At 45.7% G+C, this 143,623-nt stretch overlaps 3 protein-coding genes and 1 long non-coding RNA gene across 10 annotated transcripts; 3 read left to right on the top strand and 1 right to left on the bottom strand.

Moving 5' to 3' along the window:
• Nucleotides 1–34,956: 34,956 nt before the first annotated feature.
• Nucleotides 34,957–41,071, bottom strand: TSN (translin). Of its 2 annotated transcripts, XM_036884112.2 has the most exons (6): nucleotides 40,876–41,066; nucleotides 39,782–39,875; nucleotides 38,755–38,851; nucleotides 37,024–37,139; nucleotides 36,305–36,384; nucleotides 34,957–35,725 (listed from the first exon to the last, which is right to left on the bottom strand). In XM_036884112.2, exons 1-6 carry the CDS (start codon nucleotides 40,939–40,941, stop codon nucleotides 35,492–35,494), a joined length of 687 nt encoding a protein of 228 aa, XP_036740007.1. In that variant the 5' UTR covers nucleotides 40,942–41,066; the 3' UTR covers nucleotides 34,957–35,491. The 2 variants fall into 2 exon arrangements, with proteins under 2 accessions (XP_036740007.1, XP_036740008.1); XM_036884113.2 differs by lacking the exon at nucleotides 36,305–36,384 and having other exon boundaries at nucleotides 40,876–41,071.
• Nucleotides 41,072–48,409: 7,338 nt separating this feature from the next.
• Nucleotides 48,410–64,519, top strand: NIFK (nucleolar protein interacting with the FHA domain of MKI67). 6 transcript variants are annotated; one of them, XM_057505421.1, is made up of 10 exons: nucleotides 48,410–48,600; nucleotides 49,448–49,591; nucleotides 60,088–60,196; nucleotides 61,117–61,328; nucleotides 62,601–62,665; nucleotides 62,950–63,022; nucleotides 63,138–63,209; nucleotides 63,326–63,400; nucleotides 63,518–63,595; nucleotides 64,094–64,519. In XM_057505421.1, the coding sequence occupies exons 1-10, from the start codon at nucleotides 48,496–48,498 to the stop codon at nucleotides 64,283–64,285; spliced, it is 1,125 nt and encodes a 374-aa protein (XP_057361404.1). In that variant the 5' UTR covers nucleotides 48,410–48,495; the 3' UTR covers nucleotides 64,286–64,519. The 6 variants fall into 6 exon arrangements, with proteins under 6 accessions (XP_057361404.1, XP_057361406.1, XP_057361407.1 ...); XM_057505423.1 differs by having other exon boundaries at nucleotides 63,326–63,406; nucleotides 63,533–63,595; XM_057505422.1 differs by having other exon boundaries at nucleotides 48,411–48,600; nucleotides 63,326–63,406; nucleotides 63,530–63,595.
• Nucleotides 64,520–75,115: 10,596 nt separating this feature from the next.
• On the top strand, nucleotides 75,116–90,006 carry LOC130684526 (uncharacterized). The gene is made up of 4 exons (XR_008998795.1): nucleotides 75,116–75,222; nucleotides 83,466–83,547; nucleotides 85,828–86,059; nucleotides 88,502–90,006. It is a non-coding gene; the product is annotated as an uncharacterized LOC130684526 (long non-coding RNA).
• An 8,065-nt stretch (nucleotides 90,007–98,071) lies between these two features.
• Nucleotides 98,072–135,025, top strand: LOC118911830 (voltage-dependent N-type calcium channel subunit alpha-1B-like). Its single transcript, XM_057505415.1, is given in 12 exon segments — nucleotides 98,072–98,225; nucleotides 98,648–98,715; nucleotides 99,540–99,644; nucleotides 102,402–102,510; nucleotides 108,068–108,175; nucleotides 108,744–108,856; nucleotides 109,800–109,927; nucleotides 112,496–112,631; nucleotides 112,743–112,874; nucleotides 131,291–131,612; nucleotides 131,889–132,127; nucleotides 132,486–135,025. Coding segments are annotated over 12 exon segments (2,145 nt in total). The 3' UTR covers nucleotides 133,017–135,025.
• The last annotated feature ends 8,598 nt before the right edge of the window (nucleotides 135,026–143,623 follow it).

Genomic DNA, 143,623 nt, shown 5'->3' with positions numbered 1-143,623 from the left:
AGGAGAGGCCCGGAGTGCATGCTGGCCAGTGTCCGCAGCATGCACGCTCCTGTTGACACCAAGGTGCAGATGTGGCGTCTGGACACAGAAACCGAGGAGGCGCACAGAGCACATTACATACTGTCTGCAGCCTGCATGGCTATAGTTACAACAGCTGGAAGTAACCTCAAGAGCAGAGGTAATAGCAAGATGTCATAAAATAATTAAAAGTGGTGAGTTTTGAGTATTTATTACTTTAAAATATAGTTGAGACACCTGAAGTTTATATAATTTAATACTGGCTGGATTTAATGGCTGGTTCGCAAAATTCCTGGAAATGTAACAGTCAGCTCTCACGAACTGGTACAATCCACCCAGCACCACTGCTCCACATGGACACCAGTGAAGTGTCCTGGAATGAACCAACCTGAGCTGAGTTCACCTGAACTAAGTTTTCCAAATTCAGTGCCTTGACTTTGCCCTCCAGGCCCTTCCTGGCCTCCTGGGCACCCCCCAGCCCTGCCCAGCTCCTCCCTGCCCAGGACCCCTCCTGGCCCCTCCTGGCCCTGCCAGTCCCTCACCCACCGCGTGCAGTGCACCAGACTTTAGGGATGTGTGGAGCTGACAGATTCCAGCACTTACCTGATCGTGTGCACCTGCTGTATCTTGGATTCTGGAAGATTCCACATTAAAAGTTTTTTAGAATTTATGAGAAAACAGGATCCAGGGCGGACCACTCCCAACTGAGGAGTCATAACCAGAGCACTAATAAAAGCAGTTAACAGCCTGATAAAAATGCCCACAGACTTAAATCCCCAGCCGGCATGCGCCCAGAAGCACAGGCAATCCCCCCCTCACACCCTTGAGCCCTGGGCCTGACCTTCCTCCTCCAGGAGGCGGGTTCCTGTGAGTATCTGCCTCCAGTCAAGACGGGTTGCACCAGGCTTAAAACTCTGATTTGGGCTGCGGCCACACAGCCCATCATTTTCTGACAGAGCCCTCCCAGCCTCATCACAGGTGCCCTCATGGCTTCACGGGCAGCTTAACAGGGAGAGCGTGGGGTCCTGAAGCCACACACCAGCCATTACTTGTGCTGAGGAAGCCCTTCTGCAGAATTTTCAGCCTTTTTTCTTGAGGTCTTTTGTAGCTGAGGCCCCCTCTTCACTGCGAGAGCACTCACCCCTCACCCTGCATGGGCTCCAACCCTTGAAACCCCAAGAAAGCAGCAGGATGAGCCCAGCCTCGCTGACTTTACCATGGGAACAGCCAGAGATGAGCTTGTTCAGCTGCAGCCCAGAAATAGTTAATGAAACAGAAATCACTTCCTTCTCTTCAAGAGCCTCACAACTGCAGAGCCCTCACTGCGAAGGCTGGGGCTTCAGGAGTTGTGGGGTCTCAAACACAACCTTCTTTACTTAGCAAGATTCATCCCTCATTAAGCAAACCTATATTTAGGATTGCACTTTTCTTCAGGGCACACACTTTCTCTGCACCTGCTTGGCATAAAGAAAGAGAAGTGAGTGATTCACTTCTGAGAAGGAGCCACTCAGTCCCGTGTACCATTTCAGAGCCGTAGGTACACAACCCTTCCAAAGCTATGGTCCTTTGTCCGACCAAGAAAAGTCAAAAAACCAAAACAGAAAGACCCAAACTTCAAGTCCTTAAGAAGCAAAAAGACTTCCCCGCCCCATGCTCCATGGGGATCTTTCCATTTATTGACCATTTCCATCTTAGAAAAACCCTTGTCCCCAGAATCAGTTCAACCTAACAAATGTCTGTTGAATGATGACTGCATCAGGCCGTGGGCTAGAAGCTGAAAACCCAAGAAACAGATTCTGCTTAGAAAGACTAGAATCTGTATAATGTAATTTAGGAAGACTTTCATTAACTTTTTTTTATCTTGACTACTGAGTGTGGTGAGTTCCTTGGGCTGTTATCCCCAAAGCTTTAGGCCTGAGGTTCCTTCTTCTCAAAGAGAATGGGAGACACAGCCATAGAAATGAATTACTGTGTAGCTTAAAAGCAACAACATTCAAAATACATGCACATAGAGAAGTAGGACAGAGAAGGGAAGAACTAACTCTCATGGTCAGAGTTCTAAGAAGCCAGAGATGCCTTCCTAGAGAAAGAGATACTTGAGATGGGTTTTGAAGAATGCATAGGAGTTTACCAGTTGACCTACTATTGACAGGCCATTACAAAGAAAGGGAATAGCAAGCACCAGAGAGATGACTCAGAAGGTAACTGAAGGAAGAACTTTGTGCAAGCCTCCACAGGAGGTGTCCCCAGGCGCTCTGGAGCAGGGCTTCCCAACATCAGCACCATTGACACTTTATAAACTGGGTAATTCTGGTCATGGAGGCTGTGCTGTGCATGGCAGGGTATTTGACAGCTTCTACTCACTAACTGAAAGAGTTGGCCACTGGATTGTAACAACCACAGATGTCTCAAGACACTGGGGCCAAAATCACAGAAAGGCAGGTGGTGCCCACGAGGCATGCAGGCAGTCTACTGCCAGAGCATCTCTGTGCCTCCGGCGCTACGTTCTCCGGGAATGAGGGCAGGCCTGCAGGGCCACACGGGGGCATCCAGCCGCTACACACACAAGGCATCATCCTGGTCACCACCTGCCCCTCAGGCCTTGATTTTCACATCTCTGCACTGGCTGGCCTCCCCAGAGCCGCTGTCCCCCCTTACTCCATCACCACCTGACCCACACGGCCCTCGCTGCCGTCACAGCCTTTCCCAGAGAATTTATGGACCCAGGGTGATGGCTGTCATCCTGTCTCACGGCAGGGAGATGGGGCAGCACAGTCAGGTGCTGGCACCCTCTCCCTGTGTGGCTCCAGCACCTGACTGTGCTGCCCCCATCTCCCTGCCATGAGACAGGATGACATTCCTGGTGGCACGCCCTCCACACAGTGACCCTAACGCCCCCACCATGCCCACCTTCCCACTCAGGCCCCCTGCAGCCCTGTGCTCAGCAGCACTTGCTCCCCAGAGCAAAGATGCCTCTCTCTGCACTGGGGAGGTAGGATGGAGCTCAGGAGGAAGAGGTGGCACTGCCCCACTCTGCCAGCTTGCATCTGGCCCAGCTCAAGATGGCTGAAAGCCAGCCTTCAGCCAGCAGAGACGGCCACCTTGGTGCTTCCACCCTTGTTCCCATCACCCCCCAGGCTGCTCCCGAGCCATGCCGGGACCACCCCAAGGGACGAAGGCCAATGACAGCAGAAAAGTGGAGACAGCACTTAGCATCCCAGCACAGACACACCTTCTCTCAGCGGGCTCAGGGCAGAACCCCCACAGCCGGTGGGCTCACAGCACAGGACTCCCCCCAACTCGGGGTGACCACTATCGCAGGGCACGTCAGCAGCTGAGCCCTGGTCTCCACAGGCCCGTGGACCAGCCAAAGACTGCAGCAAGACACCTGACACTGGGTGTCCTCATCTGTGAAGCAGGGACAACAGGTCCCAGGGGATGCAGGCTCCCAGCAAAGGGCTGTCATGGGGGATGACAAACGACTGCTCGACTGCTCAGCAGGGCAGCTCTGCCCTCTTCAGCCCCTTCTGCTGCCTGAAGGAAACTCCTGGTCTCTGGAAGCCATGCTTGTGCCATTCTCAGGCTTGTGTCCTTGGGGCCTCACCCATTTCTGGGGAGCAGGCTTGCCGAACATCTAACCATTTCTGTTTTCTTTATGTGTCACCTCTTCTGCATTTCATACTCCTCTGTTCATTTTGTCTGAAGTGAAGACCTGAGTCTTGCTAACGTGGCTGACCCTCCACTTTCTCCACCGAGCACCTGGCACCACTCAGACCTCCCGCTGCATGGGGCCTCCCTTGCAAGGCGCCGTGGGGTCAGAAGGCACACATGCCACAGCCTTCCTGAGTGTGGGGCACCAGTTCTATGCCCTAACCTTTGTCCAGACCCAGGTCTCTGTGAGCACCCCTTCCTTGAGGGAAGTGCGCCCTCTGTTCAGGGCAAACACACCACTTACTGGGGGAGGACAGCCTCCGCCATGGGCCAGTGCCTGTGCCCTGGCCACTTCCGTCTAGCCAGGAGGTGTCTCCCAGCACCCTCCACCACTTAGGTTTCTATAAAAGCAGCCCCCTGGCTCACAGGCCACAAGAAGAGCAGTCCAGATGCAGCCCTGCCTGACCCCTACTCTGAAAGGGACGCTCTACCCCATGCCCAGCAGTGAGGGTCTTGCCAGCCCCTCCTTGCCAAGATGGGGAGAGAGGTAAAGGAGGGAATTAAAGAGAAAATGGAAGAGAAGCCCCTGGCAGGCAGCTCGGGAAGCTACAGGAGGTGCACATACCTGCAGTTCCACACGAGCCCTGGGGTCAGGAGGTCTGGCTGGCCCTGGCTTCTAGCCACAGATACAGCCTCCAGATACCTATTTCCCATCCAGAGCCCCATGGAGTGCTGTGCCCACACTGGTGGTGGAAGTCAGTGCACAGGGCGGTTTTCCAGCTCCGGCTCGCCAGCCATCACCCTAGAATGAGCAGGTGGGTCTACAGCAGATTGGCCAGGTGGCTGGAGGCCCCTCAAACGGGTGGGAGAGGAGCCCCGGGCCTGAGTGCGAGGGCGGCAAACAGCTGGGCGAACGGGGACCCAGGAACAGAAGGTGAGGGCAGGTTCCGGGCAGCCCCACCAAGGTGGTGGGGAAGGCCCCAAGGAAGATGCCCCCATGCCCAGGGACTTCGCAGTCTCGGTTCACAGCTGCAGCATTAAAATGTGTACCGTCCCCAGCTACCCAACACACACACACACACACACGCACGCAGGTTGACCCGGGGGCAAGGCGACAGCACAGCCCCGCAAAGGCACCTGCCCTCCGGCTGCTAGCGGATCGTTTTCCCCTTTGCGCTGCGCTGTTTGTCGGCTCGCTCTGTGTTCCCTCTTCCGCTTTCGCTTCTAGGAGGCCGTGCTTCAGCCCAGGGAAGCCGGCGGCGGCAGGCCCAGCACTCGCCGTCCGGGGCATCTGGAGGCTGCGCGGCCTTGCGCTCGGCTGACGGCTGGTGTCTGGTGACATCTTCCGGCCACTTCTGAGACCTGCACCCACTGGCCAGGGCCACTGGCAGAAGTCAGCGCCGGAGGCCACTTCCAGGGACAAGGTGTTTTCAAGTTTTCGACAGCTGACAGCAGGTGACTGGGCCAAATGGCCTAGACCCCTAGGAAGCTGGAAATTTCTGATGGGAAGATTCAGCAAGTCACCCAACCCTCGTTTGAGCCAATACCTGGATGAAACCAGTTTTGCGAAGAACGTACCTCGGCTCCACCCTCGGGAGGAGCTCAATGCCGCCCTCCAGGCCAGCACGCCCACACTCCCGCCGGCCTTGACCAGTCAGCTTCTGGGAATGCTTCCTTCTGGCTGTCCCAGCAAGGGCCTGCATGCCCCGGAAGTTTGTCCGCGAGGGCTGCAAGCCCGTCTGGGGCCAGTGCTTTCTCCTGCAGGAACCACAAACTCAGGTGGCCAGAGCCCATGATGCCATTTCTAGGAATAAATCCCCTAGAGGAACACACAGTGCAAAATGCTACCTGAAAAAGTTGTTGCTATCAGTGCTTTTAGTAGCAAAATACTGAAAACAATCTAAGTGCCTGTCAACAAGAGTGCAAAATAAACTGTGGTGCACTGCTGCGGGATACCAGGTGGCCATGAACTCGGAATGAGGTGGAAAGCTCTGCAAGGTATGTTGTTGCAAAAAGTGCACATGATGTGCTGGAAAACACACACACACATAAAGTGTATGCAAGCGAGTATTTCCAGAAGAGACCTTATTTCTAGTTTTATTTCTAACATTATTTCCAATGTTTCCACATAAAGCCAGTAATTTGGAGCCTTTGGGGAGGAGAACTGAGTGACTGTGGACACGAATGATAGGGAAAGTTTTGTACCTTTTCATTTTAAACCGATTTAATTTAAATAAGTGTATTTACTTTCTCAAAAGTATGTAAGAAAAAAAATGGCCTCATCACCTGGAGGCTGGCCAGGAGCTGGAAGGGCAGCACCCATGGGGGTCACGTGCAGAAAATGAACAATAGGTTTTGTAGAGAGATTAGCAAATGTCCTGCATCTCTGTATTTACTTCTTTGGTTAAGTTACTGGCTGAACACACCAGGCTTACGTCAGCTGGAGGGGTTGTGTGGGAAGCAGAGATGACACGTGGTGGCCTGAACAGACATCCCACTGCTAAGGCAACTGAAGCACCCTCGGGAAACTTTCCAGGTCTGTCCTGCCCACTGACCCTCTCCAAGCTCCTAAATGCTGACCTCGTGCCCCTCACAACTGTCCCCTCGGCACCCCCGACCTGGAACAGGGTGCATTCTCTCATTTAATCCCCTAACAACCTGCTGTATCAGGATCACTGGTTCCATCTTACGAGAAAACAGGCTCGCCAATGTGCTCGCCTTAGGCAAGTGGCACAGCAGCCAAATGTGATCTCTGGAGCCAGAGAGCTGGGTATTGGATTCCCATCTCTGCCCTGCTGTGTGACCCTGGGCAAGGAAGGTATCTCTCTGCCTCGGCATATGTGAAGCAGAGCTGGTAGTCGTACCTCTTCTGTTAGTTTGTGCTGCTGCTAAGACAATTACCACAGATTTGCTGGCTTTAAAGCAGCACAGGACTGCTAACAGAGCCCTTTGGGGCTAAACTCTAGGCGTCTGCAGGCCTCATTCTTCCTGGAGGCTGCAGGAAGAAACCACGCCTTGCCTCTGACCCACGGGGGCCTGCTCCTGGCCCCTCTTCCATCTCCAGGGCCAGCACCTGCCTGGAACTGTTAGGAAGTGCCTAGGATTTACAGGTCAGCTAGCTTTGACCTCAACCAAGACTACACAAAATGCCCAAGGCCATCTTTGAATCATGGAAGGAACTGGGCTCCTCAGCTTTTATGGGGGTCTAGCTGTTTCCTCGAGGCAAAGTTGAGCTGTAAACATGAACAGAATCTCTAGTCCTGTCCTCAAGCTTTTATACTAGGTTAAAGGTTCTCCTGCATTTCGGGAGGGCAAAAGGGTTCTAATTAACTTCATTCCATCACTTAGCCCTTCTGATGGCTTTTGACATGAAAGGAATTGATGCTTAAAAGACATCCTATTCTGAAGACAGCCTAGTAAAACAGGAGGACTGGTGGGAAGCCGCTGTCCGTGGTCCTGCCCATGCTCTTGACCAAGAAGCACTCCCCACCTGGGCCCTAGCATCCTCAGCAGTTAGACGAGGGGCTGAGCCCTCCCAAGTGCTGACATTAGACTATTCATTGGTTCATTTCTCCCGAAGTGCTCCTCCCCCTGCCCAGGGCATAGACAATGTCACACTGCCTTTTTTCCTTCTTTGAAAACACTGTATTTCTAGCCTACACAGTGAATTTATCTGGTCCAAGTAGAAAGTGGAAGAACCATGGATTCAAGCTCTGGCTCTGTCATTTACTAGCTCTGAGACCTTGGGCAAATTACTTAACCTAAACACAGTGATTCCAGCCCATAGGCATGTTGTGAGGATTAAGAAAGACACATTCAAAGAACTTAGAATAGTGCCTCCTACATAGCAAGTGCTTAATAAACCATTATCATTATCATTATTATTATTTATTTAATGTTATATTCCTTTTCTTTCATGGATGGATCTCCTAGACCCTACCTTTTTGTGATTTAAAAAAAGGCATTTTGAAAAGGCCACTTCAGAAGGAACCATATCCCACCCTAATGCTCCTCTTCCAGATAAAGCAGAAAAAGCAAGATTGGGGGTGGGCGGGCAGACCACGATCAAAGGGCTTTAATCACAAGGAAAGAAAACAGCATTAAAGGCATACCTTTTGGCTCTCAAGAAATTGTATCTATTTGGAAAGGAACATTTAACTTGTGCCTTCTTAGGAGAAAAATAATCAGCTTTCTGGAGAGTTAGGAGATAATTTCACATGAAGATTAAGATTGTTAAATGTCAGAAAAAATTCAATCTTTGACTTCATCCTACAAATACGTCAGCAGCTGGGGAGTGTCTCACTCAGCCTGACACTGTTGGCCACAGCTGAAATGGGGGAAGCAGGCCTGGCCCGATGGCACCTCGCCAGTAGCTGCCTGACAGCACGACAACACCTCCTGTCTCAGGTGACACACCAGGACTCCCACGCGGCACCTCCTTCCTCACAGAGGAAATCCACACTGACAGTGTTCCCTCTCCAGCATTTGAGATTTATGTGTTTTTATTTAATTTTAGATACATGTTTACTGCCAACAATTTGATGTGAGGCTAAAATGGATCATTTTAATCTCTTGCCTCCCACAACCCAATCCCATGAGTAAAGAAAACTGAGTATTTCAGGACGGTTAAGATACTTCTGTAGCCATGACAAAGAGTATCTATTTCAACCCAACTGCTTACAGCACCCATTACAGTGAAATTCTGAGGAGCACGTCCAGTACCTCTCAACCACCGGTGCATGAGAGGCTCTAGCTACAGAGGGAAGGGGAAGGAGGGGGCCCTTGACTGCTACACCCACTTCCTAGAGACGCACAGTGAGTATCCTCACACCTGAAACTCGGAGGCTGTGTTGTAAAAATAAAAAAGCCACAGTCTTACTTTATTTAGCCAAGCATGACTCAAAACATCCTGGAAACCCAGAACCCCATGGAACACATTTTGGAAAATACTACATTCTAGATAAAATAACAAGCAAAACAAGACTGCTATGACAATTACTGTATACACTTTTTATAGATTTTTTTTTTAGCCAGTTCTAGCACACATGAAGTGGAAATACAAAGAACTAGAGCTTTTAGAATGGCAGAGAGAAGATTCACGTTCTTGGCTGATGTTTACGAACCAAAGGAGAATAAGCTCTAAAACTTTGCAATTAATAAGAATTAAGCAAAGTCATTAGGATAAAAACTAAATATTCAAAATAATGGACTTTCCATAGTTCAGCAATAACTCATTAGGAAAGTTCAGATAATCAATCACAATAATATATCTTATAAATTATCTAGAAATACTTCTGGTGAAAGAAAGTTAACATTTCCGTTAGGACGATGCAGCTGTGTTTCATGAGTAATGCTAAAAACAGGAGTGCTTAAATACAGGGATTAGTAGTGGCATGAATCTCAAGCAGGAGCAAAATATTGGGACTGAGTCAGCCTCTCACTTGTTCTCTGTGGCTTCTTAGAAATTCTCTGTCACCTGAATCGTGTTTCCTTTAGAGATACTGCCTCCTCTCTCTAGACCCTCTCAATATTTTTTTGTCTTTCATTATTATGACATGTCTTGGCATAGATTTCTTTGGATTATCCAATTGGAATACATTCAACTTTTAGAATTTGTAGGCTTGTCTTTCGCTAAATTTGGAGCTTTCAACTATCATTTTCCCCAATCTCTCTTCAGCTCCCAGGCTGTCTTCTCTCTAGGACTGTGTTGACACGCACACTGCATGTCCTGGGCTCTTCTCATTTCTTCTGTTGTTCACATCGGCCATCTCTGTGGCTCTCCTCTCACGACCCTTTCCTTTGTTCTGTCTGTGTTGAGAGCACCCAAGGAGGGTTTTTATATCCGTTAAATGTATTTTCCTATTCTAAAACTTCCATTTGGATCTCCCTTACATCTTCACATTTCTCTGCTGAGACTATTAGTCCATGTTTGTAGCTGCTGTGGAAGTTTTTAATGGTGTTTTTAGAACCTGAATTCTGTTAATCATCTCTGTGCTGATGTCTGTTGTCTTCTGGTTCAGACTGGAATTTTCCTGGTTGTTGGTGTGAGCATTCTAACTGTATCCTGGACATCTAATGTATTATCCTGAAACTCTGGATCCCACTTAGCCATCTGTTTCTGTAGTCACCCTGTTTAGGTGTAGTATCTATGTTCAAATGTGTGTGCCCTACCGACACCATCCCAGAAGTAGAGTGGACTCACACCACCACACTGCCCAGGTCAGGGTGGAAGCTTGCTGCCTCCAGGTGGGGCCACAAGTCCAGCTGCCCTCAGCCCCACCAGTACCACAGGCTGAAAATGAGGGAATTTAGGGTGGGTGCTCCCTTGCTGGAATGGGGTGCTTGGTGGGAATGGAGTGAGTACCAATTGCTGGGCTGTACATTCCTTTCTCAGTCCTTTGGCTAAAAGTGAGCCTTTCTGTGGGGCTTTTTCTGCACATGCTCGTTGACAGTGTGAGGTTGCTGGCTTCTCCAGCTCCCCATCTGGGCTACGAAAGCCCAGGGAACACCTGCTGTGTCTCCTTAAATCCCAAGGTCCCTACTCAGCCCGCCTAGCCCGCCTAGGGAGGAAGGCACTCGTGCAAACCTGAACACCATGAGACAGACAGGGAGGCCAGCCCCTGCGGAAGACAGTGGGGACCCCCACCCACGGCCACAGAAACAAACGCAGACAATAACATGTCCCAGGCACCCTCAGAGGCCTCCCTGAGGGCTGTGAAGTCTCAAAGTAGAGGCCAGTATTTCCTGGGCAAGTATAGATGCTTGGCTAACATTATTTTTTTTAATCTTTATTGAGATATAGTTCACATGCCCCACAGTTTACCCAATTAAAGTGTAAAATTCACTGGGAGTTAGCATATTCACAGAGTTGTATACCCATCATCACAGTTGACTTCAGAATCTTTTCATCATGCCAAAAAGAAAAGTCACATTCCTTGGTTGTTAAGCCCCCAACCTCCTCTCCTATGTCCCCACAGCCCCAGAAACTACTGATTTACTTCCTGTCTCTATAGATTTGTCCATTCTACACATTTTGTGTAAATGGAATCATACAATATGTAGCCTTTTATGGCTGACTGCTTCCACTTGGCATAATGTTTTCAATAATCATCCATGTTGCAGAGTCAATCAGCACTTCATTCCTTTTTTATGGCTGGAAAGTATTTCACTGTATGAATATATAGTATCATTTATCCATTCATCAGTCAGTGGGTAGATATTAGTCTGGGTCTAACCACTGAGAACTGCTGAACTGTTTATGAGGGCTCCAGTTTCCCCATGTCCTTGCCAATACTTGTTATTCCATCTTCTTTATTATAGCCATACTGGTGGGTATGAGTGGTATGTCACCATGGTTCTGACAGGCATTTCCCTGATAGCTAATGATGTTGGACATCCTTTCATGTGCTTCTTGGCCATTTGTGTGTCTCCTCTGGAAGAATGTCTATTCAGGTCCTTTGCCCATTTTAAATTGGATTGTTTTTTTATTATTACAACTCTGTAAGATTTCTTTATATATTCTGGATACTAGACCCTTATCAGTTATATGATTTGCAAATATTTTCCCCCATTCTGTTGGTTATCTTTTCACTTTCTTGCTGCTATCCCTTGAAACAACCTTTTCAGAATCTTTGAAACAACGCTTTTTTCTCTTGGATACTGTCCTGTTTATCTATTTTTTTCTTTTGTTGCTTATGCTTGTGTATCGTATCTAGAAAACCACCACCTAGCCCAAAGCATATATTCCTATGTTTTCTTCTAAGAGTTTGATAGTTTTAGCTCTTATATTTGATCTTTGATCCATTTTGAGTTAAGTTTTGTATATGGTGTGAGGAAGGGATCTATCTTCTTTTGCTTGTGACTTTTTCTATATGTCCCGGCAACATTAACTAAAAACACTGTCCTTTCCCCATTAAATTATCTTTGCACCCTCGTCAAAAACCCATTGACCATTCGCCCACATTTTCAAAGCATTGTTTTTCCTGGTTTGAGTGAAAAGCCCAAATCAGGAATAGAGATTCTTCCTAGAGAAGATGCTTGAGTTGTGACTTAAAAGGTAAACAGCAGATAAGTAAAGAGTCAGCCGTGAGAATGAATGTAGACCAAAATCTGGGAGGATTGAAAGGGGTGAAGCCTTGAGCTGCGATCAAGAGATGTGCTATAGCGTGCAAAGTGCCCCTGCTCCCCAGAGGCCTGAAGCACAGAGCCCACCAACGAGTGGGAAGACAGCAAAGTAATCCTCACAGGGCATGGAAAACAAAGAGGGGACCAGCAGAGAGAGAGCCACTTTAGATCTAAGGCCAGAAGACAGCAAGCCTGCATTGTTATCATGACCCTCCCTCACCTTGCCGTCAACTACGACCCAGCAGCAGGTCCCCTGACCATGCTGAACACAGTCACCAATGAGAAGGAGCTTGCTCCACATCCCAGGCTGGGAGCTTGAGTCACCTCACCTATAAATGGGTTTGACCAAGCCCAGCTGCAGCAAAAAATGAGTGTGCAGACTCCCACAGGGCCTTTCATATTTGGAGAAACTCCCTGGGGGTTCCAATTCAGATCCAGTGACTTGGCCACTTGTCACTCATGGGAATACCTTCCAGGAGATGAAGAGCACGGGCACAGGTTTAACCTTTATACAACCAAGCAACCTCAGCATGACTTTTCTAGCCACAGAAAAGCAAGTTAGAAGAGCTGAAACTATCCCTGAAGTCTCCCTTCCAAACATGAAGATGTTCCCACCAAGAACTTTATCCCTCAATAAGCATGTATTAAGGGGCCCAAAAGGCCCTTGACCCCCAATTTCTCCAGCACTGGGCTAAAATGCATGCCCCTGGAGTCCCTAATGGTTCAATATAAAGGCAGGAGCTTTGATAAATCAAAGTTCATTAAAAGGCATGGGCAGTAGGAAATGACTGTATAACATAATAGGGGAAGAAAAGTTTCTAACAGTGCCTGGTAGGCAGCAAATGCTCATACGATTTAGTCTGTGAAGTTCCTAGACTTCAGCTATCAGAGAACTACCTGCACAAAAAACAAAACCATGGATCTGGAGAAGGGCGGTGATGACAGCTAAACTAGACAGAGAGATTTGTACCATTATTCCTTTTCCACTTTTCTCTTTTCCACAGGAACTACGTACATATGCTCTTCCTATATACATATATACACATATGGTATACAAATGTATAGGTATATATGTGTATGTAAATTATATATATGTCCTCCAATAAGCACACATTACTTTTACGGGCAACAGCATAGTATATTCAATATACTGTTTGGGGATGGGCATGGCCTTCAGAACCACAGACCTGCATTTGAGCGCTTGTTTCATCACTTAGTATCTTTGTTTCTAAATGTCATTTTCCTCATCTATAAACTGGCACCATGTCTTGAAGACTGGTGAAGACAAACAGTAACAGAAGCAAAGCACCTAACACAATGTCCAGCACACAGCTGAAGATCAGCTGTTATTTTTTATAATGGGAGAAAATAAACTTTATTTTGTATTGATGAAATAAAGTGCACGGTGAACATGCACGTCACCTGCCGATGGCTCCCACAGTCATCCCCTCTTCATTAATTCAGTTCATTTCTCCTCATTGAGGGTTAACTATATGCAGGCACGATGTTACTACACTAGCCCAGGCTCAGGGGATGAATGTCTGGACACTCCTGAAGTGCTGAGAGAGGACATCCAAGGCCAGGAAGAATCAGATGCATTGCAAGCACAAGTTCTGAGGAAGGGGGAGATGTGAAAAGCCCCGACCAGGGAGATGGGATGCCTGAGTCAGGCACCCAAGATCCTGGAGCCATCCTCAGGTGGGCTCTTTAATTAGACCTGATCAGCCCGTCCTCCAGTCCTCTCCTTACATGCTTGTCCCATTGAACCACAGAAAGCGAGACCTAAAGTCCTGGTGTATTAGGGGGGCATTTAGCTGGAAGCCACTGTATTCTTTTGCTGGGCTGGACTGCCATAAAAAATGCCAGAGATTGGGCAGTTTACACTATGGCAACTTGTTTTCTCAGTTCCGGAGGCTGAAGTCCAAGATGAAGGTGTCAGCAGGTTGGGTCTCTTCAGGGGTCCCTCCCTGGCTTGTGGGCGGTCACCTTCTGCACACTCATGAGGCCCTATGTGCATACACCCATGGTGTCTCTTTGTATCCAAATTTCCTCTTCTTATATGGACACCACTCAGCTGGATTTGGGCCCACTCATGACTTCATTTCACCTAATTACATCTTTAAAGGGCTTACCACCAAATAGTCACAACCTAGGGGGTGAAATTTCAACATGGGAATTTGGAGAGGTCACAACTCAGCATATGAAGGCCACTAAAACCTACCTTCCTGTAACAAGAAGTCTAGAGGGAGTTGTTCAGGGATGGTGCTCGAGATGCGATCGAGGGCCCTGTCCTTCCATTTTCCTGCCTTTGGACACTGGTTTGGTTCTCAGCCTTGAAGGTCACAAAATAGCTGCTGCACTTTCACTCTGCGCTGTTAGAGTTGATGGCAAAGGGCAAAGGTCATGCTAGTTGGACCATGTTCCTGTTCAGAGTGTTTCCAGAGCATCCCCTGGTGACTTCCACTCCCACCTACTGGCCAGAATGGCACCCTAGCTGTGAGGGGCCTTGGAGGGGGAGAACTTCTCACTAGGGCCGCGGCTCCATGAGATCAGGTTTCTGCTACACGGATGGTGCCATGACCCTAAATCCGCCCTCCTCAGGTTTCAGGAGAATCTTCCAAGGGTCTGCGCTCTGCCAATTGCCGTGGCGGGCCATGACCACTATCCCCCACCATCTATGCCACCTCCAGCAGTGCTTGACAGTCTGGCAGCGCCACCCCCCTGCATGTTCTACTCGTCACGTGCTTGTTTATCCCCCTCAGCTCTGAGACTACCCTACTCCCAGCTCCTGGCACATAACATGAACCGGCGACATTAATTCCCAGCACAGTACTAGTTGAAAACTGACAGTCTGAGCACTCTATCCCTAAAGGTTTGCCTTTTCAGAAAGGAATCCAGAGTTTGGAGTAACTTGAAGACTCAAAAGCAGTCTTTAAATGATGGGATCTCAAATGGACACTCGTGTGAGAGACATGTGAAAGCAGACAGAACTTCTGACCCACCTCATCACCCCACAGAATCAGCAGTTTGCTCCCTAGAGGTGCATCCTGCAGGAGACACAGGTGCGGAGCTGAGCCAGCAGGTGGGCAAAGGGGATCCAGCCTGGTCCAGACTCCCCACAGGGCCACCCCCGCTGCTCCTCCAGGGCTCACTGACGCGGGCTGCAGCCCTGGGCCCACAACCAGCAGTCTCTGCACTGTAAGTGCTCAGACGTTTTCCAGGGGAGTTTATGGCGTTATTAATATGGAAATATGCAGCGGTGCTGCAGTACGCCTCTCGCCCCTTTATTAATAACAGTTATTCACAGCCTGGGAGTCAAAGGCCTTTCTACTTGAGTGCTCATTAAAACTGGCCCCATAAAGAACAGGAGAAAGGCAATAAATCAGCCCTGGACCCAACCATCTTATATCCCTGCGGTTTGGGGTCTGTACCACCAGAAAGTGGGCCGACAGCCAGAGAGCACAACCTCAGCACCGCCTACTGGCAGTTATGGTGTCATCAGCCCTGCCACCCCAGCCCCACCCACTCCTGAGGCCAAGGTCCCGTCACCTCGGACACCGTCCTACACCCAGAGCTGAGGCGAGGCAGAGGGAGAACCTGAGCCAATCCTCGAGCCCCGGGGACCCTGGAACAAGTGTTACCAGAGGGAGGTGAGATGCTGACTCAGCCCACACCTCCTGAGGACAACTTGGGGAGCATTTATTTCCATGCTTTGTCTCAGAAGAAATAAATCACATCTGTGTGGGATTCATGGTGACAAAAATGTGTTGTGACTCACTTCTAGGGCTTTCATCACACTTTGTGTCACGACACTACGTTTACTATTACTATCACTATTATTATTATTAGAGGGGATTCCTCCAGTTGTCAGATTTCAGGCAAGATCACTTAGAAAATTAACCCAAAAACATATAAACGTTTCCAAAGGATAGGTGGCCATGACTTTCAGTTATCTATGGCTGTATAACAAACTACCCTAAAACCTGGTGGCGTAAAACAGTGATCTGCTTTTTCTCATGATCCTGTGGGTTGCCTGGACTTGGTTTCTTGACATAGCACCCTAAGACGACACACACGGCAGCAGCAAGGCCTCCAAGGTCCAGACCCTAAGTCACACCATCACTCCCACCACCCTGGCTAAGCCACAGGGCCACCCCAGACCCAAGAGCAGAGGACACAACTCCCCACCTTGGGGTGCACAAACACCCAGGCACCACTGGCACCAACGCGGCTGTCTGGGGCCACGGCAGACCCCACAGTCCCTGAAATTCCGTGCGCTTGCCCTTCAGCCCACGTGGGCCTGTTCTCTCTCAACAGTAACACAGCAAAGCTGGTGTCTCGTCTGCCAGGAGGCTGCTGGACAGGACAGCCTTTCAGAGTTCCCTCCCAAAGGCGTGAGTCTGTGGCTTCTACTATTTTACAAGTGCTCTCAATTAAACGTGCTTTTAACTTACTCTTTGAACTTTAGGACATAAAAAAGGTGGAAACGTCTTCCCTCAGAACCAAGCCTTGAATTGTAAACTATGCTTAGTCATCTTTTTACTTCCACAGTGAGGTTGGCTGAATCTGTCCAACTTTCTCTTGGCCTGTATGTTTCTATCATGAAAGGAACAAGGAAAATTTGAATCAAGAGTCAAATATGAAGGTCCTTTCTCAGTATTTCTGCGGGAAAGCACAAAACCTGACATGTGAAAGGGAAAATCCCATGGGGCCTGAGGGAGAGATCAGCACAGGACTGTCCTGCCAACAGACCGAGTCACAGGAGGGGGGTGACCGACCCGCCCCGACAGCAAGAAGGCCATGCCGGAAAAGTGCCCCAGACCGGCCACGTGCACAAAATTCACTCCTCAAAAAAGAAAAAATTCTGTGTACTATAAACACAAGTTCTTTCATACAAAATTCCAAAGAGTGATGAACAAATTTATTCTCGCAGCTAACCAAGAACTCCCTGAAAATTCCAAAATCTGCTCACGTAAATCATTCGTCTCATGCTCCCCTGTACCATCACTCGAGTTTTATCTTCACATAAAATTCATCAAAGCATCAAATAAATATGACTTATAAATACAGCACGTCTCACACCCACAACCCTGCACCTGCAAAGGGGCGTCTCTACCTGCTGCTCTTCACGTGTCTCCAGGACAACACCTGGGATGCTCGTCTGCACAGGATCCCAGGAAACGAGGAGCGACTATGCACAGCTGGGCTCTCGCCCAAAACGGGCCAGGTGAGTCTGAGCTCCAGTCAGCCACAATCTAAATACACAACAGGGTCCTGATCCTGATTTTCAGTCCCTCCCCCTCAGGAACCAGTAAAAACCCTACATGGACTATCCCATCCTGATCTTTCCCCACTTCTTCTGCACAAGGATGTGGCCCCTTTACATCAGAAGCCGCACTGTTACTGGTCGGAAAGTCACCAGAAATCTCTGTTGAAGTAGGAGCACAAGGGCGCCGGAGCCTCACTCCTTCACACGTGTAGGGAAAGCAGCGCCCCTGGAAGGCACGAGGGCGGTCTCTGGGAGCTTCTGCTGCTCAGCTAGAAGCTGACACAGATGGGGAATGAAGGCGGGCACTGACCACTCGCTGTGGCTCTCAGTGGGGTAGGGGGAGAGCCCACTCCCTCTGGCTAGGGACGGGGCCCAGGAGAATCCAGACAGACAACCCAGGGCCGGCAGGTGACACAGACCCCAAGGGCCGGCAGGTGATTTCTTCAGACCCCAGCCCTTCTAGATCAATCAAATGATGGCCATTCCTAAGGCAGGTACCCGCCATGCAGGGCAGGGGTTCATGTGGGGCTGCTGGTGGGCGCAGGGCGGGAAGGAGGGCAGAAGGGGCTGCAGGCATCCACCATCCCAACCCACTCCAAATACTAATAGCATATGGGAAACGCCTGTAAATGAAGAGGTTTTCAGTGTCTGTATCTGTACACTCTGTTTTTCCATGAAACGCTGCATCCGAAGCAATTTTCCATCTTACCAGTAAAAATCTCATAAAGTTCGTAATTTTCCTTTACGTGGATTTACCAAAACCTATTTGGCACTGCAATGAACATCTTTGTAATGAAAGGTTTTTCAATGTTTAGGATTATTTCCTTTAGGTTAAAATCCTAGGAAAAGAATAATCTGATGAAAGGTATCCTATTTTTAAGGCATTCAATAAAATGCTTTCCCGCTTACACCAATTTACAGTGCACAGCACGGATGAGCGCCCTGTACAAGGGGACACTGACACAGAGGGTGTTTGCTCTCTCTGTTCTCTCAGTCAGTTCTGCATTACTCGAGGGCCAAGAAACCCTTTTCTGTGTAGGGTGGCCAGAGTCTGTTCCCGGTGCTCCCAAGCAAGAGCTCTTGACTGATAAGCCACCAGGGCAAATCTGTGCATCCTCTTCCTGCCTCCCCTCCAGACAAAACAGTCCTGCTCAGGGAGCAAAACAGGCATGGGGTCGTGAGAAGATGAACAGACACCAAGACACGTCCACCCCTGCCCTCCACGCCCAGGAGGGCACACAGGACAGCCCCTGCTTGGCTAGCGGCGGCCCTGCTGGGTGGTCACTGAAGCAAACCAGCCATCGGGGAGGAGAAAGAGCCAGGAGACCCGGCTGTGGAAAGCTCAGCAGAGACTGGGAAGGAGAGATGCAGGCTTTGGCAGCGGGGTGTCCCTGGATGGCCATTTCCCCTTTTAAGTCTGAGATTCCTCTATGAAGTCTCTGCGTGCATCCTCTGTGGTTAGCACCCTAAACAAAGTCTGTATTTACGCAGCGGAGCACCACTGCCATGGTCTCTGCTCCACCCCTGCCCCTCAGACGCCGCCTTGAGGCCTCCACGTTTCATAAAGCAGAGTCCGTATCTGCCCTCTTCTCAAACAGGAAGCCGGCCTGTGCCTGCTGGCCACATCCTGCCTTCACAGGGTACACAGTGGCTTCAGAATTGCTCCTCGGCACAGAGCACACAGGGAAGCGGGGGCCAGAGCACGGTCTCTGCAACAAAGGGGCAGGAGGAAGGAGCTGGTCCTGCTGACCTGAGGTTTCTGGTGGCCACACACAGTGGATGTCTGTCAGCTCTGCAGTATTAGCTAAGCACAGTACTGCAGTTTGCATTAGTTCACATTTAAAACTTGACAGCTGCTCTCAAAAGTCAGCAGACCTGGCCACTCAGGACACAGAGCATGTGCGTTGCAGTGGCCTCCAGGCCCTTCCTCTCCCGCCTCCCGGGACACCCCAACCCGCCCCTCAGCCCTGCTGACGTGGGGAGGGCGGAGGCTCGGTGGGCGAGGCCCAGGGCAGACGCTAAGTGAGGTCAGAGCGCACGCTTTGCTGCACGCCCCCTTCTCACTTACCCACCGTCACAGAAGCGATTAGTGATGAGGAAGAGTGGCCAGAAGCACTTGGCATGGCCCCGGCAGGCTGGAACCCCGTCGCGCTGGACCCGCGTGGGCACATCCTACCCAACAGGGGCACAGGGCTCAGGGCTCCGTCTGCTGGCGTTGGAGCTGGCCGCACCAAGTCCAGGAGCCAATGAGCAAATGCTGATGCGGACGTGAGAGCCTTGGCTTCCTCATGAGGTTCCTTCTGTGGTTGGCTTCACGTCTGGCAGAGTGGAGAGCTGCCTCTGAACTGTGACCTCTGGATTTGGGGCAGGAAAGGCTGGCTAACCCCTCTTCTCCTCTGCTGTGTGTGGGAACAGGCTCCCTGCCCTGTCATGCAGCCCCAACACCTGCATACCCATTCACTCGGTCGGCATGTGCTGAGCACCTACTGTGTGAACGAAGCACAATCAGCATCACACATACCGTGACAGCTGCTCTGTGTGAGGTGAAGGTGCCATGGAAAGTGTAAGGTAGGCGCAGTTCCCAGGAGAAAGCCCAAGTTCCCTGCGAGGAAGGGCCACTCACCATGAGCCCAGAGGCAGAATGAGGAAGGTGGGCAGTGAGCATTCCAATGGAGGAGCGAGTACAAAGGCCGCGCGGGGCAGAAAACGGGCAAGTCCCATGAACCGAACAGCCACTGTGAAGACAGGAGACAAGGGGCCAAGCTGGACAGAGAGGCAGGGCCAGTGTGCACGTGGCCGTAGAGCCCAGGCAATGACCTTGCCCCAACAGCATGGAGATGCCCTAGAGCATCTCAAAGTTGTTGTATGTAGAAGAGATTAGAAGAGAGATGACAGGTTGAATTAAGTGGTGGTGGCAAGGGGGAGAGAAACAAATGACTTGAGATAATTTTTGTGGGAAAGTGACAAGCCTGTGTGACAGGCATAAGGGACCAATGAGAAGAGCGGACTCTGAGTAATCCGTTTTTAAAGAAGTATGAAAGGCTCTTAAATATATGAAAAGATAACTAGGCTCACAATAAAGCAAGTATAAATTAAAACCACAGGGACATACCATTTGTCACTGCTATGGAGTGAGCTTAAGGATACAATTAAGAAAAAGAAGATCAAAGCACAAAAGAGGTGAATAGTACGCTATATTTTTGTGAAAGAGTAGGAGAGAAATTAACTTATTTATATTTGTTTCTATTTTCAAAAAGAAAACATGGAGGCATAAGTTTCCAAAGAAAAAATAAACTGGACATCATTAAAATGAAAATCTTTTGTGCTTGAAAGAAATACTGAGAAAGTGAAAGGACGAGCCACAGAATGGGAGAAAATAGTTGGAGATCACATACATCTCTCATAAGGGACTTGTATCTACATTATATGAAGAACTCTTACAACTCAACAGTAAGAAGACAACCAAATTTAAAATTGAGCAAAGTATTTGAATAGATATTTTTCTAAGAGATACAAATGCTAATAAGCACATGAAAAGTGCTCAGAATCATCAGTCTTCAATGAAAAAGCAAAGCAAACCTAAAAGAAATGCCTTTATACCCCTGGGATGGCCATCATAAGTCAGATAGCAAGTATCGACAAGGATGTGGAGAAAGAGGAAGCATCATACCTTGCTGGAAGAAACGTAAAACGGTGCGGCCACTTTAGAAAACCCTCTGAGGGGATATTATGCTCAGTGAAATAAGCCAGGCAGGGAAAGACAAGCACCAAATGATTTCACTCATCTGTGGAGTATAAGAACAAAGCAAAAACTGAAGGAACAAAACAGCAGCAGACACACAGAACCCAAGAATGGACTGACAGCTGCCAAAGGGAAAGGGACTGGGGAGAATGGGTGAGAAGAGAGGGATAAAGGGAATAAGGGGCATTATGATCAGCACACTTAACATGGGGTGGGGGAGGCACAGGGAAGGCAGCATAGCACAAAGACAAGTAGTGACTCCATGGCATCTTACTACACTGATGGACAGTGCCTGTAATGGGGTGTGTGGGGGGGGGGGACTTGATAATGGGGGGAATCTAGTAACCACAATGTTGCTCATGTAACTGTATATTAATGATACCAAAATAAAAAATAAAAATAAAGAAAAACCTCTGAGGGTTCTTCAAAAGCTAAACCGCACCTCCACTCCTAGGTATACACCCAAGAGAAATGAAAACATGTCCACAAAATCTATACCTAAAGGTTCACAGCAGCACTGTTCATAACAGCCAAAAGGGAGAAACAGCCCAAACGTCCATCAACAGATGAACAGGAAAACAAAGTGTGTTCACCCACAAGAGGCAGTATTATCAGCCACAGAAGAGAACGAAGCTCTGTGCACGTCACACCAGGGGTGGAGCAGAACATTACACTTGGCCAGAGCAGCCAGTCACAAAGAGTCACTGCATGACCCCATTTACATGAAATGCCCAGAGTAGGAAATAGACCAAAAACAGCTCAGGGGTTGCTTAGGGCTATCAGGGGAGAGGGGATCAGAGGATGATCGCTGAGCGTTTCTTTCTGAGGTGATGAATACATTCTGAACTTGATTGTGACAACTCCAAAACTCTGTGAATATACTAAAAATCACTGAGTTGTACATTTTAAATGGATGAACTGTATGGTTTGGTAATTATATCTCAGTAAAGCTGTTACAGAAAAATAAAATGAAACATGGAAAGTTAAACCAAGACCCAACTAAAAACGATTACCTGTAGGACAGAGGTGTCCAAACTTTCTGTTCACAATGATTTTGGCATCTCAATTTTTTCCATTGCCCCTGGGCCAAGAGAACCTCAGTTTTATTTAGTAAAAAGGTTCAAACAACTCAACAGCTGTAGTTCTCAGTAACTGACAGGTGCCACTGTGTTTTCCTCAAAATTTAAAAATACCCGAAGGCACCTAGTGACTTCACTCATGTCCTAGGGCACCTTTGCACATGTGGAAACCATGACTCTAAGGGAATGGAGAAAACAGGAGAAAGGACAGGAAACAATGTAGACCTTTCTGCACTTACTTTGTGTAAAATTAAAGCCGTGCCTAATGCCACCCCTAAAAATTTATAACTGAGCTGGAACTCATGACCCTTACAGTACCCAAGTGTATGATGTTAACAACAGTAGGAAAATGATTTAATGACTGTAAAAACCAACAGTTTAATTGCACACCCCTAGCCAAAAACATTCTAAGGACAAAAGAGGACCATAACATCCAGCAGACTTAATGTTAGTAATATCACTGGAATCAATACTGCGAAAATATTAGATGGATATGGATGCATAAACAATAGGAAGAGGCACATAAAAATTACAGTAGTATCAGGCACAAAACTGTTTAGGGTAAGAGAAAAGCAGCATAAAATTCAAGAAGTTAAAATCCTATAATCTATAAATTGAACTTCCTGGAAATATCAAAATAAATTAGTAAATTATTTTTCCATTTTAAAAAGTATGGATGTCTAAGTACTGTCCACTGAAAAGGCTTAGCAGCAGCGATAACCCCGGTGCCCACACTGTGGTCTCTAAATACCACTTCTTGTCACAGCGGATGGAGACACCACGGAGATGTGGCCAAGGCTACAGCACGAAACAAATGAGTTTGAAACATCTGTGCCTGAAAGTGAGAAAGCTATCAAACAATCCTGGGTCAGTCAAACATTTCAGAAATTACTCCATTTGTGTTAGGATCACCAACAGGCGACACTGATGGCTGTGCGAGGAGTCAGGACGGCTGCCTCCGGGGAGGGAGCGTGCTGACTGGGAATGGAGGAGAAGCTGAGGTCTGGACTGGAAGTGCTCAACAGGCAGGTCACAGTTAGAAAAAGGTATCTGTGACACATTTATCTCTCAAAGAACCCATATTGAACATTTACAAAAGCCCTTACAAATTACCAGAAAAAAATCTAATTTTAAAAAGGACAAAAAAGCTGGCACAATTCCACAAGAGAATATCCAAATAGCCAATAAATGTGTGAAAAGGTGCTAAACATAACTATACACCAGGAAAACAGAAAAAAATGGGGAGAAATCCCAATGAGATACCATGACATAGCACCACGATGGTGGTGCAACAGGCTGGCAGCACTGAGACGGCGGGGACGTGGAGCTCCCAACACTCTACAGTGCACCAGAGGCAAGTGCAACTGTACGGCTGCTTCAAAAGCAACATGGAGGCACCACTAAAGCCAAACTGGCCTTTACCCTGTGGCCTTCCAAAAAGCATACAAGAACATACCCAGTACAACCTAAGACAGGCACAGTCGCAGGGGGGCCATCAGGTGAGAAATTGGGGATCAACAAAGGTGAGGCTTAGAACCTCACCCCCTCTGTTTTGAGAGAAATCCTCTGCATCCGTGGATGTTTTGTTGCCCTTGTCTAGCTTGGATTAATACTTAGCCTATAGGCACACACCTGATCATCTACATTTGCTTTCTTAAAGCACTGAACTGTTTTCTACCTTTATCTTGCATCTAACTACCACTTCAGCATTTTATTAAAAATAATAATAATAATAATAAGGGAGAAATGTGGGATTCACATATAAATCAAGTATAAAAATCAAACAAATATTCATATTTAACCTGATTGTTTATAGTTCATAATGCGTGATCAAAACCGAAAGTTTCTGTGATGACTGCCCTTGTACTGTTCACCATGTAAGAGCTTATTCACTATGTAAGAATTTGTTCACCATGTAAGAACTTGTTCGTTGTGCTTCAGAAGATCGGAGACTGATGAGAATTAGGCTTGGAGTGGATTAATGGTTGTGCATTGAGTCACCTGTACAGAATTTTATTGTTGTTAACTGTTAACAACCATTTGATCAATAAATATGAGAGACGCCCTCTCAAAAAATAAAATAAAATAAAATAAAAATAAAAAAAATTAAAAAGTCACAGGCATATGTAATGGATTTTGTAAAAATCAGGATTTGGATTAGAAAAAAAAAAAGAACATACCCAGTAGCTTTCCTCACAGTAACCGAAACCTGGAAACTCAAATGCCCACCAAAAGGAGAACAGATTTCAAGATCACAGCATATTCACACAGCAAAAGGAACACAGCCTTGGCCTCCCACCGTGCCATGGCCAAGCCCCAGACAAGGAGCAGAAGAGCGAGCACAAGGCAGGCCCAGGCTGCAGGACGAGGAGAGCATGGCAGGAGACCAACCCAGGAGCACAGAGCAGGGCCTGCGGGGTCTCAAAGCCGCGGGAGACGGAAGAGGCTCCCGCCGCAGCCCGAGTCAAGCAGCATCGCCAAGTGCCCAGCCCCGAGTCTCGGAGGTCAGGCCTCCTTTCAGTGGCATCTCGCCTCTGACAGGGATCCCACCATTACTAACGGAGCTGGGATGACATTTATTGCTCTCCAGCCAGTAAGCTGCACCTAAATATCCACAGCTGAGGAGCGTCTGGGCAAGCAGATGACAGGAATGCAGCTTCTTTGGGGAGTTTTGTAATATAAAGCAAAAGCCTTAAAAATGAATACACTCTAGGAATCCTGAGACAGTATTTGGATATTTCCAGAGATTTGTTAGAAAAGCAAAAAAGGAAGAGGAAGATAACTAAAATATTCAACAGCATTAAACTATGGAATATTCATCTATTAATTCATCTTTGAAATATGTTGTAGGATATCATTAGAACTTATTTTTATTAGGAAAAAACTCAAGACACCTTAATGTCTCAAAAAGGGGCAATGATTTAACACATCTCCACACTGTAAACTATTATGCAATTTTTTTAAAAAAGGAAAAATGTGAGGTAAATCCATCTGTCCTGACATGTTGACTTATGATAAAATGCTGATTGAAAAAAGCAAGGTGTAAATAAAATGTATACTATGAATGATTTTGCTAAAATTTACAAATATAATGCTTATATATTTAAAGTGTTATTAAAGTATATTTTTAATACTCATGAGTTATTTAGATTTTTGTAATGAACATTAATACTGGTGTAATTTTTTAACTAATGAAAAATTTAAATACTAATAAAGTTGATACATAGAGAACATACTGAAACCGAGATTCACAAAGTATTTCTAAATTTAAAAGAAGGAATTCACAAAAGAGAATTAGAATATGATCCTATGTTTTGTAAAACTGAGAGCCACACAAATATTAACAGTGGGAATTTTTAGATGTTGATCTTAAAGAAAAAATAAACGATAAAATGGTAAAAAGATACACTGGTAAAAGTAGGCAAATTTTTTAAACAAAGAATAAACTATGCTAGTGACAAGGTTGTAAGACAGCAGCAGCCATTTTCACATACAGCTAGTGGAAGCATAAATTGGGACTTCTCCAAAAAACAATTTGAATTATGTATTCATAGTCTTAAAAACATTTACAATCTTATCCCAAAAATATGAATTCCATAAGTCTATCCTCAGGAAATAACCTCGGAGATGCAATCAAAGATCATATACCAAGATGTTCATGACATTCCTTTTTCTAACAGAGAAAAGCTGGCAACTTTGTACAGTTTCAAGACAATTCTTCATAGAGACATAGAAAAAAAATTGTTATAATATAAACCAAAATTTTAATAGTTTCCCCTGGATAGTAAAAATATAATGTTTTACTTTTTACTGATTGTTATATTTTTTAAATTTACTAATGACCTCTGCTTTTAAAGTTGTGAGGGGAAAGGATTTTTCTACAGGCAGCAGGGACAAGCCAATGGATCGTGTGATCCCACTCACACACTGTACCCAGAGTAGGCATGCTCAAGGAGAGCGGCATGGTGGTGGAGGGGAGGGGCTAGGGTCCACAGGTACAGTTTCCGTCATGAAGCTGGAAAAGTCCTGGAGATGGCGGTGATGGCTGTACAACAGTGTAAATGCCACAGAACTGTACCCTAAAAATAGTTAAGATGGTGTATCTTGTTATATACATTTAACCACAATAAAACAAAAGCTTTTCAATAGTTTCTGTGAGCTGTTCCTTATCTTTCCAATAAATATTCACAGCTTATAACACTTGCAACGTAAAGGCATCTAATTACTCCTAAAGAATGATCGGATGCCCAGTCTGCAGGACACACCCAGGAAGAAAGGCAGCTCAAGGCATCAAAGACAGTGATGACCTCTGGCTAAAGAATTTGCGTGGACCTTCCCCAATAGTTTCCCCATTAATGTGAGCAAAGACAGCTCCAAGCTGTCCCATTTGTATAAGCAGTCGATACACACAAGCAGGAAGCTAACATCAAGCCCTGACTGTCTCCCTCCAATACACACAGGTGACTCCCTCCCCAGGCCCCAGTCCAGGGCCCCAGTATAGACACTGAAATGTGCTCACTCTTGATCTGAACCTGCCACCCCTCTTTTCTGAGGGCCGGGGATGCCTCAGCAACTAACTCGGGTCTCCTGTGCAGCCCTTCCACCCATCCTCCTACAGAGGCAAGAGCCCACTGTTAGGCAGTATGAGAGGCTGAGAGAACAGGACACACAAAGAAATCAGGGTCCCAATAAGCCAGACTAGTGGCATTGTTCTCTGTGCTTACAGAAAGGCTTTTGACATTTGCGGGGTTAGCATCCTTTACATCTATTCTTCAAAGGCTAAAAAAATCCAAAAAGGGTAACATTTTCCCTTTCTTGAGATGAAATGACTTACATACTTCATCTACTCATTCAATCTAAAAATACCTACTGAGCCTCTTTACATGCAAGGCACTCAAGTAAGAAGACAGCATTCACTGATGAGCCAGACACAAGCCTGCCAGCAAAGGATGGGACCTCATGGGGCCTGCAGACAGAAGTAAACAAGCAGGTTTAACAACTGTGCCTCAAGGCATAGAGCTGACGCCAAGAAGGGCAGGGTGCCTGGTGCTGGAGGGGCCGGGCAGTGAGCGTGAGGCTCAGCTGGTGACCCAACTCACTCAGCCCACCCCCAGGCAGCCCCTGTACTGCTTCAGGAAGCGCAGCCTTTTCATTTCACATCTGAAATCACTTGGCATTTTCGCTGCCTCCTCACCCATTTTGAGTAATAATATTTGCTACAGCATGTCGTTTCTCACCTTGGCACTACTGACCGCAGAGTTTAGGACCAGACAGTTGTGTGTAGAGGCTGTCCTGTGCATCACAAGACATTCAGCAGCATTCTCAGCCTCTACCCCAGGTGCTGCAGCACCCCTTCCCTCAGCTGCAATGCCTAAAAATATCCCCAGGGGGCAAAACTGCTCTGTCACTCAGATCTGAGGGGCCCTGTGGCCGCTGGATGTTCTGAGCTTGCTTCTGTCCCGAGCAACCAGCGGGGCTTTCAGTGAAATCACAGCCTGCCATGGCTGTGCCCAGGAAGCAGCGCTCAGACGTGCAGGCCAAATTGCAGAGCCGGACAGCAGGAGTGCCATGAAAAGCCTCGGATGCCAGCCTCAGTGGTGCACGTCAGCCCATCCGGACAGAGGCAGCTCAGTAGTCAGAGCAGGCGAGTGGCCCACGAGGACCCGGACTTCTGGACACCTTGGCGGCAGAGCTTCGGGCAGGCTACAGGAATGACAGTGTGCAGACAGGAGGCTAAAGGATCCGAGGACATGCCTGGCAACGAGCAAGGACATTCTAATGTAGGAAAGAGGAGTCGACGGGAAGCAGGGAAAGGGTTAGGGTGAGAACCACGTAGGAGACAAACTCTGGTGAGGCACAGGTGGAGAGACCGGGAAGCAGAGTCAGAGCTGGCTCGCAGGTGCTGTCCCACTGGCTATGGGGCAGTGGGGGGTACGGGGAAGGCATGGGGCTAGTCAGGCTGAGCTGTGTCTCAACCACAAACCGGCTGAAGGGCAGCAAGCAGCCGCCCTTTGCTCCATATTCACTACCTTCCTCTGTAAATGGAGATAAATGGCCAACACGAAGTCCTTTGGGCAGATTAAATTAAATCAAGTATGACATGTGGCGCCGAGCACAGTGCTGGCACTTAGCAGCTCTCCCGTGTCACTGGCAAGACACAGAGGAACCAAGGCCAGCATGTGCGAAGGTGGATGGCAAGCTCAGTTTTATTTTTCTGTTAAGATATAATTCGCATACTACAAAATCCTTTTCACAGCATTCAGCTCACTACGTTTTAGTATACTCACAAGGTTCTACAACCAGCACCATCTACTTCCAGAACAGTTTCATCACACCGAAAAAGGAACCCCATACCAGCATTCATTCCCCTTCTCATGCAGCAACCGAGCTACATCCTGTCACTTCAGACATCTCTTGTGACCAGCATCCCTCACGCAGCACGTTCTCCAAGTCTGCCCCGCCTGGGCACCGATCTGTGCCTCACTCCTTCTCATCGCCAAGTAACAGTCCTCTGGATGGTATGACACATTTTATCACTCATCAGTCAGTGGACATTTAGACTGTTTGCACTCTTTGGCTATTATGAATTATGTACTATGACCGCTCACGCACAAGACTCTCTGTAGACTCGCTTCAAGCTCCCAAGCATGTATCTGGGAGTGGAACTGCTGGACCGTATGGTAGCTCTGTCTTCTTTCTGAGGGACTATCAGACTGTTTCCAAAGCAACACACAGTGGGTTCTGAGACCCTGATGCTGAAGTGCCAACTTATGACCAGAACAAGGACAGAGAACAAGCCCATCAGCCTGCAAGGGCGCAACAGGGAGGCCTGCTAATGGGGAGATGCACGAGGGGCAACCAAGGAGACAGCTGATGTGCGAAGGGGGACCAGCTGAGGGAAAGACGCAGCCCCCTGGGAGAGCCCCCTTCACCTACCTGAGCCTCAGGCTTCTGCACTGTCGCAGGATAGCTTCGAAAGATGATGTGGTCATGTAAAGACACTCTTGACAATGCAAAGGATATTGTTTTTCTACTTTCATAGGAATATCCAATTACAGTACATGTGTTTCAATGCCACCTTTGTAGAAAAGCGGGGGTGTAAGATAAGCTGCTGAAGATAGAAGACAGAACCTGGGCATCTCCATGGAGACCAACAGACCCACCTGTATCTTTACACAGGGAACTAAAAAAGACATTCACACAGAGGTTAGCTAATAATACTCCCAATTCGAAGTGACAGAAGCATCTACAATCATCTCAGAATGAAGTCTGCAAAAACTGTAGCTCAGATAAATCACAACACAAAAAACATACACACAACTTTTAGTTACTTTTGTCATTTCCCAATTTTCTATAATGATTATATATTTCTTTTATAATCACAAAAGTGACACAAGTCAGAAAGAGGAAAATGCATAAAATGTATCATGAAGCATGTTGTGCATTCACATACTCCTCCAAGAGCCTCCAAGCCCATCACACCTCTGACTGAACGGGCGGTACCATCTACTTCCTCTCTCCACGTGGACAAAAGTAGGGGCTGAAGTCAACGCTGTCCTGGAGCCAGCCCAGGAAGTGTTTGTGCCAGCCCTATTCCCTGGGTTTTCCCTAAGGGAGGGTGTTGTGAAAATAGTCCTAAGTCTAGACTGCATGTTTAAGGAAAGCTAGAAGTGCACGATGCCATGAGGCAGGCCACAGCCCAAGAGCCCAGGTGCCCATGTGGATACCATGTCAAACCAGAAGTCACAGCGTGGTCCTCTGAGTGGTGGGAGTGCAGGTAAGGCAGGAGAGGCTCTCTCAGCCCCCTGCCCTCCAGGGCAGGACCCCTTGTTTCCCTACTCATGCCCACCCCCAGGGCTGATTCTAGGAAGACAGACAGCACGCTCTGCCTGACACAGCTGAAGGGACCCTAGACCCTCTGAGCCCTTGTTTCTTCCTCTTGGTGATTTGTGAGTTAGCTTCTGGCTACAATGAAATGAAACCTCAGTTTTCTGATTTTGGTCTTTTTTAACGCTGATTATAAGTCTTTGTCTCAGTTGTGACAGTTCTGGTCTAATTAAATTCCTTCTTATTAAAGTAGACAGGTCCAATCCCGACTCTGCTCCCAAAACCACCCCTTAATAAGTAAACCAATCTTGCAGTTTCCCTCCAAAAGTGAAACACATACCCTGCTGTATTTCCCAGCTGTGAAACACACCTGGGTTCACTTCAATTGCCAGGGTGAGCAAAAAGTTCATCAACGGAAGCTTGATCACAGGGGTGGAAGAGGAAACTGGAGGGAACCCCTTCTGACTTCTCACCTGGTCTCCCGGCAGGTCCAGCCTCCTGTCCCTGATTCACAGTTGAAATGGATGAACACAGAGCTCCAGCCAGAGCAGATGGCTGTGGTAAGTGTCAGTATTAAATAACACCAGACGATCACAAGTAATTGATTTACAACAGGGTAAATAAAAAAGTGACAGAGGAAGTACCGAAAAGCACAACTTTCTTGTCTGGGAATTCTACCTATTTTCATAGGTCTATTTTCCTTCAGTCAAAAACTATAGCTTTACAGTAGGTAAAGGATTTCCATGGTGCGTACATGACATTTCCATCAGTCCCCTCCAGTTTGGACAGATGGCCACCCAGTGATGCCCACCACCGCTCCCCATGCTGAGCCTAAAACCAAAGACAGCAAGACCTTCTTCACAGGGCCCCTCACAGGGGACCTACCTCCGGTCCCCACTGACACGACAGAGCCAGTTCCCAAAACGAGGGCCATCGGATGCTAAAGCTGCTCCCTCCCCTCCTCAAAACAGTCTTCCAACTCCCTAGGACCCTCACCTCTCAACAAAGGCTTTCCTGCATCTAAAATCTAGTCCTGCCCAACTGTCTCTTTCAGATGGGTGATGCTCTTTCCCCATTAAATGCCTGATATATTTCTGCTTTGGTTTCAACTCTGCCCACCCAAAATGACCATCTCCTCGTGCCCCACTTCTCTACATCCCCTTTCACGAACCACTTCAAATTTCAAACTCTACCTCCAAAGTTCCGACAGCATCATTCGCAAACTACATAATTAAGACCTCTGTTATCATCCCGAATTTTAACTCACTGCAGGGAGAACTCGTCAACTGCTCAAGGGAGAACAAGCTGACAGTTTCTCAAGAAGCTGCACATAAAGCACCACTTTTACGACCAACCCCTGGGTATCCACCCAAAAGAAATGGATTATTCGCTCACACAGACTTTTCCAGGGATGTTCAAAGCAGTATTATTCCTAACCACCAAGTAGAAACTTATCCCCCTCATCTGATGCACAGAGAAAATGTGGAATATTCATGCAATGGAATTACTACTCAGGAATAAAAGGGAAAACTACAAACACACACCACGACAAGATGAACCTTAAAAAGATCATGCTAAGACAGAAGAGTCCATACGCTGTATGATTCCATTTGTGTGACATGTCCAGGAAAGGCAAATTTATGGAGACAGTCTGGAGCTGGGAGTGGGAACAGGGATTATTTGTGACATAAAAATGTTCTAAAATTGATTTATGACAATTGCTGTGCCACTTCGTATATTAAATCACTGAATCATTCACTTGATGAGTCAATTTCCTATGTAAAATGTACTTCAATAAAGCTGCTAAAAGTTTTAAAAAATTGTAATAGGCACTCGAATATTAGTTGAATATTTAACCTGACCTGTTGTCTTTTCTCACCACCCTCTCCCTTGCACTTAGACCCTAAATATCTTAAGGACCCTATGTCTCCCACTTTTTTATGCCAATTTTTAACACGGACTGCAGCTGACCCAAAGTTACACTGTAATGTGAGCATGATGTTTGGTCAGGCTATGGAGTGAAGCCATCAGCGGCATCAAGACAGAAATGGTGTCTTGGCGCTGAGGCAGAGTAACTAACTGCCTTTGAACCGCTCCCCCTCCACTTCACGGCTGTGAACCCAGGACAAACTCACTGCCTCACTAAGCTTGTCCCCCAGGCCTAGTGTGGGAGCAGTGGTAGCTACCGCATGGGCTATGAGGGTGAGAAGAGACATCTGGGCAAAATGGTCAACCCACTGCTTGGAACATGTAAGAGCTCACTGACTGTGGCTTACAAAACACCTACACAAACAGGAGACACACTCCCCCACAGGGGGACTACAGATGGATCCACCGCCTCTTACCATCCACAGACAACAGTAGCCCTGGGACATCTTTTTTCCCTCCCAAGCCCACTGAGACCAGAAATACTGCTACTGATCACTTAACAGAAGAAACTCAACACTGCCCACAACCTGCAGCGTTCAGCTTGTCTGACTCCATCTTCTGAGTCACCATACAAGGTGCAATTTCACCTCCTGGCCCCCGTGGGGCTTAGCAGGACCGTGTGTTCCACCTGACCAACACACTATGAGAGAAAGTGACACGTCACTTCCAAACCAGAGCCTGCATTTATGCAACACCCTCCACAGCACCCCCCTCCTCCCACAGCAGCTAGCAGCGGTCCACGGATGGCTCCTGTCAGCTAGATGAGGACAGCATCCCTCAGCTAACCTTCAGAGGACAGGGAGTGAGAGAGAGAAATAAGCCTCTATGCTTAGGAATTTGGGGGTTGTTACCACAGCATAACCCAGCCTAGCCTGACAAAGTCACAATGCTCTAAGGCTGTAAAATTAATGTATTTTAAATCCCTCACCCAAAAAATCCTTCTGAAGACTCTTTACTCGCCTGGCTTCTGTAACAAGCCACTCTCCCCGTCCTGTCCACCTCTATAACCATTTCTCCACTTCCTCAAGGGCTCTACGTCCTCTGCCCAGCTCACTAAACCCCACTGTTAACCAGTTTTGCCCCTGCGTCATTACTCTCAGCATACATGCTCTCCAAGGAGTCTCACACACTCTAATTCACCGACCATATACATGCTAAAGCAACACAAAGCCACTCCAGGCTGGCTCCCAAGTCCCACTGGACTGCCCTGTTGAGCTGCTGGACAATATCCAACACCCCCATTAGCAAAGGCACCATATGGCCAGCCCAGGCCAGACGTGCACCTCTGCCCACAGCTCCCCACCCCCGCCCTGGGTTAACAGTGCCTTGAAGCACCTAGTCACATGGAGCCTTAAGTTAGATGAGGCTCCTCCATCCTCACCAACCAGCTAGGCTAGCCCATTCCACCTCTCTCACGTTTGCGTTTTTGTTTGGGGGGAGGGAAATTGTCTATTTTCATTTGTTTAATGCTTATTTCAGTGAATACTAATACTAAAAAAAAAAAAAAAACAGTATCTCAGGCTCAGGGAGTCTCATTTTGGTGTCAGGCATGACAGTGCCCTGCCTGAAGAATACGGTTCAGTCCAGACCAAGAAACAAGAAAGCCGTGATTTCTGAGTACACAATTATGAAACTATGCCAGCAGCAACCTGCATATTCATCTCATCTCTTCACCTACTTGTTTAAGGTCTCAAGACACTGCCAAAGAAGCTTTCATTCTTTATTATAATTCTCTTAAGCATTACTCGTATTATTCAACTTTAAGACAGCAAATCTTATCAGGTATTTTTGGGGTTCTCCTCTTCTTATAAATTTATAAAGGAAGCATCCACTAATTCATCAGTTTTCTCTAACCTGCTTGATTTTCTGAAACACAATTCTATGATAATATGGGTGAATGTAGTTAACCACAATGTTTTCCATGTGAAACCTTCATAAGAGTGTATATCAATGATACCTTAATAAAAAAAATTAAAAGTAAAAAAGTAAAAAAACACAATTCTACTACACTAAAACCAGAGCCAAGGCTTCTCAACATCTTCAGTTAAAATACTTTTGATTTCCCAGTCAAGGCAGATCACAGATGTTACCTGCACTTTCCAGTAAAGAACTATTCATGGCTGATTCCTTTAACTGTTACACAGTGGTATGTGCTTATTCAGCCTCAAAACACATTCAGAATTTATTCTCCAAGTAGAAGAGGTCTCCCATGGCAGTACAGTAAGGTTCAAATACAAACACAACTAAACAGCTATGAACATGACACTTCTAACACGGAGCCCAAAGACCAGAATGTGCTCCTCCACTCACACTGCACTTGTGAAGACTGAAATCCACAACTTCTGCCAAGAACTTTAAGATTCCCAAGGTAAACCAACATTTAAAGACGCAAGGGAAATTATTAACAAACTCACCGCATATGTTGAATGGTGGCATCAGCCTCCTATGCTTGATCCAGCAGGGCTGTCCCTATGCACCTCAGATGGTGATCCAAGCAGTTCAAAGACCCTGATACCTATTTTCTTTGTACAAACTCTTCTGCACAAGAACCACCAAGAGAGTTGTTCTAAAATCCAACAATGCATGGCAATTTATGCCTCATTCCTACTTTCTCATTATGGGAAATTGGTCAGACCTCACTCAGCCTGATTACAGCTCTGACAGCAATGCCAGTTCCACTGCACAAACAGGAAGCCCAGACTGGTACTGTGCATGAGGGGGACTACTTCTGAATTCTTCCTATTATTCTGGACACACCCACAACTTTCTTTCAATGAGACTCCCAGAAGTGTGGATTTAAATCATTTCAACTCAACAGAATTTACATGGCAAACACTCTTAGCACAACCTGGAAGTTTGGGGCAGAGAAGGTGCCAACAAGTTTATGTGACTCACCCAAAACAGTGAATCTAAAATCTGACTGTTGGAACAGCCATCAAGAACCTGAAACGGCCTGCTCTGAAAACATTACCAATCAGCTTGTCATGTTTCTTTTTTATTTAATCCAAGGCTTTCTCTTCAGAACAAAGCACAGCATAGCATTTCTCTCTTAGAAGACACCAGTCACGGTGCTAATTAACCTGACTGGGTGGCTTTATACTCCCAGACCACAAGGTCTAACTGGCTGCTGGGAAAAGGTTTCATAGCCTACAAACATAGCATATGAAGTGCTGGTTCTCAATGTGTCTGAGACAACAGCGGAATGTTAAGGCAACATCAGAAAACAGAGGTGTTTGAAACACTAAGCGCCACTCCCAACCTGTCAGAGACAAATGGTAAAATGTTACTCAACCCCTTAATACAAAAACTTCCCAGAATGGTTTGTTGAATTTGACTGTGCAATTTAATCTTTTATACTTTGATGGCAGTGACAGAGAACCTGGAGCTGTTAACTCCCTTGCAAAAAATTTCAACATCTCATTTATTCACAAGGCTTAAAATAAGATACGGAAAATAAACTGTCCTCTGCTTGGCTCCCATCCTTTTGAATTATCCGTTTTCAGAGGACATCCAGGCTACCCTGGGCATGGATGGATCAGTCACTTCAGGGAGAATCACACAGGACAGCTTCTCAGTCAGGATATCAACAGCATCAGGGTAGCAAGGGAATGACATTTACGATTTCTGACAAAACTGAAATACACTCATTCCAGAGCAAATTCACTAAAACAAAGAAACGGCTGTCCTTGTAAAGGCTATTCTTTCACCCCCAGGAAGTGCTTCCATTCTGACACTCACACCACACAAGAAACAGCACAGTGTGCAGCAACAGAGCAATCCTGGTTAGTGTGAGGGCACGCTCGCCCTCACTGGGAGTCCTGGGGGTTGGCGGCTGGGAGCACCAAGGGCCACCTACTTCTCTCCACAGGCCGCCACTGTGTCCTTATTGAAGCCACGGATGGAGAGGTCATAGACCACCTCCTCAACCTTCTTCACGTCGTACTTCAGGCCATCGTAGCGCTTCCTGAGGGAGTCGTTTTTGAGATTAAGGAGGCGAAAACCGGAATCGAGCTCGTTGATGAAGGTGGAGATGTGAAGGGGCCGCGAGTAGTCTCCAGCAGTCACACTGTTGACGGACAGCCTCGACTACGAGTGAGAGACAGCAATGCTCACAACCTGCCCAAACTGCACCCAGACCCCAGGCCACACGCCCCTTCCATTCTGTCCTTACAATTAACCTACTTAGTGACTTAAGAAATCATTCCCCTTTTGTTGGAGTTTCTGGGGTCTATAATTAAATACACAATGAGGCTAGAGTAAACACCTTTGTAACAGCACCTTTTTTTCTTCTGAATTACTTTTGTAGGACAATTTCTCAGAAAGAGATTAAAAGGATAAAGACAAGAATAACTTATACAGTTACGTTATTAAATTGTTCTCCAAAACCATCAAACACGTTAACCAGGAATGTATGTCTTGTAAGTACTTTAAAAGGAAAAGGTACTGTCATCCTAAGAACTCAACAGTAAATAAGCGTAGCTGCCTCACCATTGAGCTGGCATCGCCATGATGACTAGCAAAACCTAGCACAGCACAATTAATGACTACCTGGTGACCCACCGTCGGCTTGGAAAAGAACAAGATTTCCTGAACTTTGTATCCATTTAAAAACATAGCGAAGAGGGAAGATCAAAAAAGCAAGGGGAAAATTAATAAGCTTCTTACCAGTTCACTAGCAAGAATTAGAACTCCTGAAAGATAATCTTCTACATCCAGATGAAATCCTTTCTCCCGATCTGGCTCAACTAAAAAATATAACAAAGAAAAGTCATAATGTGAAAGACATTTAATCCTAAGAAGGTAAAATACACACACATATACTCACACATGTAATTTCCATCAAAGTGAAAAGGGATGAATCTTTTAAATTGTCTTTTTTTAGTGTGTTCATACTCCTGGCAACTAGACCTCATGTGGATTTTTCAAACTCTTGAGGAAACCTCAGTTATCCCTTCCATTCTTCCCTCAAAGAGTAGTATCACCAAGAATGGTATCCAGTTATGTCAGAGAGCATCTCTGCTTTTAGAAGACATATGCTGAAGCATTCAAGGGAGAAACTATATCTACAGCCTTCCACGTGCACACACAGTGGAGACCAGCAGATGTGTCAAAATGTAACAAGCAGAGAATCTAAGCTGGGTGTAAACAGGTGTTCACTGAGCTATTCTTTCAACTTCCCTTAAAATTTTTAAAAACCAAAAGAAACACCCAACTACAAAGAGCAAGACACTACATATATTTAGTTTTTGTGTTTCCAAGTAACTGGATTTCCATTTAGTTTTCATTTGTATTAATAAACAGAAAAATGCAAGTGGTAGCACCTCCCACCAAAAATTACGCTACCATGCCTGATTCTGCAGATGAACACCGATTAAGACACTTACTGCCAAGAATTTCTGTAACTGCTTCTCGAGTCACTAGTGTTTCTGATTCCAAGTAGACAACAAACGCTGCCAAGAAAACCAGACGCTGCAGCACAAACCGCCAGTGCTCGTGAAACCTGCGTGAGTGGAAGCACGTTTAGGTGGAGGGCGGGGGGGCCTTAAACACAGGCTTAAAGCAGTCAAATTCAGACATTTTAAGAATGGAAAACCTTCCCAAATAAATTCTTATTGTGAATCCTCAACATATAAAACACATAAGATCAACATGTCACTTAACTATATTAGGTGAATTTAGTCTAACTTTTGCAGGTTCAAACTTACAACTATTACTTATATTTAATAAATGAGGCATGATCCAATTTTGATGAACACAAAAATCTAGAGAATTAGAATGAGTATAAAAATTTAAAAATATAGATGATGAGCAAACTGAAGTTTAATCAGGAAGAACAATGACCCTGCTGTCAAAAATGAAAGCAGCAACTGAAGACTGGAGGCTGCAATCGTCCATCAGCCTCACACCTAACTTAACGCCTACACTGCAATTTGGGTATAAATTATCAAGAAAATACCAATTCACAAATGTAATCAGTAACTACCGTTTGCAACAGATGGACTTAAAAATCTCAGGATACTGCTGTTAAAGGAAGCTGGAAGCCTGAAAAAGGAGGAAATTTTACAACCACTAGATATTTATGCTACGCCTCCTGATTTTCAAATATAGCAACAAACTTAAAACAAATTTTCAATAGAGTGCAGATCAAAAAAAAACGATGAGGACCAAACCAGCCAGGGACAGCCTGTGTGTGATCTCCAACTATATGGTTTCTGAAGACCCTGCCAACCTTCTGTCCTATTTCTCTCTGCTTCTATTGTTCCCTCACAGCAGGGTAAGGTGCTGATACCCTTTCCCCTGTGAAGGGCCAGATTACTTCAGATTTTGAAGATCACTTTCAGTCTGTCACAGATTCTCATTCAGTTGTTCCTCTTTTTTTTTTCCACAACCCTTTAAAATACACCAGCAGGTCACAGCTTCTGGAGGCAGCAGTCCACAGTAGTTTGACCATCCCTGCCTTGAACAATCCTGAGGTTTTACTACCCATGCCCCACAGACATGTCCTACCTACTAGCCATCTCCATTTCTTAAGAGTATCTTTTTCAGTAAGAAAACAAATGTAAAGGAGAGACTTCAGGTTCTTATTTACTTTGTAGTTTTTCCAATTTTGTATCTGTGAAATCAGGATGAATTTTACAACCCATGTTTCACAATTATGACTGACAGTTTTTTTTCCCTAATGGTACATAAATACAGATGTTTCTTAAAATTAATGGAGTTGTAGATTCAACAAGACATGGCACAAAATATTAGCCAAATATGTTACCTGGCAATGAAATTCAAGCTTTAAAATGCAAAACTCAACTCTTTATGTATACTGCCACCTGATCCCATAATCTTAATAACATAGACATAATTCACCCAATTTCACAAGTAACTTAAATATACTATTATTCTCTATTTGACCTTCATACAATGGATATCGTCTTACTTTTTCATTGCACAATTATGTTTCTTACAAAAATTTTGCAAAAGAAAAAAAAAATCACACATTTTGCCACCATCACTGTTTTCTTTGTGTTGTTTCTTCTGTCCAGGAGTATTTTTACCAATACCCATCATTTTTGTCCTTCCTTTTGTTAAAGTTATAAAACAATTCTGCTTTTCTTACAAACCTGTAATACTGTTCAGCAGGGAATTTGGTCTTCAAAGATGTTAGGTGTGTTTTTACTGTACCAAAATGTTCTCGAGCTTTCAAACACCTTTTTGGAACTGATCACAAAAAGACAAATGTGATAATGAAAGACTCACCAAATTTCAAATACAGTTCTTACTTAATAAACTATGCGACTACCCAGAAATAAAAAATTTCAAATTTCACAACCAAAAGTAGGGCATGCATCTCTGCTTTTCAACATGGCTCTCAAAATTTCATCTCTTGTTCCCCTACTGTTTAACCAATACTGAAAAATACAAAAGGGAAAGTTAGGACACATGCCAGATAGCGGTCATAAATGACCTCATCCTTTAAGGGTCTATACACCAGCTGCTATCCCCAATCCTCAAAGATGCCTAAGATTGGACCTCACTACTTCCCATATTTGGTCACAAAGTTTGATCAGTTATTCTCAATCAAACGGACCAATTCTGTATCAGTAGGAAAAATGATTTCTGACACCTGTAAATTACATATTATTTTCTCCATAAAAATATGTTTCAGCTCTTTCAGTTGTGCTGGCAACATCTACAATGGAGATTCCATATCTAAGCTTATCATATATGATCCCCACTCGAGGGGCTGACTGTAATGTGAACTCACTGAGAACATTTTGCACTGACCATTTTGTACCTACAAATGCATATTAAGTTATATTCAAAGACTGAAAAGTTGGGTTTAAAAAAATCAAAAATTGCTAATATAGGAGAGCTGTGAAACTACCACAATTATTATCAGCAGACGTTCATAAAGATTAAAAAATTCCTACTTAAACCATACCATGTTAAAGCAGAAAATCAAGCACACAGAATTCTATAAACATATGAAATGATCAACTCACCTACTTCTCAAATTTTTACTCACCATAAACCACGAGGGCCTTTAAAAAATATAGACTTCAAATGTCTTCTAGGTGGAAATTAACGCTTTAAATGAGAGATTGATAAAGCGAACAAAAACCTTCCAAATCAAAATAAAGAACTTACTGTCCTGAAACCCAGCACCCTGATGGACCCCTTGCAGTAGCGTTAAAATCTCTCGAGCTGTTTGTTCTAAGCTCTGTACAACTTTTCGGATTTCCTAAAGACAATTAAAATATCAGATAAACATAATTATTAGTCACAAACCATACAGCATATGTTATCTTGGACACCACCACGTACATTCAAAACACTAACAATCTTTAGAATGCCTGAACTGGTGCAAAAATGATCAAGGTTTGAATCCTGTTTTTCCACTCTAGCCTTGAATGATAATAGCCACCCATCAACCCAAAATATCCCACTAAAACAGTATAAATATTAAGAATGAGAAATGTAATATAAAAATAAAAGTGAAACATAATATGAGTATTGGGTATTTTTCATTCATTCATTTTACAAATATTCACTGGGCACATTTAGGCGCTAGGCACTGTGCCCATACTGGGAAGACAATTAGCACAATGGGGGAGATAAGTTATAAAACAAGAATCGCATAGCTTTTTAAAATGCTAATGCACTACTAGGAAACAGGGCAGAGGAAGAACATTTCGGCTGTGAGGTCAAGGAGATGAATATGAGATAACCAGAAGAGCGGAAAGATGCGAATTCCAAGAAAAGCAAACCTCACGTGCAAAATGCCGAAATAGAAAACTACCTGAGGAACTAGAGGAACGAAGGGCAGTTAAACTGAATACAGAACCGAAAATGGCGTAAAATGTGTCTGGAGAGAGAGTGCTGTGGGCCGCAACAGAGTCTAGGTTTTTATGTGGAATAGAAGCCACATGAGTTTTAGAGGCCACACACGCTTCTAAGACACCCGCAACACACGCACGGAACGTGCATTCTCTGTCCACAGGGCCAACGGAGCCTGCGACGGGAGCAGGTGTTTAAAGGAGGAAGAGGGACACTCAGGAGGCCAAGCTGCCGAGAAGCCGAGACCCGAACTTGGGGTCGCGAGCCGGCAGCTGGGCGGGGCGGGGCAGGGTCGGCCCTCGGCGGACCCGGAGGGGAAGCAACCCACCCCGCAGGCTTCCCGCCGCCCGCGGGCGAGGGACAGCGGAGGGCCGGGGAAGGAAAGGGTGGGGGACGGCGCTCGCCTCTCGGATGTCCTGCTCGGCGGCCAAGAAGCCCTGCAGCTCCACGAAGATCTCGCTCACAGACATGGCGACGGCCGCACAACGACCAGCCCCTACGGCCACCGAGCAAGCGAGACGCACCCTGCCGGGAACCAGCAGGCCGTTGTGACGCCGCCGCCGCGTCCTCCGGGCCCCACGCTACGGCCGTCGCTGGGGTCCTCCAAGCCTGCGGCGCGTAAGCAGGAGGGCTGTTCGCTGCACTGCCTGAGGCGCCACAAGCCACGTCTGGAGCCGAGGAGCGCCAGGGCCCAGGGCAAGGGAGGCTGGGCGGAGCGTGCGTCTCGTGCTCTTCGGACAGGCATCGCCGGAAACAGCCCGCGATTGCGGTGGGCGGGGTCCTCGGAGCATGTGGCCCGCGGGTGGCAGGGCGCGCGGCTGGGCGCAGCTGGGGCGCTTGTCCCCGGTGTTCTTGTTCCCGGCCCGGACTGGCGAGAAAGTGTCCGAGCTGACGGGCACGCTCCCAAGCGGCGACGGAAAGCGCGGTGCTGCGGTCTCAGTGCAAAACGGAAAAAACGATGTGTGCGTCTTTGCAGCACGTTCGCGGGGCAGTAAGAGTGTGAGTGGGGCTGTACTAATAGGGGGATGAGTTGGGGCGCAGATGTGCTCCGCCCTTCCAGGCCCCACAGCGCTCCGTTCGCTCGCGCCGCCTCCGGCCGCCCCTCCCGAGCCTGGGGAGTCGGTGCCGGGCCGCCTGGTGCCCGCCGTTCGCGCGCCCGCTTGCGGAGGCTGGAAACACGCGCTACACTAGCTGCGCTACACTAGCTGCGGACTGTTGGGTTTCTGCGGGGCGCACAGGAATATACGTGAGAAACCCTAATTTACCTAACTGTGTGTGCACTTGGTGCTGCGCTTATCCTAGAAATGAAGTGGCCATAGCAGATTGACTCGCCTATGGTCACGTACAGTAAGTATGGCCGCTGAGAGCCAAATGTCACTCATCCTTTTATCTACCAACGACAGTATCTGCAAGAGGCTTCAGAGGCCTTACCTAATTTGACCACTGTAACCCCTGTGGTGTGGCAAGCTAGAAGTGCTCAGTTTTAGCAACTTGATCAAACACTAATTTGTTTCTACATCAGGTACCATTTTGTCCAAAATTTTAGGCAGAATCTCAGATTAACTAAAAGGGATGAAAATAGCAATTGGAGCTCATTTTTATTGAGATTTGGTACCTGCCAAATCGTAGCACCACTTTTTGTGTTAACTGACTTGACACAAATGCAGATTCACTTTTGAAATCCTACAACATTTCTCCATGCCAACTATAAACAAAAACGGTGACTTCTCAATCTAACAGCAACAGGAGACTGACAAACCACTTTTTCAGAAAATCTAAGGTGACTTTTAAGCATCTTCTAAGAAGTTTTTTTCATTTGTCAAGTTAGACTTGGTAATTCCCAAGTAAAAATTAGAAGAAATATCAAAAAATGCGTGCAAAAGACTACTTTATGTCCCTATGAATTTGACTATTCTAGTTATCTCCTATAAGCAGATTGACTGTTTGTCTTTTGTCAACTGGCTTATGTCACTCAGCATAATGACCTCAAGGTTCATCCGTGTACATAGTCTTGCCAATGGGTTTCAGCCTCCGGCAAGTTCACTATAGATTCAATGAGACAGGAATGACAATGGAACGTTCTTGGGGTGAAAGGGTTTATTAACCGGCTTGTTTTCCCAGTGATAGGCCAAGCACTAGACCATCTGATAAAAGTGTTGCTACCCCAGCTTTCTTTTCATTTTTACTTGCATGGAATGTCCTGTTCTGTCCCTTCCCTTTCAGTCTGTGTCTAGGTCCAAAATGAGTCTCTTGTAGGCAGCATATAGACAGGTCTTGCTTTTTGTCTATTTAGACACCCTTTGTCTTTGGATTAGAGCATTTAGTCCATTTACATTTAAAGCAATTATTGAGAGGTATGTAATTATTTCCAATTTGTTAATTGGTTTTTGGTTGTTTTTGTAGTTCTTGACTGTTCCTTTCTTCTTCCCTTGCTCTTTTCCCTTGTAATCTGATGTTACATTTGTGTTATATTTGGATTCCTTTCTCTTTATTTTTCATGTATCTTTTACATGTTCTTGGTTTGTGGTTACCATGAGGTTCATGTGTAACACCATATGTCTATTAAGTTAAAGGTCTATAAGCTCTTTAAGACTGCTATTAACATTCCACTTCTCCCACAATTTTAACCTAACATGAAAATATTGCTTAAAATCATTTGATTATCCATGCTAATCCCCTACAAAATTAATATAATGTAAAATGTCCTATAATCACAAGGACCTAATTGCTAAAATTCCTTCTACTTTATCACTGAACGGTAACATGGTTCATCACACAACATAAATGTGTTACAAATTTTATAAACATTAAACAAAAGTAAAGTTTTAATGGAGGTGTTCTCTAAATAAGATGGATAAGGCTGTGTTCTTTCTTTGTCAAATGAGTTCATGTAACTGTAGATGAAACTTGTGTTCTTTTGATAGATGGGTAGGTAGATAGGATTGCTGAGAAATTAGTCATAGTAATTGCCCCTGGAGGAGCCCTCCCCCATTACTCTTTATAAGAGGCAATGTTCAGCCAAGCAAATTCTCAGTGCAGAGTCCTAGCCAACATCCACACTGGGTCAACTAATGACACTAGTGCCTCAGTCTCCCCCAGAGCACAAGCCAGCCTTCAACACTGCCTTCATCATTCTCTGAAGCAGCTGCAACCCTGCCCTCCCATCCCAGCTCACAGAGGCTCTGGCTTCCCTAACAGCTTCCCAGAGGGACTGAGCACGTAACCTGAAAGTGCGTGAGGTTAATGGTACATGGGGCAAACTTCAACTAATAAAAGGCAGAATGTGGTTGGGTGCTGACAGATAAATTGCTTACCCTTCCTCATCCTAACAGACTGTTCTATGAAATAGTAGCTCCACACAATCTCTGCAGAAATGCAGAAAGTCCCATGTAATTGAGCAACTCAGCAACCAGTTAGTTGTGAGACGGTGGCCAGTGTAAAAATGCAGCATTCTGTATTTGTTTTCTGAGCTTTGCTGCCTCACTTTCGTCTGTTCCTCACTCTCAATGACCTGGAATTCACCCACCCATGACCCAAATAAAATGTCATCACCTAATCTCTGTCTTAGACTTAGCCTGCCTAAGAATTCAGGCTAAGATATTCACAAAGGTAAGTAGAAGAGAATGGAAGCAACCACACTCAGTATTTTAGTTCCCTCTGGATATTAGACAAAAATAACAGATATTTACCATCCAAAGTTGTCTTTACTGATTAGTGGTAGACATTTTCAAATAGGATTTGCTTCAGTGCTTTTGACAGTAAAGAATTAGATACCAACCTACAAGAAGTTGTACAACCAGATGTTAGATGATCCACTTTCCACCTACACTGATGTTTTAAATTGTTCCTTTGTCTGGTGACCTGGAAGCATAAGCACCAAAGGGCATGCACCGAGCAGGACATCATCCTAATAAAATATGAACAGGTGAGGTATTTTACTGTCTTTTGCAAAGTGGAAGAAAGTCCACAGCTCAGGTAAATCCAGGGGGAAATGGTAACAAGTGACAGGATGACAGCATGGAGAAGCCAGAGCCACTGAAAGAAGGATTTGATACACATTTCCAGAGAGGGCAGGGCACACCATGCCAAGCAGGACCATGGGGGTGGCACCAGGTATGCTCAGGAGGCAGAAGCAGAAATGAGCAGCCTGAGCCAGAGCCTTTAGGGTGTCTCCATGGGAGTGACAGGCCAGGCAGGGTAACTAGCCTCTGATTGACCAATGTGAGTGATTCCAGTGTGCTTTGGCTGGTACCTGGCCCTGCCACGATTTGGGCAAGGGAAATACTGGCTTGTGTGAGCACTAGATAAGGAGGTGGCATAAGAAAGACATGCCCTAGTCTGAGTCTTCACTATCTCAGAATTGGATAGCCCTGGGAGGGACAGTCTCTCCTCAGCCAGCAAGGTTTATAAGATGTCTAAACATACAGAAAATAAACAACATGATTAACACAGACTGAAAAGGGGAAATCACAATGTGGACTATGGGCCCTGCAGGACCCAGAACACCATGACCCACACCCCATCCTGAAGGGCAGGAGGGACCCTGGGATGGAGGAGGGGTGGGGAGTCAGCCCCAGGGCCTCCAGAGAGAATCTAGACCTGGCCACCTGCCACTATCCACTCGTCCACTCCCTCCCCAGGGTCCACCCAGCTCTGCCCTCGCTGCCTCACCCTGTCTGGATTTGGGGCTGTTCATATTGTTAAACCTGGCACAGGGCAGGATATGACAGATGACAACCATTTGCAAGGACAGAAAGTAAATTCCCCTCATGGTGTCATCCTGAATGGACTGCAGACAATTTTTTACTTGGTCAGGTGACATTTATCAAGGCTAGTGATGCAGAATAGAGTTTCTCCCATCCTTCCCCTGGAGTTGTCCCTTCCAGGCTCATCCCAAGACCCCATGACTGAGCAATGGGGCAGCCAGGCAGGGCTGAGCAGGCCAACTGACAGCTGAGCCACTGTCTGGGGTGGCGTATTGCCCACAGAGATGAGGCAGTGGTGGGAACAGAGGAGAACGGGAGAGGAAGGCAGGTACATCCACATGCTCCCCTCCCAGTGCCACCCATGTCCTTTCTGCCAGCTCTGAGCCACCTCCTTCAAGCCCTCTCCTAAGCCCAGCTACTGGACACTCAGCATACCCTGCCTTGCCCCCGATGCAGGCCCAGCCCTGTTGCACACCCCAGCTGCCAGCCCTCACCATGCTGGGCCCACAGCTGGTGCTCCAGCCCACAGGTGGTGATGGTGGCACCACAACATGCCACCATCCTGTCCTAAGTGGTGGCACAGGAGGTCAGAAGGGAGAAAGGAAGGGAAAGAGTAAGCACCCCCAACAGTCCACTTAGGCACATGAAAGGTGTGGAGGCACTTTGGTTGTTACAGTAGCTGATGGTGTCACAAGCACCGAGTGCGGGAGTCAGGGTGTTGAGGTAATGTGCACAGGCCAACTCAGTAAAAGGCGTCCCCCCTCTATATGCAAGCCGAAAGAAGGGAGGGAGGGAGGCAAGGAGAGAAGGGAAGGACGGAGAGGGGAAGGAAGGGCAGAAAGGATAGACACCAGGGGTCTAGCCCGTCCCCAGGGCATGCGGAAGGCCAACTGCCCACTGATTATTGGTAGTGTCTCCACCCAGGAGTTCCAGACACCAACTTGCATGCTCCCCATGGATGAGAACCTCTTCCTAATGGATGAGAACATCTTCCTAATGGATGAGAACGCTGAAGTCTGGCAGAAAGGAGGATTTCCCCCAGGCACATGCTGGATTAGTAGGTTTCTGGTCTCTGACTGGAATGGCCATCAACTCCTGTGACCACCTGCCCAGGTCTCAGAGGGCCTTGGGCAGTGGAGGCTCAGCAGAGTGAGATGTTACCAGCAGGGTCGGAGCAAATATCACTGGAAGTCACTGTTAACTGAGGAGTAAATGACCAAGGCTCAGAAAGGGGAAACAGCAGGTCCATTCTGGGCAGCAGGATCTGGGGGCTGAGAGTCTTCCCTGGTCAAAGCTGACTTCTGCAGTCTGTGAAGGGCCAAGGACGGGGTGTCCTGGTTTCCTTCTGTGAACATCCAGGACTTCCTCCAGCACCCGGCCCCAGCCGGGAGATGTTAGCAGGCTCTAGAGAAGAACCCTGCATTATCTCTTCCTGGCTTCTGGTGGTTGCCAGCAATATTTGGAATTCCTCAGCTTGTAGTGTATCACCACCATTCCTGCCTCCTTTGTTATGTGACTCTGTGTGTGTGGTTAAAAAGCTGAACATATCTTTTGGGGGACAATATTCAACCCAGTAATGTGATCAGTCCCCCAGATCTGTACTGCTGCTACTCAAAGTGTGGTCTATGAAGCATGAGCCCCACCTGGGAACTTGTTAGAAACACAGAACCTGGGGCCCCACTCCAGACCTACAAATCAGAATAAGTCTTGTAAAAAGACCCCCCAGGCAATCCACATGCTCAAGACAATTTTGAGAAGCCTTGGGTCACTACCTACCTTGGGTATGCAAGGGGCAGCCAGGAATTCATGGAGGTTTTTGGGACAACTGGAGAGGGAATCTCCCAGAAGAGAATTGTCCGTTTGCTGTCTTCCCTTCTCTGTTCCTCTGCTTCCCTCCCCATAGGGGCTGATATATGTCAAGGTTTCATTCTGGGGAGGGAAGGGGAAATTCACACACACACACACACAAAACCTAACCCTTCAGGGTATGGAGAGCTTAGTGTGTGTCTTCCAGAATTTGGGGAAATGGAAACCAGTAGCTGATTCATACACAGTATGTAATTTTGAGGCCAGCCATGAGGACTGCCCTGCAACAACACAAAGAGGAACAAGCACCTTCCTTGACTCTTACCAAAGGACCAAGATGGGTCAGCTTAGGCCCTTCCAAGAGGTGCACCTGGACACAGACCCGACTTAAGCAGGTGGTTGAGTCATGAGCAGCTAGGCGAGGGAATACCTCTAAAGTGTGCTTGGAAAGACCCAGCAGTGCAGAATGTGCTTCATCCGAAATTCCCCAGCCAGGTGACACCTGCCAGTCAAGGAACCCCTTCCTGCCCCTTCCTCATTCTGTCCCTATCTCACTCCTGGAGAGGCTGAAAACAGAAACAGGTGCAGGGGAGAGCTGGAGCCAATAGGGACAATGTCACTGGAGATCCCATTGTGAGATTTCTCACTTGAACCGAGTGAGCTGGGGGAGAGGAGACAATTGATAATAGATTTTGAACACCTGGAAAATGCTTCTACTTGCTGATACCTAAACATTTCATCCGAGGGCAGCAGGAACAAGCCCATGAGAAGGCCCAGTCCTGAGTAAGAAGAAAATTGCTCTCTGCTTGCACGCTTCTGAGACCACCACCTCTTCGTGAAAACACAGTTGTAAGGGAGCGTTTAATATGAGCAAGCCTCCGCGACAGGGTCACGGAAGACTTCCCGGAGGGGTGACGGGTGGAGGAGGTGAAGGCAGGCGCGGCCTCTCGGTGGAGCTGGCCCCCTACACGCCCGCCCGGCAGCCTGTGCCGCATCTCCACCTGAGCTCGCGCACCAGCCAGGCCCGGCTCCTCGCATCTGCGCGCGTGCCTTCCAGACCAGCAGGCTGGGCTGGTTGCCGGTCCTCGTGCCCCTGCGCCCTCCGCACGCACTAGGGTCTTGGAAAGGCACAAATGACCGTGGCCTCGCCTGGAGCCCTCATTTCCCGCGAGGGGATCCTCGCGGTTAAAGGCAGCCCCAAGGTTCAGCCCCAGACACCAGGGCCCCGGTAATGAACAAGTCCCTGCCATTTCACACAGGTGGCAGGTATGAGACTGGGGCAGGTGGGGGACACCGAGATTCCACCTCCCGCCGGCCCCCGGCCGCAGCCAGCGCGCCCCACCCAGCGCGTCACGCCGCCGCCCCACAAGCGCCCGCCGCGCCCCGCGCATACGTCTGTCCCGGCGCGTCACGCCCCGCCCCCGCCGCCTTCCTTCCCACTTCCGCCGCACCGGAGCGGAAGGCCGGCATATCCGCCGCGCCGCGTGGTGCAGTATCGTGGAGCCCTTCGGCATGGCGGCGTTTGCCGGCCCGGCAAAGCCGTTCCTGTCCCTGAACCCACAGGAGGACGCCAAGTTTCAGAAGGAGGTAGCGCAGGTCCGCCTGCGCGCCAGGCAGGTGAGCGGCGGCCGGGCCCGGGGTCTGGGGCCGCGTCCCGCTCCGCGCCTCCAGGGTGCCCAGGAGGACCCCAGGCCCACCGGCTCTAAAGCCGCGGGACCCCCGCACCGGGCGGTTTTCACCGACTCAGAACTGTGGGGCTCGGCCGGCAGGCCTTCCGGGTTGTGGAGCGGAGGGGCGCGTCGGGATGGCGCAGGGGAAAGCTGGCGGGTCGGGGGCGGGCCTCCTGCTGCTGGTGGACCGGGATTGGAACTGTCGTGTTTCTCTGCCGCCGAATTTGGGAAATTTGTTTGCCCGGTTGGTGGTTTCGGAATTCCTGAAAGTATTTGCGAAGTTCGTTTTGCTGACTGGGGCCCTGACATCGTTATGTTTGCCTTGGTTTTTAGCATAAAATTCGCGTCTGGAAAAATTTAAAGTTCTTGTAGAAGGCACAGGCGGGATGACCGAGATGCCATAAGGTCAGTAGGCATCGTGAAGGTCAGCAGACGCCTGGGAATCGTGCGGTTAGGTGGTGAGCTGCATACAAACCTAGGGTGCGTCCGTGTGGGTGCTCCGGTGCAGTCATGCGTGCTAAGACTTCGTTGCTTATCCGTGATTCAAAGCGTAAGAGCGTTTGCATGGTGCTGGTTGCTGGGATGCACGCCGAGGAGACCATCTGCTTTACCGTTGCCTCCTGGGGAGATAGATACTAAATAGCTAATTTTTCAGTTACTGCTGTGGTGAGTGGAAATACAGGGCAGGTTCCCCATCTCTTCCCTTGGACTGAGAGCTGTGGGGGTTTACATGTTTGCTGACATCGTTAGATTATTTTTATTAAAAATGTTTTGCCTGGTCTTTATGTCTTCAGCAACAGAAGCAGAAGCAAAAAAAACTGACTCCTGGAGTAATCTACGTGGGCCACATACCTCCAGCACTATATGAAACCCAGATCCGGGCATATTTCTCCCAGTTTGGCACTGTTACAAGATTCAGGCTGTCCAGAAGTAAAAGGGTAAGGTTTTTGTATTGAGTTAGATTATTTTATTTTACAAAAATGTGTCATCCTTGACATTTCCCAGAGCATGTTCTCATGGTATTTTCACACTTTGCTCCAGAAAGGGGGGCTGATACTGGAACCTGAGACAGCCTCCAGAGCAAGATCATTATTACTGTAAATGTTTGTTTTACTATTAAAGGAAAAAGTCCTTGGCCCAAATCCTCAAATTGGCAGGCCTCATAAAGAATTATATTTATCCTGTGGCTACTGAGCCAGGTTTGCATGAACTTCAGTTTGAAGTGTAGGTTTGTCTTGGCCTCTGGTGTAGGCATCCCTGTAATAGCAAAGGTTCATATAGTGAATGATTAGGAGTAACTATTGAGAGTATGGCTTTGGACAAATTATATAACCTCTCTATGCTTCCGTTTTATGATATGTAAAATATGAATGGAATAGCTATGACCTAGGAGTATCAAAGATCAAAGTAATGAGCAAGTATCTACACACAGTAAACACTGTGTAAATATTCCTATGTCATACCTACCTCCTAATAGAAAAAGGTTTATGTAGTTTGTTTTCAGTAATAGAAGAGTGGCCTACTTTATATTCTTCCCCTACACATACACTTTTATTAGTTGTTAACATAGACATCTCGTTGTGGAAATCTATTTTTTTCTTGATACGGTTTTTCCACATTTTATCACAGTTCAATTTTACATTTGGATTGGCATTTGAGAGCATGGGGATCACCCAGTACGTGCTAGTGTCATAAAACCACAGGTATTAAGTATGTAGTCAAAGCAACATCTCAGTATTAAAGGGAATTTTAATTTTAAAATGCCTTGATATTTCTTCCATTTTAACCAAAATAATGTTTCTCTATTCCTCCCTTTCTTTTTCCATTTACTTGTTTGTAATAGTTGCTTATTATGTAGATGAGGTATTTTATTTTAAACATCCTGAAGCTTCCTAGGGAATGATTTAACGACTAGTAATCCACTGTTCACTTTTATCAAATGTCAACTTGATCTTGTACTTGCTTCAGATCTTTGTTCTTTACTGATAGATTATAAGACTGAGGTTCCTTTTGTACCCTTCCCCAATCCTCTTTTACTTTCCTCCCATGCCCAGGATTAGGGTTATAGTGCTTTTCATTATTGTACAATGAAATACAATATACTGTACTTTGTGTTCATGTATCACTATGCATTGTATAGTGTTGTTTGTTTAAAATCTATACTAATTATATTGTCATTCTGAAACTAAAATCTTTCATTCAACAATCTGTTTTGAGCTTTATTCATTTAACTCTAGAACATTTGATGTCATTGCTGTGTTCCTTTGCTTGAATATACTAAAATTGATTTATCCACCCTCCTTTTGAACGTTAGGTTCTTTAGTTTTTTGCTCTTACATGTGAGACTGCTAGGTACATTATTGTGCAGATAGAGAAGAATAATATTTTCAGACTTTTGACCCACAATCAGAAATACATTTTACAGTGCAAACTAGCACACATACACAAGTATATAAATGTAACTAAAAGAAAAGTTTTACAAGGCAGTACTTAACCTTTCTGTTCAGTTTTTTTTTAAAATACCTTTCTGACCTACTGAACTGATTTTCTTGCCCTCTAAAAGGTCAGACTCTTAGTTTAAAAAATACTACTGTATAACATATCCTCAGGCTGACTGAGTAGAGAAAGGTCATCATTTTGTAGCTGCCTTATTGGTAAGATGGGGATTGTGTTACTGGCTATTGGAATTCCCTGTTCTGTGAGTTGCATATTTGCCTTGTCTTTTTTATTTTATTTTTTATTTTTTGCTATTGGTGTACAATTACATGAACAACATTATGGTTACTAGACTCCCCCTATTATCAACTACCCACCACATACCCCATTACAGTCACTGTTCATCAGCATAGTAAGATGCTGTAGAATCACTACTTGTCTTCTCTGTTACGCTAGCTTCCCCATATCCCACCCCCCACATTGTATGTGCTAATCATAATGTCCCTTTTTTCCCCCTTATTCCTCCCTTCACACCTATCCTACCTAATCCCTTTCTCTTTAGTAACTTTTAGTCCATTCTTGAGTTCTGTGAGTCTGCTGCTGTTTTGTTCCTTCAGTTTTTGCTTTGTTCTTATACTCCACAGATGAGTGAAATCATTTGATACTTGTCTTTCTCTGCCTGGCTTAGTTCACTGAGCACAATACTCTCTGACTCCATCCACATTGCAAATGGCAGGATTTGTTTTCTTCTTATGGCTGAATAATATTCCATTGTGTATATGTAACACCTCTTCTTTATCCATTCATCTACTGATGGACACTTAGGTTGCTTCCATTTCTTGGCTACTGTAAATAGTGCTGCAATAAACATGGGGTGCATATGTCTTTTTCAAACTGGGCTCCTGCATTCTTAGGGTATATTCCTAGGAGTGGAATTCCTGGGTCAAATGGTATTTCTATTTTCAGTATTTTTAGGAACCTCCGTACTGCTTTCCACAATGGTTGAATTACTTTACATTCCCACCAACAGTGTAGGAGAGTTCCCCTTTCTCCACATCCTCGTCAACATTTGTTGTTGTTTGTCTTTTGGATGTTGGCCATCCTAACTGGTGTGAAGTGATGCCTCATCGTGGTTTTAATTTGCATTTCTCTGATGATTACGGATGTGGAGCATCTTTTAATGTTCCTGTTGGCCATCTAAATTTCTTCTTTGAAGAAGTGTCTGTTCATCTCCTCTGCCGATTTTTTAATTGGCTTATTTCCTTTTTGTTTGTTGAGGTATGTGAGCTCTTTATATAATTTGGATGTCAACCCCTTATCGGATATATCATTCATGAATATATTCTTCCATATTTTAGGATGTCTTTTTGTTCTACTGATGGTATCCTTTGCTGTACAGAAGCTTTTTAGTTTGTTATAGTCCCACTTGTTCATTTTTGCTTTTGTTTCCCTTGCCTGGGGAGATATGTTCATGAAGCATTTGCTAATGTTTATGTCCAAGAGATTTTTGCCTATGTGTTTTTTTTCTAAGAGTTTTATGGTTTCATGACTTACATTGAGGTCTTTGATCCATTTTGAGTTTACTTTTTTGTATGGGGTTAGACAATAATCCAGTTTCATTCTCTTACATGTAGCTGTCCATTTCTGCCAACACCAGCTTTTGAAGAGGCTGTCATTTTCCCATTGTATATCTATGGCTTCTTTATCGTATATTAATTGACCGTATATGCTTGGGTTTATGTCTGGGTTCTCTAGTCTGTTCCACTGGTCTGTGGGTCTGTTCTTGTGCCAGTACCAAATTGTCTGGATTACTGTGGCTTTGTAGTAGAGTTTGAAGTCAGGGAGTATAATCCCCCCCGCTTTATTCTTCCTTCTCAGGATTACTTTGGCTATTCAGGGTCTTTTGTGGTTCCATATGAATTTTAGAACTATTTGCTCTAGTTCATTGAAGAATGCTGTTTGTATTTTGATGGGGATTGCATTGAATCTGTAGATTGCTTTAGGTAGAATGGCCATTTTGACAATATTAATTCTTCCTATCCGTGAGCATGGGATGTGTTTCCATTTATTAGTGTCCTCTTTAATTTCTCTCATGAGTGTCTTGTAGTTTTCAGAGTATAGGTCTTTCAGTTCCTTGGTTAGGTTTATTCCTAGGTATTTTATCCTTTTTGATGCAAGTGTGAATGGAATTATTTTCCTGGTTTCTCTTTCTGCTAGTTCATCATTGGTGTATCAGATGCAACAGACTTCTGCGTATTAATTTTGTATCCCACAACTTTGCTGAATTCAGATATTAGATCTAGTAGTTTTGGAGTGGATCCTTTAGGGTTTTTTAATATACAAATCAGTAACAGGGACAGTTTAACTTCTTCTTGCCAGTCTGAATGCCTTTTATTTCTTTGTGTTGTCTGATTGCCATGACAATGACTTCCAGAACTATGTTGAATAAAAGTGAGGAGAGTGGGCATCCTTGTCTTGTTCCCGATCTTAAAGGAAAAGCTTTCAGCTTCTTGCTGTTAAGTATGATATTAGCTGTGGGTTTTTCATATATGGCCTTTTTTATGTTGAGGTACTTGCCTTCTATACCCATTTTGTTGAGAATTTTTATTATGAATGAATGTTGAATTTTGTCGAATGCTTTTTCAGCATCTATGGAGATAAACGTGGTTTTTGTCCTTCTTTTTCTTGATGTAGTGGATGATGTTGATGGATTTTTGAATGTTTACTATCCTTGCATCCCTGGGATATATCCCACTTGATCATGATGGATGATCTTTTTGATGTATTTTAAAATTTGGTTTGCTATTATTTTATTGAGTATTTTGTATCTATGTTCATCAGAGATATTGGTCTGTAATTTTCTTTTTTTGTGGTGTCTTTGCCTGGTTTTGGTATTAGAGTGATGTTGGACTCATAGAATGAGTTTGGGAGTATTCCCTCCTCTTCTACTTTTTGGAGAACTTTAAGGAGGATGGGTATTAGGTCTCACTAAATGTTTGATGAAATTCAGCAGTGAAACCATCTAGTACAGGCGTTTTGTTCATAGGTAGTGTTTTTATTACAAATTCTATTTCCTTGCTGGTAATTGGTCTTTTCAGATTTTCTTTTTCTTCCTTGCTCAGCCTTGGAATGTTGTATTTTTCTAGAAAGTTCTCCATTTCTTCTAGGTTATCCAGTTTGTTTCCATACAATTTTTCATAGTATTCTCTAATAATTCTTTGTATTTCTGTGATATCTGTAGTGATTTTTCCTTTCCCATTTCTGATTCTATTTATATGTGTAGACTCTTTTTTTTTTTCTTGATAAATTTGGCTAGGGGTTTATCTATTTTGTTTATTGTCTCGAAGAACCAGCCCCTGCTTTCATTCATTCTTTCTGTTGTTTTGTTCTCAAATTTATTTCTGCTCTAATCTTTATTATGTCCCTTCTACTGACTTTGGGCCTCATTTGTTCTTCCTTTCTAGTTTCATTAATTGTGAGTTTAGACTGTTCATTTGGGATTGTTCTTCTTTCCTGAGGTAGGCCTGTATTGCAGTATACTTCCCTCGTAGCTCAGCCTTCACTGCATCCCACAGATTTTGCGGTGTTGAATTATTGTTGTTGTTTGTCTCCATATATTGCTTGTTCTCTGTTTTTATTTGGTCATTGATCCATTGATTATTTGGGAGCATGTCATTAAGCCTCCATGTGTTTGTGGGCTTTTCCATTTTCTTTGTGTAATTTATTTCTAGTTTCATACCTTTGTGATCTGAGAAGCTGCTTGGTACAATTTGAATCTTTTTTAATTTAATGAGGCTCTTTTTGTGGCCTGGTATATGATCTATTCTTGAAAATGTTCCATGTGCACTTGAGAAGAATGTTTATCATGTTGCTTTTGGATAAAATGTTCTGTAGATGTCCGTTAGGTCCATAATACGTTGTTCAGTGCCTCTGTCTCTTTGCTTATTTTCTGTCTGCTTGATCTGTCCTTTGGAGTGATGGTGTGTTGAAGTCTCCTAAAATAAATGCATTGCATTCTGTTTCCCCCTTAAATTCTTTTAGTATTTGTTTCATATGTAGGTGATCCTGTGTTGAGTGCATAGATATTTATAATAATTATATCCTCTTGTTGGCCTGACTCCTTTATCATTATGTAAATGTCCTTCTTTGTCTCTTCTTACTTTCTTTGTTTTGAAGTCTAATTTGTCTGATACAAGTACCATAATTCCTGCTTTTTTCTCCCTATTGGTTGTATGAAATATCTTTTTCCATCCCTTCACTTTTAGTCTGTGTATGTCTTTGGGTTTGAAGTGAGTCTCTTGTAGGCAGCATATAGATCAGGTCTTGTTTTTTTATCCATTCAGTGACTCTGTGTCTTTTGATCAGTACATTCAGACCATTTACATTTAGGGTGATTATCGACAGTTATGTACTTATTGCCATTGCAGGCTTTAGATTTGTGGTTACCAAAGGTTCAAGGGTAATTCCCTTACTATCTAACAGTCTAACTTAACTCAGTTCGTTTGCTATTACACACACAACCTAAAGATTCTTTTCTTCCTCCTTTTTCTTCCTCATCCATTCTTTATATATTAGGTATCATATTCTGTACTCTGTCTATCCTTGATTGACTTTGGGTTAGTTGATTTGATTTTGCATCTACTTAGTAATTAATTGTTCTAGTTTGCTGTGGTTTTACTTCCCCTGGTGACATCTACTTAGCCTTAGGAATACTTACATCTATAACAGTCCCTACCTCCAAAATGGACTGTAGAGGTGGTTTGTGGGAGGTAAATTCTCTCAGCTTTTGCTTATCTGAAAATTGTTTAATCCCTCCTTCAAATTTAATGAATAACCTTGCCAGGTAGAGTATTCTTGGTTCAAGCCCTTCTGCTTTATTGCATTAAATATATCATGCCACTCCCTTCTGGCCTGTGAGGCTTCTGTTGAGAAATATGATGATAGCCGATGGGTTTTCTTTTGTATGTGATCCTTTTTCTCTCTCTAGCTGCTTTTAAAAGTCTGTCTTTATCCTTGATCTTTGCCATTTTAGTTATTATATGTCTTAATGTTGTTTTCCTTGGGTCCCTTGTGTTGGGAGATTTGTGCACCTCCATGGCTTGGGAAACTATCTCCTTCCCCAGATTGGGGAAGTTTTCAGCAGTTACCTCCTCAGTGACACTTTCTATCCCTTTTTCTCTCTTCTTCTTCTTCTGGTACCCCTATAATGCAGATTTTGTTCTGTTTGGATTGGTCACACATTTCTCTCAATATTCTTTCATTCTTAGAGATTCTTTTTTCTCTCTGTGCCTCAGCTTCTTTATATTCCTCTTCTCTAATTTCTGTTCCATTTACTGTCTCTTCTACTACATCTATTGTGCTTTTAAATCCCTCCATTGTATGTTTCATTTCAGATATGGAATTTCTTAATGGTTGAATCTCCATCTTAAATTTGTCCCTGAGTCCTTGAATGTTTTTCTGTATCTCCATGAGGTTGTTTATGATTTTTATTTTAAACTCTCTTTCAGGAAGATTGGTGAGTTCAGTTTCATTTGGCCCTTTGCCTGGGGTTTGTGAAGTTTTGGTCTGAACCAACTTCCTTTGACGTTTCATATTTCTTTGTGGTGCCCACTAGTGCCCAGAAGCTCTAGCCTCTGGAACTGCTCATCCCCTAGAGTGAGGTTGGGGGTTGTAGCGGAGTGAAGCTGGTGCCTGGGGGAAGGAAAGAGCGGTTTCCTGATTCCCGGCTGCGGTGCCTGTCTCCAGTATAAGAGCCAGTTGGCCAAGCACACAGGTGTAAGCCTCTGTGCTTTGTGTCTCTGGCTGGCCTGACCCCAGCGCAGTGACTGCTGGTTTGCAAGCAGGTGCTGGCAGGCCAAGAGGAAGGTGCAGCAGGCTGCATGTCACAGTGGAGGGTCTCAGAGCTGAGTAGGCAGCCAGGGGGATGGAGCGCCTGAAGGTCCTCAAAGTTCCCAGTCTGCTGGGCAGAGCACGCCCAGACAACCTTGTCCAGCTGTCCCCTCCCCAGTGCAGCAGGCTCTGTGCAACCCCCGCTCCTCCAGCAGCCGTCTCGCTGCTAGGAAGCCTGTCAGACCACCTGCCTTTCCCTTGTCCCAGAGCAGCCAGGTGTGGATCCCCATCCTCCACAAACGGCCGGAATCTCAGTCTGTCAAGCACTCCACCTGTCCCAGCTCCTCATCCCCACCAACCTCCAGAGCACCACACAGTGTAGGTTTGTGCTCCAAAGCAGACCTCCAGGGCTGGGTGTTCAGCAGTCTTAGGCTTCCATTCCTTCCCTACTCTGTTTCTCTTCCTCCTGCTCGTGAGCTTAGGTGGGGGAAAGGCTTGGGTCCCACCAGATCAAGGCTTTCATATGTTACTCTGTTTTATGAGGTCTGCTCTGTGAGGTCTGTATGCAGTCTGGTGCAGCCTTCTTTCCTGTTGCTGTTTTAGGGCTAGTTGTATTAACTATATTTTCACACTATATGTGGTTTTGGGAGGCATTCTCTATCTCACCTCTCACACCACCATCTTGAATGCCCTGTCTTTTCTGAAAAAATTTTTTCTGCCTTTTGTGTGTTGTTATTTTGTACATTTCTTCCTACATTGCAATGTAGTCATTGTTCCCCCCACCTTTGTGGTTTGAAAATGTTCAAGTCTACAGACTGGTTGAAAAAATAGTGTAGTGAACTTCTCTACCCCTCACCTGGATTCACCCATTAACTATCCATTAGTGACATCCTGACACACTAGCTTCATCTTTCTATGTATTTGTAGAAACATAAACTTTTTTCTTTGCTGAACCTTTTGGAGAAAGTAGCAGTCACATATTAATACTTTAATGCTGAATACTTCATCATAAATCTAAGAATAAGACCCTCCCACATACACACAATGCAGCATCTATAGCATTCTCTGCATCCTCATGTGTCCTCAGTCCCAGAAGTGTCTTGAGCTGTTTTTTCCCTAGTCATCATGGGATCCAGTCAAAGTCCATGCACTGTGCTCGGTTGGAACTTTTCAGCAGATGGGACAGTTCCTTCCCCTTTTGCTGCTGTTCTTGACATTGGCTGTTATGACGAGTTTGGGCTGGTTGTCTTACAGAAAGCCTGCTCCTTAAGGGGGTGCACTAATATTACCATGTTCAGCGTTGTTGCACAATAAAGCTACCACATTCCCCAGTCACTCCAATTTTGACTATTTGCTTGGTATTTACAACAGTCTGGGATTACTAGGTAAAGGTGTTTGGTCTTTGTTTTGGACACCTGACATTTTATTTTCACATCACTTTTCAATAGCTTTATATCAGTTACATGTTAAGTTGGATTTCATAGCATCTCTTCCACTTCATCTTTCTGTCTTGTTTGAAAGAATCTGAATGGCTAAGGGTTTTTAAACATTTACTTTTTATCAGAGTTCTCCTGTTGCAGTTAACTAAAGCGAGATCTGACCTGCGGGCATGTCCAGGTTACTAGGCAGTAGCACAGCTGGTGCTAGAAAATGAGCCTCCTGGTTAAGCCGTAAACCTTTTAAGTGGTTTCTTATTTCCAGAATCACATCACCAGTTCTGATCCAAATCCAAAAATATGTTTAATGCAAGATTACGAAATATTTCTAGTTATTACTACTAATAATTGTAACTGTGTGTAAGGAAAGAATTCTGTTACTCTCAGGTTCTGTGGCTGGGACTTTAAAGTGGACTGACAGATACAGATTAACAAGACTAAATCAAACATAAGTATGCTCCCCGTGGGAGCACTCAGAGATGAGTCACTCGGGGAGAACTAGGGCCTTCTTAGCATCTTAGTAAAGGGACAATACCTTTTCAGAAAAGTGACAAGACAAAGGAAGAGGACTTTGAGTTTCTCAGGCTGCAAATTGTCGGAGGGCAAATAAATTTTTTTTTTTTTAACGACCCACAGAGGGATCCTTAGCTTCAGGAGCCCACCCCTTACGTCCTGCATCTCATTCTGTGGTGTGTTCTCTGCCCCGGAACAGTTCTTGCTGCACAGTAGCTCTCTCATGAACAGCTGGTGACTGCCTCTCCTTAGATAAAGTCAATTAGTGGGCTTTGTTATGTAGATTATTTTAATTTTTGTCTTCCCTGTAGACAGGAGGGAAGGCACCTTTGGTATGTCTTGCTTTTAGACAAATACAGGAGGGCAGTGAGCTTTTCCTTTATCTGCTTCTCAGTTGTCTTTGGCTCAAAATAATGACCAACTAGCATACTTGGGGATAGCATATTCTGCTATCCTGCAGTAACATTATTGAGTCCTTGACAGGCATTGTGTGGAGCACTTTGATTATTTCTTATCTTCTTAGCAACCCTATGGGAGTATTTTATCCCTGTTTTATAGAATAAAAACTGAGGCTTAATATTACCTTCCCAAGTAAGTGTCAGAGCCAGGACCCAGCTCCCGGCATTCAGACTCTCGGACCCATGCTCTGTCACTGAGACAGGGCCAAGAGTCCGGAACCCAGGATGTGCATTTCAGGGATGCTGGCACTGCTCCTTTGCCCCAACTATAAAGGTGATCAGTCCCTAGGAAACATGAAAATGGCCACAGTATTTTATTGAGTAGCTTGGAGACACTGAGGGGTTAGGTGTTTTTATTTATTTCTTAACATATAGAATGAGAATTGTATTACCTGCATTCTCTATGAAGCATTGTACTATCCTGGGTGTTACTAAGACATGAAGTGACTGCCAATGAAATCGATCGTGAATAAAGGATCGTGGGGCTTCCAGAATTTCCTTTATGTGATAGGCACTGCTATTGAGTTATTCCAGTTATAGTGATGTACTTGTCACATAATCAAAAACCCAGGAATACCTTAAAATCAGTGGCAGGTTTGGGCCCTTTCCTATAACAGGCCCCATATTGTGAGTTGAAGTTGGAATTAAAAGTGCCTTAGTGTTACATGCAGTTAATGTCTGTTAAATTGATGGCATTTTAGAATTTTAGTGAAATGTGAGAATTCAGTTGTCCTACCTTTCATTGTGGATTTTCCATTGCAGACTGGAAATAGCAAAGGCTATGGCTTCGTGGAGTTTGAATCTGAAGATGTTGCCAAGATTGTTGGTGAAACAATGAACAACTACCTTTTTGGTGAAAGACTCTTAAAGTGTAAGTGCTCCTGTTGAACCCATATGAGCACTGGACACCCACCCCAGGTGCCCAAGGCTCATGTGCCTGCTCCAACAGCTGTCCAGGCTCCTCAGGTAGCATCTCTAAACTGGTTCTGTTGCCATGAGAGAGAATCTCAATAGCCTCTTTTATGTCATGGGACCATTTGCACATTACAGGCATGGCTCTTGCAGGAGGAAATGGCTAAGAGGGGACCCAGAGGATGTCAGCACCACCCACACATGGAGGACCAGTGCTGTGTTGTCTGACTTTTTCCTGAAAGATGAGGCAGAGTAGGATGGGCCACATCTTTTCTGAATGAAGTAGTTTATTTTAGAGGTGATCCTAGGAAAATACCTGCAGGTGTGAAGTGAGACAGAAGTCAGTGAAGGGTGTGTTAGCCACCCTGCTTGGTGACACAAGACAGAAATACTCCCACTGGGATCAGGACACCGGGCCCTTTGTCCACGGCTCCTTGTCTGTCACAGTGGGTTGCCTCTGGGGGTTTTGGCTTGCCTCCTGTATTCCATTGTGCTTCCATAGCCTGAAAAGGGCCCTCACAGGGACCTGTAGACAGGCAGTGAGCTGCCCTCATCCTGGAGTGGGGCCCAGGGGAGATGGGCTCCAGCAGGCCACACGACCCACAGAGGGATCCTTAGCTTCAGGAGCCCACCCCTTACGTCCTGCATCTCATTCTGTGGTGTGTTCTCTGCCCCGGAACAGTTCTTGCTGCACAGTAGCTCTCTGATGAACAGCTGGTGACTGCCTCTCCTTAGGGTACCTGCTTTATTCTCCTGGGCTGTTCTGTATACATGGGGACACGTCATCCTGAGTGAGACATGGAGAAGGACACTGGGAAATCCTGAAGTCAGCATTAAATCCCTCCCTCCACTTGGCTGAAGGCCTTCTTTTTGACATAGGTCATTTCATACCACCTGAAAAAGTGCATGAGGAACTTTTTAGAGAGTGGCACATGCCATTTAAAAAGCCGTCATATCCAGCAGTGAAGCGGTACAATCAGAACCGGACGCTTCTTCAGAAGCTACAGATGGAGGAGCGATTTAAAAAGAAAGAAAAATTGCTCAGGAAGAGATTAGCTAAGAAAGGAATTGATTATGATTTTCCTTCATTGGTAAGTTTTTTTTGGGGGTGGATTTGTACCTCACTAGTTACATGTTCATAATTTTATATATGGAGTGTGTGATGTAGTGTTTATCAGTACCAGGTTTTAAAACTTTGTATTGTAGGCCCTTGCTGAGTTTTTCAGAACAGATCCTGTATCTCCCTCAAACAGAAACAGAAACAGAAACTCTTGAAAGTGATGTGCAAAATTTTCGTGTTCTGTCTTTAAATAATTGGTTAAACCACTTTAACCAAAAACCATAATACTCATAGATTACAATTAAAGGTGTTGTTACCAGAATTAAATCATTGGTTTATTTTATGCTGTCAGTAAATATCAAGATACTTAGTTGACTATCCTTCTAATACATTCCAATAAAAATTTCGTTTAATGTTTTAAACTGGAAATTGTTTTAAAGGTAATATCAGAATTAATTGAGTAGGGATTGAAATGTAACAAGTCTGCTTCCATGAAGATGAGTTAGCACAGAGTTTCATCCAGGTCTTGCTTGCTGGTTGAAACAGGGGACCCTGCTGACTCTTTGCTCCCTCTTTCATGGTAAGGAGAGCTGTGTCTTTTACTGTGAAACAAGAATGCAGGCCATTTGGGTGTGGAAGCCTTTTAACTAAATCTCAATTGTTTTGGGTCTTCATAGACCCTCTCAGGCTTATTTTCAAAAAGCTAATGAGTTGATAAGAGCTGGCATGTATTCCCAAGTTTATTAGGTTTTTTAACCCGTCTAAAAACTAGAAGACTGAGTCACCCTCCTTGGGCCCAGTTCCTGGCGGTCAGTTCTTTGCCCAGACCCCAAACATGGTCTCCAGGGGTATGTGTTGAAGAGCACTTTGTCACAGACCTGGGCCCTGGCACTATGGGGAACCTTTTAGGGGCTGGAACACTGAAGCTCAGAAATGCAGGCTACTCTGGGAAGGCAGCAGTGCTTCACTGCCCCTGTCCTGATCTTCGCCAGGACTGCCTGCCCGCTCAGGGCCTGCCTGCTGGCATCCACCCTGGCTCCACCTCCCTGCCAGGCCTCTGTGCAGCCAGCCCCTTGTTTGGGCCTTGACCTCCCCATCTATGGCTTCTTCCCACTCCTCAGTCAGGGCCCTCTTTAGTTTTCCCTTCTTGTAAGGTCATTCCTGTATTTGTGGGCTTTTTTTGCCTTTGAACTGCAGTGCTGTGTCGTTTAGGGAGGATTTACTGGTGATATATATGAGGGTCTGATGTAAGTGAAAAATGTAGATAAATGAGGCTGTCATTACTTCTTTATGTTTATTTAAGATTATACATAAAAAGGGAAAAAATGCTTCAAACACCAATCTTCAGAAATCTACAAACAGCCAGGTAAATCTTTTTTTTTGTATCATTAATGTACAATTACTTCAACGACATTATGGTTACTAGACTCCCCTTATTATCAAGTCCCCACCACATACCCCATTACAGTCACTGTCCATCAGTATAGTAAGATGCTATAGAATCACTACTTGTCTTCTCTCTGTTATGCCAGCCAGGTAAATTTTTATTTTTCATATTTGATGTCAGATAATAGAGAAGGATAGATGGGAAAATAGACACTGTAGGTGGTAAACATGTCAATTGATGAAGTCTCCAAAAATTTTTTGCGGGTTTTTTCAAAGAAGAAGAATCAAAAAAAGGCTTCAGGCCCTCTGAAAATTCCTGAGAAGACTGTAGATAGCCAGGTAAATTTTTACTTATTATATGCCAGATAAAAGGAAAGCTATATGGGAAAGTATAATTAAGACACTACAGTTGATAAATATGCCAATTGATGAAGTCTCCAAAAATTTATTGAAGGTTTTACCAAAGAAGAAGAAGAAGAAGGTGTCAGGCGCTCAGAAATCTCCTGAGAAGCCTGTGGATAGCAAGTTAAAAGTTTACTTATTTCACGCCAGATAATAGAGAAATATAAATGGGAAAGTATAGTTAAGATATTATAGCTGATAAATATGCAGATTGATGAAGTCTCTGAAAATGTATTGCAGGTTTTTTCTAAGAAGAAGAATCAAAAAGAGGCTTCAGGCTCTCTGAAAACTCCTGAGAAGACTGTGGATAGCCAGGTAAACGTTTACTTATTACATGACAGATAGTAGGAAAAGATAAATGGAAAAGTATAGCTAAGACACTGCAGTTGATAAATAATGCCAATTGATGAAGTTTCCGAAAATGTATTGAAGGTTTTACCGAAGAAGAAGAAGAAGAAGAAAAAGGTGTCAGGTCCTGAGAAATCTCCTGAGAATCCTGTGGATAGCCAGGTAAAACTGTCCTCAGTATTATGGGTATCAGGTATTACAGAAATAATCTGAAAAGGAAAAGCAGTTTCTACTGTTGTTACTTACTAAAATTTCAAATTCAATCTTCTGACTTTTTGGTAAACTCTTACTGGTTATTTAGCAGATAAAGTGAGTTCAGCTAAAGCCATTGTCAGTTTATTGTAGTTTTTACCTTTCTAGCAAAGTGACCGAGTCAGTAGGGAAAAATAGCTATTTTCATAAATGTAGCATTAGTTTTCTACATGATGTCCTAGACTGGAGCGTATTGTATTCCAACTAATTGTAAATTTCCAAACTAAGTCTTATAAGCACTTAAGCTGTTTATTTGCACTTATATCACTGAAGGGTAGAACAGGCCTAAAACAACAGCACAACTTGTAGAAACAGGGAAGGTGATATTTGGGGGGTTGTGTTGGGGGTAAAAGTCATTCCTAATCCTCCCACATTTACATATTATAATCTTTGGCTTATTGAATCTAGGGCCCCACACCAGTTTGTACACCAACTTTTTTGGAGAAACGAAAATCTGAAGCAGCTGTGATGGATGATGACGATAAAGATAATGAAATAGTTTTCAAACAGCCAACAGCTGGTGTAAAAGAAATTCAGGAGACTCAAATGCATAAACGCTCATGGAGAAAAAGACGAAGAAAAAACAGTCAGTGCTTCTGAATACATTATATATAATATTTCTAATGTAATGTGATTTTTTTTGTATTAGGTAAAGTGAAATGCAACCATTATAATTTTTGGAGGAGTAAGAAAAACAGTGGTCTGGCTTTCTTGGCAGTTTTCTTGCTGTCTTTGGTGACTTGGCTGGGAAGAAGGGTTACCACTAACTGCAGGCTTACTCATCTGCAGTATTTGTTGTTAATATCAAAGAAAATAAAGTCTCCCCTGACCATCTGTGTGGGTCTCTGTTAGGCTGTGCATGTTTAATCCATAGGGTGCCTTAGGCTTTAGGATCATATGGTTGGAACTGGAGGTTAGATTACATATGGAGTGAGGAGCCTGCTGAAGTGTATGTGGTCATTCTTACCAACATTACATTAGGTTGTTGGTGGGCTGGCATGTATTAACAACATCATTTAGAGTATCATCTCAGTATCATTGATGTGGAGTTGTTCAGGAGTCAAACAGTGACCAACAAACTTTTTCTACAGTTTATGTGTGAGTGGAACCTGGCTGTCTTGAAGCAAAGTAGTAGGTTTCATCTTAGATATTCTAAAGTTTCCATGCCTTTGAAATGTGCTTTTATAGCTAGTCCAGATTGATTAAAAATTCTCATTGCCACGAAACGTTTCTCACCCAATATTTGTTAAAGCTCTAAAAAGATACTGGCTAGGTGTGATACAAAATGTAGAACGTACTTCATTTTAAGTATATACACAGCAGATCTCACCTCTACAACTACCTGACAGAGTATATTCAGTATGTATTTGTTCAATGAATAAAAAAGAGATGCCTCCCTTTTTCTTTTCTTTTTTTCTTTTGGTATCATTAATATATAATCACGTGAGCAACATCATGATTACTAGATTCCCCCCATTATCAGGTCCCCACCACATACCCCATTACAGTCACTGTCCATTAACATAGTAAGATGCTATAGAGTCACTACTTCTCTGTGCTATACTGCCTTCCCGTGCCCCCCTGCTGTGTTACGTGTGCTAATCTTAATGTCCCGTATTCCCCTTCTCCCACTCTTCCCACCCTCCCTCCCCAGTCCCTTTCCCTTTGGTAACTATTAGTCCATTCTTGGGTTCTGTGATTCTGCTGCTGTTTAGCTCCTTCAGTTTTGCTTTGTTCTTATACTCCACATATGAATGAAATCATTTGGTACTTATCTTTCTCCACCTGGCTTATTTCACTGAGCATAATACCCTCTAGCTCCATCCATGTTGTTGCAAATGGTAGGATTTGTTTTCTTCTTATGGCTGAATAATACTCCATTGTGTATATGTACCACATCTTCTTTATCCATTCATCTACTGATGGACACTTAGGTTGCTTCCATTTCTGGGCTATTGTAAATAGTACTGCAATAAATATAGGGGTGCACGTGTCTTTTTTAAACTGGGCTCCTGCATTCTTAGGGTTAAATTCCTAGGAGTGGAATTCCTAGGTCAAATGGTATTTCTATTTTTAGTGTTTTGAGGAACCTCTATACTGCTTTCCACAACAGTTGAACTAGTTTACATTCCCACCAGCAGTGTAGGAAGGTTCCCCTTTGTCTGCATCCTCACCAGCATTTGTTGTTCCTAGTCTTTTCTATGTTGGGCATCCTAACTGGTATGAGGTGATATCTCATTGTGGTTTTAATTTGCATTTCCCTGATAATTAGCGATGTGGAGCATCTTTTCATGTGGCTGTTGGCCATCTGAATTTTTTCTTTGGAGAAATGTCTGTTAAGATCAACTGTCTTTTTTTTTTAAGTCTGTATGAATAAACACATACCTGACTCGCTAACTTTTAATGACTATAAATTAGTACACATTTACATTGACTCAACATACTTTAACATGTTGATGGACTTTTCAATTGTTTCCTATTTTTGTTATAAATATACTACAGTGAGTGTTGAAATGCATGCTATGGGTACATTTATCTATGGGTTGACTGTAGACAAGTAAAATTATTAAAGGGGAAATACATTTAAAATTTTAATGGATATTGCTTACTTTATCTCCAGCCCACATCCACACTCTGGTCAAAATATTATTATTTTGCTATCATTAATGTACAATTACATGAGCAACATTATGGTTACTAGACTCCCTCTATTATCAAGTACCCACCACATACCCCATTACAGTCACTGTCTGTCCATCAGCAAAGTAAGATGCTATAGACTCACTACATGTCTTCTCTGTGTTGTACTGCCTTCCCCATGTCCCCACCCTGAACATTATACATGCTAATGGTAATGCCCCTTTTTCCCCATTATCCCTCCCTTCCCACCCATCCTCCCCAGTCCCTTTCCCTTTTGTAACTGTTAGTCCATTCTTGGGTTCTATGAGTCTGCTGCTGTTTCGTTCCTTTGTTTTTTCTTTGTTCTTATGCTCCACAGATGAGTGAAATCATTTGATACTTATCTTTTTCCACCTGGCTTATTTCACTGGGCATAATACCCTCTAGCTCCATCCATGTTGTAGCAAATGGTAGGATTTGTTTTCTTCATATGGCTGAATAATATTCCATTGTGTATATGTACCACCTCTTCTTTATCCATTCATCTACTGATGGACACTTAGGTTGCTTCCATTTCTTGACTGTTGTAAATAGTGCTGCAACAAACATAGGGGTGCATATCTCTTTTTGAAACTGATTCATGAATGACTATCCAGTAAGGGGTTGACATCAAAATTATATAGAGCTCTCACACCTCAACAAACAGAAAGGAAATAAGCCAATTAAAAAATGGGCAGAGGAGCTGAACAGACACTTTTCCAAAGAAGAAATTCAGATGGCCAACAGGCACATGAAAAGATGCTCCGCATCCCTAATCATCAGAGAAATGCAAATTAAAACCTCAGTGAGATATCACCTCACACCAGTTAGGATGGCCAACTCCAAAAAACAAACAACATGTTGGCGAGGATGTGGAGAAAGGGGAACCCTCTGCTGCTGGTAGGAATGTAAACTAGTTCAAGCATTGTGGAAAGCAGTATAGAGGTTCCTCAAAAAACTAAGAATAGAAATACCATTTGACCTAGGAATTCCACTCCTAGGAATTTAACCCTAAGAATGCAGGAGCCCAGTTTCAAAAAGACATGTGCGTCCCTATGTTTATAACAGCACTATTTACAATAGCCCAGAAATGGAAGCAACCTAAGTGTCCATCAGTAGATGAATGGATAAAGAAGATGTGGTACATATACACAATGGAATATTATTCAGCCATAAGAGGAAAACAAATCCTACCATTTGTAACAACATGGATGGAGCTAGAGGGTATTATGCTCAGTGAAATAAGCCAGGTGGAGAAAGACAAGTACCAAATGATTTCATTCATATGTGGAGTATAAGAACAAAGCTAACACTGAAGGAGGTAAACAGCAGCAGAATCACAGAACCCAAGAATGGACTAACAGTTACCAAAGGGAAAGGAAATGGGGAGGATGGGTGGGAAGGGAGGTATAAGGGCGGGGAAAAAGAAAGGGACCTTACGATTAGCATATATAATGTGTGGGGTGGGGGGCATGGGGAGGGCTGTACAACACACAGAAGACAAGTAGTGACTCTATAGCATCTTACTACGCTGATGGACAGTGACTGTAATGGGTTATGTGGGGGGGACTTGATGGGGGGTGTCTAGTAAACATAATGTTGAAGTAATTGTACAATAATGATGGCAAAACAAAAAATATAAGGTGATGTCTAATTGAAAATTACTTCCTACATGTTGATGTAAGAACTTACACATCTGTGTGATATATTCTCAGGATTTTAGGTCAAATTTTTTTTTTTTAACAGCATTTAGATGGAAAGGAAATGTAGTATGGCCCTGAGCTGATCAAAACAATCCTTTTTTGGAAAATTTTTTACCCACTGTCTTGCCTGGCCTTTTCCCCCATTCTGTTCCCTACTCGAATATCAGCACCACCTAGTTCTCCTGCAGTCTCATCACTGATTAGTTCATCTCTCCCTCCCTGTCTTTACAAAGTGCACATTTTTGTACCTGATCTTACAATTGAATATATGTATGATGATGATAATATACATTCCACTTATCTCTTCACTCACAAGTACTCATGCTGCACAAGGACAGTGACTTTGTTTATTTCTGGATCATGGGTTTTAGTACAGTATTCAGTACATAGATATTCTGTAAAGAGGGTGATAAAATAGCTTTTCTGAAATTGAGGAATATTGATTAAAGACGGAGTATTAGTAATAAAGTGATTACAAGAATATAGGATAGGATATATGGTCTTTCTAAAATATCAGAGATAAATGAAGGGTTTTATGAGAAAGGTCAAATGATTAGGTTTGTCCTTACAGAGGTTAACAAGGAAAAAAATGGAAGAAAATCAAGGGAGGAAATTGAACTGGAATACCTATTTTTTGAAGAATGACTATTTTATAATGGATGTTTTTCATAGACATGTAGGAAATATTGAAAGTTGGATTGGAATATGGTGCTTTTTCATGTAAGTTTATTTATTGGAATAAAGTTGGTATACAGTGTTATTTTGGTTTCAGTTGTACCACATAGTGACTCAATAATTATATACATTATTAGATGCTTGTCATGGTATCTGGGTAGTGGGTTTCAGCCCTGGACAAGTTGACTATGGATTCAATGAGAACAAAGAAATGACAATGGAACGTTTTTGGGGTGAAAGGGTTTACACCCAACTTTATTCCCACGGTGGCAGGTCCATCAGTAGAATCGTGTTTATTCAGAGCCAGTCTACATGCAGCAAGCTGGTGCTGCCTCCGGGCCTCTCTGCCCCTCAGCCGTCTCAGTTTCTGTCCTTAGCGCTGCCGCTGCTCCAGTCTCATCTCTGCTCTCCTGCAACCTTGCAGTAGTGCCACCATGTCACCCAGAGCATTTTCTTGTCATTTTTCAGTCTCACTGAATCCATAGTGAACTTGCCCAGGGTTGAACTCCTCAGGCAAAGCACACATGTATTTTGTTTTTAAAGGGAAAGCTTAGAAACATTTCCAGACTTCACAAAGGAAACAGGCCCGCCCATTGGAGATTTGATGGAAGTTCTTCACTCACTTTAAGGCTGACAAGCTGCAATTTCAAGAGGCCAGTTATAAAAGTAGCACCCCAGCCTGGCAATGAGGTCAGGTGCAATCAGTAGGAGTGTAATTTGAAGAAGCCCCAGACCGTCTGTGGAGACAACTACTGTAGGTACTCTAGGCTTAAAGGAGTAAAGGGGAACTTCTAAGTCCTTTGAACTTTGCAAATACCTTAAAAGATAACTGCACTGGATCATCCAGGTGAATCCCTGGAAAGTGCCAGTGCTGGAGGGTTGCACAGTCTTCATAGTGCACAGGTGACCCCAGGTGTGGGTCTCCATCTATCACAGCCCCTCTGCAGAAATGAGTAACTTCTGGAGACATCCAGAGACAGACACAGAAAGTGAAGAAAACAAGAGAGGGAGTGGCTGTGGTCTTCAGGACAGATTTGGATTGGTGTTGGCAAGGATAGCAAGGATGCAAGGAGACAGCGTGAGAACACAGCACAGGGAGACAGTGATGCAGCTTCTCAGCCGACTTGACACAACCCCGGTATTCCCAGTGTCTTTGCAGTGTTCACTGTTTCCTGCTTAGAACTATACCCTCTATGTTTCTGATTAATATTATGAATATTAAGAAGAGAAACTTTTTTCTTGCATCCATGTGTCTCCTTGGCATTTTTCAGGGTCACTGTACAGCATTACGGATATCTCCACATGGGAAAATCCTAAGTTTTAAAGTGATGTAAAGGCCTAACTACAACCAGGAAAATGGAGGGGAAAGGACACTTCCTCCACATGACCTTTGGCCACTGAAGTGGGGGCACAGAATGAAGCTCCCTAGTCAGAGACACCCCCCCCCGTAGGAGCTGACATGACAGTGAAGTGAGGGATAGGCTATCTTAGTGTCTGTGCTGGTTCTCTTCTGGAGAATCAATGATATGCAATGAGTGTCTAGCAATAACCTCACCAAAAGTGGTGGCCCCAGAGGCCCACTTTCCCCGGGGTTTCTCAGCCCTCCCTGTGCCCTCCTCTTCCTATGGGAGAATATCTATGCTCCCTGCTTCCCTGTTACTGATTCTGTCATCTCAGAGCTTGTTACTCAAAACTCCTTTTCCCTCCAGGAGCTGGCCCAGCGCCTGGGTTATAGTCTTTGACACTTAAAACAGATTCAGGTGCTGTGACAACCACCCCAATGAAAGGTGGGAATCTGTAAGTCATCTTCTGGCATTGTCTGGACTTGGGATGAAGACTGGAAATCTACTTGTGCATTGAAATCACCTGGAGAGTTTGAAAACCTTAATTGCTGTGCCCCTTATATGAATTCTTATTCCACATGTTGAATGCAGCCATGGCTGCAGAAATCCAACAAATGTCCAGGGTCTGAAGGATGAAAACCTCTGCTCTTGCTGGTGTGGAGGCTGTGGTGATGCCAATTTGGAAGACAGATGTGCTTTTAAAACTTAGTACATTCATAGATGGTCTCCGTAGGGATAGCTTGTTTTATGTTATGGAAAAGGGAAGGCACTAAGATGTTGAAGATGACTACATTACTACACACCCAGTTCCTTTGGGGTTGCAGGGAAATGTGGAATCAGTTAATTATTTGTTAACATGCTTAGAAAAGTCCAGTATCAACTTTAATCAAAATTATGTAGCCACCCTTTTTACAGATGTCGTTATCACAGGGCCAGCCAGTGTGTTTGCTTTGCCCAGTACAAGCCTCCAGTCCCTGCTGGCAGACTGGATTGGGTAGTGACTGTAGCATTGGATTTCAGCCTCCACCCCCCCGCAAGTTCACTCTGGATTTGGGGAGATGGAAAACACAACAGAGCCGTGGGAAAAGAGTTCATACCCAGCTTTATTCTCACTGCGGCTACTGAAGCGCTTAGATTACATCGGCTGCATCCACATGCAGAGCCTGCAGTCCACAATGCCTTCCATTTTCCCTACAATGACATTTACCAGTACTTAATTTGATTCGATCAATAATCATGTCCCACAGCAAGAAGACAAGTAATGACTCCATAGCAATTTACTTCCTTATAGACTGACTGCAATGGTGGTGGTGAGGGTTTGATAATATGGGTTAATGTTGAAACCACAATGCTGTTCATGTGAAACCTTCATAAGATTGTATATCAATTATACTTTAATTTAGAAAATCGTACTAATTACACTGTGCAAGTACATTATTTGCACTACAAGTTGACTACAATTTAGATCCTCTCCTAGAGGAGTGGCAGTCTCAGATAAGGAACGAGCATGATTAAGCAGATACAGGAAACACTGTATTTCCCATATTAGGCAGATACAGGAAAGGACTACACAGGAGCAGCTTTCTGTACCAGCATCTCTGACCCCCCATTCCCTGCATCACAGCTGCACCCCTCTGGCACTCCCGCTCCTTCTCAGGGACATATCCCTATACTTCAGAGGCTTTGGGGGGTGCCCGCAGTTTGCTGTTCTCTACACTGCCCAGAGCCTGCCTCTGCTGACTGAGCGATTGGTAACTGGTGGTACGAATGTAAATTAAGAAATGAGGCAATGCACATGGTGATCAGACAACACAAAGAAATAAAAGGGATCCAGATTGGCAAGGAAGAAGTTAAAACTGTCCCTGTTTGCAGATGACATGATATTGTACATAAAAACTGCAGAATCCACTCCAAAACTACTAAATCTAATACCTGAATTCAGTAAAGTGGGATACAAAATTAATACACAGAAATCTGTGGCATTCCTATACACTAACGACGAACTAGCAGAAAGAGAAATCAGGAAAACAATTCCATTCACAATTGCATCAAAAAGAATAAAATAACTAGGAATAAACCTAACCAAGGAACTGAAAGACCTATACTATGAAAACTACAAGACACTCGAGAGAAATTAAAGAAGATACCAATAAATGGAAACATCCCGTGCTCATGGATTGGAAGAATTAATATGGTCAAAATAGCCATCCTGCCTAAAGCAATCTACAGATTCAATGCAATCCCTATCAAAATAGCAACAGCATTCTTCAACCAACTAGAGCAAATAGTTCTAAAATTCATATAGAACCACAAAAGACCCCAAAAAGCCAAAGCAATCATGAGAATAAAGCAGTGGGGGGGGGCATTACGCTCCACAACTTCAAGCTCTACTACAAAGCCACAGTAATCCAGACAATTTGGTACTGGCACAAGAACAGACCTATAGGCCAGTGGAACAGAATAGAGTCCAGATCCAGATATTAACCCAAGCATATATGGTCATTTAATATAAAGGAGCCATAGATATATAGTGAGGAAATGACAGCCTCTTCAACAGCTGGTGTTGGCAAAACTGGACAGCTACAAGTAAGAGAATGAAACTGGGTTATTGTCTAACCCCATACACAAAAGTAAACTCAAAATGGATCTCAAAGAACTGAATGTAAATCAAGAAACCATAAAACTCTTAGAAGAAAACATAGGCAAAAATCTGTTGAATATAAACATGATCAACTTCCTGAACGCATCTCCTTGGGCAAGGTAAAATAAAAAATGAACAAATGGGACTACATCATTCTAAAAAGCTGTACAAAAAAGGACACTATCAGCAGAACAAAAAGGTATCCTACAGTATGGGAGAATATATTTGTAAATGATATCTGACAAGGGGTTAACATCCAAAATATATAAAGAACTCAAACACCTCAACACCCAAAAAGCAAATAACCCTATTAAAAAATGGGTGGAGGATATGAACAGACAATTCTCTAAAGAAGAAATTCAGATGGCCCATAGGCACATGAAAAGATGCTCCACATTGCTAATTATCAGAGAAATGCAACTTAAAACCACAATGAGATATCACCTCATGCCAGTTAGGATGGCCAACATAGAAAAAAATAGGAACAACAAATGCTGGTGAGGATGTGGAGAAAGGGGAACCCTCTTACACTGCTGGTGGGAATGTAAACTAATTCAGCCATTGTGGAAAGCAGTATGGAGGTTCCTCAAAAAACTCAGTATAGAAGTACCATTTGACCCAGGAATTCCACTCCTAGGAGTTTACCCTAAGATTGCAGCAGCCCAGTTTGTAAAAGACATATGCACCCCTGTGTTTATCACAGCAGTATTTGCAATAGCTAAGAAATGGAAGCAACCTAAGCGTCCATCAGTAGATGAATGGATACAGAAGATGTGGTACATATATGCAATGGAGTATTATTCAGCCGTAAGAAGAAAAAAAATCCTACCATTTGCAACAACATGGATGGAGCTACAGGGTATTATGCTCAGTGAAATAAGCCAGGCGGAGAAAGACAAGTACCAAATGATTTCACTCATCTATGGAGTATAACAACGAAGCAAAAACTGAAGGAACATAACAGCATCAAACACAGAACCCAAGAATGGACTAACAGTTGCCAAAGGGAAAGAGACTGGGGAGGACGGGTGGGAAGGAAGGGAGAAGGAGAATAAGGGACATTACGATTCGCACACATAATGTAGCAGTGGGGCGTGGGGAAGGTAGTATATATATAGCACAGGGAAGACAAGTGATTCTATTCAGGGACCATGGATGTAGTCAGAGTAGGGTGAGGGCCTCTGGAGGGGGCAGGGCGGGATATTTGCAGTCAGAGCAATGTAACTACATGCAAGGAAACCCCCCTACTAAAACTCTATGTTAAACATTGAGCTCTAGAATCATTCTTCAGTGAGATCAGTTAATGTTCCCCAGATAAAGAAGAGTAGCACATGTTTTATTATGCTAACCATTTGTAACCATGCGTAAGATTCACTTTAGCATACTAAGAGGCCCAAGCCTATGTGCTGTCTTTCCTCCTTCAGATCTGAAGAGGTGATTTTGCAAACTGAGCAACTAACTTAGCATGCAGACCCAGCTGTAGACGACATGGTAAAAGGCAGGAAGAATTCCATCTTAAGGATAAGATTGCATTTTAACACCCAGGAAGTTCAAGAGGCAAGATTCTTTAGCAAGTAGACAATACCTCAGCCCACCTTGGGAGCTGGGCAGGCAGCCTTTTGATGTGCTGCCAGACCAAGGTGCCAGTGTCCCAGAGAGAAATCAAGGCAGGAAATTCCTTATGTTAATTTTTAATATTCAGGGACCACTTAACAAGTCCCCACCCCTAAGTTTTTTCATGTTCTCGAAAAATCCTCAACTGCCTATAAAACCCCCTAGACAACGCACAACTACGGACTCTTTTGTCCCCTCCTGGCGTGAGCCGGGAACTCTGTCCTCTCACTTTATCTCTAAATAAAAGCCTGTACCTTGCTCTCCTACCTTGACTGTGAAGCTCATTCTTCGGCTACGCAAACAAGAACCCCAGCATCACTATGACATCTTACTACGCTGATGGGCAGTGACTGTAATGGGGTATGTGGGGGGACTTGATAATGGGGGGAATCTAGTAATCACAATGTTGCTCATGTAATTGTATATTAATGATACCAAAAAAAAAAAGAAATGAGGCAGTGCTGTCCTGTGGTGTGATTAGCGTCTGCTCATCGTGATGGCGACGGTCCAGTGGACCGAGAAGGCGGGGGCAACGCTGAGGTGCCGTGTCCCGGTTGCCGGCAGAGCGGAGGAGCATTTGCTGAGGCCGCCCAACGGCCCCGCGCACCGAGAGGCCGAGGGAGAGGGCGACGGGGGCGCGCGCCAGGCAGGCCCGCCTTCCCTGTGCCCCCGCACCCTTCCGCATCCCCCGGGTCCCCACGCGTCCCCCGCGCGCCCTCCCAGCCGTCGGCGCCCGTCCGCCCACACAGGAGACCCGCGCCAGGTTGGGGCGGGACTTCCTGTACGGCGCGACCGCCTGTCGGCGCGAGGCGGAAGCCCGGCTGCGGGTCTGGATCGGTGCCCGCGCGGCTCGGCGCCTGCCTCCTCAGGGCAGTCCGCCGCCCGCCGCCCCGCGGAGACCAGGTAGGGATGGGAGAGCCCGGCTTTAAGGGACGGAACCTGTGTGCGGCCCGGGTGCGCGGGGCGGGCGTCTGGCGGGAAGGGCTCCGGGGGCTGCGTGGCGGGCTGCCCGTGAGGGGGCCGCGAGGGGCCCGCGGGCCTCCGGGGCGGAGGGAGCGGCGCCCGGCTGAGGGGCCCCGCTGTGGTGTCGCCCGTGGGGCTCTCCTGCCCGGAGGCCCTGCGGCTGGGTTTCTCCGCCGCGCCCGGAGCACGCCCGCCCGAGTTTTCTCTCCGGAATCCTCCCCCTGCACTTCAGGCCGCCCGCTCCCGCTGTCGCGGAGCGGCTCCGAGGGGCCTTGTGTGCTGCGGGGCCTCGCTGGAGGAAGCCAGCGCTGTCAGCGTTTGCGGCTACAGTGCTTTGTTTTCTGCCTGCTTTCTAACATGTCTTTACTCGGAGCTACCCTATTGAGTTTAGTCTTTCAGTTGAACCTCTAAGCGCAGTTTTACATTAGGGTGCAGCCAGTTACTACCCGTTCCTAGGAACCTACTGTTACTTTTTATTTCTCCTACAAGGAAAATATACATATGTGCCACTGTTAGTGTTTTAAAATATATTGATAGCCCAAGATGTGTTATAAACATTAGCACTTTGCGCTTTCCTTAGTGGACGGGGAATAGTAGCAGGACTTGTTGCGTTACCAACACAGGTGGTTCTTGATCCGGCTTGGGGGTCTGACTTGCACTACTTCAAGTAAACGTTTTATATTTATTGGTTCCTTCGTGTCCTGCTGCTTATAAATCCGTCGCCTCCCCCCAACTTTATTGAGCTATGATTGACAAATGAAAATTGTATATGTTTAAGGTGTATGATTTGATAAACATTACATTGTGAAATGATTTATCACAGCCAGGCTAATTAAGAGATCCTCACCTCATCTGCCTAACCATTTTTTCACTCCCTCCCTCTTTTTGGTGGCGGGAAGACTTAAGATCTCTCTCAAATTTCAAATATACAATATTATTCACTATTATAGTTCTTGATGGCCTGGAAAATCAGTGCTTGTTATAATTTTCTTATGGTTAGGGGCACAGCTGATAGTTACAAGGGGAAAGCACTGTCAAAGAAACCCATTTTCATATGTAAATGAACATATTTCATCATTTTTCAAATGAAAAGGTGAAGATCTTCACAGTTGTTAACTGCTATGTAGATTTTTGTGTATATCTTAATCTCATTTCTTTAATAGACAACACTGTTGTTTTTCTTCTGTTTTTTTCCAAACCATCTTCGTTTCAAAAATGTGTTCTTCTGCCTTTCTCTTGGTTGTTGAGACTTGAGTTGGGTAGAGGAAGGGCTAGTTATGTATCTCAATGGTATGTTTGAAATGTGATTACCCTGTGTTCTGAATAATCTTTGGAATTTTTCTGATTTGTTCTGATTGTTGAGTACATTTCTTAGCTTTCTATGGGTAACTGTGTTATTCTCTAGGATTTTGGTGCATTTTGCAGTTTAACCAATAGCTGCAATTTTTTATTAGGGTGCAGCAAATTGCTAGCTCTTCTTATGGATTTACTATTTATTTTTATTTCTGCTACAGTGAAATAAGTATCCATGCTTTGGAAACAGCAATAACCAACTCTGTCTTTATATACACATACTCATACTTAGTTTTCCTTAATCATTAGTTTGTAATATATGGACTAATTTGCTACATTGAGTTTTTTGACTCTCCAGTATCAGATTATCGATTTTATTATTATAGTCCATTCTCAGTTATCTGCATACCCTAGCTAGAAAGCCATCCCCTGCCATTTCATAGAATCAGGAGAATTTATTACAGCTGAGGAGCACAGCTGTTGGTCAGGAGACAGGAAGCAGAGTGTTGATCTGATGACTTAGATCCAGTTCCTGCACTGGCCTAGGATGCAGGCATGGCCCTTAGCACCCCTGGCTGAGGCATAGGTGGCCCCTTCTTTTAGTATCACTTTCTGTCCTTTTTCTTCTGCTGAGATCTTTTCTCTCACAGTGACTAAGATGACCTTGTCCTCCTCAAAGTGACTCAGGGGTATCAGAGTAGCCGAAAGGACTGTAGTCCTGTTAGTGGAACCTTGTCCATTGTGCTAAGTCTGATCACATACATCCTGGCACACTGTCCACTCTTCAGACATGTAGTTATGACTGTGAACCACTTGTTTAATTATTGTTGTTGGAGAGCAATTTTAATACTAAATCATAATTGGTTAGATTAAGTAAATGGACTCCGTTTTGCTTAGAGTGAGGCATCACATTAAATGATACTTGAATTTTTCTATCAGTGTGTTAGGATTGATAAACCTCACAATTGCAAATACAACAGAAAATACACTTGGCCCTACTGCATGGTAAGTTATTGAGAACCTCTTCCTAGCTTTGTCCTTAGTGAAAGGTGGGCCAGAATAAATATCTACTGGCAAAGGGAGACAAAGGAAATTTGTTGGTCCCTGCTCTGCATAGGAAACAAGGTAGGAAATCTTGAGAATTTGGAACTGCAGATCTGCATCCACAGTGTTTGGTTTGCAAATTTATTTGTGGTCTTGGAAACAGAAACCAAGAATTTAACTTAAAGTACTCCTAGATAGATAATACTCTCAAACACAAAAGTAAATCCTCCCTGGAAAGGCAGGCCTTCAACCCTGACGTATAGGATTCTCACAGATAAAGTTTAGCTAAATGTGAGCTCCTGATCTAAATTCACACAATAATGAGGGGATTGGCTGCACTGTAAGAGAGTCAGCAAAAACAATCAATACTAGGATTAGACTCCCAGGGCCATCAAGAACTGGGGTTACCAGGTGCAGGATAGAAAATAAATACATATAATTAGAACTTGAGCAAAGAGCAACAATATATTAAAAGGCTGGATAGACCAGAAATTTTTTTAAGAACATGTCATTCTGCAGTAGGGTATGGGGAGCGACTCGATAATAAGGGTGAATGTAATAACCACATTGTTTTTCTTGTGAAACCTTCATAAGAGTATGTATATCAGTGATATCTTAATTAAAAAAAGAAGAAAAACATGTCATTGATAAAGCTGAAAACTCAGTGGTTTTATGAAACTGGATTAAATGTGGAAGAGAAGAGTGAGATATGCTGCTTTTAGCAAAATGTCAGATCTAATTTTCTGCCTTATTGTATAAGTAGATCAATCCTAAAAGAAAGAAAATCATTTTCAATGACTTACTGGCTCTAGAGTAAGTAAAGGTTATTTCAAAGGGCTTCTCTCCAAAGAAAAGAAGTAGCAAAACACAGGATATTCCAGGGAAGAAAATGTCAATCTATTCATTTGCTATAGGGTAAATTGAGACTTGGGCCAGCAGCAATGTGGAGGAGCTGACCCTTAGAGGCTTACATTAAGCTGGAAACTTCAAAAGGTTTAAATATTTATAACTAAAAAGATTTATTGAAACTAATGACCAACTGTTGGAACTGACATCAGAAAAGAAAAATGACTGACCTGGAGGACACATAAGGAAATAGATACTAACTATGCAAGCAGAACTGGATACAACAAAAAAAGGATAAAATTGAGGTGGTGGTAGGCCAAAATGTTACTTTGTAAAGATTTAAAAACAGGTAAGTAAATGATTAAGAAAAATGAGAATATAAAAACTAATACACAGAATAGGGACAACATTATAGCAGGGATTACAAACACAGAATAAAGAAAATGTCACACACACACACAAATATTATTCAGCCATAAAAAAGAATGAAATTTCAACATTAGTGACCACATGGATAGATCTCATGGGCTTTACACTAAGTGAAGTAAGTCAGGGAAAGATACTTTAGGGTTACTTTTTTTTAATTTTAACTATTCTCATAGACTTAAAGTGGTAGCTCATTATGGTCTGAATTTGCATTTCCCTAGTGGCTGATGATACTGAACATTTTTTTCATGTGTTTATTTACCATCTGTATAATCTCTTCCATGAAATGTCTTCATATCTTTTGCCCATTTTGTAATTGCATCTTTTTTCAAGCTGAGTTTAGAGAGTTGCTTATATACTGTAGATTCAACTTATTTGTCTGATCTGGGATTTGCAAATATGTTTACCTAGTGTGTAATTTGTCTTTTCATCTTCATCAGAGGATCACTTACAAAGCATTTTAAAAATTTTGATGAGATCCAGTTTATCAAGTTTTACTTTTATGGATTGTACTTTTGGTGTCAAGTGTACTTAAGAGTTATTTATCTAGTCCCAGATGCTAAATATTTTTCTCCTAAAATGCTATGTTTTTTTCCTCCTAAAAATTTCATACTTGTACATTTAAGGTCATGATCCATTTTGGGTTAATTTTTGCGTCAAGTATGGAAATTTAGGTTGAGGTTCTTTTTTTTTTTTTTGGTCTCTGCATGTCCCCATTGTTCCAGTACCATTTGTTGAAAAGTTTATTCTTCCATCATTGAAATGCTTTTGCAGTGTTTTAAAAAGATAACTTGAGTGTATTTGTGTGGGTCTATTTCTGGTTTCTCTATTCTGTTCCATTGATCTGTGTGTCTATTCCTCAACCAGTATTACAAAAGCTTGAAATCAGGTAAATTGATTCCTCCTTTTAATACTCTTCTACAAAATTGTTTTGGATATTCTCAGGCCTCTCCATTCCCATGTAAATTTTAGAATTAGGTTGTCCTTGCTTCCAAAAACTTGAGAGTTTTGTGTTTTTGAGTTACCAATTTTCTAGAACAAATTTGTGTGATTGAAGGGCTTAACTCTAGTACGTAGCACATGGAAAGCAAAATAGATGACTCTTATGCTTTGAAAGAACTCTGTTGTTTCAGTGGGACAATTACTCCAATTATTTCAATAGGACACATTCTTCATTAAATAATGTGTCAGGGAGGAAAGAAAGGTGGTTTCCTTGGTTTAAGTTTATGATACCAATGAGGACTCTAAGGGTAGCTTTATAAAGAGGTGCTGTATAAAATAAGTACCTTTAGGAAGGATGAAACCAAGTCTTGACTAAATTTTCTGATAGGCTCTTATTTTCCTGATGGTAGAATGAGGATATGGCCAAGAAGTAGCAATAATAATATTGACATGTTACATCACGTTTTCGTGGATGAAGGGATAATGTGGGATAATAAAAGCACTTTACAAAGAGAGCCACTCTCAGTCATTCAGCACAGCTCATCAGTTTGCAGAATATTCTTGTTCTTTTGCCTCGTCTTGCCTTTTGGCCATTTCCTGTTTGTCAACATATCTGAAAAAAGGCAAGGTGAAAAGAGTGGGTCAACCGTCAGATCAGTCCAACTCTCCATTTTGTAGTACTTCTCACAGGATGAGTTTAGATAGAGAGCTTTAGAATAATGGGAAATAAGAGTCTTGGGTCAATAACAGGCTTTTGATATTTGGGCAATCTTGTGCTCATTTAGGAAGCTGAATAACAATTGCATAGTAAATGATAAGTATGTAAATCTCTAATTCAGTAAGTGATTAAATGCTTGTTCAGATAAGATACCTGGGCAAGAAAAAAGTTTTCCTTTTCTTTCTGACATCACATTAATGGACATTGGAGGAAATCTATGAAATCAATCAATTTATTCATCAAGATACAATAAAGATATTTTGGATTCTATGAATTTGTTAGACCTGTACCTGTTTTCCCTCAGATCTGTTCCTTTTTCTTCTCTTGCTCTGATGACCCACAGAAGCTATAAACCCAGGTCCACCAGTTATATGTAATGAGAATCTTTTGTGCAAGATTAAGAAGAGGGAGTGTTTCTAAAAATTCCTAGGTTTTAAAGAAGTTTTTACAAGCCCCTGTGAACACCAGGAAGCCATAATGCCATTCTAGATCCACTTTACTGGTAGCATTTCAAAAATGTTGCCATTTCACAATGAACAATAAAAGTGAAGATTTCAACTTGCCTTGAAAATGGGAAGCATTTTTACTTGATAAAAGTTTTAAATTTTAAAGATAATTAAAATATAAGTTAAGTGGTGATCAGAAAAAATCATTGGAAGGCTGTGCAGAGACCAGTAACAGATCATTACAGAGGGAGAAGGAGGGTCTCTGCTCGGCTCTGAATGCCTGTCAGTCCCTGTACCCAACAATTATAGCGTGCACGAGCATTCCACACACCAGCAGTCAGTGCTCCAGACATCAGCTGAGTGTCCTACAATTCATCTCAATTCTGACACTATTTACTAGGAGATAGTGTCAGATTCCTCAGGTTATGGATTCGGTCTTACAAGACTGCCCCCACCCCCCTCCAGATGCCAGTTACAAGCCTAGGTTGTCACCTGTGCTTTCACCCACTAGCAATAGATGAGAGGTTCCAATGGATTTGATTAATTTGCTAGAGTAGCTCAAAGAACCAGATCACCAGTTTATTGTAAAAAGATATAACTCAGGAAGAGTCAGATGGAAGAGATGCACAGGGCAACGTCTGGGGAAAGGGTGCAGAGCTTTCCTGCCCTTTCTTAGTGGGCCACTCTCCTCAAATCTCTACGTGTTTACCAACCTGGGAAATTCTCTGAACTCCTGTGGGTTTTTATGGAGGCTTCATTACATAGGCATGATTGATTAAATCATTGGCCACTGGTGATTAGATTCCTTCCCTCTTTGGTCTCCAGAGGCTAGGGGGTAGGACTCATCCCATCTCCAGAGGTGAGGGTGTAGGACTCAAAGTTGCAACCCCTACTTGCATGGTTCGTTTTCTAGGCAAACAGCCCCCATCTCAGTGCTATCCAAAAGTCACTTCATAAATAAAAATCAATTGTGGTGGAAAGGGGCTCTTGTAGCAAATAGCAAGACAGCAAGCAATTTCAGGAACTGAGGACAGTAGACCAATATGACAAAAGATGCTCCCATTGTGAATATTACTTAGGTAATTCTGAGAATCTGAGAGCTGTGAGCCAGTAACTGTGGATGAAGACTGAGTATCAATTTCTTACAAATCACAATGTTGTAGTACCTTATTCTAATTTACCTTGAAATTGCAAAAAGTCTGAACATCAAACACATAAATGAAAATGGATTTGGAGTGGCCTGTTTTCCATATTTGTATATCTGTGGTCACACCCTCAGGTAGCATTAGCCTATCATTTCCAAAAAGAACAGGACTTTGTTCAAATGGGAGGGACACTGGGAGAGGAAGATTAATTTAAGAACCAGATAACAGTCTCTATCTAATTCTTAAATATGGCTGACATGTGCAAGGAAGTGGGGATACTTTTCCATTGTTAAAAGAGTAGCCTGGACATGCCTGCATGATTCATAGAAACTTGTAAAAAAAAAGATCATGGGACACTGGCTGCATCCAGTCTGTCAGATTAATGAAAATCCCCAAAGCTTCAACATTCATTTTTTTCTTTGTGCCTCCAACAAGAAAATCATTAGACAGAGAAGAAATGGGGACACATATGTTCTCACAGAGTCCTACCATTTCATTGGAATGGTTTGTGCTAATTTTCCCCATAAAGGAAAAATATAGGAAAATCTCTCAGTCATAGTGATTTTTGTCATCATCCCATCACTATTATCTATAGCTATTTGTAAATTACAGCCCTACTTTTATTCACTCCACTATGGCTGTAGCAGTGGCCCCTTGTCTACCCTTCTAGAGGCTTCCATCTTCTAACTTGTATTCTACAATCTGTGGCTTCCTCATGGGCTCCTGATGTTAGGCAGAAAGGTAGACATGCATGGGATGGAAAGAGAATAAGGCCAATCCAGAATGACTCAGAGTTAATCAGATGAGGCCACGAGAGCCAGGAATGACTCAGAGACGCCCGGGGATGCGCAGGGAAACAGCAGAGCACAGGTACAGCTGCCCACGTCCTCACCTTACCCATCAGGTCAGGCCATGAGGGCCAAGGACTTCGGTGCCTGCTGAAAACACTGTGGAAAGGGCCTCGCAGTAAACAGTGGGGGCCCATCGGACACTAGGTCGGGGCCCACTCCATCACGGAGTATAATAAACCTGCTTGCTTTCTTGACTGGTTTCACTCTGTCAGCCTCCCTGCGATGCCAGATGGAACTCCATCTTAACATATTTGGGGCCGTGACTCAGATCTCAGTGTAAAGTTGCTCTTTCTTTCATTTTCTGTTGGACAGCTGTTGTGGCCAAAATGTGGGCATAGGTTAGCCACTTAAATGCCACTAGGGTGGCCACTGTAAGACTCCATGCATCGAGGCACACAGTAAATCACACCCAAGTCCAACTCCTGGCTACCTCGCACGGATTTATGCTGCCTGACACTCTTTCCTTTTCCAGTTTTCTGTTTGCACCTCCTGACCTCCACGAAGATATTCTGCTGGCCTTGATCTCCCCTGTCTCCTTGGTACTTAGAATCGCGGTAAGTCTTCTAAGCTTGCAACTAGAAAGCCACAAGACTAGTCCTCCATCCTGTTCTTGAAGACATCCAAAAACAGGAATAGATTTCCAGGTCTTGGGATGCCATGACCTCTGCGATAGATCCTGGGATGCTAGGTTTTCTAACCCATTCATTTCCCAAGATGGGCAACTAGGAATCCATTCCAGCCACGACGCTATTGAGCTCTGTCTTTCTCACTGGTCCCAGATAAACCCAGAGATGCTCAAAAAGAAAATTCTTCTGCAACAGTTTGGCCCCCATACCAACTAGGGGACCAGTAGCAACGGCTGCTTAATGGAACTCTTAATCCTAACACCCTCATTCCAGGTGATCTCTTCTGCAAACAACTGTGTAAATGGGCAGAGATCCTGTATGTTCAGGCCTTTGTCTGTCTTAGAAGCTGGGGAGATTTCTGTCAGAATTATAAGTTAGTTGGCCCTGCCCTCCCCCTGCTCCTCTCCCTGCTTCACCCCCACCCCAGTACCCAGGACCACCCAAGGACAGAGCATCACAGCTAACCCCACAGAGCCACCAAGGTCTGAGTCCCAAGTACCTCAGATCCCCTCCCAAAGGCACCCACTAAAGTTCTCCCATCAGTGGTAACAGCGGGCAGAGAATTCAGCACCATGCTAGTCCACAAACCTTTTTCACTAACCTAAATTAAAACAGCTCAAGGCTGATCTTGGCAGCTATACTACTAATCCAGGTAACTATACTGATCAATTCCAATTTATCTGCCTAGTTTATGACCTCATCTGGAAAGATGTCACGATAATCCTGGGACAGATACTCTCTGACTCTGAACAAGAGAGAGTTATTAAGGAAGCCCATAAATTTGCCAGTGGCCTCCATTTGTCAGACACTAAATTTCCCACTGGGGAAACAGCTGTTGCCTCTATAGACCCTAACTGGGGTTATAATGACAAAGATGCTATGTGGGGAAGAGACCACTTCCTCCTTTGCATAAAGACAGGGCTAAAGAATGCCAGCCAAAAGGTTATTGACAATTCAAAGGTTGCAGCTGTTAGGCACCAGAGGAAAATCCAGTTACCTTCTTAGACTGCAAGACACCCTCACTAAATATACTAATCTAGATTTAGATTCATATGAGAGACAAGTACTTCTGAGAGAGAAATTCCTCTCACAGTCTGTACCTGACATCAGAAAGAAACTACAGAACCAGATCCAGGCAAACCCTAATAACAGTGTAGAAGACCTGAGAGCAGCCGATACTGTGTTCTGTGGCCATGATCCGGAAAAAGAGGCTAGAGCTCAGGAAGAGGAAAAGGAGACCTAACATACTTAGCTATTAGCCGCCCTTGTGGTCCAGTCCATGTCCACAGACTCACAAGGTCGCAAACTGAATTCCAAGAAAGATAAGTGTAATGTGTCAGAGGATGGGTTTTGGGTAAAGAGTTGTCCTAATAGAAACAAGCCTCCCCAAGCTCCCTGCTACAAATGTAAGGAAATGGGTCATCAGGCCTCCCTTTGCCCCGAGGGCCGCAGGGCTCCTGTGCCACTGGAGCGGCCCATGGTCATCAAGCTCCTTCCTCAGGAATGAAGAGGCCCCAGCTAGTCAGCCCTGCCCTATGACATCAACATCACTAGACTAGATTCTAAACTTTAGACTGAGGACCATCACAACAAAAAGCTATAGGTCTGCTTAAGAACCTGTTAACATGGGCCCCTCCCTGCCTTAGGACTCCAAACCCAGCCAGGCTCTCCTAGTTGTCCTCCCGTGAGAGACAAGGAATGGCCCTCCGAGTTCTCACAACAGCTAGGCCCAACTCAGCAACACATGGCCTATTTGTCAAAAAGAATCAATCCCACAGCACAGGGTTGGCCTTACTGTTTAGGAACCATTGGGACCCTTACTCTTTTGCCAGAAGAAACCCTCAGACTAACCTTGGGGCTCCCATCAGGTTTATACCTCTTACAATATTCTTAATTTTATTCAGTATGGAATCTGATGGCTGGCTGTTGGGAGCAAACCTGTGGGCCTTTAGGCAGGCTTGGGTACAAAAGCCCCACCCTTAAAACCTCCCTCCCAAGGGCCCCCACCCACAAGATGGCGAACTCCCTGCTTCTCTTCTGGGTCCTCCGCTCCCGCCGGTGCCACCTAAGGCCCAATCACCTTCTGACCCACCCCTTCCTCGCTACCTGTATAAATTGAGCCTGCAAACAATAAATTGTCAGCTTGATCAGAGATCCTGTCTTGCTGTTTGTTCTTTGTGTTCCTTGCCCCTTCATACTCTCCTCCAGGTCGTCGACCCCCGTTGACTGTTCTGTGGGTCGGGACAACTGGCGCCCAACGTGGGGCCCAACAGACCGGAGAGGCGAGAAAGTCGCCCCCAGGAGGGTGGGTGGGCCCAGGTGGGCCCACCCCCACCCATGAAAGGAGGTGTCTGCAGCTAGACCCTCGCCAGAATCGCCACGTTCTGAACCGGGCGTGAGACAGACTCGTGTATACTCAATCGGCGACGCATTTAGGAAGGTAAGTCATGGGGCAAGCATTCTCGCAGGAAGATTTGTTCATAGCCGGACTCAAAGAGTCCCTCAGGACACGAGGAACAAGGGTTGAGAAAAAAGATTTGAAACGTTTTTTAGTCTTTATTGAAGATGTGTGTCCCTGGTTCCCTCAAGAAGGAACCATTAGTGAAAAAAAAAATGACAATGGGTAGGCGATTGCCTTCAAGAGTATTACAGAGTTTTTGGTCCAGAAAAAGTACCTGTGTCAGCATTTAGCTATTGGAACCTTATTAATGATATCTTGCGTGTTCATTGCGAGTGGCCCGATTTACAGAAAGTTGTCATTGAGGGAGAAAAAACCTTGAGATCCCACTCTTGTCCCCCATCCGAGGCTTCCCGGCCAGCCTCCCCTTCTCTCAAAGAACATCCTTCAGATTCCGCTGCAAACCCCTTTCAGATATCAGGCAGACTCCCACCCTTACTGACTGTCCAGTCTCTTTCCCTGTCACCGACGGACAGTTTCCTCCCCTAATAATTCCGCTGACTCCCGTCCTCTCCCTGTTATCCCTCCCCCAAAACTCCACTGCCTCCCCTCCCCTCCCCTCAAAAAGCTCCTCTGAATCCCAATTGTTGTAGGAAAAAAGTCACAATCCCATTATACTGCCCACAGACCAAAGAAAATTCCAGTTGATATTTCCAGCCCCCTGAACTGGGGCTGTCTAAACCTTAACCCAGTAATGTAAACTGCTTGCCCTTAGAGTGTATTCTTGAAAACTGAAGTACTTTTAATCAAATAAACTAAGAAGAAAGAAGGCAATTGAATATTAGAAACTCAAATCTTTATGTCAGTTTGTCTGTGTATGTTTTTATATGAAAAGTGTTGCTAACTGTAGTCATTATGTCTTGGTCTGTATGTTTGTGTGTCTAAGTGTGTAAATAATAAATGTTTTCTACCTCCGGATGGCATTAATAAAAATTGATTTAAAAACAAGCGCTTGTGAAAATTGGGCATTCTAAAACTTCCAGAAAATCTAATAAAAAATATTATGCATTAATGCTAATTTAAGCTTAACTGATATGGACATGTCCTTATAGTTATTAACTGCCAAAGTTTACTTAAAGTCATTTAAGTTCATGTTACCTGTTAAATATTTCAAGAAGATGCTTAAAGAAAAGCTTGACTTTGATGTTTAGTAAAAGTTTTATAAGTAATCTGGCGTGTTGCTAAAAATAAGTAAACAAGTGTAGCAAATAAACTTTTTAATAATATTACTGTATTAATGTATAAATGTATATATCTGGAAACAGCTTGAGAATTTTTGTGGTAACCGAAATTCTTAAAGTTTGCTAGACTATATAGACATATTTTGTACTTAATGAGAAATTGTGCTGTAAGCACATTTCCAAAAATGATAAACTTTGTTCATAAATGTATCAATCTGAAGAATGTTGGTGTAACAATTTACAGTGGCCTATTTTTCAGTGTTCACTGAAAGTTAAAGTATCAAATAGTTTTAAGTTCTAATGAAAACTACTTGATATAATAAGGAAAATATTTTAGTATGTTAAGATGTGTGTTTTAATAAGAGAAAGTATAAAGAATGGAAATTCGTTTTGTTGAGAGTAAAAGAAGGTTAATTGTTCTAAAGTACAGCTATTTATTTAAAGGGAGACAGAGACAGAGACAGAGAGAGCTGTGTGGTGCAGCAGCATGGTGCCTTTTGTTGTGGCAGATCCGTTCAGCCTGTTGCCTTGGGGGAGGGTCAAGATGTTTAGAGATAAGGCGGGATAAACCCAGTCAAGCCCCAGGCAAGCCCAGGCATAATTCTCACTGGCTTATGTGCTTGGGACCATAGGGCAAATGAAGAATAAATTACTGTATCCTTACAGATATAATCATGCTATGTGAAATTAAAGCAAGTGAGTCTTAATATCGAGAACACAGCAAAATTGGAGTTTTGTTTTCAGTTGGAAAGACAAAGTATTCTTTAACTGTTAGTCTGCTCTTAATATTGAAAGATTGCAAAGGGTTCTCTAATTGTTTTATTAAAACAGTTTCTTATGCTTAAAGTCTTAATGAATTGTCTGAGTATTTAAGAAAATAAGATCTTAATATTAAAAAGACTAAGCTAAGTGTTAACAACAATGTAACCTTCTGCATTTGCTTTTAAACTTTCTTATTATCATTCTAGTTAAATAATAAGTGTTATTTAATAACTATAATTCTATTTAGGCAAGTGCCTTAAAACCTTTTGACAACTTCCCAAGACAAAATTTTAAAAAGTATTTTTACCTCTCAGTTAACTCTGATATTTTCCAGAGGGCCCCTGGAACATATCAGTAGAATTCCTTCTCATCAAAGAAAATATTTGACTAATTTGGTTTATTTACCTGATATATACTTACCTAAAAAGTGCTGTCAAAAGGAATAATGCTAAACTTTATTACTGAATGTTTTATGTTACAGAAATGTCACTCTTCCCCCTAAGACGCTTACTCCTGATGCCCAATTAAATTTACCAGTTAGTACTACTATAATTACTGACTGTGTATGTATTAATTGTACTGATGTAGCCTCTTACCGTAATTCTACAATCAATGTAAAATAGTCTTCTGGATATAGACTTCCAAATGGTTAAGTATTTTTGTGTAATAACAAAACATATCAAGCCCTCTCTCCACACTATCAAGGTGTTTGTGGGGTGAGACGCATTCTTCCTGCTCTAATAGACCATCCTGAATATAAGCACAGGAGACTTCTCCGAGCTCTGCCATCTGACTGTGATGAAAACTTGAAGCTTTGAGGTCCTGCTGCTGCTGCTGTTGCAGTTGCAGCTGCGTTCCTCCTGCCGGTTCCTGGAATTGTCATTGGAATGCTAGAGGAGATATCTAAGCTGGCCTGCGCATATAGCAAAACAACAAAATTGACTGCTTCTGTATTATCTGAACTCCACCAAGAACTGAGAGAATTGCGAGCTGCAGTGCCTCAGAATTGAGCTCCTGTGGACTGTCTGCTGTTAAAAGAGCATATAAGATGTGAACAGTTTCCAAGAATGTGTTGTTTCAATTTGTCTGATTTTTCTCAAACTACCCAAAATCAATTAGATGATATCCCCAGTCACCACAAAACCATTTAAATCCTATCTTATTTGCAGCCAAAACTGCATCTCATATATTAAATCAGATGAAAGACATGTGCAAAGAACCCCTGAATAGTCTCTGGCACGTTGTCACACCTCTCTTAACTCTAAGCATTTTATGGCTTTTGTTGCTGTTACTAGGGCCTTGTGTCCTTCGCAGCATGTAGAAACTCATCCAACAAGCCTTAAGAGGCCTGCATCATTTGAAATTGCAGACGGCCCCCCCCACTTGTAAATCATAAGATCTAAAGTCAAGTATGGTAGCCAATGATGGGTAAGATATGGTTGAATTGTAAATACCAACCTAAGACCGGGAATGGTCGACAGAGGACTATAGCCCCATGACGGGTAAGGATTTAACTTCAACCATACAACCTAAGACAGGCACCTACCTTGACCCAGTCTGAGTTAGACTGGTTGTTTTATTAAAGAGAAAAAAGAGACGAGATAGTCAAAGACGGGTAAGCACCCTAGAGCCTCTGGCAACCTAAGACAGGGCTTCCACATTGGAGTGGGAGTACCAATGACGGGTAAGATCAGAGTTGCTGCCTTGGGGCACCTAAGACAGGCACTGTCTTCTTATTATAAAATAAAGGGGGAGATGTTGGGAGCAAACCTGTGGGCCTTTAGGCAGGCTTGGTTACGAAAGCCCCACCCTTAAAACCTCCCTCCCAAGGGCCCCCACCCACAAGATGGCGAACTCCCTGCTTCTCTTCTGGGTCCTCCGCTCCCGCCGGTGCCACCTAAGGCCCAATCACCTTCTGACCCACCCCTTCCTCGCTACCTGTATAAATTGAGCCTGCAAACAATAAACTGTGTCAGCTTTATCAGACATCCTGTCTTGCTGTCCGTTCTTTGTGTCCCTTGCCCCTTCATTCTCTCCTCCAGGTTGTCGACCCCTGTTGACTGTCCTGTGGGTTGGGACAGCTGGCCGACAGCAGACTCCTTAAATACCAAGCCTGGCTCTTAGAAAACCCTGATAACACCATAGCTACATGATCAACTCTTAATCCAGCTACTTTGCTCCCAGACACCCAGGAGGAGCCCATCCATTCGTGTCAAGAAATGCTGTCACTCTCTTCTCTTGGCCCTAGGCTCCGCCATACAGACCAACAGTTAGCCCAGATCTTATCTGGTTCACTGACGAGAGCAGTTTTGTCCTTAATGGACAACAAAAGGCTGGGTGTGCTATAGTCTGTATATGAAACAGAGTCCCAACCTCTGTTGCCACGGACTTCAGCTCAACGAGCCAAGCTGTGTGCTCTATTTTGGACCTTAGAACTGGCACAAAGGAAAACACCCTCTATACTGACTCCAAGTATGGATTTCTTGTTCTCCATGCCTGTGCGGCCATCTGGAGAGAGGATATTTAGCTACCAAAGACAGTCCTATTTAATATAAAGATCATCTCTTGAGGCTGCTTGAAGCAGTAACTCCCTCAACAGGTGGCTGTGGTACATTGTAGGGACACCAGAAGGGAGATGCTGAAGTAGCTAAAGGCAACCGGCGGCTTTTTGAGACCCCCTCAGCTTCATGATCCTTTTGAGATTGGTCTCTTGTCCCAACACCTCAGTACACTGAAGAAGAGAAGACTTGCAGTCAGAAGCAGGGATATACTTTACAGTCCAAAGGGTGGCTCACCAGAGATGGCCTCCTTTTTACACCCCAAAGTCTACAATGAAAAATATCATCAAATCACTCCAGGTGCTGCCCGTTTAGGACAACCAGCTTTCACCATGCTGGTGAGCCAGTTACTGGTAAGGCGTTAACAAATACTATTAAGTAACTGCAGCTTGTCATCTCTGTATATTTAGTCCTTATGTCCACCCCTGCAACTGTCCCCTACAGCTGTCAAGATCCCCAGAGTTGCCAGCTGGATAAAGCTCATGGGTAAAACCTTGGAAAGAACCCACCACAGAAGATAACATCACCTGGGAACCCAGCTATGCCTGTGACCCACTGGAAGACTTGAGACTTCTTTTCAGATGACAGCCACCCAGGAAGATAAGTCACTCAGGACTGAGCTCACAAATTGTCAATTAAACTTATTTGGGCATTTTCCTTTCCTTGGGCTCTTCTGTCTCATATCTGTGGAAAAACAGCCTGGTCCCTGTGCTAAAGCTTAGCTCTTTAAAATTGGAATAAAACTAACTATACAATAATCAGTACTTAGGCTCAACATGCAGGTAAATCTCCCAAGACCTCCTGTCTGGACAAACTCACTGGTCTTTGTTTTCAAACTTGTTCTCATTTCCTGGCACTTAACCAGCCATGGGCTACCCCTAAAGGAATCTGCGGACATAGGATACCTCCATAAAACCCTTAACTTAATGCATCACCTCTTAAATATCACCAATCCCCAGCTGGCACATGACTGCTGGCTGTGTCTCCCTATGTCCTCCACCACGTACACAGCTGCTCCAATTCCAGTCCATTTATGGCCAGACCTTACTATGACCCTCCATCCTAAGTACCAAGGGGGAAGCCCCTTCCAACTAATGAGCTTAAATAGTCTTTACGACTTCCGAATCAGTGATTATACAAAAAGAACAATTACAGGAAGGGCAATCCACTCCTCCAGTCCTACATGAACAGTTTAACTCAGGCCTCCACTACTGGTCTGCCCATCTGGGGGCCAGTAACTTCCCACACTAAACTTAATTTTCAGGCCCCACTTTGTATCAAAAGATCTCAAACTTTGGGCCAAAATTTGGGAAAGCTCGAGGAGTACCTTTGTAACTTCACCTTAGAGATCAAGCCCTCGAGCAGGCATGCCAGTTACCAGGTCACTCAGGCAGCCCCTTTTTCCAGACCCGTTCAGTTTTCAGGAAAACCCTCCTTACAAACCAGTACCTTAAACGATAAGCAGTCAGGGTATTGCCAAGGCAGGCCCACCTCCTGTATGGAGCGTTTTCCTTGGGAAATATGTTCTAACCCCACTCAGCAGGAATGCCTACTAGTCCCCACTTACGAAAATTCCTCTGAGTGGATTCTAATAGATATCAAAAGGAATTTCATACAGTGGGAAAACAGAACCTTCAGAGCAATCCACTACACACCTCAGGGCACTTTTCAACCCTTAACTGGGGCTGTATTAGCAGGAACCCTGTCTGTCTGGGAAAATGAAAACAACAAATTCACCCACCTATTTTCCATCGAAACCAATTTCTGCCTCAAAAACCAAGGAGTTTTTTTCTTATGTGGATCAAATACCTATTTGTGGCTCCCAGCTAATTGGACCGGAACTTGTACCCTAGTCCACTTGGCCCCAGACATCGACATAGTCCCCAGGAACCAATCACTGACCATTTCTCTGTCCTCTCAGACACAAGCTAAACGAGCTGCACAGTTTATTCCTCTCTTGGTAGGCTTAGGGATCACCACAGAACTGGACCCAGGCATAGGGGGACTACTTCCCTCCCTGTCCTATTACCAAAGCCTGTCCAAAGATTTTTCTGACAGCCCAGAGTATTATAGCAGTTCAAAATCAGATAGACTCCTTGGCAGCAGTTACTCTTCAAAATCAAAGAAGACTAGACCTCTTAACTGCTGAAAAAGGAGGCCTATGCCTTTCTCTAGATGGAGAATGTTGTTTTTATGCTAACCGGTCTGGCCTAGTCAGAAATGCCGTCCAAAAGCTTATTGACCGTGCCTCCAGAGTCTGACAACTATTAGGGCCCTGGGGCACCTGGTCCCAAATTTGGAGTTGGGCATCCTGGTTGCTTCCCTTAGAAAGACCCCTTCTGGTGCTTTTCCCAGCCCTACTGTTTGGACAAAGCTTATTAACCCTTTTAACTGAATTTATTTCTTTCAGACTACAGTCCATCAAGACCAAAGTCCTGTTGTCACAAGGATTCAAACCCTTACCACCTGAGGAACCAGACATCTTCCGGGGCCTCTAGATAGACACACTTATGGTCCTAACCTCCACCATCCTGACAGTCAGCAAGCAGGGAAACCTAAAGCTGCCACACCGCCCCTTCACAAGCAGGAAGTAGCCAGAGCAAGAGCAGTCATTGCCCCTCATCCCGTTGATTTGGGTCCCAAGTGCTTGAGGGGAGAATGTTAGGCAGAAAGATAGACATGAATGGGATGGAAAGTGTAAGGCCAATCCAGAATGACTGAGAGTTATTAGGTGAGGCCCCAAAAGCCAGGAATGAGTCTGAGGTGCCCAGAGTCACCCCAGATAAACATCAGAGCACAGACACAGCCGCTTGTGTCCTCATTTCACCCATCAGATCAGGCCACAAGGGCCAAGGACTGCCAATCCAGGACTTATGTGCCCCACCAAAAAAAAGGGCCTCACAGTAAGCAGTGGGGGCCTGTTGGACACTAGGTTGGGGTCTGCTCTGTCACGAAGTGTAATAAACCTGCTTGCCTGACTTTGGTTCCACTCTGACCAGCTTCCCTGCGACACCGAATCAAACCACTTCCTAACAGTGTATTTATTTCCTGTCACATTCCCAAGCTTAAAGTGGCAATAAATATCCCTTTATTCTGGGTACAGTCATTAGAGGAGACAAGGCCAAGAATGTGTTACAGATGCTTTAGAACAATTGGGCTACTAACCAAGGAAGTGAAAGACCTATACCCTGAGAACTATAAGACACTCGTAAGATAAAGAGGACACTAGCAATGGAAACTCAACCCATGCTTTTGGCTAGGAAGAATTAATATCGTCAAAATGGCCATCCTGCCCAAAGCAATATTTGATGCAATCTCTATCAAATTACCAACAACATTCTTCAATAAACTGGAACAAATAGTTCAAAAACTCATATGGAAACACCAAAGATCCCGAATAGCCAAAGCAATCCTGAGAAGGAAGAATAAAGTGGGGGCGATCTTGCTCCCCAACTTCAAGCTCTACTACAAAGCCACAATAATCAAGACAATTTGGTACTGGCACAAGAACAGAGCCACAGACCAGTGGAACAGAATGGAGACTCCAAACATTAACCTAAACATATATGGTCAATTAATATACGATAAAGGAGCCATAGACGTACAATGGGGAAATGACAGTCTCTTCAACAGATGGTGCTGGCAAAACTGGACAGCTACATGTAAGAGAATGAAACTGGATTACTGTCTAACCCCATACACAAAAGTAAATTCAAAATGGATCAAAGACCTGAATGTAAGTCATGAAACCATAAAACTTAGAAAAAAACATAGGTAAAAATCTCTTCAACATAAACATGAGTGACTTCTTCATGAACATATCTCCCCGGGCAAGGGAAACAAAAGCAAAAATGAACAAGTGGGACTATATCAAGCTGAAAAGCATCTGTACAGCAAAGGACACCATCAAAAGAACAAAAAGGTACCCTACAGTATGGGAGAATATATTAATAAATGACAGATCTGATAAAGGGTTGACATTCCAAAATGTATAAAGAGCTCATGCACCTCAACAAATAAAAAGCAAATAATCCAATTAAAAAATGGGCAGAGGAGCTGAACAGACAGTTCTCCAAAGAAGAAATTCAGATGGCCAACAGATATATGAAAAGATGCTCCACATTGCTAGTTATCAGAGAAATGCAAATTAAAACCACAGTGAGATATCACCTCAGACCAGTAAGGATCACCACCATCCAAAAGACAAACAACAGCAAATGTTGGCAAGAATGTGGAGAAAGGGGAACCCTCCTACACTGCTGGTGGGAATGTAAATCAGTTCAACCGTTGTGGAAAGCAGAATGGAGGTTCCCCAAAAAATTCAAAGTAGAAATACCATTTGACCCAGGAATTCCACTCATAGGAATTTACCCTAAGAATGCAGGAGCCCAGTTTCAAAAAACCATATGCACCCCTATGTTTATCACAGCACTATTTACAATAGCCAAGAAATGGAAACAACCTAAGTGCCCATCAGTAGATGAATGGATAAAGAAGAGGTGGTACATATACACAATGGAATATTATTCAGCCATAAGAAGAAAACAAATCCTACCATTTGCAACAACATGGATGGAGCTAGAGGGTATTATGCTCAGTGAAATAAGCCAGGCGGAGAAAGACAAGTACCAAATGATTTCACTCATCTGTGGAGTATAAGAACAAAGAAAAACTGAAGGAACAAAACAGCAGCAGAATCACAGAACTCAAGAATGGACTAACAGGTACCAAAGGGAAAGGGACTGAGGAGGAAGGGTGGGAATGGAGGGATAAGGGTGGGGAAAAAGAAAGGGGGTATTACGATTAGCATGTATAATTAGCATGTAGTGGGGGGCATGGGGAGGGCTGTGCAACACAGTGAAGACAAGTAGTGATTCTACAGCATCTTACTATACTGACAGACAGTGACTAATGGGATGTGTGTAGGGGACTTGGTGAAGAGGGGAGCCTAGTAAACATAATGTTCTTCATGTAATTGTAGATTAATGATAACAAAATTTTAAAAATATAAAAAATTGAACTAGCTGCTCTTCTCTGTGTCAGGGAGGAGAAACAATGTTCCCCCTACCATTCTAGGTTCTCAGCAGAGACAACCCTGTAATAAAAAGATTAACAGGAGAAAAACATGTTAAATGCTGTATGTCTCCTACATATGTGGGAAAGTCCCAGGAAAACTGAGTCACTCCCTAAAATGTCAAGTTGCCACCTTGAATATCACCTTCAGTTAGAGACAGAAGATGTCAGGGGACAGGGTAGCCAATTATGGGAAGTTGTCAGGAAAAACAGTAAACAAGGGCATGATTAAGTCTCCACTGTCACTGATAAAAGAGTTTTTAGAGGTCTTCAGGTGCAGACAAGATGCCCTTCCAAATGGAGATTCCCTTACAATGTAAATGTCTCTTACAAAAGGATAACTGAGACTTGGTTTTAAGAGCTGCTCCTCTCTGCTGTTTATTTCTATCAGCCTAAAATATCTTTATGCTAAAGAGGCATATTTTGAAGGAACAAATTCTGCTCTCCTTCACTCAGTGCCCCAAATGAAACATGAGCATTATGCCAGAACATAGGGATTCCTGGAACTCCCTGTTATGAAAAGGTTCAAGTTACTGGCCTCTACTCGGTGTGCTGGTGAACTCACATGAGGATTCAGCTGCACCCTTTTCAATTTATATTCTCGGAGGCTGTCACTTCCCAACACATGGAAACAGACCAGTCTTATCCAACCATGAGGTCATGCTCACATTGAGAATCAGAGATTGCTAAATTCTGATTTACCCCAAGCTCTGATGTTTTATTTCACATGTGTGTGTGTCTGTACTATATGAATGTGTGCCCATGTGTATACACGTGAGCATGTGTGTTTGCATGTTTTCAGGCAGGCACACACACATGCACGTGTACACATTTTGTGTGTGCATCCATGTGGTGGTGAGCTTGCATGAATATATTGCCTGTTTGCATGTGTGCACCTATGTGTGGGTGCATGCAAGTGTGCATGAGTGTGTGTGTGTACATGTGTGTGTATGTGTGCACATGCATGCTGTGGGGAGATAAAGGAGGCATGGAGCTGCAGCTTCCTGGTGTCTCCTTCCCTCATCGTCCCTTTTGTTGCCTCGGCATCTTACGGGGAAGTGCAGGGACTGGAAAGGAGAGTCACAATCACACCTACTGTGAGGAATCTGTCTGTTCATCTTTGTGTTCATCCATCTGTACAGTAAACATTCCTGAGCATCTGCTGTGTGTTGGGGACTGGGTGTCCATATGGGAGGCAGGTGAGAGCTCTCAGCCCAGCAGGGCCATGGGAGAGCAGAGGAGCCATGGTGTGAGGCCAGGGTGTGTCCGAGGAGGTGAGGCCACGTCTGGCTGGGGGCATCTGAGCCCTGCTGAAGAGGGCAGGACGGACTGCGCTGCAGAGCAGGGGTGGAGCAGAGGTGAGAGGGGAGGGAGGCTGAGCGTGTCTCGTGGAGAGAATGCATTGCAAGGGGGCTGGAGGGACACCTGGGAGAGGCTGAGAAAGGCCTTGAAACTTGGGTTGAACAGGTAGCTTTGACTGTTTTATGGACTGTGGGGACAGTTTTTTAATTGCAGTGACATTTTCAGGCCCACACTTTTCATCTGGTAGCATCTGAGGGGTTTGATGGCAGAAGAGAGAAGATGAGCCGAGGGACAGGCTCTGAGCCAGGGCAGGACAACTGTGGATACCCACCGTGCTTCCAGCCCCTATGTGGTGGCCCCTTGTGTCCAGGGAAGTTAGTAAGTACTCAGGTGAGGCCAAAGAGAGGGATTCCTCTTTCTTCTTCTCCAGAAGTAAATGCAGCACCATTTGAAGTGTTGGGCAGAGGGGCCGCGGTGCAGAGGAGAGAGGCATTGGTTGGCCGGGCACTCACCATGGGACGAGGTGGGTCCTTCACTGAACCAGCCATTTCCATGGGAGGTCACGGTGTTTTCAGGGGGTGGGGACAGTCAGGAGAGACAGGTGTGGAGAGAAGGCTTGGCCAAAGAGGCTCCTGGGGCTCAGGCACTTGGGGAGTGAGGGGAGGGCTACCGCACGGTCAGTGAGGGCCAGGATTGATGAGGACCAGTGGTTGCAGTGTGTGTGAGTGGGGACTTGGGACAAGGGCTCACTTGTTCGTATGTAGTGTCTCCTGCCTGCTCTGTAAATTGTCTGGGGACTGTCACACCTAGGGTGCTCCAAGCCCTGGGGCCCGGGTGGGGAGCTGCCTGTCAATCTGCCACCAGCTCCATCACCATGACAGTGCAAGGCCACATCTTCTTGTCGCAGGCTGGGTGGGCGGGCGGGACGGGCTTATCGTGCCTTGGTTGCCATAACCTGTGACATTTCCTTTCCAGTTGCCAGATTCATTATAAGAATATGTACAGTTTGTTGCATTGTATTGCACCACCCATTGGCTTAGGAAGAGCTGCCCTCGTAGGTTGGCTTACAAGGTTTGAAACTTCAGAGCCTCCATCAGACATACTCTTCCCTGCCCGAAATGCAAACACAGCACACACTCCCTGCCTGGTTTGGGAATGATGACCGCACCCCTCTCCTCCCGCCCTGTCCTGCCCTGCACTCTGACCTCCTGGATGCTTCGGTTCCTCATCTGAGCTCCCCGACCCTCCAGCTGGCTGGGGCCAGGCAGCCTCGTGAGACTGTGCGGACAAAGCTTTCTGGCTGGGCTTGAGCGTGAGGGCCAGCCGCCGGGCGGGAGCCGGGGCTGGGGCCAGGTGCTGCCTGTGCCAAGGAAGCAGCCTCTCACTCAGCTGTGCCTCCTGGCCTCCAGGGTGGGCTGATGGTCAGACAGGCTCAAGTCCGAGGGCCTCAGAGGAGGGGAATGTGAGCACAAGCAGACCGGAAACAGCTGGCCTTCTGGGTTGGAAAAGCCCGACAACTCAGGGGCTTCTTGTCTCTGGGGGAGTAAAGGGCAGAGGCAGTGGGGGCCCGAGGACAGGCCCCCTGCTTCACCTCTGGATCGATCTACTCACCCGAGGCTGGGAACCCTGGGAGGGGGGCCAGGCATCAGGGTGGACGCGCCTGCCAGGAAGAGGCTGTCCCTGTTTTCTCTCAGGTGGCCTGAACCTGACTATGCCTCTGGGACCCCAAGCAGGTCCCGTGGCAGGTGTCCCAGGGGTCAAGGTGAGGCTTCAGGCCAGGTGGCCTGTCTTCCTCAGGAAGTCAAGGTCATCGGCTCCCAGAGAGCTCCCTGAATCTGGAGCCGTATCCCACGCTGGTCCCAGCCCTCCCGTGACAGGGCACCACGTCACGTCCCACCCCAGCTGCCCCGCCGCCACCCGGGCAGTCTCCATTTCCTGCCCAGCCCGACTCCCAGCAGCAGCCCTGCCCTGGGCCGGCCTCGGGCGTCTCTGGGCTTGGAGCAGGGCTTGCCCTGGCCAAGTTCATCTCTAGAGCCTCGGTGCTCCCCGAGGGACAGCGTGGCTCCCGCTCTTGTTTCCTCGCTTGTTTTAGGTGTTTCTCCACTTCTTTAGCCTCTAGGCTAACTTGGAATAAATTGAGCCCTAAGGAAAGCTGATGGGTCTGCCACGGCTCTTAGGCCGGCCTGCTTGGGCACGCACCTGTGTCTACCAGCTCTCCTGGCACAGTGAAACAGCTCTTTTCTGATTTGGCATTATCTGTGGTTTCTAAAAGTGGAAAATCAGACGTTTATAACCCAAAGCCACCCCGATGCAGCCCTTCCTCATCCCTCCATGTTCATTAGCTCAGTTGTCACCCCTGCCCGCTGCCCTGTGTGGGGCTGGAGTGTGGAGGTGAGGCTGGTGGGGGGGGCGGGTGGTGGCCAGGAGGGGATCTAGTCGAGTAGAGAAATTCCTTATTTTACTTATTTTGACTTTTGGTACTGAATCCACCGCTGGTTAACTGGATGCGTCTTCTTGTCTGCTTCCCCCTCCCGCCCTCCTCCTGCCGCACCCCTGCTGCGGACCCGCTCCGCCTCTGTGGGCCAGGTCTCCAGTGGGCGCATCGGTTACAGTGACATGTTCAAGATGCTGAAGCACATGCCACCGCCCTTGGGGCTGGGGAAGAAATGCCCTGCTCATGTCACCTACAAGGTAGACCCTGTCGCCGCTCCCCTGGAGGCTGTCTGTGCTCGCGCGGGCCGCCCATCTCTTCTCGGGCTTGTCTGTCTGCCGCGCTGCTGTCTCGCTGCTGCTTCCTTTCCTCTGCCCTGACCATCTCCACTCCTTTCCCAGACAGAGGGACATGGACGCTGCAATGGGGTCTGTGCACTAGCCCCTTGCCCCCCAGGGATGCCCCCTCTGAGAGCGCCCAGGAGGCTCAGGAAGTCGGAGCCAGAGCCCCCACCTGTCTTTTCCCCTCCTCTTCTCTATCCTAGAAGTGAGGGAACAGACCCATTTTTTTTCACTGAGGCTCTTTTTGTTCTGGGTTCAGAGCCTCACTGGGCTCCTCTGTCCCCTAAGTGCCGGACCTGGCTGTAGTCGCCCGGCCCTCAGCGTCTGACTCTGGGGGAGCAGGGCCTGGAGGGCCTCTGGTGCAGTGGAGACATGCCTCCAGGGCTCTGCAGTGGGAAGGAGGCACTGTGGCATTAAGAGGGTGGGATGCCAGGGAAAGGCACCCTGCTGCCATTCCTGTAGTGTCAAAGGACCACCACAGGGTGAGGACAGCCTGAGGAGCCCACGTGGTCCCATGGCCCCTCCCCCCCTTGCTGAGGGGCATAGGGGCCTGAGCTGCAAGGAGGGGGTACCCTGAGGGACTCTGTGGGCCTCTCTCCCAGGTGGGTGAACAGGTCACGTGACCCAGCCCCAAGCCTGCTCCCACCTGCCCGTGCATCATCCTCAGTCACCCCTCCTGGTATGGAAGCACCTTCCATCCCTCCAGCACCCCACCTGCCTGAGAGTTCCCCCCCGCCGTGCCCCCCAGGGCTCCCCAGCAGACAGAGCCAAACCAGGACCTAGGCTCAGCCAGCATGGGTCTGGAGACTTCCTGCCATCTCCCTCTCTCTGCTTCTGTCCACACTGTCTGTCTCTATGCTCTGAACTTGGACCTGCCCCTGCCACCTGGCTCAGCACAGCCTTTTGGTTGCTGAGCAGCTCCTCTGAGCAACACGAGATGCCTCTGGTGTCTTCCTCAGCCCTCCCCTGCCTGCCATGTGTGTTCTGCCTGCCCGGCACCCTGCATGCAAGGCTTTAGCTGTGTCCCCAAGAAGGAGAGCTCTGTCCACCCTGATACCCAGGGCAGGGTGGGCAGCAGGGCCACGATGGGTGGCTTCCAGAGCTCTTCCAAGCTGTGTTGGCCAACTCCAAGGTTCCAGGCGTGAAGGGACTGGGGGAGGCCTCAGGGTGTGGCAAGCTGGGGAGGGTGATGTGGCCAGGAGGGTCTAGACCTGGGTCACAGGCCCTGTCTGGGGGCCCTCACCTCGCCTCTCTGCCACTCCCTGAGACCCCCGGCCAAGCAGGCAGGAGCCTCTGTGGAAGGTGCCCTGGTTGGCGCTCTCCTCCCTTGGAGATGACGTGCTTGCTCCTCCCCCATGCCAGTTCCTGACCCCTGGCTCCTCTGGAGAGGAGTTCCTTTCTCACCAACACTAATGCTGTCTGCAGGGACATTGTACTCTAGGAAGCCATTTTTCCTGGTGTGCATCACACAGGTGACACATGAGGTCCTGGGGCCCTGATTGGATATCCCACATGGGGCTTTGTCAGCATTTGGAGCCAGAGTCTGGGGTCATGTCTCATGCTCTCCATCAGGCTGAGGATTGGATCTGGAGGCAGGATGCTGGGGGCAGGACTGAGGGCAGAGGATAGGGTTTGCAGAAGACTGGCGGACTCCAGGGAGGGGCTCTGTGCCCCCTCCCCAGTCACTGTCCTGTGGCAGGTGACAAGAGGCTGCTGGGAGAGGACAGGTGGGTCACAGTGCCCCTAGGACTCCACTTGGCCAGTTAGGTGACCTCCCACCCTCAGGATGTCCCAGACACACCTGAGACCCTTTTCCTCTTGGAGATCGCGTAAGCTCAGAGCCTCAAGCTCTGGGCAGCTACTGACTGTGCCCACAGGACTGCAGTGCAGGTTGTTCTGGCCTTAAACATTGAGGGGAGGAAAGAGGGGCGCTCACCTGATGGGCAAACAGGGAGCACAGCTGCCAGGCACTGCCCCCGGTCTGGTCCAGAGCACTTGTATTCCTGCGGGAGTGCACACTGCCGGCTGATCCGGAGGCCCTGTGCAGTGCCTCTTCTCCAGGTCTCTCCCACCAGAGGAAGCTGGTCTCTAAGGCTCCTCCTGCTGCCTTGGGTGAGTGACACTGAGCATCTGCTCCAGGCCTCCTGGCTGGGCGGTGAGAGGCAGAAGCCATGGGTTGATGGGTGCCACTCACTGGGAGCTAAACCTCAGAGCCATGCTCTTCACTGCCCTGCCCAGTCCAGTGCTCCAGGCTGGTGGGGGACATGGTGCTGGGCAGAGCTGTAAAGACAGGGGTCTTCTCTTGTGTCCATGGGCTGTCCTATGGCCCCTCAGCCTTCCTCCTCAGTCAAGGCTAGACACCCTTGTTCCAGCCATGTTCAGTGGGCAGGTATCCCTCTAGCTAAAGACCTGCATATTCTTTCGGAATCCAGGTTTCTGGCATGGCCTCATGCTACAGTCTTTAACTGGACTTGTACTTTTTCTGCAGCCAGGAGAATTCTCAGTTCAGATGAGGGTGGGGATCCAGGGGTGAGTGCAAATGCTAGCAAAACTCCCATCCATCCAACCTCGCTTGGGTGAGGGCAGGGACCAGCCTCCAGAGCCCTCAAGTACCATGTAGTCCTGTGGTGGGGAGACCCAGGGAGGCCTGGCCCTGACCTGACCCCTTGTTCCCAGCCTCTGGTTCAAATGAACACGCCCATCTCCAATGAAGACATGACTGTCCACTTCACGTCCACGCTAATGGCCCTCATCTGGACCGCACTGGAGATCAAACTGGCTCCAGGTGAGCAGGCAGTCTCAAGGGAGGGCACCAGGCCAGGGCCATCAGACCATCCTCGAGGGACACCCGCAGGCAGGTGTTCAGGGAGCGGGTGAGTGGTCCAGTCTGGAGGGGACTGAGGATGGCTGCCCGGGGCACCTCTGTTGGGCACTGACCTTAACCTCTGATAACCATCCTTCATGTTAGCACTGTGATGATCTCGTTTTTATGTAAAGAAATTGAGGTGCAGTGAAACCAAGTGACTTGTCCAGAGCTAGCAAGTGTTGGAGCCATAACACAGCCTGGCCCATTTTCACATGAGCAAGCCCCCCTTCCAGGGTGAAGAGGCTGTGTGCAGCTTCCCCACCCCTCAGAGAGCCCAGTCCCCCTCCCGAGCTCACTGAGAGGACTGTGCCATCCGTGCCACAAAGGAGAGCGGGCCTCCAGCACGTCCCCGGCCCTCACTCTCCTGCCATCACTGCTTCCCCTGCACAGAGGAAGTCAGAGCCTCTGGAGGGGCCCTGCACCACTCCCCTGCATTGTCTTCCTCCCTGCCCTTGAGCTCTGTCCCTGCCTTGCACACTAGGGCTTGTTTTTGTCATCTACCCAAGGACGTTATGCCAGAAATTCTGTACTGTTTCTTGCCCTGTCAATTTTCTCTTTCTGCTTGGTTATTTGTATCAATATTTTGTTATTTCTCCCATCTTTAATAGGTTCTGTTCTTCCCCCACCATCATTTTTCTGTTTTTCTTTCCCTCATAGGTACCTGCTCCTTGAGAGCCGGGTCTGTATTGTCTCTGATTCCTCGTTCCTGGTCTCCAGTCAGATGTTCACCACAGCACTTTGTGGGGCTGCTTTTGTTAGGGCCTCTGTGACCTGCACAGCCTCAGCCCTTATCCTACAGACCTATCTCAGCCTTTTCTCAGTTGTCACTCCTTTCTTTTTGATACCCTTTTCTGTCTCTTTTTCTGGTTCCTCTTATTCCCCACTGAATGTCACTGTGTGCTTCAAACCATTCTCTTTGCCATCTTGTCATCTCACCTATTCCCATGGCTTTAAATATTTTAATCCAGATTTTTCATCTTTGGTCCAGGCCTCCTCCTGGACACCAGTCCTGTATATCCCACAAGGTTCTCACCATCTCCACGTGGAGGCCCAGGAGGCATTCCAAGAGTCACTCGTCGAGCGAGAGCTCCAGGTAGTCCCTGGGGTCTCCAATCTCTGTCAGTGGGAACTCTGTCCTTCCAGCTGCTCAAGCCAAAACCTTTGGAGGCATTCTTAACTCTTTTTTCTTCTTACCTTGATCCATACCTGACTTCTTGTCATATCTCCGACTACCTTCCGAGTGCATCCAGAATATGATCCCTTCTCTACCCTCCTGATCCAAGCCGCACCATTAGTTCTTGACTGCATGGCCGCAGCAGCCCTCTAACTGGTCTGCTTCTGCCCGTGTCCCTTTCAGTCTGCCTTCAGCACAATAGCCAGAATGGCCGTGTTTAAAAATAAAACCATAAAATTAACACACCTCTAGCTAGACTGATCAAGGAGAAAAGGAAGAAGATAACCACCAGTGTGAAGAGCAAAGAGATCCTGAGTCACTACAGACCCTGCTGACTTTAAATGTAAGAAAAGGAGATTTATGAACAACTTTATATCAATAACTTCAACAACTAAATGGAATAGAAACATTCCTTGACACAACTGAAAAAAAAATAGATAAACCTGAATAGTAGCGTGTTTATTAAATAAATTAAAATCGTAATTATAAGCTTTCCAACAAAGAAGTCCCGAACCCAGTTAGCTACTACACTGGTGAAGTCTATCAAATATTTGAGGAGGAAGAAATGCCAATTCTACACAAACATTTACAGAAAATAGAAAAAGAGAGAATATTCTGCAACCTATTTTATGAGGCCAGCATTATTCTGATACAAAAGCTGGACAAAGACGTTATTAGAAAAGAAAGTTACAGACCAACATCCCTCATGAGTATAGAAACAAAAATCTTCAACACAGTGTCAGTGAACTGCATCTCTATATATAATAAAAATACATGGTGACCTAAGTAGGGTTTATCCCAGGAATGAAGGTTGGTTCAAGTTTAAAAATCAATCAATATAAATTAAGATATCAAAGAAGGAAAACTGTATAATCATCTCAGTATCTCTAGAGAAGGCATTTCACAAAATTCAAAATTCATTCCTGATTTTTTTAAAAAGTATGTATTGACTAGAAATTAAAGGAAACTTCCTCAATCTGATCAAGGATATCTATGGAAAACTTATACCATGATTAACAGAGAAAGACTGACTCCTTTGCCCCTAAGATCAAGAGCAGGGCAAGGATGTCTGCTGTCATCATTCTGGTGTAACACCGTAATTGAGGTCCTTGCTATTATAGTGAGTAAAGAGAAATAAATAAGAGGTGTGCCAATCAGAAAGGAAGAAATAAAACCACCTCTATTCACAAGTGACATGTTTCTCTACACAGAAAAGCCTAAAGAGCCTAATAAAATGTTAATAAAACTGTCGCATCTATAAGCCAAGGAATGTTGGAATCCAAAGACTGTTGGGAACTACCAGAAACTGGGAAGAGCAAGGAAGAATTCTTCATTTAACCCTTTGGAGGAAGCACAGTCCTGTCAACACCTTGATTTTTAGCTTCTGGCCTCTAGAACTGGGACAATAAATTTCTAAATAAATAAAGGCATTAAAAATGTGTTACTAAAACTAGTATGTAAGTATAGCAAGGTTGCAGGATACAAGGTCAATATACCAAAAGCAACTGTATTTCTCTGTATGACAATTTAAATTGAAAAATAATTCCATTAAAATCACACCAAAAACATGAAATATTTCTGTATTGCTGGATAATTCTAAAAAATAGATACACACGGTTTGTATGCTGCAAGTTTCAAAATACTAAAGTAATCAAAGAAGACCTAAATAAACCAAGGACTATATCATCATGTTCATGCATCAGAAGACTCAGTATTGCTTTGGTATCATTTCTTTCCATATTGATCAGTAGAATCAGTGTTATCCCAATCAAAACTCCAACAGGCCTTTTGAGGAGAAATTTATAAATCAGTTCTAAAATGTTATGTGGAAAATCAAAAGAACTTGAGTAACCAAAACAATCTTGAAGAAAGAAAATGTTGGAAAACTCATCCTACCTGAATCAAAGACTTTCTATAGTGCTATGTTGACATGTCCTGTCTCATGGTGACAGGATAGACGTAGGTCAATGGAACACAGTAGAGACTCCAGAGATAGACTCACACTTACATAGTCAACTTATTTTTGATGAAGTTGGAAAGGCAATTAATGGAGAAAAGATAAACTTGGCAACAAATAGTGCTGAAAAAATTTACACAACTATATGCCCCTCTTCCCTCATGAAAAAAGATCTTGACATTTACTGTCTTGGTCTCCTCAGGCTGCCATAAAAAGATACCATAAGTGAGTGAATTAAAAACAGAAATTTATTTCTTGCAGCCTGGAGGCTGGAAGTCCAAGATCAAAGGGTAAGGAAGGTAGGTTTCATTACGGGGCTTGTTCTGCTGGCTTGTAGGTGACCAGCTTCTCGGTGTGCCCCACACATCGCCTTCCCTCTGAGCTCACAGAGAGTGAGTGAGGTCTCTGGTGTCTCTTCTTATGAGGACACTAATCCCATAGGTCAGGGCCTCACTCTTACAATCTAATTTCACCTTAATTACTTCCTCCTGGGCCCCATCTCCAAATGCAGTCACATTGGGATGTAAGGCTTCAATACAGTTGGAGATGCGGACACAGTTAGGTGCACAGCACATACCTTTTACCTTGTACCAAAATTAACTTGAAATGCATCATAGATGTAAATGTGAAATGTAAAATTATAAAACCTCTAGAAGAAAACAGGAAGGAAAATCTTGGCAAATGTGGTTTGGGCAAAGATTTTTTTTTTAAGACGTGAAAAGCATGAGCCCCAAAGGAAAACATCGATAAACTATACTTTATCAAATTAAAAACTTCTGCTCTTCAAAAGACATATAAGAAAAATGGAAAGACAACCCAAAGACAGGGAGAAAATATTTGTGAAACACATATCTGACATGGATTTGGTTTCCAGAATATATAAAGACATCTCACAACTCAGTAATATGAAAATAAACAACCCAATAAACATGGGAAGAGATTTGAACACACACATCACCAAAGAAGACATAGGGAAGGCGAGCAAAGTAACTTGTAAAGAAGGTCAGTATCATTAATCATTAGAGAAACCAAAAACAAAGCCATAAAAAGAGAACACTATATGCCAATTGAAATGGTTAAAGTGCTTTTTAGACTGACAATATTAAGTGCTGGTGAGAATGCAGAAAACTGGAATTCTTAAGAGTTGCTGGTATGAATACAAGATAGAATGGCTCCTTTGGAAGACATTTTGGCAGTTCCTGTCACATGGTACAGCCATCCCTTTCCTAAGCGGATGAAGTGAAAGCATATGTCCACCAGAAAAACATAGTGCAAATGCTTACAGCTTATTCATAATTGCCTAAAACTGTAACAATCCAAAAATCCATCAATCATTGATTGGATAAACAAACAGTGGTCTATCCAGACAAGGAGAAAGTACCTGGCAATCAAAAGAAACAGATTCCTAACACATTCGCTGCATGTATTAATCTGAAATGCATCATGCTGAGTGAAAGAAGTCAGACTCAAAAGTCAACACAGTGTGCAATACCACCTGCACGACATTCTGAAGAAGCCAGGACAGCTGGAACAGAAGCGGTGATGGGCATGGACAGGAGGAGCCTAAGGGACCGGCCACAAAGGGCTGGCAGTACCCTGGCAGCCGTGTAGGATCCATGAATTGATTGTAGCAGTAGCTCCATGACTGTGTGTGCACTTGTCAAGATTCATAGAGTGGAGAAACTAGAAAGCGTGGATTTTATTGTCTGTAAATTGTGCCTTAATAAACCTAGTGTTAAAAAAGATAAACCAGAGTATTTTATTCCTCTGCTCAGAACCCTCTGCGGCTTCGCATCTCAGCGTCTCCTGCTGCGCCTCCCCGCCCTCTGACCAGGTTTGCCTTCCCACACGTGTGACACACCAAGGCCTTTGCACCTTCTGGTCCTGTTCCGTCTGCCGGGTCTCACACGCATGCCACCTTCTCAGGAGACCTTTCCTTACGTCTCTGTCTGAACTGCCGCCCTCCTGGTGGGTCTCGCCCCTCACCACTCAGCTTTTCCTCTACGGGGCTTTCCAATCCATGCTTCTTTTGTTTCTGTTCCATCAACTAGCATAGTACTGACATTCGGTGGGCACCCAGTAAATACTGAATGGATGAATGCATGGCAGGAACACGTCCCTATTCCTACTGCGGCCTCTTTCCCGCCACACACACGTCCGCCCACTTGAACGCGCACCTCACACGCCTCTCCCTCTGGGCGGTTCCTGCAGGGAAAGCTCTGCCTCGCCTCCGCGGCGCAGTTCTCCCCACCTTCCTCCCAGGACCAGCTCGGCTGTCCCCCCAGGGGGCTGTGGGATGGCCCCTAACGTCTCTCTCCCCCACCCCAACCCTTGTCGGGCACCAGCGGGCATGAAGCAGCACCAGTGTGACGCAGAGCTGAGGAAGGAGATTTCCTCTGTATGGGCCAATCTGCCCCAGAAGACCCTGGATTTACTGGTGCCACCCCATAAATGTAAGTGGGGGTGAGGTTCCTTCCCCCGGCCCTCTTGTGTCCCATCCAGAAGCAGAGCAGAGAGGCCTGGTGAGGGCGACTGCCGAGCTGCCTTGGGAAGGTGGGCTTGTCTCTTCATTGTCTAGACTTAGCTTGCCTGCAGGGAAAAATGGGCTTAAAGTGGGTGCTCAGGAGCTGAGGGACAAGACAGTCAGGGTTTTATTCTGTTGTACAAATTCACCCATGTTCCTATTGTGGGGGATTTACTGCCAGAAATTCAGAGGAAAGGTCAGGAGACATCAATAGTTAGAGATACCAAAAAGGATGATGTGCTTGGAGATTAAACTCAACCCCTCTGTTGGGAGGAGACGGAAGCGCTTCATGAAGGGCCAGTGTGGCTGCCACTGGGACATGCTGGGCACTCAGGCTCCTGGCTGAGCTCCATGCTCCTGCCTGGGCGTGCCCAGCGGTCCTCACGATGGGGCGCTGTTTCCCCACCCACTCTCCCTCATGCTTTCTGTGGCTCTTCTGTCCCCTTTCTCCTCCGAATCCAAGCTCTGTGATCTCTCCCTTGCCTACTTCTCTCCAGCCGATGAAATGACAGTGGGGAAAGTCTATGCAGCTCTGATGATCTTCGACTTCTACAAACAGAACAAAACCACCAGAGACCAGACTCACCAAGCTCCAGGAGGCCTGTCCCAGGTACCTGGTTCCAGGATTTCCCAGAATGGCTAACTCTGAGTACCTTCACTTGTGGGACAGCAGACAACCATTCCTTTCCTGGAGAGAGTGCAGGGGAAAAGGACAAAGAGAAGTTTTTGCAGCTGCCTCTCTGGCCCCCAAAGTCAGGAACCCATACAGCCTAAGGCTTTCTGTTAGCCGGCTGCTTGCTGGTGATGGGGAGCTCCTTACTTGGAGAGCTAGAATTCAGGGAAGAAGGTAAGGGGGCTGAGAACAGAGGCAATACCACTTTTTTAGGTGGTAGAAGAAATAACTGATGAAGAATACTGGAGGAGGTGGATTTTGGAGTTGCAAGAAGAATCCGTTTACTCTGCACACAGGCAGGTTCAAACGGACAGGTCCAAGTTATGGATTGTTCCCCTTGTGACTGACAGGGATGTCTGGGGGCCTGTCTTTCGCATGTCATTCTTCAAAGATAACAACTTGCTCCCACAGCCAAACCCTCAGTGACCATAAGTAGACTCTGTCTAGAAAGTTATCCAAAGGTCAGAGCTTACAGGGACACTTACTCACCGTGGGATGGGAACTCTGTGGTGCCCATACTACAGGCCCCCATTTCCTCTATTGGAGACACCATCCTAGCTCTGAAATCTCAGAATTCTGCTCCATCTAGGGCTCTGGCAGGCCCACAGTCAGTCGAAGCTGATGATGTGATCAACTCTTTTTGCCATTTGTAATGGGATCCACACTTTGTAGGTAGGGAAACTGAGGCTCCAAGAAGTGAAACAACTTTCCTGATGTCGCTTACAGGCCAGGCTGAAAGAAGGGCCCTGGCTGCCTCTCACATAAGGGTGGGGATGGCACAGGGCTGGCCCTGGCATCTCTGAGATGTGCCATCAGGGCAGGTCTCTGAGGGGCGGTTGTGCCCTCAGAGCTCCCCCTCTTCCCTGTGTCGGCCCTGCAGATGGGCCCTGCATCCCTGTTCCACCCTCTGAAGGCCACACTGGAGCAGGTGCAGCCGGCTTTGCTCCGAGGAGCCCGCGTTTTCCTTCGGCAGAAGAGCTCAGCGTCCCTCAGCAACGGCGGGGCTGTGTGAGTACCTAGGGCAGCCAGGAGAAAGCAGGGGTCCCGGTTCCCTACCTCCTGTGCTCACTCCCGCTGCCCACTGCGTTCCTGGGCTGTGGGCAGTGCTCCAGGACAGGAGGTCCTCCACTCCCATCACAGCTTTTGGGGATTGGCTCCACTGTCCACCCCACACTCACCTCCACCCAGGTGTGTCCTTGTGGGCACTGCATAGAAGCTAGTCCAGGACTGCTGCTTGAATGATGGTGAGTGGTGGTGGACTCTAAAATCAGTTCCCGTGACATCAGATGCGTGCCTCTGGCAGCGTGGAGCCCAACTGTCTGCTCCCACTGTGCACGCATATTCCTCTTTCAGGGGAGGGTCTCTGCTTCTGCTTCCCCATTGGCTCTTGAGGCCTGCACACTGTTAAGAAAGTATTGTTTATACCTCCTGTCCTCCCCCTACCCCATTCTCTTAAATAGCATGTTAGTGTGTTAACCTTCCTAACCCCCTTAGGACATAGTTCTCTTCAGATCGCCTTTCTGTATTGATTTCTGAAGCAATTGTAATTTGTAGACAAATTGGTAAGATCCTTTTCTGTGCTATAACTCTCGCCACAATAATTCTTGGTAACAGGCCACCCAAAACCTAGTGCGGCAAAATAACAATCCCTTTATTTTCCACACTGTGAGCTGCTAAGTGGTAAGTGGTGCAAGCTGGAGACTGGGGCACATTCCCTCAGCCACCCCTAGGCCGTGTCTGCTGACATCCCACTGGCCCAGGCAAGTCGAGGGATGAGCCCTGAAAACCACTTGTGCCATGCCTTGCCTAGCAAGGGCTGAGGGACTGGGCCCAGTACCCAGCCTGCCCTCCTAGAGAAAGATGAGGTCAGGCATAGCATATGTGATAGGCTCCCGATTTCTTCCTTTCCTGCACATTTGGACATTCTTTTTTTAGGCCTAATTTTGTTTCTTGGACTGTTAATCAGCTTTTGCTGAGTAACAAACTGCCATAATTCAGCAATGTGTTGTGTGTGTTTTGGGGCCAACCTGGCAGTCCTTTGGGGCTGGGCCTGGGCTAGCTCCTCTGGGGCCGATGGGTACATGGTGGCTTATTCTCACGCCCAGGGTCTGGGCTCATCACCTAGTGAGAGTCTGAGAATAGCCAGGCCTCAGAGGGAAGCCAGAGCATGGGTGTTCAGACCTCTCCTTGTGCCCTGTTGAAAAAGCAAGTTGCCTGGCCAGGCCTGAGGCCCCCCAAGGTGTGGGTGACTCTGCAGGAGCACACGTCCAGAGGGGGAGACACCACAGAATGCCAGGAGAGCCAGACCAAAGCAGTGAGCGCTCTCTTAGGAACACTGCTTTCCTGAAGAGCGCCCTCGGGCCCTGGGGACTGGCCTCCCAGAGCCCCGGGAAGGCCCCTGTGCTCCCAATTTCCTTTCTCCATCCTGCTTAAGACCCCCGTTTTTGCATTTTAAAGTTAAATAGTTGATTCTGAGTATGTGAGTGTGGGTTGGAGAGGGTGGAGTGCTAAGATACCCTTTTTGATTGATGGGAGTCAGGCTTTCCACTCAGGTAAATGAATGCCTCTTATTTCCCTGTTACAACTTCTGCATGTATCAGTTGTCACTCTTCTTTATTGCAAGTGAGAGAGCGCACTCATTCAGCCTGGGTGAAGTGGCAGGGAGGTGTGAGTGCAGCCTGGCTCCCAGTGCGGTGGCCTCAGGAGCACGCAGACCTCAAGGCAGCTCCATCCTCCTTGTCAGGTCAGCCGTTCCTGAGGCTGCACGGCAGGGTGCAGGGGAGACGCAGTGTGTGAGGACGGAGCGTGCTCTTCTCGGAAGCCCCAGCAGGGACCGGCCTGGGCATTAGTGTGGCCAGCTGAAACCCTCATGTCCCCACCCCCAGTCTGAGCTCAGGGTGTGGTTGATGCCACTCAGCCTGCGTGACTGCGAATGGAACAGTGTCACAGGCAGCAGGAACCCAGGCAAATGCTCGGCAGTTCCAGTGTCTGTGGCAGACATGATAAGGAGGACAGACCCTGACAGGGAAAGGCAGCAGGTGGGGTGCGTGTGCCGGGGATGGCCTCCCCGAAAAGAAGACACTTGAGCCTAGATCTGCAGGGCAGAAAGGCCTCCCTGCCTGGAGGTCAGGGGGCTTGGGAGGAGTGAGTGACTGTGGAGGTGAGGAAGGGGCAGGTCCTCAGGAGGGCGCTGTGAGCTCTCTGGGCTGGCTGTGCACCAGCACAGGAAGGATGTCCTAAGCTACTGTTCTGCACGCTGTACACATGCGGTCTTTGCCATGATCAATCCCTGCTTCCATGGCACACGTGAGTCCCTGTCTAGGGCTGAGGAACCAGCCACACGTCCCCAGACAAGGAAGTGGTGGACCCAGGCTTCCCCTGGATGGGTGGCCAGGGTCACCTCTCCTCTGCCCATTCTGAGCCCTGGCATTGGGTCCACATCTCTTGCTGCGCCTCCGATTATGACGCCGTGGACCTCAAGGGTATTGGTTTCCGGTAGCTTCTTCCTGGTAGCCAGGCCCTGGGTGGGCATTCTGTGGCCGCTGAGCCGACAGGGCCATCCTTTCCTCTCCACAGATAGACCCAAGAGGGCTGCATTGAGGAATCTGTTTCCCGAGTCACCCAGAAGGCCCAGAAGGCACCCCAGGAAGTGAGAACGCCCCTGGCACATGGCCACTCCACAGAGATCCCAGCGGTACAGCCAGGAAGATCCGTGGGGGCCCCCAGGGCTGGGGGGCCAGGCAAGGGAGACTGACAGGGGTGTGAGACATAGCTGGGGTGGGCTCGGGGAGCAGGAGTAACTGGGAGGCTGCCGTATCTCCAGGCCGTGGATGTCCAGATGCAGGGCATGGCCCTGAGAGGCTCTGCTGGAGAACCCCAACCTGGGCTGGAGAGCCAGCGCTGAGCGGCATCCATGCCTCACCTGGCGGCAGACTCAGGTGGGTGGTCTGGGAAGGTCAGGGTCATGGGAGGACGTGGGTGGTGAGGAGTCCTTGCGTAGGGAGGGTTTGTGTCCCGGGTGTGGGCTTGGCTGGGATGGACTCCTCCTGGCGTCATGGTGGCCAGTATACCGTCAGCCCCTTTGGGTGTCCCCAGAACGCAATGCTGGTCTGTAGAGGTGTGGCCAGGCCAGCCGCCCGCCTGTGCTGGGCATCCTGTCTGGGCACTATGGCCTCCAGCCTCATGCCCCTGGCCCAGCCTGTCCCTCCCTGAAACACCCCAGCTGCTGCCCTCCTCCAGGGAACACACCCAGCGCCTCACACATTGGTTCACCCTTTGCCCCTTCACGTCCTTGAGGCCTCAGAAGTTCCGGGGATGCCCTGCCTTTTTCTCTCTCTGGACACTGGAGGCAGTGTCCCCTCCTTCCTCTGCTTTTTTTAGGACATTGAACCAAGCGGGAAGGCCCCTTGGGTGGGGAGCTGTGACTTTGCATACTTCCTGGGCTGTTGAGCGGCCTGCAGACCCGAGGCTGTGACAGTGGTCTCTGCTTTCACTTGCCAGTTAGGTGAGGGGCCAGAGAGGGGCTTGGCCTGTGCCTCAGACCTTCAAGGCCTGCCCAGGACTGTGCCAGCTCCAGTTAGCCCAAGAGTTGCCTGAGCCCTCTGTGTGTTTCTTCCAGCCCTGTCCCTGCCTCCTTTTTTGTGGTTTCTGGTTCTGTACAGTTTATATAATATGGACTTCATTCTTGTAACTTTCTCCTCTGTCGCTCCCACTGGTAGTGCTTCTGTCCTCTTCCAGTTCCTCACACTGACTGGCTCGGTGGAGTCAGGGCCTGGCCCCCTCCCTCGAGTGAACGCGCAAATTCTCTGTTCCATGCCTCTTCTCCCTCCTTTTTTTCTTTCTTTTGGCATCGTTAATGTACAATTACATCAGCAACATTGTGGTTACTAGATTCCCCCCATTATCAAGTCCCCACCACATACCCCATTACAGTCACTGTCCATCAGCGTAGTAAGATGCTGTAGAGTCACTTCATGTCTTCTCTATGTTATACTGCCTTTCCCATGTCCCTCCCCCACCTTATACGTTCTAATCATAATGCCCACCTTTCCCCCTTATCCCTCCCTTCCCACCCACCCTCCCCAGTCTCCTTCCCTTTGGTAACTGTTAGTCCATTCTTGGGTTCTGTGAGTCTGCTGCTGTTTTGTTCCTTCAGATTTTGCTTTGTTCTTATGCTCCACAGATGAGTGAAATCATTTGATACTTATCTTTTCCCACCTGGCTTATTTCACTGGGCATAATACCCTCTAGCTCCATCCATGTTGTTGCAAATGGTAGGATTTGTTTTCTTCTTATGGCTGAATAATATTCCATTGTGTATATGTACCACCTCTTCTTTATCCATTCATCTACTGATGGACACTTAAGTTGCTTCCATTTCTTGGCTGCTGTAAATAGTACTGCGATAAACATAGCGCACATGTCTTTTTCAAACTATACTGCTGCATTCTTAGGGTAAATTCCTAGGAGTGGAATTCCTGCGTCAAATGGTATTTCTATTTTGAGCATTTTGAGGAATCTCCATACTGCTTTCCACAATGGTTGAACTGATTGACATTCCCACCAGCAGTGTAGGAGGGTTCCCCTTTCTCCACATCCTCGCCGACATTTGTTGTTTGTCTTTTGGATGGCAGCCATCCTAACTGGTGTGAGGTGATATCTCATTGTGGTTATAATTTGCATTTCTCTGATAATTAGGGATGTGGAGTATATTTTCATGTGCCTGTTGCCCATCTGAATTTCTTCTTTGGAGAAGTGTCTGTTCAGCTCCTCTGCCCATTTTTAAATTGACTTCTTAGCTTTTTGTTTGTTGAGGTGCATGAGCTCTTTATATATTTTGGATGTCAACCCCTTATTGGATATGCCATTTATGAATATATTCTCCCATTCTGTAGGGTAACTTTTTGTTCTATTGATGGTGTCCTTTGCTGTACAGAAGCTTTTCAGTTTGACATAGTCCCACTTGTTCATTTTTTATTTTGTTTCCCTTGCCCTGGGAGATATGTTCATGAAGAAATTGCTCATATTTATGTCCAAGAGATTTTTGCCTATGTTTTTCTCTAAGACTTTTATGGTTTCATGACTTACATTCAGGTCTTCCATCCATTTTGAGTGTACTTTTGTGTATGGGGTTAGACAGTAATCCAGTTTCATTCTCTTGCATGTAGCTGTCCAGTTTTGCCAACATCAGCTGTTGAGGAGGCTGTCATTTCCCCACTGTATATCCATGGCTCCTTTATCATATATCAGTTGACCACATATGCTTGGGTTTATATCTGGATCTCTAGTCTGTTCCATTGGTCTATGGGTCTGTTCTTGTGCCAGTGCCAAATTGTCTTAATTACTGTGGCTTTGTAGTAGAGCTTGAAGTCAGGGAGTGTAATTCCCCCCACTTTATTCTTCTTTCTTAGGATTGTTTTGGTTATTTGAGGTCTTTTGTGGTTCCATATGAATTTTAAAACTATTTTGCTCTAGTTCATTGAGAATGCTATTGGTATTTTGATAGGGATTGCATTTAATCTGTAGATTGCTTTAGGCAGGATGGCCATTTTGACAATATTAATTCTTCCTATCCATGAGCACAGGATGTGTTTCCATTTACTGGTATCTTCTTTAATTTCTCTCATGAGTGTCTTGTAGTTTTCAGAGTATAAGTCTTTCACTTCCTTGGTTAGGTTTATTCCTAGATATTTTATTCTTTTTGATGCAATTGTGAATGGAATTATTATCCTGATTTCTCTTTATGCTAGTTCATTGTTAGTATATAACAATGCAACAGATTTCTGTGTATTAATTTTGTATCCCACAACTTTAATGAATTCAGATATTCTATCTAGTAGTTTTGGAGTGGATTCTTGAGGGTTTTTTATGTACAGTGTCATTCATCATGCAAAACAGTGTCAATTTACCTTCTTCCTTGCCAATCTGGATGCCTTGTATTTCTTTGTTTTGTCTGAATGCCATGGCTTGGACCTCCAGTACTATGTTGAATAAAAGTAGGGACAGTGGGCATCCTTGTCTTGTTCCCGATCTTAGGGGAAAAGCTTTAAGCTTCTCTCTGTTAAGTATAATGTTGGCTGTGGGTTTGTCATATATGGCCTTTATTATGTTGAGGTAATTGCCCTCTATACCCATGTTGTGGAGAGTTTTTATCATGAATGGGTGTTGAATTTTGTCGAATGCTTTTTCAGCATCTATGGAGATAATCATGTGGTTTCTGTCCTTTTTGTTGATGTGATGGATGATGTTGATGCATTTTTGAATGTTGTATCATGCTTCCATTCCTGGGATGAATCCCACTTGATCATGATGGATGATCTTTTTGATGTATTATTGAATTCAGTTTGCTAATATTTTGTTGAGTATTTTTGCATCTATGTTTATCAGGGATATTGGTCTGTAATTTTCTTTTTTTGTGGTGTCTTTGCCTGGTTTAGGTATTAGAGTGGTGTTGGCCTCGTAGTATGAGTTTGGGAGTATTCCCTCCTCTTCTACTTTTTGGAAAACTTTAAGGAGGATGGGTATTTGGTCTTCATTAAATGTTTGATAATATTCAGCAGTGAAACCATCTGGTACAGGTGTTTTGTTCTTAGGTAGTTTTTTTATTACCAATTCAATTTCTTTGCTGGTAATTGGTTTATTCAGGTTTTCTGTTTCTTCCTTGGTCAGCCTTTGTAGGTTGTATTTTTCTAGAAAATTGTCCATTTCTTCTAGGGTATCCAGTTTGTTAGCATATAATTTTTCATAGTATTCTCTCATAATTCTTTGTATTTCTGTGGTGTCCATGGTGATTTTTCCTTTCTCATTTTTGATTCTGTGTATGTGTGTAGACTCTCTTTTTTTCTTGAAAAGTCCGGTAGGGGGTTATTGATTTTGTTTATTTTCTCACAGAACCAGCTCCTGCTTCCATTGATTCTTTCTGTTGTTTTATTCTTCTCAATTTTATTTATTTCTGCTTTAATCTTTATTTTGTCCCTCCTTCTACTGACTTTGGGCCTCATTTGTTCTTCCTTTTCTAGTTTCATTAATTAAAAGTTTAGACTGTTCATTTGAGATTGTTCTTCTCTCCTGAGGTGGACCTGTATTGCCATATATTTCCCTCTTAGTACTGCCTTTGCTGCGTCCCACAGATTTTGTGTTGTTGAATTATTATTGTCATTAGTCTCCAAATATTGCTTGATCTCTGTTTTTATTTGGTCATTGATCCATTGATTATTTAGGAGCATGTTATTAAGCCTCCATGTGTTTGTGGGCTTTTTCATTTTCTTTGAGTAATTTATTTCTAGTTTCATACCTTTGTGATCTGAGAAGCTAGTTGGTATAATTTCAATCTTTTATAATTTACTGAGGCTCTTTTTGTGGCCTAGTATATGATCTATTCTTGAAAATGTTCCATGTGCACTTGAGAAGAATGTGTATCCTGTTGCTTTTGGAAGGATTGTTCTGTAGATGTCTGTTAAGTATATCTGTTCTAATACATTGTTCAGTGCCTCTGTCTATTTATGTTCTGTCTGGTTGATCTGTCATTCAGAATGAGTGGTGTGTTGAAGTCTTTCAAAATGAACGCATTGCATTCTATTTCCCCCTTTAATTCTATTAGTATTTGTTTCACATATGTAGGTGATCCTGTGTTGGAGGAATAGATATTTATAATAGTTATATCCTCTTGTTGGACTAACCCCTTTATCATTATGTAATGTCCTTCTTTGTCTCTTGTGACTTTCTTTGTTTTGAAGTCTATTTTGTCTGATACAAGTACTGCAACTCCTGCTTTTTTTCTCCCTATTAGTTGCATGAAATATCTTTTTCCATCCCTTTACTTTCAGTCTGTGTATGTTTTTGAATTTGAAGTGAGTCTCTTGTAGGCAGCATATAGATGGGTCTTGTTTTTTTTATCCATTCAGTGACTCTACATCTTTTGATCAGTGCATTCAGACCATTTACATTTAGGGTGATTATCGATAGGTATGTACTTATTGCCATTGCAGGCTTTAGATTTGTGGTTACCAAAGGTTCAAGGGTAATACCCTTACTATCTAACAATCTAATTTAACTCATTTCGTATGCTATTACAAACACAACCTAAAGGCTCTCTTTGTTGTTTCTTTTTTCCTCCTTTTTCTTCCTCCTCCATTCTTTATATGTTACATATCATATTCTGTACTCTTTGTGTATTCCCTTGGGTGACATCTGTTTAGCCTTAAGAATACTTCCATCTATAGGGGTTCCTCCAAAATATACTGTAGAGGTGGTTTGTGGGAAGTAAATTCTCTCAGCTTTTGCTTATCTGAAAATTGTTTAATCCCTCCTTCAAATTTAAATGATAACCTTGCTGGGTAGAGTATTCTTGGTTGAAGGCCCTTCTGCTTCATTGCAGTAAATATATCATGCCACTCCCTTCTGTCCTGTAAGGTTTCTGCTGAGAAGTCTGATGATAGCCTGATGGGTTTTCCTTTGTATGTGATCTTTTTTCTCTCTCTAGCTGCTTTTAAAAGTCTGTCTTTATCATTAATCTTTGCCATTTTAATTATTATATGTCTTGATGTTGTCTTCCTTGGGTCCCTTGTTTTGGGAGATCTGTGCATCTCAATGGCTTGAGAGACTATCTCCTTCCCCAGATTGGGGAACTTTTCAGCAATTACCTCCTCAATGACACTTCCTATTCCTTTTTCTCTCTCTTCATCTTCTGGTATCCCTATTATGCAAATATTGTTTGTTTTGGATTGGTCACACAGTTCTCTCAGTATTCTTTCATTCTTAGAGATTCTTTTTTCTCTCTGTGCCTCAGCTTCTTTATATTCCTCTTCTCTAATTTCTATTCCATTTACCGTCTCTTCTACTACATCTAATCTGCTTTTAAGTCCATCCATTGTATGTTTCATTTCAGATATAGAATTTCTTAATGATTGAATCTCTGTCGTAAATTCATTCCTGAGTTGTTGAATATTTTTCTGTACCTCCATGAGCATGTTGATGATTTTTATTTTGAACTCTCTTTCAGGCAGATTGGTGAGTTCCATTTCATTTGGCCCTTTTTCTGGGGTTTGTGAAATTTTTGTCTGAACCATGTTCTTTTGATGTTTCATATTTCTGTGTGGTGCCCACTAGTGCCCCGAAGCTCCAGTCTCTGGAGCTGCTCAGCCCCTAGAATGAGGCTGGGGGTCATAGGGGAGTGGAACTGGTGCCTGGAGGGAGGAAAGATCTGTTTCATGATCCCTGTCTGTGGTGCCTGTCTCTAGTGTCAGAGCCAGTGGGCTGAGTACACTGGTGTAAACCTCTGTGCTTGGCATCCCCAACTATTGTAGACGGGGCCTCCCCCCAGCTGGCCTGATGCCAGCACAGTGACTGCCAGTTTGTGAGCAGGTGCTGTCAAGCCAGGAGGAAGGCTTGGCAGGCTGCATATCCCAGTGCTGGGCCTCGGAGCTGAGTAGCCAGCCAGGGGAGTGGAGCGCCTGAAGCTCCCCAAATTTCCTAATCTGCTGGGAAGAGCATGCCCAGACAACCTTGTCCCCCTGTCCCTTCTCCCATGCAGCAAGCTCTGTGAAAATGCCACACCTTCAGCAGCCCTCTCACTGCTAGGAAGCCTCTCAGACCACCTGCCTTTCCCTTGTCCCAGAACAGCAGGTGTGGATCCCATCCTCCACAAATGGCCGGAATCTGTCTGTCAAGCACTCCACCTGTCCCAGCTCTCCATACTCCAGAGCACCACACAGTGTAGGTTTCTGCTTGCAAAGCAGATCTCCAGGGCCAGGTGTTCAGCAGTTCCAGGCTTCCACTCCCTCTCCGCCCCATTTCTTTTCCTCCCGCCGGTGAGCTGGGGTGAGGGAAGGACCTGGGTCCTGCCAGATAAAGTTTTTCTTACGTTACCCTGTTTTGTGTGGTCTGCTCTGTTCATGAGGTATGTGTGCAGTCTGGTGCAGCCTTCTTTCCAGTTGCTATGCTAGGGTAAGTTGTATTAACTATATTTTTCACACTATCTGTGGTTTTTAGAGGAGTTCTCTGTCTCACCTCTCATGCTGCTGGGATTACATTGAATCTGTAGATTGCTTTAGGCAGGATGGCCATTTTGGCAATATTAATTCTTCCTATCCATGAGCATTGTGTATGTTTCCATTTACTGGTGTCTTCTTTAATTTCTCTCATGAGTGTCTTATAGTTTTCAGAGTAAAGGTCTTTCACTTTCTTGGTTAGGTTTATTCCTAGATACTTTATTCTTTTCGATGCAATTGTAAATGGAGTTGTTTTCCTGATTTCTTTTTCTGCTAGTTCATTGTTAGTATATAGGAATGCTACACATTTCTGTGTATTCATTTTGTATCCTGTAACTTTGCTAAATCCAGTTATTAGTTCTAATAGTTTTTTGGTGGAGTCCTTAGGGTTTTGTATGTATAATACCATGTCATCTGCAAACAGTGACAGTTTAACTTCTTCCTTACCAATCTTAATGCCTTTTATTTCTTTGTGTTGTCTCCTTGCTGTGGCTAAGACCTCCATTACTATGTTGAAGAAAATGGGGAGAATGAACATCCTTGTCTTGTTCCTGATCTTAGAGGAAAAGCTTTCGGCTTTTTGCTGTTAATTATGATGTTGGCTGTGGGTTTGTTGTAATGGCCTTTATTGTGTTGAAGTATGTTCCCTCTATATCCATTTTTTAAGAGTTTTTATCATGAATGGATGTTGTATTTCGCCAAATGCTTTGCAGCATCTACTGAGACAATTGTGATTTTTGTCCTTTTTGTTAATGTGGTGTTTTATACTGATTGATTTATGAATATTGTACCATCCTTGCATCCCTAGAATAAATCCCACTTGGTAATGATGGATGATCTTATTAAATTCAGTTAGCTAATACCTTATTGTCGATTTTTGCATCTATGTTCATCAGGGATATTAGTCTGTAACTTTCTTTTTTTGTGGGGTTTTTGTTTAGTTTTAACTAGACTCATAGAATGAGTTGGAAGTATTCCCTCCTCTTCTGCTTCTTGGAATACTTTAAGGAGGATGGGTATAAGCTTTTCTTTAAATGTTTGATAAATTCAGCCATGAAGCCATCTGGTCCAGGGGTTTTGTTTTTAGGTAGTGTTTTTATTACCAATTTGATTTCATTGCTGATAATTGGTCTGTTCAGATCTCCTGTTTCTTCCTGGGTCGGTCTTAGAAGGTTGTATTTTTCTAGAAAGTTGTCCATTTCTTGTGGGTTGTCCACTTTATTGACATATACTTTTTCATAGTATTTTTTAATAATTATTTGTATTTCTATGGTATCCATTGTGATTATTCCTTCTTCATTTCTGATTATGTTTATGTGTGTACACTCTCTTTTTTTCTTGATAAATCTGGTTAGGGGTTTATCTATTTTGTTTTTTTTCTCAAAGAACCAGCTCCTGGTTTCATTGATTCTTTCTGTTGTTTTATTCTTCTCTGAAAGGAAAGCAGCGACACACAGCAGCAATTCACCGGAGAATTCCGCTTTATTGGGGAAAGGTGCTGGGTTATATAGGAAGGGGCATGGGGTGATTGTGGTGTTACTTCTACGGGGCTGGTGGCTGTTGGCTAGGTGCTGGGAGTGGGAGTGGGGAGATAGGTGATTGGTCTTTAGGTGGCGCCGTCGGGAACCGAGGACCCGGAAGAGAAGCCGGAAGTTCGCCATCTTACTGGTGGGGGCCCTTCATTCCCCCCTTTCTCCTCTATGGGGTTGTGGACGTTTTCTTTCTGACTGCTTCCTGCTGAACGGGGGCAGAGAAGGGAGTGAGGGCTTGAGGATTGGGGGGAAAGGGTTGATAGGACTCCCCACAGTAAGGACGAGTAGATGTGGACTTCTTCAGGTTGGAAATCAGTGAAGGTTCCCTGTAACTATAGGTCGAGGACTTGTTGATTCCAATGGTGCCAGGAGGATATGGGTGCCAGAAGCCAGGCATCTGCGGCCATTGTTTCCAGGAACAGTTTCCAGCGGAGAGAGGGGTCCATCTCAGCGTGTGGTGAGGAGGTCACGTGAGGGTGAGGGATCTTCTGCGGCCAGAAGCTGATAGTTCCTGAGTAAAAGCTGGTTGAAAGTTTGATTAGAGATTTTTCTAACTTGGGATTTGATGAACTTCATTATACAGGGTAAGAAGAGACAGGCGAGAAAATTATTATTATGGGGCCTGCAATGGGCCAGAGCCAGGTAAGGAAGGGGTTTGTTAGTATTGAAGAGAATGGGTTGGAATTGGAAGCAGAGTGGAGGCTGGAGGCAAGGTCGGTGAGTTTGGTAATGTCAGTTTCTACAATGCTGGATTCATTGATGTAATAGCAGCACTCTTCCCGAAGGAAGACGCAGGTGCTGCCCTTTTCGGCTGTAAGCAGATCTAAGGCCTGTCGGTTTTGAAGGGTGACCTTAGCTAGCGAAGTGACCTGTCTTTGGAGAGAGGCTAGGGAATCAGCAGTGGATGTCAGGGCTCTCTCAAGTTTGTTGTTGAGATTTCTAATTGCCCATAGAGAGTGACCCAAGGCTCTTCTTGAAAACCCTGCCCCAATGGCTGAGGTGGTCAAAGAGATACCGACCATGATGGGAAGGAAAGCAGCCCTTTTTGTGCACAAGGGCAAGGGAGGTTGGAGCTCAAGAAATTCTGCCATGTTGTAAAGTGTAAGCTGTGGGATTAGGGTGACGAGAATGCAGGGTATATCAGAGTTGGGAGGCAGTGAGTTGAAAAGACTGCCATTACACCAAAAGAAGTGTCCCGGTTGAGTGAAAGTCTTAGAGCTGGAGGTAGGGGTGTAGATAGAGAGGCAGTGAAGTGCGCTGGAGGGGGGTGGACCTGGGCCTACACAGTGGTGGATGGTGAGATTATCTGTGTATTCTGGTTCCCATAGGGGTATGTCTGCCAGGGGGCGGAGGGGTTGTCTTTCTGCATGGAAGGAGTAGTTGGAAATATTAAGGGGCATGGCGGCCAGCAATGGGTGCTGTAGTGATGCACACAAGAAACAATTGGCGGTGTTGAGGGTGTGGTTGAGAAAGATGGTGGTGTCTTGAATAAGCTGTAACCAAGAGTAGGAGGAATAAGAAGATGAAGAAGTGCCATTAAGAGTTTGGATAATGACTTTTTCAGAATGTCCGATATCTGATGCAACTTGAGAGATCTGGGAGTGAGAGGGAACATACTCTTGAGAGATATGAAGGGTACCGTGGGGGGTCAAGGACTCCCCATAGTAAACTGAGGCTGTGACTCTGGCGGCCCATTGAGAGTCCCAGGGATCTGGGATTGATAAGGAGAATGAGCCATTGGGGTATTTCATGAAACAGTTGGAGGAGTAATACTGTGGGTACTGGGAGTTACTCATGTAGTGAATGGCACAAGACCAGTGGGGACATCCCCCGTAGGTGTCTTGCCATCGCCTGCAATAGGTTTGTCTTTGGTCATAGAGGAAGCAGAGGTAGGGAGAATAAAGGTAGCTGCTAGTGAACACTTCGGTGGAGGGAGGAAAGTGGAGGTATAAAGGCTCAGAGTAGCCTTTCAGAGGGCAGTCTGATGTGGCAATGAGGGCAGTAACTTTTGTTTGATGCTGTGTGTAAGTCTGTCTGACTTTGAATCGCCATACAAAGGAGGCTGGGGTGGTGGGGAAGATAATAGGAATGAGGAGAAAAAGCAAGAGAGCGGTAAAGGAGGAAAAAGTCATGATTCGGGTATGGATGGCAAAGGGGGTGAATGGGATTTTGGAGGAAAGAGGACAGTAAGGTCAGGAGTCTGGAGGGAGGGAGAGTCTGTAAACTTTTGTAGGTTAAGAGATCCTTTAGGTGATGTGGGGACAGAATGGTAAGGGGCACCCCGAATGTCAGTTTATGAGCTTCCTTCTGCAAGAGCTATCCAGCGGCTAATGCCCGTAGGCAGGGGGCCCATCCCTGAACTGTGGGGTCTAACTGCTTGGAAAGATAAGCTACTGGGGCAAAGGATGGGCTATAATATTGGCCTAGGACTCCTAGAGCTTGACTGGACTTCTCATGAATGTATAATGAGAAGGGCTTCGGCAAATCAGGAAGATGGAGAGCTGGGGCTTCCACAAGGGCTCCACGGAGCTTAATGAAGGAGTGTCGGGGTGAGGAGGATAATGGTTCTTCAGGGGGGCCTTTGCTGAGGTCGTATAGGGGTCTTGCCAACAGGGAGAAGTTAGGGATCCATGCTCTAAAATACCCAGCCAGGCTTAGAAAGGAAAGGATTTCTGTCTTGGTTTTGGGAACGGGCAGGTCAGAGAGGAGCTGTTTTCTGTCTAAGGTAATGGACTTTCTTTGTTGAGATAGAAGAAATCCGAGGTAAGTGACAGAAGGTGAAGAGATTTGAGCTTTAACGGGGGATACTCGGTAACTTCTGGAAGCTAGAAGGTTAAGTAGGGAGGCAGTGTCAAGTTGAGACTGTTCTCATGAGGGACTGCAGAGTAGAAGATTGTCCACATATTGTAATAAGGTGGACTCGGAAGCTTTGTGGCAAAACTGTCCAAGTGAGTTGTTCAGAATGTCTTGTGTATGGGTCCGTCCAGGTGAAGGTGAAGAAATCTTGGGAGGAGGGGTCTCGGGAGGCCAAGGCAGGGCAGCGATAAAAGGGTGTATGAATTTGGGACTAAGGGATGGATAGGGACGATGGCCATGTTGATGAAGCGAAGGTCTTGGACGAGGCGGAAAGATCTGTTGGTTTTTTTAACAGCTAATATGGGGGTATTAAACGGGGAGTGAGTGGGTCTGAGGTAATTTTTGTTTAAAAGATCTTGAATGATGGGTTGGAGGCCTATGAGGGCTGAAGTGGTTAGGGGGTATTGGGCCTGACAGATATACTGAGAGGGGTCACGTAATTTGATAGAGGCAGGAGGACATAGAGCTACGGAGGGGCTTGTAATGTCTCAAACTCTGGGATTTACAGGGTGTATGAGGGCGGAACTGGAGCTTCATTGGGTAGAGGGGGGTCGTCGGCTATGAGGGCCATCAGAAAGGGAGTACTGGGGGCTGTGGGAGTGGATATAGTTATGGAAACATGGAGGAGAGAAAGGATGTCCCGTCCTAGTAAGGGGATGGGACACTGGGGCATAACCAGGAAGGAGTGGGAGAAAGGTATGGGATTGTCTTGGATTGTGCATAAAAGGGGGGGTTTAATGGGAAAATCTGTTTACTTCCTACCCCGACTATAGGAGTAATGGCAGGCGTGGTAGGGCCCCGGTATTCCCACAAGACTGAGAAGGTGGCTCCTGTATATCTAGGAGGAAGGAGATGGGGTGACCGTCTACTATTAAAGTAACCCTGGGCTCTTGTTTGGTGATGGAAATGATCGGGCGAAAAGCCCCCAGGCCCCGTCAATCTTCTTCTGCCAGCCTCACTACGGAGGGCTTAGGATGGGGGTTGTTCGTCCAGCCTCCCCTTCGGGTGGCTGGGCAATCAGACCCCCAGTGGCCCTTTTTGTGGCATCTGGGGCATGGGGTGGTAGCCCTTGACCAATGTCCTTCTTGTCTGCACTTCAAACAAGCTCTTGTGGGGGGCTTGTTTTTAGAAGAGTGCCCAGGTTGTGGTTTTATCAGCTGGGCCAACATTTGGAAATTGGCCTGATCAGCCTTTTGTTTACGGCGTTCTTTCTCCTCCTCCTGGTTATTGAAGACTTTAAAGGCCAGTGTTATGATCTCAGTCTGTGGGGCAGCAGGGCCTTGTTCTAACTTTTTGAGTTTAGCTTTAATGTCAGGGTAGCTTTGAGCCAGGAAGTATGTCATAAGGACATGTCTCCCATCAGGCGTTTCTGGGTCCAGGCTGGTATACTGTAATAGGGTTTGAGTGAGTCTGTCTAAGAACTCGGAGGGAGCTTTTGAAAATTGACTCTACGAGCTGCCTTTTTCAGACCTGCTATTAAGCAGCAGGTGAAGATATCTCGAGCGCGGAGACTCACGGTGGTGTTATAATCTCAGTGTGGGTCTTGTTCGGGGACAGTGGTGGGGCCAGGGGGGTAGGTGGGGTCAGTCCTGTGGGTTTCGGTGGCGTGCATTTGGGCGAAGTCCCAAACTCGTCTATGCTCTTCAGGAGGGAGGGTATTGGCTAGGAGCATGAAAATGTCATGATGTGTGAGGCTGTATGACTGGAGGGTCTATTGAAACTCTCTGATATATGTTGTAGGATCAGTGAAAAAGGAACTTAGGCGTTTCTCAAGTTGGGCTAAATCTCTTAAGGAGAAAGGGACGTGAACGCGCACGATGCCTTTGGATCTTGCTACTTCCCGGAGGGGGGGCAATAATTTTGGGAGGCCCTCAGGACCGAGTCTGAGGAGGACTGAAGGGTTCTGGCTCATTCTGTGGTGGAGAAACAGGTGGTGGGAGCAAAGACGGAGGAGGCCCCTGGGACTTAGAGGGGGGCTGAAAGGCTCAGGCCTGATCTGCAGGAGGGTGAGGTGGGGGAGGAGATGGTGGTGGAGGAAGGGGGAGGGGCTGTTGTAGGAGAGGAGGGGGAGGGGAGTGGGCGGGAGGCTTCTGCGGGGGAGACGGCTTGCAGGCTGGGAGAACTTGGGGGGGGCGGGGGGAGGAGGAGGCGGAAAGCTTCGGTATAGGGAATCTCCTTCCATTTTTTCAGGCGCTGGCAGTAGTTAAAGAGATCGCGAGTGACGTCAGGATCAAGAGCTCCCCCTGCGGGCCGTTGGTTGTGATTGTCTAGGGGGCATGTCGGCCAATCTTGGGAGCAGTATTTACGGGGAAGTTTTGGTTTTATATCAGGCGTCAGGGAGAGGGTGGCTAGATGCTTGAGCAGGCATTCAAGAGGTGAACTTCCAGGGAGGGATGAGGAGGCTCCCATGGCTAAAGGACAGAGAAGGAGACACACAGGGGAAGACGAACGGAGATCCTCAGACTGGGAGCAGACAGCAAGGAGACAAAGGGCGTCCCCGATGACCCCTGGGGGTCTGCGGAAACTCGTATACGAGTCGGTTTCTTAGGAAGTGTGGGTCGTCACCCAGACTCCTCTAAGAAGGCAGAGTGCCGGAGTCTGAGGTACCTGGTACTAGGAATTTTCGGTGGACAGAACGGATTTCGGCAGGCAGAATGGAAGGAGGAAGGGTGAAAAGGGAACGTTCTCATCTGCAGAGTCACCTCGTTTATGGCTGTTGGAGGGGGGCCTGGGGGTCCGCCGCAGCCGTGAAGGCCTAAGGCGGGGAGAGTTCCCTCCTCATCCCCGAGCGTCAGGGCCTTGCCGGACAATCACGGTCAATGGCGCTGCGATAGCTTGGGGAAGAGTGGCCCACCCCAGGGAAAAACTTACCTAAAGGCCAGAGAGGAGTGGTGAGTGTGAGGAGCCAGCGCCAGAAAAAGAGGACGAGGGCAAGCTGCTGCTGGTGTTAGGGGGAAGACGGGGCCCACTTGGGCTGTCCTGTCTCCCAGGTTTCGGCACCAATGAAAGGAAAGGAGCGACACACAGCAGCAATTCACCAGAGAATTCCACTTTATTGGGGAAAGGTTCTGGGTTATATAGGAAGGGGCATGGGGTGATTGTGGTGTTACTTCTACGGGGCTGGTGGCTATTGGCTAGGTGCTGGGAGTGGGAGTGGGGAGATAGGTGATTGGTCTTTAGGTGGCACTGTCGGAAACCGAGGACCCGGAAGAGAAGCCGGAAGTTCACCATCTTACTGGTGGGGCCCTTCATTCTCTATTTTATTTATTTCTGCTCTGATCTTTATTATGTCCTGCCTTCTACTGACTTTGGGCATCATTTGTTCTTCTTCTAGTTTCTTTAACTGTGAACTGAGGCTGTTTATTTGGGATTGTTCTTGTTTCTTGAGGTAAGACTGTATTGCTATGTACCACCCTCTTAGAGCTGCCTTTACCATGTTCCGCAAGTTTTGGGCTTCTGAGTTGTTGTTTTCATTTGTCTCAATATATTGCTTGATATCTGTTTTTATTTGGTCATTGATCCATTGATTATTTGTGAGCATGTTGTTAAGCCTCCATGTGTTTGTGGGCTTTTTTGTTTTCTTTGCATAATTTATTTCTAGTTTCATACCCCTATAGTCTGAGATGCTGTTTGATACAATTTCAATCTTTTTCAATTCACTGAGGCTCTGGTGTGTGTCCTAGTATGTGATCTATTCCAGAAAATGTTCCCTGTGCACTTGAGAAGAATATGTATCCTGCTGCTTTTGGGAGGAGTGTTCTGTAGATGTCCATTAGGTCCATCTGTTCTAGTGTGTTGTTCAGTGCCTCTGTGTCCTTACTTATTTTCTGTCTGGTGGATCTTTTCTTTGGAGTGAGTGGTGTGTTGAAGTCTCCTAAAATGAATGCATTGCATTCTAGTTTTCCCTTTAATTCTGTCAGTATTTGTTTCACATATGTAGATGCTCATATGTTGGGGGCATATATATTTATAATGGTTACATCCTCTTGTTGGACTGAACTCTTTATCATTATGTAATGTCTGTCTTTGTCTCTTGTTACTTTCTTTGTTTTGAATTCTATTTTGTCTGATACAAGTACTCCAACTCCTGCTTTTTTCTCCCTAATGTTTGCATGAAATACATTTTTCCATCCCTTCACTTTCAGTATGTGTATGTCTTTGGGTCTGAAATGAGTCTATTGTTGGCAGCATATAGATGGGTCCTGTTTTTTTTTTCATCCATTCTGCCCTTCTATGTCTTTTTGGTGCATTTAGTCCATTTACATTTAGGATGATTATTGATAGATGTGTACTTATTGCCATTTTAGGCTTTAGATATGTGGTTACCAAAGGTTCAAGGGCATCTTCCTTACTATCTAACAGTCTCACTTAACTCGCTTATTACACTATTTCAAACACAATCTAAAGGTACTTTCCCCTCACCCCTTCTTTTTCTTTTCTCCTCCACTCTTTATGTATTAGGTGTCATATTCTGCACTCTTTGTGTGTCCCTTGACTGATTGTGAGTCGTCGATTTAATTTTGCACTTGCTTGGTAATTAACTGGTCTGGTACCTTTATGGTGGGTTTACCTTCTCTGGTGGCAGCTATTTAGCCTTAGGACCACTTCCATCTATAGCAGTCCCTTTAACATATGCTGTAGGGCTGGCTTAGTGGTGGTGAATTCCTTCAACTTTTGTTTATGTGACATTTTAAAATCCCTGCTTCAAATTTAAATGATAATCTTGCCTGGTGGAGTATTCTTGGTTGGAGGCCCTTCTGTTTCATTGCATTAAATATATCATGCCACTCCCTTCTGGCCTGTAAAGTTTCTGCTGAAACATTTGCTGATAGCCTGATGGGCTTTCCCTTATACATGATTTTTTTCTCTCTCTGGCTGCTTTCAGTACTTTCTCCTTGTCCTTGATCTTTGCATTTTAATTATTATATGTCTTGGTGTTGTCTTCCTAGGGTTCCTTTTGTTTATGATTTTTGTGCTTCCATGATCTAAGTGTCCATTTCCTTCCCCAGACTGGGAAAGTTTTCAACAACTATTTCCTCAAAGAGACTTTCTATCCCTTTATCTCTCTCTTCTTCTTCTGGTACCCCTATAATGCTAATATTGGTCTATTTGGATTGGTCTCACAGCTCTCCTGTTCTTTCATTCCTAGAAATCCTTTTCTCTCTCTGTTTTTTGGCTTCATTGTTTTCTTTCTCCCTAATTTCTACATCACCTACAACCTCTTCAGCCTGTGTAAGCCTGCTATTAACTCCCTCCATTGTATTTTTCATTTGAGATACTGTGTTCTTCAGCTCTGAGTGCCTTTTTTGGAGGTCTTCTGTATTTTTGTTGAGGTCTTCCCTGAGATCTTGAATATTTTTCTGTAGATCTGTGAATATGTTTATGACTTTTACTTTGAAGTCTTTATCAGGAAGATTGATGACTTCAGTTTCACTCAACACTTTTTCTGGTGTTTTGTCTTGTAGTTTCGTTTGGACCAAGTTCCTCTGCCTCTTCATTTTTTTTTAGTGTTTCCTATGCAACAATAACTTTGTGTAGGAGGCGCCCTCTAGTGCTCAGAAGCTCAATTTCCTGTGCAGGAGCCCCAGCTGTTGGCGTGCAATGGGCAGGGCACCTTTCTGTCTGGCTTGTAGTGATCTGATTTCAGGGGGGTTATGTGGGCGGTCAGCTGATTGGGGGAGCAGGGAGAATACTTGGGGCTGTGCCACTGGAGTAGCTGTGGGCAGAACTACCCTCCCCCGACAGCCTGCAGCAGTGGTGGGGGCCACAGGTGAGATGGGCCAGCGCCTGCAGGGAGGAGGGAGCTCCCAGGGCTGGCTCCTGCAGGTACTTCCCTGGCTACCCCAAAACATGCCTGAGAAGGCTGGAAGGGTCTCCCTCTGCCTACTTGGGAGCAAAGTTTGGTTTCACTGCCAGCTGGCAGACCATGCACTACAGTGGGGGGCCTTGGGGCTGTGTTGCCAGCAAGGATGGAGTGTCTGAAGCTCCGGAGAGTTCCTAGCCTGTTGGGCTGAGGGCAGATTGGGGAGGTATCATCCACCTGATATTTCTCCTGAGCAGAGAGCTCTGTGCAATCCTCGCCCCTCTGGCACCCCTATTGCTGCTGGGAAGTCTTTCAAACTGCCCTCTTTGCTTTTGTCTTGGGGGGAGTGTTTGGTAAGGTATTCCTGTTCCCCACAAGAGGCTGCAATCTCAGCCTCCCCAAGTGTTCCGCATGTCTTTATTGTCCGGCCCCATGAATCACCAGAGCTCCATATAATGTGGGTTCATTGTGTTCCTGGAGCAGACCGCCAGGGGTTCAGCGGTTCTGGGCTCCCACTCCCTTACTGCTCCTTTTCTCTTCCTCCCACCTGGGGGCTAGGGTTGGGGGAGGGCTTGGGTCCTGCTGGGTCCCAGCTTGGCCACTTTACCCTTTCTGTGGGGTCCTCTCTTCTTCCCCAGATGTAGGCAGTCAGTTCTGCAGTCTTCAGGTCATTTTGAGGTTTTGTTGTATTTGGTGTATTTTTGTGTTTTATGTGAATTTGGAGGGAGGTTTCTGCCTTGCCTTCTTACACTGCCATCTTTTCCCCAGAATCATCTTCTTCTTTCCCTTGGTGCTTGGCACTGAGCAGTGGCTGTGGGCAAGCTCCACTCAGAGGACCTGTTCCCACATGACCTGATTTCAGCCCCAGGGGAGCAGCCTCATGGTCCTGCTGGATGCACAGATGGGCTGGCAGAGCCATCACACTGCAGCCACTGAGGGACCTCTGGGCCCCCCACCCGGGTTCTTCCATTCAGGCCAACAGCCTCCCTCCTCCTGGCATCCTCCCTGTCTTTTAGGGACATAGATGCAAGTGGGCCACCCCTGCCGCACAAGGTGTGGGAGATGGACACTTACAGAAACAGCACTTTGTGCAGAGTGCTCTTGCAGAAATGGTGGGTCTCTCAGGTGGGGAAGAACTTTCCAGAAAAAGGGGCAGGCCTGATGGCTCCTGGACCCTGGTCCCTCAGTGTAGCTTCCTGAGGACCCTGGACCCCATGGGCCAGGGTCTCCTAGGCACCGTACCTCTAGTCCCCACTCTCAGGCTGTGCACCTTCCCTGTCCACTCCTGCAGCCACCCCCAGATGCCAGCCCCATGAAGCGTTCCATCTCCACGCTGGCTCCCCAGCGCCCCCGTGTGGCTCATCTCTTTAATGCTACCCTGGACAGTGCACCAGCCAGCCAGGCTGCTTACCACCACCACCACCACCACCACCACCACCACTGCCATCGCCGCAGGGACAGGAAGCAGAAGTCCCTGGAGAAGGGGCCCAGCTTGTCTGCAGACATGGATGGTGGTACGGGCAAGAGATCCTACATGTGGCTGTGGCCTGGGTCTGGGGTCTGAGAGCCCATGGGGGACCCTCTTTCTTTCTGTATCTCACAACCCCCCACAATCTGCCCTGCATAGGAAGCAGTGAGTCCTGAGCCTGGGTACCAGGCAAGACTGCCTCCCCCCCACTGGCTCCGCTCTTCCCCGTGACTCCCTCCTGGCTCTGGAGGGTCTGAGTGTTGGGTGGAAGGCCTGTCTCCCTGCTGGCCTGACTGCCTGATGCCTCCTTTCCTTGGGCCAGCACCCAGCAGCACTGCGGGCCCAGGGCCGCCCCAGGGAGAGGGGCCTGTGGGCTGCCAGAGGGAGTGCAGGCAGGAGCGCGGCCGGTCCCAGGAGCGGAGGCAGTCTTCCTCCTCGGAGAAGCAGCGCTTCTACTCATGTGACCGCTTTGGGGGCCGCGAGCCCCCACAGCCCAAGCCCTCTCTCAGCAGCCACCCTACGTCGCCAACGGCCGGTCAGGAGCCAGGACCCCTGAGACAGGTGAGACTGGGTGGCCGAGGCAGCCCTTCCTCACGGCCCTCCCGCACCTTTGCAACCCGACGCTCATGTCCTTGCTCCCAGCCAGGTCTGTGCTCTCCCTCCCTGGACCATGCCATCTCTCCTCTTCCCGGGCTCTTCCCATCACCTGCCATCCCCTGGTCGCCGTCCTGGCCCTAACTTATGCCATCTGCCTTCCCGCTCCCCACATCCTGCCTGTTCCCCTCCTGGGCTGCCCTGGGTCCAGCCCACCTGCCCTCTTCTGTGCCCCTCAACCCCCACCTCCAAGATTCTCACCTTTACTGTGCTCGGTTTGATCTGGTCCTTTGATTTTGATTTTCTCTGTTCCATTTTCTTTTAGGGTAGTGGTTCAGTGAATGGGAGCACCTTGCTGTCAACATCTGGTGCTAGCGCCCCTGGCCGTGGTGGGCGGAGGCAGCTCCCCCAGACCCCGCTGACCCCCCGTCCCAGCATCACCTACAAGACGGCCAACTCCTCCCCTGTCCACTTTGCTGGGGCTCAAGCAAGCCTCCCTGCCTTCTCCCCTGGTCAGCTTAGCCGTGGCCTTTCTGAACACAACACCCTGCTCTAGAGAGACACCCTTAGCCAGCCCCTGGCCCCTGGCTCTCGAATAAGCTCTGATCCTTACCTGGGACAGTGTTTGGACAGCGAGGCCACTGCCCACACCCAGCCTGAGGACACACTCACCTTCGAGGAGGCTGTGGCCGCCAACTCAGGCCGCTCCTCCCGGACTTCCTACGTGTCCTCCCTGACTTCCCAGTTCCATCCCCTCCGCCGTGTGCCCAACGGCTACCACTGTACTCTGGGGCTCAGCTCTGGTGGCCGGGTACGACACAGCTACCACCACCCAGACCAAGACCACTGGTGCTAGCTGCACCATGGCCGCCACCGCCACACTCCTGCTCAGTGGGCAGAGTCCAGCTGATGAGTTTTATCATCCACACTGGGCTCCCAGGGACACTCGGGGGCCTTGCCTCCTGGGCCAGCTGGGTGGAGGCCCTGCTGCTCCTCTCTCTTCTCTCACACTGGATGGATCACTGATGACCATTCTAGAGGGATGAGGCTCTCTCCATCCCCTAGTGTGCTGCCTTCCTGGGTCTCATACTGTAGACCCGACACAGGAGGTGGTGGCGTGTGATGAGCCGGATTCAGGGAGTCTGAATCCTGTGAGATGGACCCCAGCATCAGTGTTATGTGCTTGGAATCCTTTTTAGGAAGTCTGAATCTTGTGGGGGGGCATCCTTTATCCAAATGTGTGGTACAGAGAAGCAGACCACGTCTAAAAGTGTGGTGAGACCTCAGGATGGAGTCAATGGCAGACAGCACCTTGGGAGCCTGGCCGTGGCTCTGTGCAGGTCTTGTCAGCATCCACAAACACACACATGTCTGGCATCACTCTTCATAATTTGATCAGCAAGTGGACACTAGAAATACACTCAAATGCTCTCTGTCCTCTCCCAGACATTGTCAACTGTGCAAGGACCAAATCCAAAAATGTTTTTGCCATTCATTTTGTGTTTTAATCCCAATGCCCTTCACTCTTGGCAATTCTATGTATTTGATCCAGAAAAAACAGAGAAGCAGAAAAATGGGGAAAGAAATATTAACATAACTTAAAAAAAGTCAAACCCTTAGGAAGATCTCAACTTATCATGATGCATGTGTGTGTGTGACTTGTACAAGGAGATGTGCTCCCATCCAGTCCAGGCAGCCCCCCAGATTATCCCTCGCTCCTGCCACTCTCCGCCAAGTGCCTGACTCTGAGCCCTCTTGTGCTGGGCTCCTGGTGGCCGTGACGTGGGGCCTGTGTGAACTGTGGGTGGGTTTTGTGGAAACCAATTCAAACAGCAGCCAGGTAAAAGGCTGATGCCGATAGAGAACACTGAGATAAATGACATCCAAGAGGGTGGGTGCAGTTGGAAATGGGTTGACCATTTCCCCCTTTCCTCCAGTCACGGAAGGGTTTCCTGATAAGCCACAGAGCAGTGTAGGACGTGTGCTTGCTGGGGGCACTCAATCTGTTCTCCATCTTATTCTCAGGGACAGGCCGTGATCTGTGTTGTCAGGAAGTTTCACATAAGGCCAGAGAAGAGGGAGAGATTGGATGGGTGGGGGTGGTTGGGGACAGGGCCCATGGGGCAGGAGGGAGGGCCATGTCTGAGCAGGTGTGGGCAGTTGGGACTCCCAACTGAAATGAGGCTGAAATTCAGGAGAAACAGCCAATGAAGGAGAAACTCAGCCACTGTGGCTCAGGGAGGGGCATCTGAAGCCCAGCAGTGTTTCTGGCACGAGATGCGGGAAAGCCAGCCACGGACGTGCAGCCTCATGGCCACTCCCACAGGGAAAAGACTGGTTAGGACTCTGTGCATAAAATGGGGGGAGACTGTACACTTGGGGCACAAAGGAAGTGTTTACACGTGTCGATCTGCTGTGTCCTCCATGTCTTGAGATGTCAGCTGGTTTCTTTGATGGATCATCTGAGTGCTCCCATTGGCCTTCAACCTGTGATTCTCCTTAAAGAAACAGTGTGTGGTGTGAGTGTGCATGTCTGTGTGTGGAGTGTGTCCAGTGAGTGGATGCCAAAAACCCACAGGGCTATGCAACAAAAAAGAAGCACGTTTAATGGAAACAAAACACACAAGGCTGCCACCTGTTCTAGAGTTTCAGCATGATTGTGACCAAACCATTTTATGGACTTTCTTTACTTGAAGGCACAACACTCTGAGACTTTAAGATAACAGAGTATTTCACTCCAGTAGGTCGGTGCATGTGATTGCTGCACTCCTGTTGCAAAACAGAAGGATGTGTATTTTGATACTAATGTTTGTCTCTGCTCCCCAGCCTATGTTATTTTGAATGTATCCTTTCTGTGCAGAACCACAGCTGACTCCGAGGTCACTTTGGGTGGGAAATCCACTTTTCTAGACTCAGAGTCTCACTGGATTGTCTAGACTCTGGGATAGGTGAAGATGACAGAGAGTGGGGGAGGAGACACCATGTCTTGTTTTCCTGACTCTGGGTTTTGTTTCTGTATTTTGTTTGTTTCTGGGTTTTGCTTCTTAGCTATCATGTTTCCCCTGAAATCTCATAGTGAGTTGCCAAATTTTAAATGCATCAACAAGTTGTCTGCATCTGGAACCAGTCAAACAGTGACTGTAGTTTGAGCAAGTTATGTGTGCATGTAAAATATATACATATATACATATATATAAGTATGTGCATGAAAATGTATATCTTCGTACTTTTTGATACAATGTATTCATTTGTTAATTTTTAATTATATTTGATATAAATCAAAAGTTTGTTGCAAAACTTTATATTTAACAACAGTGTTAAAAAAAAAAGGAAGAAGTCCCAACCCTGCAACACAGCTGGGACTTGCTTCAAAAAAATTCTGTGATTGACTAGTGCTGCCTGAGTAACATTTATCAGCCAAAATTTGGATTCTGCTATTGTTTCTACAATGACATTTTGTATGAAGCAGTCCTTGGATTAAAATAAAATTTAGCAAAAAATCAAAAACAAAACCCCATCCTGCTGCTGGATTGTATATTCTAGGGGTGCTGGATTCAGAGGCAGGTGAGCACTGGGGGGCAAGGCCATGTGCGCTGGCTGGCACATGGGTGCACAGCGAGGAGGGCTGGGAAGAAAATGGACTTATGTGACTTGTTCTTGGCCTTCTGGTGACATGAGCATGAATCAGGGTGGGGGTCAACATGGACATGTGGCAGGAGGAGTCAGGGTGAGGCTTCACAAGAGCTGTGGTCATGCTTGAATTAGGAATTGAATACAGTTGGGGGGGTGTTAAGGCTGGGATCCAGCAGGTATTGGCTGAAGTTCTGCATGGCTGTAAGTGTTCGGATGGGTTAGTGCTTAGGAGTAAGGTAAGCGTGAGACAGGATGGGTTAGAGTTAGGCTTTGAGCTGAGGTTGGGGGTAGGGTTAGGGTTAGGAATTAGAGGTCAGGGCTGGGTTTAAGCAAAAGGTTTGTCTAATAAGCAATGACAGTGTAAGGTTATGTGGGTATCAGAGTGAGGGTTTTATTCAGTTTATACACTTAGAGCTCATTTAGAAAAGACGATTGAATAGGCTGAGGGTTCAGATAAAAATGTAATTTATGGTTCTGGTTACACTAGAAAAAGGGATTGGAATAGGGTATAAATTCTTTAGTCCCTTCTGATATGGAGTTATAGTTGGGATTGAATGGATTAGGGCTAGGATGGTGCAGGCTCAGGGTCAGGGTTTGGGTGAAGGTTAGGGATCCACTACAAGCATTTCCAGAGAGCAAACCCCATGTTTCACCCATGTGGAAGATGGGCTTATGATCCCAGTCTAGATAACCCCACGTTCCATCCTCTGGGTGCTCTGATGGGTCCAGGGATGAGAATTTGAACAAGTCAGGCCAAAGACATTTAAATCCCAGGGAAGGAGAAACCCTCCCTGTAGAATGGATGATGAGTGGGTGTCAGCCTCGAGCTGCTGGAGGCCCAGGATGCAGTGATAGAGACTGTACTTGTGAAACGGGCCGCCCCAAAGGCACTTAGCAGGGTGATGGTGGAGAGGGGCCAGGTCGCACCGCAAGAGTGTGACCGCTGGGACCTGCCAGGCCCAAGCCTGATCTTAAACTCGCCTCATGTGAGTATTAATTAATTTCTACAGTTTATAAAAGATAATTAGTTTATTTTACTTCTCTAGTATTTCCATGCCCTTGGAATTAAAAAAGTCCCAGCAGACCCACCAGAATTAGCAATTCCCAAGACTCCCTCCACATGGTGTCCCCACTGGGCAGGGGGAGATGAGGGTCCTGGGTGGGGCCAGGTCTTAGGGTGGCTGCTGCTTAGCTCTGTCCCTGTTCCTTCCCTGTCCTCTGTCCTGGGAGAGGGAAGTCCAAGCAGGGCGAGAGGTCCCTGGATGGCTAATTGGTCTGCTTGTGTTTTCCTTATTTTAGGGCCCATTTTGTTGATACAAATTTTTACTGGAAATAACGCATTTTCTCTAGGTTTCCAGTTTGGTGCAGTAGGTTTCTTACTTTTTTTTTATTTATTAAGGTATCATTGATATACACCATATAAAGGTTTCACAAGAAAAACAATGTGGTTATTACATTCACCCATATTATCAAGTCCCCCCCATACCCCATTGCAGTCACAGTCCATCAGTGTAGTAGGATGCCACAGAGTCCCTATTTGTCTTCTCTGAGCTACACTGTCTTCCCTGTGACCCCCCACACACCATGTGCACCAATCTTGATACCTCTCAATCCCCTTCTCCCTCCCTCCCAACCTACCCTCCCCCAACCCTCCCCCTTTGGCAACCACTAGTCCCTTCTTGGGTTCTGTGAGTCTGCTGCTATTTTGTTCCTTCAGTTTTGCTTCATTGTTATACTCCACAAATGAGGGAAATCATTTGGTATTTGTCTTTCTCTGCCTGAGCTATTTCATTAAACGTAATACTCTCTAACTCTATCCATGTTGTTGCAAATGGTAGGATCTGTTTCTTTCTTATGGCTGAATAGTATTCCATTGTGTATATGTACCACCACTTCTTTATCCATTCATCTACTGATGGACACTTAGGTTGCTTCCATATCTTGGCTATTGTAAATAGTGCTGCAATAAACATAGAGGTGCATATGTCTTTTTGAATCTGAAAAGTTGTTTTCTTTGGGTAAATTCCTAGGAGTGGAGTTCCCAGGTCAAATGGTATTTCTATTTTCAGTTTTTTGAGGAACTTCCATACTGCCTTCCACAATTGTTGAACTAGTTTACATTCCCACCAGCAGTGTAGGAGGGTTCCCCTTTCTCCGCATCCTTGCCAGCATTTATTGTTCCTAGTCTTTTCTATGCTGGCCATCCTAACTGGTGTGAGGTGATATCTCATTGTGGTTTTAATTTGCATTTCCCTGATAATTAGCAATGTGGAGCATCTTTTCATGTGCCTGTTGGCAATGTGAATTTCTTCTTTGGGGGTTTCTCTTATTTGACGTTTATTTTCTCCTCTTTCCAGTTTTCTACAGAACTGCCACAGTGAATCAATAAATACTGATGTTATGAATGAAGTCCGCATCTTACTCGCACCCCCGTCGCTCTGCCCCTCACCGCCCCAGGAGTCCGTGCAGGCACCACGTGACATTTGGTCCTCCTGTCTCTTTAGGCTCTTCTTGGCTTGGACAGTTTCTCAGACTCTCCTCCTTTCGATGATTTTGACAGTGTTGAAGAGGATGGGTCAGATACTCTGTAGGATGCCCCTCTTTGGGATTCACTTGGCACTTTTCTCAGGATTAGACAGGTTGTGGGTCTTGAGGAAGCAGGTCTCAGAGGCAAAGTGCTTTCTCATCATTTTATCTCAAAGGAATATGCTTTCGAGGCGACTTACAGTGTACAGGTTAACTTTGATCGCTGGCTGAGGTCTTGGGAAATTACTTTTCCCCATGCCCTTTCTGTCATCTTCGTGAGGAGGAAGACTGCGGAACCCACACTTCAGGAGACAGGAGTCAACTTTACCTCTGTGAGGGCTGCTGAATGTCTACATCGAGTCTTTGGAATTGGCGTGCATAGGAGAGGTCTATTCAATCCCATTTATTTGGAAAAAACGTAATCATTGTTTGTCCCCAGGGCGGGCACCTGGGGACAGCCCAGCGCTGAGGTGCCTGGTTGCTCAGGCCGCGCCCGCTCTGGCTGTGGCGAGCTCTTTCCACTGGCTCCTGTTTCCTCTGATGTATTCAGGCTTGGTGGGGCTTTACTTTTCAGTACTTCCTTATTTTGAGACACTTCAGTATTATCCTGGGTCCTGTATTTACTGTCTCAGTCCCAGTCTCAGCCATTTTGCCAAAGAGCCCTGGCTCCTTTTAATGGAGAATGGTATCAAAACCTTGTGTGAGAGCTGAGTGTGTTCAGTGGGCAACAAGAGGAAATACGTGTGTGCTCCAAGTTCTGCTGTCAACCTGCAAGTGAGAGGCAAAGGAGAGTTTATTTGGGATTTGGCAGCACAGATTCAGTCAGATACCGAAACAGTGTTCCCATCTGTAAGTTGAAAAAGGCATTTTATGTGTAAAAAGAAGTTTGTGTTCTTTTTGGGGGGAGGGTGGGCAACTATATGAGTTAAGTAGAGAAAAAAGGTTTTCTATGGGTGGTTTAAGAAGCTAAACTAATCTGGGTTATACACTGACTACTGACTCCATCTTTGGAAAGTTCACACTCATCAACCGATTACAACAATTGCCCAGGTAAAAACATTTTGCCCAGTCCAAAGGTTCTGATTCAGTTCAGACAGAGGCGAATGAGGTGTCTTCTCTCCACGGCCACTCCAGCTGCACTCTGTCTCGGATCCAGCCATGTCCATGTCTCGCCATGTACACACACCTAATCATAAGGATCTCTGTGTGGAACCGTCTGAATCCACATTCAGCTGCAGGTGAGTCTGTCCTGATGTCTCTGGCCCGACCCACTGTCAGGTGGATACCTTGACATTCTGCTCTTGCTTTTCTGCAGCTCCCCCTCCAACAGGGAGAGACCTGGTCCCCACCGTTTGTCACGGATTCAGTCCACCGCTTTGCTCCAGGTCGCAGATGTAGTGGTTTTGTCAGCAGACCTCAGCCAAGTTCTTGGGATCCTATGTCACTGAAATGAGCAAGGTTCCCAGCAGAGTACCACGTGGGCAGAGTGCTTCACTGAAAGGAAAGGCTTGTGTGCGAGTGAGTTAGCCAGAGGGAGCGCTGGCTCTTCAAGGAACTATGGTGTTAGACGTACATGGATTTTGGGAGAGACTTAGGGGTTTGGGAGTAATGGTATTGATAAATCATTCTATGATGTCATCTCCAGCTTTCAGGTCCTAGTGGCACCACTTCATGATAGGCAGGTGTTGGCTCAGGACATGGTCAGGGACCCCCCTCTTTGATGTTTGTATAAGATAACGGGACACAAAAGAATTTTGTAATTTCTTGTTCCTCTCTTCCCCAAGGTAATAATTATTTGTACCAAAACAGGGATGGGGACGGGTCATTCTGGGAATGTTTGTTCTCGCTCAAGATATGGTCAATTGACTGTTGACCAGGTGATTGGTTAACTGGCTGGCCACAAATTCTTTGTTTTTTAAAGACATTCTGAGAATTTTACCCCTTTAACTTTTAAGACTCAGGATGGGGGTTTAGCTTAAAATAAAGTCCCTCTTGCTCTTCCTTATACTTATTCATTTTCAGGATTTTTATCTATGACCCCCCACCAAGGGAAATAGCTTTATAAAATAGAGCACATTGTTGATGTACAGTAAGTTCTGCCTTTAGCTTACAGCTTCCATTCATTTCCAAGGCTACTTAGGTCAGCACCTTGCACTCCACCACAGTGAACTTTTTTTCATACATTTCTAATACAGTTAGATTCTTTGTCACGTTTTGCATTCCATCCTGTGACACTCCCACATCCCTCAAATAACTTAATTTGAATAGACTATAATTTAATCGTTATGAAAATCTGTGGGTTTAGACACCTGTGTAGTGGCAGGTATCCAGCACTAAAGTAATTCTCCAAGCCCCCCACCGTATTCATTTACTATCTCTGTCATTTTGCATTTCCCACAATGTCATATAAGTAGGACTCTTCAGTATGTAGTCTCGTCAGATTAGATTCTTTCACTTAGCAGTACAGGCAGAATTTATGCATTCATCTTCCCATGGGTTGATGGCTCCTTCCTTTCTGTTGTTGAATAGTATTCAAATGCGTGTGTAGGGGAGTGAAAACAATTTTTCCTTTGTGCTTCTAGGTTCTTGGCTGAGACATCCCCCCCACACCCCATAATAAAAGAGATTAACAGGAGAAAACCAGGCAGAAACATAATGTGTACAGTTCCCATGAGATTCCCAGGAAACTGAGTGACTTCCTGACATTGCCCAAGCCAGCACCTTGCATGCCATCATCAGCTAAAAACAAGAAAGATTATAGGGGAGTAGGGAAGCCAGTTAAGGGAGGTTATCAGGCAAAGTACAGTAAACAAGCACATGGTGGTCGTGCAGGTTGAAGTCCAGGTCAAACTCCACTGATAAGAGTTCTCAGAGACTCAGTCACCCTTCCACTCCTGGTACAGACAGGGAGATACCCTTACAAACTTGGACACCCCTTATAAATGGGATATTCCTCCACAAAAGGGCAACTTCGACTTAGTTTTCAGAGATTCTCCTGTGTCTGCTGTTTATTAAAATTAATCAGCCTGATAATTCTTATGCCAAAGAGGCATAATTTGGGGCATATTCTGCTCTCCTTCACCTGGATGTACTCTGATCTGCTTATCTATTCATCCTGATTTCTTGAAATTTTTAGCCATTGTGAATAGAGCTGCTGTGCATAATTGCATCCTGAATTTTGTTTAGATACAGTTTTTCAAAGCAGTTTGCTAAATGCTGGGTGTGCGATTGATTGTTGGGTCCTAAGGTGAGACTTGCTTTGAAAGACCCAACCAGGCTGTTTCCCTAAATAGCTGTACATGCATTCCACCAGCAATGAAGGAAGGTTCTTGTTATTCTTCAGCCCCCAGCAATTGTTGTTATCATGTGTTTGGATTTTAGCAGTTCTAATACTTGCAGTGTTATGTCATTGTTTTAATTTGTAATTTCCATAGTGATATGTGATGTTGAGCATATGTTTATATGTTTATTCACTATCAGTATATCTTGCAGGAGGTGTCTGTTTAGATCTTTAGCCATTTTTAATTGTTTATATTAAAGGTCTTTATATATTTTCAGTATAAATCCTTTATTAGATATGTGTTTTCCAAATATTTTCTCCCAGTTTGTGTTTGGCTCTCTGAACAAGGTAGTTGTTCATGGAGTAGAAAAATTTAATTTTATAAAGTCCACATTAATATTTTTCTTTTGTGGCTAGGCTTTTGGTGTTTATGTTAAAACTCATCACCAAACCCAAGGTGGTTTATAGATTTTCTTATTTTCCTGTAGAATTTTTATAGCTTTTCAATTAAAATTGTCCATTGTGAAAACTGAGAATGGGAAGCCTCACTGACAAGCAGAGGAGAGGTTTGCAGGAAGGGCTCTCCGGCCCACCCCTTCTGGTCAATTGCAGACCTCACCGGAAGGAAGAGAAGGACACCTTACAACTCATAGTATTTTGGCTACTCTATCACCAAGTAGAAAGAGGGAAGATTTTCTGCCTCCCCCACAACAGCTCAGCCCTTGAGAGATGGTTACAACTCAGCCAATGAGCAGCCATGACAGTTTCCTCCAAGAGTTTTTTGTTTAGAACATTTCCCTTCCTCTATAAGAGAGCCTCCTCTGCTTTGTTCTCTGAACATGCCTGTGGTTTTGCCATAGCCTGCATGTCCTGGGTTGTACTTCTGTGTTTCTGAAAAAAACCATTTTACTGCTAAAATAACAGACAGCTTTATTTTAAGGTTAACCTTACTTGGTGTCAGGAGTGGGGTCCAGAGAAGAACCCCCAACCCCCACACCAATAGCTTTGAGGCCAGTTCCTTTTTGTTTTATGAATTTTTGTATATCTGGAGTACAAATCCTTTATCAAATATGTATTTTGCAAATATTTTCTCCCAGTTTTTCTTGTGTTTGGTTTCTCTGAACAAGGTCTTTCAGAGTAGAAATTTTTATTCTATAAAGCTCACATTATTAATTATTTTTCTTTTGTGGATAGGCTTTTGCCTACACTGCAAGTTTATTGAATTTATTTTTAGTTCAAACAGGTGTTTGGTGGAGTGGTGTGGAAATTGGAATTTTAAAAATCCCAGTTTCTACTCCAGGTCGTCCCAAAACCTAAGGCCCCAGTGGCTACAGAGGAATCCTCTCAGGTGCCTCCTAGTCACACCTGAACTCCTGCAACGTGAGTAGTGCCCCACTTTGGGTGAACTGGACCAGGGTGGGCTTGGCCTCTGTGGCCCGGTGTGATGGCTGCTCTGCTTTTCTGTTGCAGAACTGACATGGTTGTTTTGCAAAGTAATTTACTTTCCAGTAATTTCAAGCATACAGAAAACTTGCAGTGTCAGTACAAATACTCTTTACACTAAATTCCCCAGCAACCCACTTTACCACACCCACCACTTCACACAAAATGCTCTTGGCCTCTACCCCAAATAGGGACACGCAGCCCCTGGCAGGAGGCATCTGAGCGCCTGATGCAAAGGGTCCCCAGGTCCCGGTGGGTCCTGGAGGGGAGGGGTGGCCAGGGTAGCAGGAGGGGAAAGACACACCTGGAGGCCTGCGCCGCAGCACCAAATGCTCATTGGCCGTGAGGGCCGTCAGTCGGGGGCGGGCAGCCATTGGGCGCAGATTGCGTAAGTCCTGCGGCTGCGTAGTAGCTGCAGGCGCTGCCGCCGCCTTATTCAAGTCAGTAGCATCTTGAGTGCCGCAGGGAGAACCATCTTCCGCAGCGCTCTCCGTGCTTCTGTCCGCCGTCCAGACCGCGCAGCGGGTAGCGGAGACCAGATGGGGATGGGCCCGCGCTCTGCTTGGCTGCACCTTCCTCCC

Source organism: Manis pentadactyla, chromosome 8 (genome assembly GCF_030020395.1).
Source record: "Manis pentadactyla isolate mManPen7 chromosome 8, mManPen7.hap1, whole genome shotgun sequence".
NCBI lineage: Eukaryota > Metazoa > Chordata > Mammalia > Pholidota > Manidae > Manis > Manis pentadactyla.
Note: the sequence above shows the minus strand (reverse complement) of the source record. Positions and strands in the feature narration are given on the sequence as shown.

Coding starts and splice junctions, on each gene's coding strand:
- TSN (XM_036884112.2), bottom strand. CDS start 40,941: ATGTCTGTGAGCGAGATCTTCGTGGAGCTGCAGGGCTTCTTGGCCGCC. Junction 37,140..38,754: donor CCTGCTGAACAGTATTACAG/GTTTGTAAGAAA, acceptor CCACTCACGCAG/GTTTCACGAGCACTGGCGGT. Junction 36,385..37,023: donor AGTTACAGAAATTCTTGGCA/GTAAGTGTCTTA, acceptor TATATTTTTTAG/TTGAGCCAGATCGGGAGAAA.
- NIFK (XM_057505421.1), top strand. CDS start 48,496: ATGGCGGCGTTTGCCGGCCCGGCAAAGCCGTTCCTGTCCCTGAACCCA. Junction 63,023..63,137: donor AGAAGACTGTAGATAGCCAG/GTAAATTTTTAC, acceptor AATTTATTGAAG/GTTTTACCAAAGAAGAAGAA. Junction 63,210..63,325: donor AGAAGCCTGTGGATAGCAAG/TTAAAAGTTTAC, acceptor AATGTATTGCAG/GTTTTTTCTAAGAAGAAGAA.